This window comes from Hypomesus transpacificus, chromosome 1, assembly GCF_021917145.1.
Source record: "Hypomesus transpacificus isolate Combined female chromosome 1, fHypTra1, whole genome shotgun sequence".
Lineage (NCBI taxonomy): Eukaryota > Metazoa > Chordata > Actinopteri > Osmeriformes > Osmeridae > Hypomesus > Hypomesus transpacificus.
Genome location: NC_061060.1, coordinates 5167930 through 5312108, shown reverse-complemented (window position 1 = coordinate 5312108; position 144179 = coordinate 5167930). Strand labels below are relative to the sequence as shown.

General features: G+C 40.5%; 8 protein-coding genes across 12 annotated transcripts; 1 reads left to right on the top strand and 7 right to left on the bottom strand.

The window, feature by feature from the left end:
- Positions 1 to 41254: 41254 nt before the first annotated feature.
- klhl4 (kelch-like family member 4) lies at positions 41255 to 64923 on the bottom strand. Of its 2 annotated transcripts, none has more exons than XM_047024822.1 (11): positions 64750 to 64923; positions 51556 to 51723; positions 50155 to 50291; positions 49705 to 49901; positions 47282 to 47494; positions 46629 to 46815; positions 45756 to 45980; positions 44339 to 44501; positions 42790 to 43002; positions 42045 to 42216; positions 41255 to 41894 (listed from the first exon to the last, which is right to left on the bottom strand). In XM_047024822.1, the coding sequence occupies exons 2-11, from the start codon at positions 51696 to 51698 to the stop codon at positions 41835 to 41837; spliced, it is 1710 nt and encodes a 569-aa protein (XP_046880778.1). In that variant the 5' UTR covers positions 51699 to 51723; positions 64750 to 64923; the 3' UTR covers positions 41255 to 41834. The 2 variants fall into 2 exon arrangements, with proteins under 2 accessions (XP_046880778.1, XP_046880769.1); XM_047024813.1 differs by lacking the exon at positions 64750 to 64923 and adding an exon at positions 58548 to 59357.
- Positions 64924 to 65994: 1071 nt separating this feature from the next.
- ahnak (AHNAK nucleoprotein) lies at positions 65995 to 98256 on the bottom strand. The gene is made up of 6 exons (XM_047039615.1): positions 97971 to 98256; positions 90724 to 90783; positions 84893 to 84953; positions 84584 to 84740; positions 84162 to 84361; positions 65995 to 84057 (listed from the first exon to the last, which is right to left on the bottom strand). The coding sequence occupies exons 4-6, from the start codon at positions 84738 to 84740 to the stop codon at positions 67174 to 67176; spliced, it is 17241 nt and encodes a 5746-aa protein (XP_046895571.1). The 5' UTR covers positions 84893 to 84953; positions 90724 to 90783; positions 97971 to 98256; the 3' UTR covers positions 65995 to 67173.
- Positions 98257 to 107007: 8751 nt separating this feature from the next.
- On the bottom strand, positions 107008 to 112157 carry eef1g (eukaryotic translation elongation factor 1 gamma). The gene is made up of 10 exons (XM_047021216.1): positions 112063 to 112157; positions 110970 to 111128; positions 110612 to 110675; positions 110294 to 110436; positions 109615 to 109758; positions 109377 to 109506; positions 108861 to 109065; positions 108520 to 108692; positions 108074 to 108198; positions 107008 to 107603 (listed from the first exon to the last, which is right to left on the bottom strand). Exons 1-10 carry the CDS (start codon positions 112072 to 112074, stop codon positions 107445 to 107447), a joined length of 1314 nt encoding a protein of 437 aa, XP_046877172.1. The 5' UTR covers positions 112075 to 112157; the 3' UTR covers positions 107008 to 107444.
- A 370-nt stretch (positions 112158 to 112527) lies between these two features.
- polr2g (RNA polymerase II subunit G) lies at positions 112528 to 115267 on the bottom strand. The gene is made up of 8 exons (XM_047021230.1): positions 115152 to 115267; positions 114587 to 114696; positions 114309 to 114468; positions 113767 to 113817; positions 113488 to 113553; positions 113296 to 113367; positions 113108 to 113141; positions 112528 to 112956 (listed from the first exon to the last, which is right to left on the bottom strand). Exons 1-8 carry the CDS (start codon positions 115161 to 115163, stop codon positions 112943 to 112945), a joined length of 519 nt encoding a protein of 172 aa, XP_046877186.1. The 5' UTR covers positions 115164 to 115267; the 3' UTR covers positions 112528 to 112942.
- Positions 115268 to 115645: 378 nt separating this feature from the next.
- Positions 115646 to 121775, bottom strand: pld7 (phospholipase D family, member 7). Of its 4 annotated transcripts, none has more exons than XM_047049386.1 (12): positions 121430 to 121775; positions 120933 to 121040; positions 119788 to 120723; positions 119460 to 119647; positions 119037 to 119220; positions 118798 to 118915; positions 118255 to 118382; positions 117827 to 118030; positions 117469 to 117608; positions 116915 to 117080; positions 116516 to 116615; positions 115646 to 116165 (listed from the first exon to the last, which is right to left on the bottom strand). In XM_047049386.1, the coding sequence occupies exons 1-12, from the start codon at positions 121520 to 121522 to the stop codon at positions 115969 to 115971; spliced, it is 2562 nt and encodes an 853-aa protein (XP_046905342.1). In that variant the 5' UTR covers positions 121523 to 121775; the 3' UTR covers positions 115646 to 115968. The 4 variants fall into 4 exon arrangements, with proteins under 4 accessions (XP_046905342.1, XP_046905594.1, XP_046905424.1 ...); XM_047049638.1 differs by having other exon boundaries at positions 121426 to 121774; XM_047049468.1 differs by having other exon boundaries at positions 118801 to 118915; positions 121430 to 121774.
- A 7-nt stretch (positions 121776 to 121782) lies between these two features.
- Positions 121783 to 124992, top strand: gpr137 (G protein-coupled receptor 137). The gene is made up of 8 exons (XM_047049876.1): positions 121783 to 121877; positions 122488 to 123048; positions 123192 to 123241; positions 123508 to 123739; positions 123959 to 124108; positions 124204 to 124332; positions 124570 to 124685; positions 124787 to 124992. Exons 2-8 carry the CDS (start codon positions 122671 to 122673, stop codon positions 124881 to 124883), a joined length of 1152 nt encoding a protein of 383 aa, XP_046905832.1. The 5' UTR covers positions 121783 to 121877; positions 122488 to 122670; the 3' UTR covers positions 124884 to 124992.
- A 491-nt stretch (positions 124993 to 125483) lies between these two features.
- syvn1 (synovial apoptosis inhibitor 1, synoviolin) lies at positions 125484 to 132270 on the bottom strand. Its single transcript, XM_047049761.1, has 16 exons — positions 132050 to 132270; positions 131150 to 131298; positions 130974 to 131066; positions 130225 to 130377; positions 129906 to 129954; positions 129397 to 129500; positions 129127 to 129253; positions 128914 to 129013; positions 128531 to 128596; positions 128124 to 128240; positions 127834 to 127988; positions 127565 to 127717; positions 127278 to 127421; positions 126912 to 127095; positions 126624 to 126757; positions 125484 to 126411 (listed from the first exon to the last, which is right to left on the bottom strand). Exons 2-16 carry the CDS (start codon positions 131282 to 131284, stop codon positions 126230 to 126232), a joined length of 1896 nt encoding a protein of 631 aa, XP_046905717.1. The 5' UTR covers positions 131285 to 131298; positions 132050 to 132270; the 3' UTR covers positions 125484 to 126229.
- A 1304-nt stretch (positions 132271 to 133574) lies between these two features.
- Positions 133575 to 138934, bottom strand: smad5 (SMAD family member 5). Its single transcript, XM_047022282.1, has 6 exons — positions 138212 to 138934; positions 137078 to 137356; positions 135405 to 135518; positions 134893 to 135114; positions 134431 to 134687; positions 133575 to 134232 (listed from the first exon to the last, which is right to left on the bottom strand). Exons 1-6 carry the CDS (start codon positions 138612 to 138614, stop codon positions 134089 to 134091), a joined length of 1419 nt encoding a protein of 472 aa, XP_046878238.1. The 5' UTR covers positions 138615 to 138934; the 3' UTR covers positions 133575 to 134088.
- Between the last annotated feature and the right edge of the window lie 5245 nt (positions 138935 to 144179).

Here is a 144179-nt window from a genome sequence, read left to right as displayed (position 1 = left end):
GCAAACATCCGAATCCCTATACAAAAAAGCAGAAAATTAGCTATTGATTTTCTGTTTTTCTTTTTTCTATTTCTGACTCTTATTCCCCCACAGTATTGTCATTCTATAGTCTAATTGAAGGTCAGTGTTGGTTTCCCTGTCACAGACTGTCCTCTGAGAGACCACATTGTATAATATAAAAATCTTGATTTGATTTCTGCACAAAGGTCTTACAAGATGGAATGTTGCTCTTATCTGTAGGGATTAATTGGTTTTGAAGGGTTCAGTTTTCACTGGAAATGTTTAGTAGAAGGCAAATGTGTATGTGTAAATGATGTGTGGCTACACAAATACCCTATTCCTGTTGTTGTTCCTTGCTGTGTACCTACTGAAGCTAACATGTCCACTTCTATTCATGATGCAGGATGCTCATAATGCTGTCTCATCCCACTCTATACTGTACAAACTGTCCCAAGGAACAGGGATACAGTATAGTTTTACCATCATCACATACTGTAACAGCTTATTACTGAAGTGTACAGCCCGATCTGCACCCACACACTACATGACAGATAAAGTGTGGTTTCATTCATTCAACAAATGTTTTTTCTTGTTATCTCGTAGAGGCGGGTACAGATTTGTTTCTAATCCTGTCTTTCATATTAGTTCAAGACACTTGGTGATCAACAAGATCAAAAGGATGCTTCTTCAGCTACGGTGCAGCTCTGTTGACTTCTTGTGGGAAGGTGAAGGAGCCATCCTGTCGGGCCAACTCTTACTGTACTCTAGACACTTTCCTTTTGCATATTCCTAACACTTATTTATGGTTTACTGAACAGGTCACTTCCTTCGGCTTGCTTCAACAGCTGCTGCAACGTTGACCCCGTCCCCCTCCCCGTCCCACATTCCTCCTCCTCCTCCTCCTCTCAATACAGGGTTTTGAAAACGACTCCAGTGCTGCTTGCTGTCAATTTCCCCATTGCTTATGAGGCTTGGTGGTGACCTCCTGTAAATCCTTTGTTGGGGTCATATGAATAATTTATTCTTTGAATTTAGCCCGAGCTCTGACATTTAGATGTTTGATACCCAAGGGCTTACGCTTTAACAGTGTAGATAGTGTTCTTTCCCTTGGCACATCATCTGATAAAGTCAAAAGTGCAGCAAGCGTGCTCGATATCAAACCCCTTTCACCAGATCTGACATCTCTTACGTCCCCTCTATATTTCTCTTGTGCATTAACACTTTAAAACTATAAATCCAAATGATGAAAACATGAAAAATATCCTATTAACTTGTTTTGCTCACTGATCTTCTACAATTAATATACACCATTGTTCAGTCTTTGCATTCATTAGTTTAAGTTCCATAAAACTAATCATTTTTTTATATATCAAAGTTATTTTGGTGGTTGTCAGGTTGGGACTAGTTGAAAGTTGTGATGGTAGTATTGTGAAATGTGCAGTATATATTTAATCATTTATGAATAGAATAAAATCACACAACCATCCGAGGGAGATCAATAATGACCTTGGTTGATATTCACACTGTGGCTTTAGATTACCGTCTACGTGTCTTTTGAGTAAAAAGTAACTTTTGCCAGCATGTCAGCTTTAGTAGCTGGTATAGCTTAGTAACAGATGAAAGTTACTATCGCGGTGGATACTTCAATGACTTCATTCCATCTGACAGTTTCAATGGAAGATGATTACTCATGCCCGGTCAAGATGTGGCACTCTTCATTACTCACCTTACATCCCCGCTACTTCACTTTATGAAGACTTTGAGGGGGAAATGTTTTATTTTAGCATTTTTCCAATAAGATTTTTTTATGTTCTTCAAGGACATTCTTCCTGCTGCCAAGACCTGTCAAACAGGAGCATCTCAGAGTAGAGAGGTGAGAGGACACCAATTAGAAAGCCATCCTCGGCCAGGTGAGCCAGCGGCACAGCTTGCCACAGGAAGTGGGATGTCTGACTTCCTGCGTGGGGTCACAGCTGTTTGCTGGGAGGCAGCGGCTGCCAACGAATACGTGGATCATTTAGCATTGGATGAGGCAGGGCTTATTTGAATAGAAAAGAGCCTTCTCAATGTCACCAATACATTAACATTATGCCATACAGCTGCTACAAAAGTGAGGACATTGGATGGAAATAGAAGATTATGTGGAAGGGTTAAAAGGGTTCAGCAACAGCCTTTGAAAATGTAGAATACAAAGTTTGTCTTCAAGACTATACTCACATACACTTGTCACTAAAATGGCTGAGATACACAGAAATGGTATATGTGAACCATCTGACATAAGTGATGATATGATTATTTATATTCTTTTCTGACACCATCAAACATTACCTCCTAGGCAGTGTAGAGTAATGTTGTTAAAACATCAACTCCAAGCAGTTCCTTTGCAGGCTGGACAAAAGGATCTTCACCTGAGATGAACAACCAGGAGTTCTAGGGATGGAAAAGTGTGATTGGCTCCTGCTATGAGCAGCTGTCTGCCAATGTCCATATTTGGCCCAAACCAATTACATTCAGTGATCCCAAGTCAGTCTGCTGCCACGCAGTCAGACCCATTAATCTCCCAGGCTGAGTGTTGTGCCATGTGTTAACAGCCAGGTCCCTTCTCACTGTGAACCCCACCAATTCAGCTAGAACCGTGCCAATCATCCTGACTTGTGTGTCCCTTGGGCACATCATGATTATGGCCTGACCTCTGACCCCACCGACCCCCCTGTGCAACAGTCACAACCCAGCTTGCCTGTAGGACAATATTGGTTCAATGAGCTGCACTATGGGATGGTGGTCAGATCAAAGTTCAGGTATGAGTCATAAACATGAATTCTGCATTTGATGGAGAATTTCTTGGAACTTCAGTGAGAAGACATCCCAATTGATCTATTCCAAAAATACTGTTGCTTTCTGACAAATATGAAAGGTACATGAAAGGTATGTGCTGTATATCTGGGACCGTGGAACCAAAGTTGTTTCTTTGTTTCAATTCCTCTGATTGGCTGGCGGCGCCGCTGTGATTAAAAGTCATAACAGGGAGAATTAATAGAGAGCGGGTCTAATGTTAATTTTGGAGCTGTGCCTTAGTCAGGGTCTGAATAACAAGGTCCCACAGTTCCAGTTTTACAAGCCCTTTTTGTTCGCTGAGATTAAGGGAGGGTCAGACAGTCCTCCATTGTTCTGTTGGGAACAGAAACTCATTTGCTCAAATGAAGAATGTCTTGCAAGCATAAATCATGTTTCCTAATCCCTTTACTAATGGCACATAATGCAAATTGTCTACCATTTAAAGATCACACAACGGAGACAATAAGAGAAGTTCAGAGCGCTTCTCTTGGCACTGCGTCTCATTTGCCATGTGGTGAGCAACACACATTTTCCCTTTGATCCTGGCTTTTGAAATTGACATAACAACTGCCTTGTTTTTCCTGTAGGTTGGGGTATGCTGTGTATTTCAATCATCATCCAGAAATATCAATGATACTTTTCCAGATGTGTGCTGAATCCAAGCTAACGAGCATCAGTTTAGTGAGTGTGCCAATGCTAAGTTTCTTTTTATATATTTTGATCTTTCCATGTTTGTTACTGATGTGTTCCAACAAACTCAGTCTCTTTTTTCTCTCTCTGGTTTAAAGACTCGGCTGACACCAGTTCAACCCCACCCCTAACATACCTCTCGAGTCTCCACTCTAGGTGTAGCTGCAGTCATAAAGCCACTGGAGACATGCTGACATTTAGCTTACAGTCTGTGTGTGTCCTATTTCCATCCCCTAAATCTCTCTTATAAGTCTCTTTAGAAACATACAAACTTTTCCATGGCCATTTGCCGCCCTAAGAAAACAAACAGGAGAAAAGAAAGTGATAACAATGGTCTCTATGTGTATTTCTCATTCATTAAAGATTTACTTTGACAATTTTTTGAAAAAATTCTGTATGCTAGCGTGCTTCTTTCCGTTCCCAATATCTTCATGAAGAAAAACATATTTTTGATTGACCTGCCCAGCTATACATCTTTGGGGAGAGTTGATCATGACAGGCATGAGAATGTTTCCCACAAATACTGAGCCACTGCTTGGTTCTCTTTCACACAGTCTGACCTAGTAGAGCTTGTGTGTCTACATAATGTCCCTAGTGCCCCAAATGTTTTCTATCCAAAATAGTGTGTTGTATGGCTGTGCCTGTTTGTGTTTGTGTTAGGAGGAGGGCTTGTTTGTATATTTCAGTTGGTCCTGGAGGATCATATTGTTTCAGAGGACCCTCTGTGTTGTTGGTTGGCAGCAGCGTCTGCTTGGGGAGGGCAATCAGTCTCCTCAGAGCTGCCATATAACAAGCCATGAGGGACTTGATTCAATGAGTACCTAGTGTAGTGTGGTTTGCACGGTTAAGATTAGCAATACTTAGTTTATAATAAAGTATAGTAGTTCTTGGGGGCACCACCTCTGATTCGTGAAAGGGACAGAGGAAACCTTGTTTAATAATATTGAATAATAGCACTCGTAATAATCAGTCTAATCTTAAGTAGGGAATTCTATGAAAGTAGAGCAGATCATATAACGTGAGAGATACGCGAGTATTATACACAATGATTTATTTAAGAGAATGTAATTATAGTGAACACATACCAGATAAGTTATGGGTTAGTTGGGCTAAAGCAGTACAGTAGGCCTAAATTCTAATGAGAGCGCACTACACAATGGCTGCGTAGAGCGCGTGTGGAGGGGGAGGAGAGAGAGAGAGTGAGGAAGAGGTACAGAGGAAGAGGCTTCTATAGTAACAATGGACGATCAATAGCAACTGACCTAACGATGGTCAAGTTAAATCATTTGTAAAATACAATCAAACATCGACAATTCAATCACAACATGCCAATATGTCACAAGTAAGAAATATTGCAAATCGCAGTATCGTTACTTTTGTCGGTTTGAAGAACGGAGTCAATGGTTCGTTATATCCAACGAATGGGAAACGGAATCTCTCGTCAAAGTTCCGGGCGCAAAGTGAATATGCAGGTTATGAGGTAAAGGTTAGAGAGTGACGCGTTCACCCCAAGTTAATCCTACGAACAAGCGGGGGTGATTGTACGTTTGGCGATTTTATACTCCAAAGAACAGGGGGTCATCCGTGTGAAGGTGACCTCTCTCATTGGTCAGTTACTTCCACCTGGGCGTCGTCTTGAGATCTGCCCAGAGGTGTGAAGTGGCTGATAGTTTAAATTCCATTATCTCAAATGTCCATGAAATGCTTAAACTTCAGAATAGAGCAATACAACGTTCATAACTGGTTTTGTTAGTATGATACAATTATTTTGATATCAAGATTGACTGATTTAACTATATCTGAAGGGGAGTTATAATCAAACATCAATTAAACACGTTCTAGGTAAATGAGAAAACACACATTATAACACATCGACCACTGTCATTGAATTAGTGTCCATGAGCCATGTAGTCCTTGAGAAATATGTTTGTAAATCCACGAAAGAAAGTTCTCCCTTATACTCCATTGTCTGATACTGTGTGACCATGTGGTCTCTGTTCCTGACCCCATGCTGGGTCACGGCTTTGAAGCATCTTCTGGGAGATAAGGGGGAAGGGGGAAGGACCCTTCCCCCTTTTCGGGGGTAGGAGAAAGGTGTGGATGGTACCAAGCTTTGTCTGTTGACTCTCTGCTACACTAGAGTGAAGGCCTACAGTATATTATAGTATTGCAGAGATTCAAACAGTCATGTGGAGGTTCATTTCACAGCTGGCAAGAAGAACTGTTCATTTAAGTATTTTTCTATCAATATCAGTTGAATACTAAAACCAAAATCTCACTTGTGGATCTGAAACCTGGTCAGTGATAACAGAATCCTTGATGTTTAGAATTTCAATAACAATAGACAAATTTGCCACAGCCAAATGACATGAACAATAGGTGCCACTGTATGCAGGGAATGATAAAGCATTCCCTTTTGAACGAAACATACAGTTTTAGTAACACTTTCTTTCATCTGCATCATATGCAGAGAGCATTGCTTTACAGAGTGGCAAGGCAACAACACTAGGATGGCAAGGGTTAAAAAAGACACTTTCATCCACTCTTCACTCTTTGAATAGAAGACTGTTTTTAAATGCCCATGGCCTTTTTCCAAGCTCCTAGCCTCCAGCCTCGGGCCCTAACAAGCATGATGCTTTGAGGATTGACTTGTGATGCAAGCCAAATTTACAGCAAGATTACTATTCAGCTGTTGAGTCGAGTAGAGACGATTGGGTCTACAAAAATTGCTCCTTATTTTTACCAACAATCTTTTGAATGTCCAGAGACATAAATGCGTGTGTTTAATGGGCACCAGCTGAACTTTGATGTAATTGATAAAAGAAGCTGTTCCCCCTAATCCTAATGGCACAATTCCTTATGATCCTTTATGCACAGGCTTGCAGGGGATCAAAGAAACAGAGTTTTGCCCTGGGCAATAAAAGATGTATTAAAAATGAGTTTGCCTTGAACGAAATATTAACTGGGAGAAAATCATGCAATTTATTCAATTGATAAGTCCACACATGCAATAGCTGTAGTTCACAGGGCATTTTCATCATTCACAAGTGTAACTGCTCCAATAATTACTAACTTAACTGTTTGTCTTTGTGGAGAGCAAACAGCAGTTTTAAGTGACCTAATGAGGGGGGAGAGCACATAGGACTGGGGTAACACATCATGGATGTTTTAAAACTAGAAGGTTGTCATCCCCCAGCACAAGGTGATGGATGTGGTTTAGAATAATTTGATGATACACTGCATATGCTTTGTTCATCCAGTTACTTTTATCACCCATCACATAATCGTACAGAGCAACTAAAGAGTTCATCTAAACAATTGTTGTCTCACCAACCATGAGGATGGTCTCATGGATTAAACAACAAATCAATTACCCCCTACACAGGCACCATGACAAAGTAGGTGTTGCACCAGCGAAACCGAATAACACCTGTAGGATTACATGAAGACGCAGCTTTAGGGTTTACTGACAAATATCACATATTTTCAATTTTGCTATTGGAACAATTTTAACTTTACAATTTTCCCTGTGTAGTTTTTAATTAGTTCACAAGCTGTGAAGAGATTTGAGCAGAGGTCTTGAGCTACATCATAGAGCAAAAATCATACAACCCTGGTTGTCTTGTTGACTGGGCGAGAGTGATTCAAGTCACTGAGGAATGGGGTGTGACAGGCCCAGGTGAAATAGGGTGCTGTTCCCTTGCAGGTGATCTATAGTTTGTCAGCACCTATCAGGCAAGAACTGGAGAAAGGTCCATTCCTCTGCTCACGGCTTATTGAAGAGGGGGCTGATTTTGAATTCCAGGAGCCCAAAGGTCCTTCTAGAAGCACTATTGGATTGAGCCTATTTATCTTCCTCTTTATCAGTTGACAATGCACTTTTGATTTATATGACTTGCATTCTAATCTTGAAGAATCTCACACAACGACTAGGCTACAGCATTGTTTCCCACAACCTTTAGAACAAGAATCATTGCAATGTGTCAAACTGGCAATTCAGAGCTATCAACAGGAGGTCTCCAAAATACAACTGCAATAGAGTAGTAGCATAAAACGTTTTAATGATATGATAATGGAGTCAGATGGCTAAGCGGTTAGGGAATCGGACTAGTAATCTGAAGGTTGCCAGATCGATTCCCAGCCGTGGCAAATGACGTTGTGTCCTTGGGCAAGGCACTTCACCCTACTTGCCTCGGGGGGAATGTCCCTGTACTTACTGTAAGTCGCTCTGGATAAGAGCGTCTGCTAAATGACTAAATGTAAATGTAAATAATGTATTGAATTCGGCAGATGACCATTAATATGTTTTTTTATCCACATACAGCCATGTGACACATGCACAGCTTCATTGTACGGGGTCTTCATTAGGATGTTGTGCATCTTACCTTCACCCATACAGTAGGATGTTGTGCATCTTACTTTCACCTATACAGTGGGATGTTGTGCATTTTACATTCACCTATACAGTAGGATGTTGTGCATCTTACCTTTACCTATACAGTATGTCTGATTTAGGATCCTCGTGCCCTCGGCTACACAGTGGCATTTGAAGAAATACTCGATTTCATTCAAAACAAGGAAATTTACTGCAGAGCCATAAAAGCGAGCAGTGCCAGAGAGGCACAATGCATGTTCAATAAAACAATATGAGATCATAAAGGGTGAGCAATAACGCATCTCAGAGTGAGATTAAATGAAAATCAGGGAACCAATAAGGCTTGTTATAATGCACTTTGACAGGAATGCGATAAAAGTGAGAAAGCTTGCTTGCATTTTACTACAGCATGTAGCCTATTCCCCTTTTCAGAAAGAAACAGAGACATGAGTATGTCCTAAATATTATAGAGGCCGGTAGTGAGATGTTAATTACTATCTTGTACTAACGTATTGATGTTGAAATGTGGGTTTTTAAAACTGTTTAATTTAGCATCCTTGTTTGCAAATTACAAGTTGCAAGTCCTGTTTTTACATATCACTCTTAACTTTTAAACAGGAAAGGTTAGCAGTACAGTACATAAACATGTCCTTGGTTTCATTTCATTTTATCTTGTGGCTTGGCAAAAAAATAAATTCAACAGTGGCTGTGATACAGTAAGAGTATTTTCTTTAAAAGTAACATCTCTTACAAAAGATATTTGGATGACATTCAGAAGAAACAATCAAACAAACAGCTACTCAAGGCCCTGTTGTGCAAGTTACTGAAAATAAGTAATGCGTTACAGTAACTAATTACTTATTTAAAAAGTAATTACGTTACTTGACAAATTACTGCATGTTAGTTAGTAAGGACAGTAACTTTTGCGCTACTTTCAAATGCTTGCTTTAATAATTTTATTGATGCAAACCTTGCTACATTATATTTATGTTGTTTTGGCACAGCATGGGACAAAACAACTGTCAAATTGTATCTATCATTGCACTCATAAAAGCTTTTTTTGCTGCATTTACAGTACTGAGTGTACTCAATACTGTAGAGTGCTGAGCCAAGTTGTCCATTTGTGACAATGGTTCACATAGTGTTATTCTAAACACTTACTGTTCATATGTACAGATATATAGATACATAATAACAATGGCTTATGCCCTTGGAACATGGACAGTATGTATCAATTACTGCATGTTAGTTAGTAAGGACAGTAACTTTTGCGCTACTTTCAAATGCTTGCTTTAATAATTTTATTGATGCAAACCTTGCTACATTATATTTATGTTGTTTTGGCACAGCATGGGACAAAACAACTGTCAAATTGTATCTATCATTGCACTCATTATCACTATGATGAAAAGTTAGTAGTGGAATGATAAAACACAATAGATATGTTTTGATGAGCATGTGGAGCCTTAGAGATTCAAATAAAATATTAGTAAACAATCTCTAGAAAGTTTTTTTTCATAATAGTACAACTATGTTTATGACTTCTACAGACTTATTTTCTGGAAATTACACCATATACAGGTTAACATTTAAGTCTGGGACTTTGTGTATCAAGCTGGATCTACAATTCCAGTTGGCGGTACATATAATTCTTCAGACAGTCCAAGGATAAATCAAGAATACTGATGGTGTCAAAAGATTATTGTAACCATTCACTGATCCATTCTTCAACATGGAAAAACAATTTGATTGTAGGTGTATACTGTGATGAATAAGACAGCCAACGATGTCATAGCTGAAAGGTGTTGATCATTTACCATATCCTTTCCTTCACTAAATATCTCAATAAACAGTCAAATACATAGAAAGTGTAATGATTCAGCTCCTAACAAGGTCAGAGGAATGAGCCATGGACTTTCGGACAAGTGGGCGATATGGCAGCCTATTCAGTGTCCGCAATGCTATGGGAATCTTTGAGACATGGTGATCAATGTTCCAATCCTGAACTCATACTTGTATTCTGTCTGAAGGTACAGAATCTCAGCCCCTTGTTGTTTCCATGGAAACTTTGTAGGCGTTACATTTTCTTTGTCACTCATATCTGTTGGTTTTGTCCATCTCACTTAATACAGCTTTTTTCCATCTGTAAGATATTGGCTTGTATAACTTGTGAAAAAAGAGGACATTGCACTTTTGTTTAAAATTGACAGGCATAATCCAATGTCAACCAGTTTATACCTTGTACAAAACACATCCAGGTGGATATTCAAAGATTGAACATTCTAATGAGGCTTTACAATTATTCATATTTGTTAAAGAAAATAGGTAGCCTGATCGTCTAACATACTTGAAAGTCATACTTGAAATGTTTGGGGACAAAAAGGTTTCAGTAACTGTTTCTTCCAACAAAATGTTCCAATCTCCCAAATAATGATATCACTGTGATCTACTTTAAAGAAAATGTGTATACCATATTTAAACTGCACACACCTGGTCACTTACTAAAATCAGTGTAAAGTGCAACTAGCTTGGTCAATGTTAAACTTTGAGGTAGGAGGAGTTCGCAAATAAGAACCCCTTCGCAATCATTGTCGTAAGCTCAAGGTACTTCCTTGAGGTAATTTCCTTCAAACTTGTTTTTCCTAGTCAGAAATGTTAACAAATGTGTGCTCATTTCTTCCTTGCTATTAAATACCTGTCTGTGTGTGTGGGTACAGGAAGAATACAGGTGAGGTGATGACATACTGTAACTTTCAATCACAAAACTCCCTCACAGCGAAACATATTATTTGTTCTCATTCAGAGGACCTCTTGATGCTGATTGCCAAGTGACTCATCATTTCGAAGAAAATTGGTTGGCAGAGCAAAATTACATTCAGTTATTTTGTGGATAGACTACAGAACTTCTTAAAGAAAAGAAGCATGCCGCAGCAAGCACACTGGCCTGCTTTGTCCTTGAAGAAATAGTACATAACACTGTAGGATCCTTACTTATCAATCATATACTGTAGATTTCATCATCTTTTGTTCCTAACCCAGGAGTTATTTACAAGGATAAAACCTATAGAAACCTTTGGTTATGGAACATTCATAGCACATTTATGCCCATTACAACCCCAGGAACCATACTAGAAAGTCCCTTTCATAGAGAAAATGATATAGTTATTTTATAAATAAAAGCTTTTTTTGCTGCATTTACAGTACTGAGTGTACTCAATACTGTAGAGTGCTGAGCCAAGTTGTCCATTTGTGACAATGGTTCACATAGTGTTATTCTAAACACTTACTGTTCATATGTACAGATATATAGATACATAATAACAATGGCTTATGCCCTTGGAACATGGACAGTATGTATCAATGAGCTGTCGACAGTAGAGCAGTTTTGGTGAATCCTCTTTGTGTGGTATCATGCAACTCTACGCAACATCGCCATCCCCAGCATTAGGTACAGTACCTGCGTTATCTGCGTTTGTTTCTGAAACAAAGTGATAATGAGGAGACGTTAGGCTGTGGATGGTCTCCTTGCCTACAGAAGTTCAGTGCTCGGTAGGGGGTAGAGGGGAGTTGTGGAGGATGGGGAGAAGCTTAAGGATGGGCCCAGGCAGGGGGTCTGTTAAGCCTGGGGGGAGAGCAGAGCTCGACAGGCCCTAACTCATCTGAGGCCCACAGGGAACTGCTGCTCTGTTGTTCTGGTCAATATTGTGGGTGCCTGGAACACCTGGATACTTGGTCACTATATCCAAGAATCACCAAGAGGATTTGGGACTGTGTAACTGTACCAGATGAACTCCATTTTGCTGAGCTCATTCACAATATTAATAGTCAATCCAGCTGTGAAATAATAATATCGGCCTCAATACGGCCAAACTCTTGTTTATTACATACAGTACAAACAATACATGTTGTACATAAACTTAATCATGCAAAGCAATATACTCTAATCTTCAGAAAGAGTTCTTGTAATGTACTTATAATAATTTCATCGTCACTTGAGGGCTATTTTGCAAATTGGAGATGACTAGCGAGGGCTACTGAACTACTATAAATATTTGTAATAGAAAATTCTGAATGTATCATAATCTACATAGGTTATTGTGCATAGTAGACATTCCCTGAAAAACAATTCAATTTTCCCCAAGAATGCTGCTAAAATGTTACTTCGATTTCAGAACAGTCTCAATTGACATACCGTATGTTCAATCAGACTCGTTAAAATCCTAACCTTCAAGTTTAGGCCAAATCAGTTAAAAATCCATGAATTGAAAATCAAGTCTTTCAACAAGCCTTACCGAGTACAGCGTCAATAGATGATAAGCTGTACAACAGCAAGGTCTCCACAGATGCCTGGCCACTTTACAAGAAAGAGATAAATAATAGTGTGAATAATATTTGACCTTGAACTGACACGACTTTGTGAACAAGATATTCTTAGTATCTTTCCAATCCATCATGGCATGCCATATTATGAAAACTGATGTGTATGAATATTTGCTCCTCTGCGTATGTAGATGCGTATTAATGGACTTTGACAGCGCTGTGGATACTATTGATAGCAGTGTGAAACGTAATGAAAGTGAAATTACAAGGTAACGAAGGGGTGGCAGTTAAGTGGTAAAAATATTCACCCACTGAGACAAGTTGCCAAGTTTAAAAAAAGTACCTGCCACTGCTTGACTAAAAAGTTGAAAATGCTCTCATGAACTAATTGGAAATCTATAAACATCTTCTTTGATCTGCTTAAAATTCCGGATTGGGCCAAGCTATAACCGACCATGGTCAAGAAAATATCAAATCAATTATGAATGTGAAAGGTGTATACTTTATTTTGACATTTCAGAAACTATTGATGAGGATTTGAAAAATAAGTGTTTCTGACAATACTTAGTTTTTTCTTTTCCCTGGAATGTAACAGTGTGAATTGAAATTCTGGTCATTGCTAGCTCTCTGGTCATCATTAATTAAGACTGCTGTGTTCTGACTTATTGACCCCCGTAGCTCTGGGGATTTTGATGGGTTGTGAGGAGCTCATAGAATCTGGCCCATGGCCCAAGATCCTTCCACTTGGTCATCCACAGTGTTTGATGCGTGGCAATTTAAATCCCCTCATCTAATTAAATGTGATCTGCACTTGTGCTAAATGACTTTTTTCCCTTACAGAAGGATATCAGCTGCCTCTCACACAAGGTGACATTCCACTTCTCCATTATGCAGGATTATAACAGGTAGGCAGGAATTGTGCGCAGTGGGGCTACATAGGAAGTTCAATTTTATTTCTCAGGAATAAGTAATGGTGATGTGCAGTCGGCTAGCCTGAAGGAATCGAAGGGATTTGGGGGCTTAATTCACAGCTTAGCCACCCCATCTCTGGTGTCAGCACAATGCAAAGTTCAGCTCTAAATCATTAATAAAATAATGCCATCAGTCAGCCAACAATCGTCAGATGACACAGTGAATTAAACATTTTTGGTCTATACGTGAACTTTCAATATCATTCATCCTTTGAACTTTCATGATCTCTTACAAACTACTCATACTACACTAGACAAAATGCATGACACACTGTAGACAGTCACCATTATTTAATTATCTCTGACTATTTTAGAGACAAAAGGTGTCACTGAGTAATTGTGCAAAGGAAATGTAGGCGTTGGGTTGTGTAGTAATTTGCTAATTGTCTGATATAGTACGTGCTGAAATATAAAATCTTAAGTTTGATCCAGTCAAGTGTAACTTTTTGAATATACAAGTAATCCTGATCCAAGTCTAAACTTAACACTTTAACCACAAAACATATATATTCCATCCTTGACCATAGCAAATGTTGGCTAATGCATTTCTAAGCATGTCATTGACTGTCTGGTTTCATATGGGGGGAACTGTTTACTAAAGCATGAACAAAGAAAAAACACTTTTTTTCTTTTAGACTGGGCAGTGATCCAGTGTTTGAGGGGGATTGTGGAATTTGGAAATTTCTAGAAGCATCTGTGGTAGCTCCATTCCACCGAACTTCCTAAAGAGCAAGCCTAATCATAAGTGTTTTTATCATTATAGGCCATTTGACTTTTTGCTTGTGTCGCTGTATGACTATAGTTATACTAGATCAATGAGTGTGAAGTCTCTGATGAGTAACTGATTTGCATGAACAAAGTGTCATTGTGATATGCAATTGTGTCATTATAAGACTATAACTATGTAAATTGATTTTAATTTCACATGTGCATTGATGTGTACTGGTAGAGCCATCAGCTTCTCTTTATGTATCTCTATTCTACAGTTGCATCCACATTGCACAATGTTATCTTGTTACTCCACATTTACTCTGCTATACTATGAGTCGGAATCACATTTCTTAATTTATCCAGATATTGCACTTATACTCTGAGTATTCTATATGTCACCTTAACATTTGACTTTTTCTTATTGTTTGACTGTGCACAGGAGGTTACCTGAACAATTGAATTTCCTTCAGGAATCAATAAAGAGAATGTAATTGAATAGAATTTAACTGCTGCGTAAAGTGTAAGGTGCACTCACTATAGGTTACACAAAATGAAATACCACCAATCCCAATGGGCATCGTCAATTCACAAAATAAATGTTATTGTTGTTTAGGAGTGTTCAAATTTCACATCTAAATACCTCGTTATGAGATCACTAGGCATTCCATTTTTATATAGCTGAAAAGTTATTTTCCTCGCATAAGATAGCTCGTCACATGTTTAACAAACTACTACTGAGGGGGGCCTGAGGCTACAGTATATAATAGCCTCTGGTTGACGAGACAGACATCTTTGCTCATTTTGAAAGCTTTGTCTGTTTGTTTAAATGGGTGAAGTTTATTATTGAGGAGAAAACCCCAGGCCTTAATAATATGTTGATATCACAGCCTGTTTTTGTCCAGCAGACATACAGTAATGGCTCAAAGGCTGCCCTATTTTGATAGGGGCATCTTAAAAATGAACACACTGCCTCTTGTCTTTAGAAAACAAAAATATGCTGTAGTATGGTTTCATTCCACATACTTCAGTTCTCACATATGACAAACACACAGTAGGCCTGACAGTAAACATCACACATGCAAATCAAATCATCAGCCAAACTTACTGGATTAAAGGAATTTCTAAATGCTGGCAGGGTAAGAACAATTCACAGTAGCTGAAGTCCAAATGAATGTGTTAGATTGTGAGGCTATATTTGTCCAAAAACACTTATAGCTTAAAGTGTGCTTCATTTCACTGCCAATTTAGAAATGAATACCGCTCTTAGTGGCTGATGGGTACTCACAACAAACAAAAAAAGGTTTGTGAGTGAGTAATTGGCTGTATTACTTGCAAAATTGGGTAAACATGATCTATCACTAGGTAGAATAACATAAACAATATCTTCAAGTGTATGTCTGGTATTACAGAAAACTATACCAGATAGCATTTTAAGCATCCATTCATGACAATTGCACTCAGCACTTAAAGTTTCATCCTAGATTGACTTTCATGTATGGACTTCCTACTAACTGTATTTTAAATCTTTTAAAACTAGTTATTACAGAGTGGGGATGATTGGACGCTGTCTTGCATGCATGCTAATGTGATTAAGAACCCTTTTGAGAGTCCAGACTTGATTGCCATGTATTTCAGTACAGACTCAACTGACTGTTGCCCCATTATAAATTCAGATGTGTTAGCCATTGTTACTGCCACTTATGACTGTTTAAAACCTCAGAGGTGGGGGTGTAAATACAGACAGTGCAGGTAGTCAGGTTGCACTGGGGCCCGTCGGCTGTACAGAGACCAGGCCCTCAATGTGTTGGGTGTAGAACAGGCCCTTGCAAGTGGTTCAGATTGCCACCTCGGAAAAAACGCCTGTGTTCAGAAAGCTCAATCAAAGCTGCAGTAGGAGACATGAATTCAAATCCCTTTTTCCCTTTTAAACAACTCTCAGAGGATCTTATTGGCTTACACAACATGTTTATAGGGGACAGTGCTTGGACAGTGATTTTGTTAAAGCAGTGTGTGCCATCGTACCAAATCAGGGTTTTCATCAATGTTTATTATTTATTGTTATATGCCTAATGGTGTGTGTGTGTGCGGGCTTCATAACTTGTATCTAACAAGCACTAAGGCCGTCATAATAGCGTGCACAAGGGCCCGTCATAACTGCCTTATTCCACTGCTCAGAGGGATCCATATCCGCATTGAATAGCCCAGTGAAAGAAAACAAATTGTTCTAATTCTAACAAATTGATGCAACCCAACAGGTCTCTTCCCAGAGGTTCCTTTATAAATTGGGACATAACGCGACCGTAAGTCAAGGCATCCCTCATTTTTATGGGGCCAACTCCATGATGGGTGGAAGGAGCTGGCCACACACTCGCCAGCATAGTCTGCTCATGTGGGAGAAATAAATGGCCGGCAGCAGATCCATTCCCTGCGGGAACATAGCGATAGCAAAGCAAGTTCAAGGTATAATCTCGGTTGGCCCATGAAGAGGACTAATGAGTGACTGGGAAGAGGGAGGAAGATGATTATACTTTACATACTAACCTTGGCAACTGGGCCTGTCCTTTAATGACAGCATAATTCAGCGTTCACCTTGGGAGTCTGCCATGGATTTTGGTTTATGAGGTCACCTAGGTAACCTCAATCATTCAAGTGCATGCTCTGTCTTTGCTTCAGTGACTCCCACACTCTCCCAGTGTTGCAGTTACAGTATGCTGCTGTTGGTGTTGGTTTGACTGGGGTCATCTATCTGTTTTTCCTTTCTCAGAGAGCTCAGCTGGGTTGCTAAGTTATATCATGTTGACACATGGTCCACATATAGAATTTTCTTTAAATATTAAATGACAAAAGTAAAGAGCCCAACTTTAGATTTGACACATTGTTGAATGTGTTTTAATCCTTTGCAGAGGTGCATTTCCCACAAACCCCAATCCCCCCCCCTCCCCCACCACCACCACCACCAAGACAGAATGTTTGAGTATAGTTTTCAGCATTAAGTCCTGTTACAAAACCTAGACTTCATTGCGCTAAATTTGGTACTTTAGATGGATTTAGTTACCTTTAGTAGCATCTATTCATAACACTGTGCCCTAGCTGTCCGGTTGAAGAGGGGCCTAATTGATACTGGATCCTATTATGTATTGATCAACGTCGGCTGGTTCACATCCGAGAACATGGTCTAATTAGATGATGTATATTTCATACTGCCTCTTTTGCTATACAATACAACACAGTCATGTATTAAAATGTCCATTATTTATAACACACGCCAATATTTTTGACATATTTATTTGCAGTCCACAGTGGTCTCTAAAGTCATTTGAGAGGATGCACACCCTGACACTAATTTCTTAGTGCATTGTGCAGATGAGACAGGGTGGCTCTTGGGTTTACATTATTAAAGGCCTTCGATGTGTTTTGCTTGTTTTCAGACAGTGCACATACAGTATATCTTCATGCAGTCTGTGAAGAGGTAGAGAAGCACAAAGACACATTAAAAGCTCCTGTCTGCTGCACTACAAAGCGTGGATGGAACATACTTGAGTTGCACAAGTCACACAACAGAACATCACACACACATTTGCACCAGAGAAGGGGAAACAATGCTTGTGTGTCTGCAAAACAACTGAAGCAATACTGGAGTGCTGCTGTTGAATGAAAAACTATACATCTCCACAAACTTACGTATACTTTAATGTATTTGTCATGACTGCAAAAATGAACAGACATTTTCTGATAGTGTATTTCATAGTGTGGAAAAGTGTTTGCTTGTTGAAAAACGTGCATCAGGTGTCCACTAAGCAATTATGTTTTTGTACCAAAATGCAATTATAAATATCATGCAATGGCCTTTCAGTTATTTATTTTTAATAATTGTCAAAAATGTACATTACATAGAACTGAATGTATTCACTTATCAAATATGGCTGTGTTGCCTGGATGTTGTAGTTGTGTTGCATCTGTGAAAGGTTTTACCATGGAGGAGCATGAGAGGAGCACCCATTTCTCCCAGTCTTTAGATCTGCCACCTCGTTTCCACCTGGAATAGATATTTTAGAGTTGATGCCATTGTCAGTTTTTGATTTGTGTTCCTTTAAGGGCAACTTTCAACTCCTCTTTAGAAATCACTGAGAGCTTTGACGTTTGCCAGTTCACCTCCCATTCCAGGATCTGTCACTTTTCCTGATTCAGGAGAGGAGACAGAAGGCTATTAGTAGACAATCCTCAAAGTCGGCCATTTGGGACGGGACACAATAAGGACCATCATTTAAAATAATCTCTAAACATTATTACCATATTGCCTGAGACAACTTTAAATCTTAAGGTTTGTACGAGATTATTTTAGATCCTTCTATTTATAATTGTCCTGCTAAAGTTGGATACCATTTTGTAGATAACGGTTCCTCAGTGAACGATTATACATTTTTGGATGGACAGTGTCTGCAACAGTAGTGATAATAGTAGGTGATGTTTGCAATTGTGCAATAATTACCTTTAAAAAAAAGTTTAACAAGCAAAAAGATGCAAATTATGCACCTTTGAAGATGTTCTGATCCAATATATCAGACATCCTGTGTAGATTAGTCCCCAAACTTCCTCCTATTCATCGGTATCATCAACTTCACTCAAAGGTGTGAATCTTCATTCAGAGTTTGAATGGGGCCTAATAGAGTCGACATGTTTTATGTTACCATATTGCCACCTAGTGATACCATTTAAAACACTCACTTGATTCTGGAAGGATAGAATAGGTTGAATGATGGAGACAGCTTTGAGCAGTTCTCCACTCCAGGCATAGGTTACCTTGTGTTCTTTCAACTTTAGTTTGTATTAAAAACATATCACGTTTAAGATAACCAAGACCAGATGTCCTGATATTGAATACATAAGGGTTAATGATGAGATTCCAGCCATAGGAAACATAATGAATGAATTTTTATAAAAAGTAGCTGAATGCGATTGTATAAAAGAAGCCCTGATTATCTTGGTCCTTGCTAGTGGGATCTCTTTGTTTATTCTATGCAATATGATGTTTTGATAGTAATGATTGCACTGAAACTATAAACCTACAGATTCCATGAAGAAATATACATCTGGCTGTGGTAATTAGATAAATAAACATGTAGCATAACACATTTCTTTTGAACAAGTATGGAACATTGCTCTATTCATTAGAATTGTATCCAGTAGTGAAACATTTAGAGTGAAAACAGGCTTCCCGTTGTTGAGACTTCAATGGAGGACAGACAAATTGAAATAACTTAGAACAGCTTTTAACAGTGAAAAAAAGCAGCCTGAGTCAGATTCCCTTTGCATTTGACAGAGCAATAACACAGTTATTGTACAAGCTGTTGATGTACAAGCAAGTAAAGGAGACATCCGAGGCATCTGGAAGGGGAAAGTAAGAGGACTCCTTTTCCGCTTTCTATCTGCTACCATGCAAATGAACCAATACTGAATCTGTACTGGCCCCACAAAAGCCAGACTATCGGATCTGAAATACCCATTTTTGGATGTACCGACCTGTACCTGGATGTTTTTGTTTATGTCATGCTGTGGCTCTTGTTATGCATTCTGGAACCATAGTGAAGAGAAGATGCAATTGTGGTCCGGACTGTGGTAGCTATTGAGTCTTTATCAGAGACCAACTGTGATATTTTAGTGATAATAGTTTTTTTTGCAACAGATCTTGAGTTCATGTGAGTTTACAGACACTCGGAAGTGATTAAATAACCTTAATTTTTTCCCATTCAATACACACCCAATAAAAACAGTTCTTCAATATAAATCGCATACTTCTAGCATCTCATATGTGTCACATTGTTCTTTGATGGTGGTTTGTCTCAAAACCACAAAGACGTTTGAATAACAGTCAGTTTAACAGAAATGTGCGATTGGATTGTTAGAACAACCCAATAAGTTAAACAGCAGGGGCTAATTAGGGATGGGAAACTAGACCATAATTGTTAATGTCCTCCAGAGATTACTTTCGTCTAAGGACAAGCTGTAAGGACTTTTTATCTTAGCTGTGATCATACTAGCTTCACAGAAAATGACCCACGTAAAAATAGCTAGGTTAGTTATTATCAATAAAAAGATTTACTATAGCATACTGTACTTATTTTTGTTTCCTGAGATGGATGAAACTTCTATGAATTAGAATTTATTTTCCCCCTGTTGGCTGTAGACGAACAAAAATGCATTGGAGAACAATTTTCCCAGTTTAATTAGATCTGCATTTTAGTTTGACATGTTTAAATTCAGGTTTAATGTGTTCAATTCAGAGCATCAAAAAAGGAATGTGACTTGACAGTCAGCATATATTTTAGCAATCCATTGAAAAACGTTACTATAGACATGATGTAACGAACATCTGGTTTTCAACGGGTGCTTAATGATTTTACATTCATCTTCCTCTAAATGGCTAAAGTGAATGTAATTATATTTTTAATGAGCTTTGAATCTCTTTCTGTCAATTGCAGTGATTCATCATTCTTCTATGAAATATAAAGTGTCAGGTTACACAGGATGCATTCATTTAAATGTGTTCAAATTAAAGAAGTCTGTCTTATGTAGCTTTTTTATATTCATTTTTGTCTGCTACAAGAAAAATCCTTAATACTGTTTTTGTGTCTATTTCCTCAAAGTTAACAATGGGGATGACTATTCAGGAAGTGAAATCAACAGACTAGAGGCATGTTTCATAAGATTACTACCGCAAACCCATCCACCAACAACTCAGAAAACAAAAATGTCTCTTCATGGTCTCATCTGAATACTGTGTAACACTTCTGACTTCATAGAGACCTTTCAGACTCCTGGATGCAGTGCTGATGCCCATTTTTCTCCCAAATCACTAATACCTCATTAGAAATGATGAGCTTCTTCATCACCTCTCTTTGGAAAAGGTTAGGCCACAGCCCAGAGGAGCAGTGATGAGGCCTTTTCTTCAGTCTTGCCAGACGGCTTCACAGGCCTTTTGCTATTGATTAGGAACTTCATGTTGCCTCTTCACCAGTGTGGTCTGCCCTGAGGCATACTAAGCTGATGTACAATCAGTGACTCGTAATACAGCCTGTCTGCACAAACTTAGAGTAGCGGTCTAATATGCCATTTTGTTTCAAAAATAATGTAGCAATGCCACATCATTAGTTGTAGTGTAGGGTTTGGTCAAAACTTCCATTTGAAATCCCACAAAACAATTGCTGATTTGTCCGCCGTGTTCCCAGCTAGAAATTGTACGCTCCAAGAACGTTCTGGGAATGTTTAGGGAACCATTATAGGACCTTTCCTCTGTATCAATGCTAACCTTTGCAGAACCTTTTAGTGACATATCGGTAACACTTTAGAATAATGGTCCGTTGTTAACAAGTAGCTATGCAGGAAGTAATAGGTAGTTCTACATTAACACCGAATTTAATACTATTAACTAATATGGAACCAAGATTAACTAAGCAGTAAGTAATAGCTAATTTACAACAAAGGTAGTTCCTTGGTAGGTATTTAGTTCTTACTAAATAAATGTATCCTTTTGAGAACTACTTGTGAACTATGACCAATTAAGAAAGAATAACCAATTAATTACTAATCACAAAAGTAACATGTCTAAAAAGTGAACAATTTGGTTGTTTTACTCATAACATGGTCATAACTTTTCAGAAGCTTGTGCCTCAAATGGGTTCTTTGTGGAAACCAGTTTATGAATATTATATTCCCCCAAATACGTTAGCTACAGGTTGAGATTTTGCCTACTCTTACCAAAGGATGGACGAATGTTCTCTGTTTATTTCAAACTTAAACATGGCATAATACAAATAATGATAATTTGTTAAAAAAAAAAAAAAATTAGGAAGTGATGCTGACACTCTCATGTTTGTATTAGTTTACTATTATGAGCTCTTGAGTGTCAGTTCAATGTCTCAGACTCCAAAGACCTACCTTTATGTTACAGTAGCCGCCTGAGGAGGACTTGTCTTTAGGATATGAATATAAACATTGATGTTCTCTTTTCAAAAACAATTTGCATCCTGTATTTATGTTGCGATAAGCGCAAAATCAAATCTTCCAGATTACAATGTTTGTTAGAATATCACTAGTGCCTCACAGAAATGTATGCCTGTACCGTATGTGTCAAATATAAAATTAGACTCATTATAGGTCTATTACTTGTGAAAACCAGTACAACTCTTCGCTAAACACTCAAGCGTTACCTTGTCATCCTGCAGGAACTACTTGTGATGTGGACCATTATTTTAAAGTGAAAAACATGTTAACTCCTCACTAATTATTCAAGCGTTACCTTGTTATCCTGCAGGAACTACTTGTGATGTGGACCATTATTTCAAAGTGACAAACATGTTAATTCCTCACTAATTACTCAAGTGTTACATAGTCATCTTGCAGGAACTACTTGTGATGTGGACCATTATTTTAAAGTGACAAACATGTTAACTCCTCACTAATTACTCAAGCGTTACCTTGTAATCCTGCAGTAACTACTTGTGATGTGGACCATTATTTTAAAGTGACAAACATGTTAACTCTTCACTAATTACTCAAGAGTTACCTTATCATCCCGCAGTAACTGTAATCTGGACCATTATTTCAAAGTGAAAAACATGTTAACACCACACTAACATGTCACCTCACAAGATATACAACATAAAACAACTGCAGTGATTGGATAACATTTCTTTTAATTATATCCACTGGAAGATTTCCATGAAGTAGTAAAAGAAAATCCTACATAATGCAAAAATGCACATGGGCATGCAATTATAAAGTATTTTGTAAAATATGTCTGAATTAAACATTCTTTTCTTTTATTCGTTTTGCACAATGATGAAACCTAGCATTTAAACACAAATTCTGTATTTTGGAATGAAACATTCAACACACTCAACAAAATGTGATGATAAACTGAGTCAAACATAATGGCTAAATAAGTAATAACTAAGTACATGGCTAACCCTAACACAAATCAACGTATAGGCCTATCCACTACAACAGCAACGCTCCCAAAGGAATAAAAATGATTAAGGAAGAAAGAACAAATGGCAGGACTGTAAAATAACTTGCTAGATAAACCAATTCAGAGAACAGGAACATGGCCCAAAACGCTATCTACAGTTGTTGCTAGTTGTAAAGCCAGACTATAGCTGTCGGCTAGCTTGTAAAAAGTCCCTCATACAAACTGTATAGTATTGCAATCGAAATTTGCACTAATTCTGCAATTCTAAATTTGCACTAATTCTACAATTCCAAATTCTAGTGAAATTCACCTAGTCGTTGTTGTTGTATGTTAGCCAAATACTGGATATTTACAATCCATAAAAATGTGCCACTGCCAAATGATTTCGCGCTCCAAACTCACTCGTTGACGTTGCACCAGTAGGTTTAGGGGAAAACATGACATGGATTCAGGACAAATAGGTTTTGGTAAGCCAAGTCGACTGGATTTGGAAAACGGACCGGCCGTGATTTGATATTTTCTGAGCTGCAGAAAGACCTAATAGCAGACACATCGAAATTGCCCGCATAATCATACAGTATGATCAAATATTGGGGAGGACGTGTCCCATAATCATACAGTATGATCAAATATTGGGGGGACCTGTCCCATAATCATACAGGGACGTGTTATAACGTTAATATTCATAAACTGGTTTCCACAAAGAACTCATTTCAGGCACAAGCTTTTAAAATGTTATGACCCTGTTAAGAGTTAAAAAAAAACAATTGTTCACTTTGTAGACGTTACTTTTGTGATTAGTAATTCATTGGTTATTCTTTCTTAATTGGTCATAGTTCACAAGTAGTTCTCAATGAGGATATATTTATTTAGTAATAATCAAATACCTACCAAGGAACTACCTTTGTACTAAATTCGCTATTACTTACTGCTTAGTTAATCTTGGTTCCATATTAGTTAATAGTATTAAATTCAGTGTTAATGTAGAACTACCTATTACTTCCTGCATAGCAACTCATTAACAACGGACCATTATTCTAAAGTGTTACCTACATATCAAACCTTCAGGGGAACAACCTATGTGTTTTAGGTCCTTATCCCATTACCTGAACCACTATTGGAACAATATTGCTTCATCTTTATAGAAAATGAACACGTAAGGGCTACTTCAACTTTGATAGAAATATAAGGAGACCACCATGGGCTATTAGCAGTACTGTAGCTACTTGATTCAACCTGGATTTTCGTGTGTGGGTATTAAAATGATAATAATAAGCTAATTAGGAGTTCCAAGCCATTCATCGAAGGATTAGTGGATAAAACATTGTTCTTGTGCAGAAGTTGTCTTTAGAAGGTACCCAATGTTTTATTTTGTATTTAATTTCACACAATTCTAAATGACCTTCCTGAGACAAAGCAAAGTCATTTCCTAACCACGCTATGGTAATAGCCTACTGAGGAACGCAATTTTAACGTCTATTAAAACCTAAGGAAATTTTTTACGGTTGATGTTTTAATTTTATGTTTTCTTTTTTCATTTACACTAGTCGCCTTTACAACCAGACATAGTAGGCCTATACGCTTAAACAAATACGGGCCAGTGTGTGATTCAATCTGCAGATTTCGGACAATTGTAATAGGATCGTAGACGATGTTACATCCATTTCCATGTAAATGTTTCTATCTTGCTCTTTCCAAAACCTCTGTATTGAGACTCCCCCTGGAATCTAAGTCTAGCTAATAACAGATGCGAGACATGGCCTATCCATGCACTTGGACGAGTAACAGCTCAAATGTGTCCTCCTCCACCTCTTCAGGAGCTGTAACTAGATGCGTGAGCACACTCCCGGGGCCATGTTTTCCAAGCATTTAATCCAGATAGAAACGACGCCGGGTTGAAATGTCGCCAGAGTCTCGCCCATCAGGATCCGTCTCTGCCAAGAGGGACATTTGCTCACCCTCAGTCTGTGTTTAAACTTTGCGGTGTGTCCAAATTAGAATACAATGACGCGTTTCGCCTTGGAGAAATTCTGTAATGGTAAGAACATGTACAGACTCAGTTCATTCCGTTTTTCCATTTAACTAAGTGATCAATAAAGAAAAGGCCAATCAATAGTCAGGACAAGTTTATTCGTCAACCTTATGTTACACAGTACACAGTCTTTAACACTGAATCCCTCAACAGACAGGGTTTGATGGAAGGAGCCTAATCCCACACATCAACACCAGATCTTTACATGTAAAGAAAATCTGTCCCCCTATGGTGGGTTAGCTTCAAGTCAACACCATTAGCATTGAAACCCTACATTCGTCTGCCCTGTAGACTACCACACATCCATTAGTACAGTATTAATTACAAACGGTAGATTCTTTTGTTCATCAATCAGACAATTTCCCCTCCACTTGTCAAAAGTAATTTAATGACACAATGCACTGGGCTCAGTCTGTTCTGTTAACAACCTCATTGTGTTGACAGACGCTGCATAGAAAGGATCTGCCTCCTGTTTCTTCCCCAGTCACACACCGTGGCGCCACCCCGCTGAGCAAAGGTTCGTACAGGCGCCTCAAATAAAGCGCACGCAAATTATCATGTCAAGGTAGATTAATTGCAAAGATTACTAAGAGAAACAATCTTGCTGCTGTCAAAATGCATACAGTTAATAATAGACACAATAATAGAAACAGTGTTTACAAAGCCATGTTCAACATGTGCAGGGTATTTTTTTCCAGCTAGCCTAAGATGTTTACCTAATGGAGATCCAATGACTGTGTTCCCATACAGTAAAGTTCATTCATTAACCAGTCCATTATCAATAGAACAAACACCTTTAATGCATACTGTGTCGCACATCACTGTAACATTCTCATTATCATCATATTAGAATGTGCTATTCCATTGTAAGTGTATAAAACCACTCTACTGTAGATAGAGACAAAAAGGCGTCGTACCTAACACAGTATTGTCATTATGACATGTCTCCTCATTAAACACAGAGCAAAGCAATACATTACAGAGTGCTTGCAATTATTTCTCCAAGTTAATTCATCAGTACACTGCAATGGCCTTTCCTATGAAAGCAACAGAAGACAGGTTCATAAAATGCATGGTTGGGAAGCAAAATGGGTAAACAGCTGTTTTGGCGTATGACAGCGGAATATCTCCTGAAATGGACATCATAATGGAAAGTCTATTCTCTACCATAGGTCATAAACAATACTAAACAGCTCCCAGTCCTGCATGTTTTTGGTGGTAAGCCACCTAACTCAGAAAAGTCAAAGTGGTTAACAGCATAGGAAGCTTTGGATTCCCAGTGCTGTGATATGAATATCCTCCATTGATTGAGAATACCCTGTAAGCTTAAGCCAGATGACAAAGGCAAGAGTAAACATTTCTAACTTGTCTGGGCTCTGCACCACATCCAAGTCAGGTTCAGTTCAGACAGCGGCCTTTTGTGAATACTGCGTATAATACCATTGACACAGATTATTGATTTTTACCTGTTGGAAAATGCAGAGTGTGGAGTCGGAAAATGTCAGGCGTCGAACAGAGGGGGAAGATTTACTGGGAATTTATAGATCACCAAACTGTATTCTCTTAGGAAAGTAAAAGGAAAGGAAATAGAGAGAGATAGATAACCCTATGCAGCTCCTCAGAATGCAACCACTGTTTCCCATTTTGCCTCGAGCAAGGACTGATATCTGGTGAATTTGCATATACATGTATTTGCACAGATCCAATCAAACATCAAGGTGCAGGTACAATTCGGGGATTCAAAGCAGAATACCAACTAGTGGTGGTTTGGCTATTACTAACACCCAGAAGCCTTCCAACAGAGGAGTAGGGATGGGGGAGGAAGGGAGAGGAAGGGAGAGGGCGTCATCTTTTATCTTCCTAACCGATAATATAAAAAAAAAACACAGATAACTTTACAGCAGCAACCGGACTGTATTGTAATGCCAGTCGGATGACAGTCCCATTGCGGCTCAACTGGAGAAAGTGTCAGGCAAGAAGAAATGATACAGTACTGAACCACTGCAACTAATGCAACCACTGTGCACCTCCCGCTTTCAGCCAACACTCATGGGTGATGCATACGACACATTCTGCACCTTAATGAATGAGAAACCAGTTTTTATTATGTATAGCTGTATGTCATATCTGCATTATTATAAGCCATATCCCAAGATAGTGTTGGTTTCTGCATCATAAGCGTAAATATATTTTCATACTAGCATTCGGACCCACAGCCTAGTTGTACATCCTTTCATTCAATAAACATCAACAGATAATCAATTCAAATCCCCTTTCTCTCAGAGGTGCTACCTATACAACATTAAAAACAAAATGACCCAGTAATATAATACCTTTGGAAGAACCAGATAAGTTAACTGAGCATGTGGAATTATTGATGAAAGACATTCTCATGCAGACATCAACAGGTGCATCTAGGAATCTCTGCCTTGAAGACCTTGAAAAAAACGATGTCATGTTCATTTTGTGGTGGGTATAATTGCTCCCAACTGTGTTTTTCTTCCAACAGCTAGAGTATCTCCAGAATTACAAATATTTTAAAAAAAAATGCCGTAATGCCGGTCTGTTACAATTTCCCACATCTCTTATCTCCAGAATAGTTGAACTCTGCTATAATTAAAGTGTAAAAAATACAGAGAGGAAGTAAAGAGCAATGGAATATATTAAACAGCTGAAAAGGAGAGAAAATGTTCATCATTCGAAGGCTTCAGAATGCGTTATTAAGGAACAATTTCAACAGGCTCTTAGTACCTCTCATTAGATGGTGTAACAAACCAGAACAAAACTCCCTTCTCCTAACTATACGAAGGAAGTGGATTGGAAAATTAAATGGAGAAAAGGGGAGGATAGTGAGCAGCTTTTGCCATGGTCTTCTCTCCACATCTCCCTGCTCCCACTGACAAGTTTGTTCTCTCTGCTCAACTCCTAGTTAAATTCATTCACATGGTCTCTAATTTCTCATCATTGATTGAAGTTTAAAGCTTTGAATACAGCAGTCAGGTATTAAGCTTATCTCTGTATTAAACCAAGGTACGACCATTTGTTTTTAAATTGCGGCCTGGTCAAGCCTGTCATTTTCAGATTGCAATATTGCTGCTGAAAAGTTTATTACTGACTCCACAATCCAAAATCAAGCTGAATTTACACTTGATGGGTCGACTTTGTATCAATCCAAAAATAATGAAACCTAAGGGATGGATTTACCTAATTTAAGCAGAATGATGGAAAATATTTGAGTATATTTTTTGATCAGTAAGAACAGCATTTCATTCATCTTGACAGCCTGCTCCTGCCTAGATAGCATATACAGGGGACACAGCTGTCGAAATAATAAACACGCTCATCGTCTTTTCACTTTCTGCATCCTTTGTATTGTTTTTGCTGGTACACCCAAAGACCGCGCTACATCTGTCAACAGACCGTGATTTGCATAAACATCAACTCTTATTTCTGTCTTTCTGTCAGACAGCTTTTAAAACATGCAACATATTACCATATCAAGGTTGGAATTATGTTGAGACAATGGCAAATTTGAATATAATTTAAGTATACATTTTTTCATTATACAAAGCATAAAAAGCCTGTGTTTTCCTTTTCGTTCAAGGTTGTTTTTGTCTGAAGACAAATACAAATACTTGTACTAACCACCTAACCTTTGTGAGTAATGCCTTTTTTAGAAAGATTCAGTGCATTCATTTTGACAAAGACAAAGAAATAAGTATTTTTCTAGGATATCAAACACTGATCAATACTGAAACAAACAGACGACCAGAAAACCAGCCTCTCATGAGCTCTACATGGTTGACCATGGCTGAGGAATACATTCGGAGCAGCATCCAGCAGGGGATAAAGAAATCAACAGTGCTGGGAAGTATAACCACTATTCCATTTCAATTCACTCAACAACGGGCACTGCAATCACATATTGAAATGGAAATTACAGTTTACAGAAGTGCAAGGCTGTTTTATGGATTACTTCTGGCCTGATTGTATATGTCTCGTGTAGTCGGACAACTTCAACATTATGGGACTGCTGTTAACAGTTAAGGTATGGTAATGTCAGTGCAGATTGTGTGTGTTGGTTGTTGCGGCTTTTGAGAGTGGCCAATGGAACACTCAGATCCCATTTGCATGATTTTAGTTGCTATTACAAATCAACATGCTCATTTTGTACCCTGGGATTGAATGTTGGGTCTAAAATGACAGTAATAGACAGAATAGATGACTAAACAACCATCATTCACATTGGACAACCTGTAAGACTGGATGGAAAACTGGAAGGAAATAGGAAGGCCAGACAAAATTAGGCATAAGCCTGCCACTTTACATAGGCCAGACATAAACGTGGCTTTCCAAAAAATATTTGTGCAAGCACATTTTTACCAACAAAAGTTGAACAATGACAAAAAAAGATCTCATTATGTTAAGTGTTATATATTCCAATTAGTCACACATTAATATATGTTTTATTTGGATAGATTGGACAGTTCATTAAAGCTATACTGATCACAATAACATAATGGGGATTCTCAAGATTTGCAATATGGTGGATTTATCCCCAGATCTCCATAGATACACAAACACTCTCTCTCTCTCACACACAAACACACACACACAGACACACACACATGCAATATAGATTGGGAGGTATTTTACTTTGGTGCTGTTACTTGATCAATACTCTATGAATTTTAAAAGCTCATGTCTACAGAGAACATACTGACGCTTGTAGATTTAAGTTCAAACTTGGATGTTTGTAAACATGTTTAAACAAATTGCACTCAATTTCATTTTGTGACAGAAGATGATGATGAGAGATGTCAAAATGTCCATTAAGACTGTTGCTTTCAAGATGATCAATTTGCCTCTGCTGACCATCTGTCTGAATCTTTGCAATAGATGCAGTTTGCATGCAAAAATTATGTTTTGGCAGGAACAAGCAGGTCTGGTGTTTCTTGGAGTGATACCGACTGATCTGGGCTCCGTAATTGCATGTTTTGCACTTTTCTCTTACAGCATAACCCACTCTAGTGACTTGAGTCACGTCGGGAGAGAGCTGTTTAGAAACCTGTACACGGATTTGAATGTTACGTTTGTATGCAATGAAGCCGTTCAGGTGTGGGGTTGTCAGTTATTTGTGGACACATGACCTTTGATAACTGGAATTCACGCTCCTTGACTGGCAGGTGGCATAATTTTATAGAACTGTTGTAAATGATTTATAGATGTAACAAAAATGGGACTACCTTTGTTCCATCTTTCCCCTCACCCACTCAAATCTAAACGTAAATATTGGGCCTCAAGTTGTGATATCTCGCTGAGGTCCAATCTTTTTTTTAATATTTAAGGTTGACATGGCCAACTGGGGAAAATTTACTTTCGACCCACTATTGTTTAATTCATACAAAATTCAGCAAAAAATGAAGCTCTGTAAATTTGGTATCTGTATTGGCGTAAGCCCAAGCAGACAACCAAAGGCACCCAACTGTGGAACTCTCTGTTGGCATCAAAGGATTTAAGTAAACTCTGAAACAGTGCTTATTGCTCTGTTATCCACTTCTGCGTTAATGAAAAGCATGTCCTGAATCTGTCAAGGGAGATTAGGGGAATATGATTACTATTGTCCTTTTGCCAATGTAGATTTATATCCACAGGGATTACAGTCATACCTATTCGGGTGTGTATTACCTTTTCTCTGCCAGGACAACTAAGGAAGGGTTGAGTCGGTGATAAGAAATTGAAATAAAGTGTCATCATCATTTCAGCGGTTGAGCTGTATGAGAATAATTCTTTTTCGACCACGCCAAAGCAGTATGAACACACAAATGAGCTTTCACCAAGTTGTCTCATCTTTTAGGATCTTTTAGGGATGTTTAAATTTGCATTTCTTAATACTACTTTAGTTGAGTTATCTGTCTTGAAGGGTGCTTATGGAGAGGAAACATTTTCAGACTTTGTCTTGAAAGTTGGCAAAACATTCATCCTCATCAAACTCTCCTTCACCTGTTCACATGTGCCCTCAACGGCATCATACCCCTCAGCTCTATTCAGAACCTTTGGATTGACAGAGGGCTTCGAGGGTATTTGTCGAATACATTCACTTTCAGTAGCACTGTAATACCTGCAAAGTGATTGCACTGAACGTCAAATGAAAAGACGATGCCTTTGGAAAATATTCACCAAATAACAGGTAAAGGACTTGAAAACCAAACGCAACAATCAAAATAGATCAAAGGCATCCTAGAGATTGATCTGAAGTGTTCAGTTGATCGTTTATTCAGGCCTTAATCACAGATGCTGATTAAAATGAGTCATGATGCTCCCAGAAGAGGATCTCGGGCAGGTGGAGGTACTTGATGAATAATCTGATAAAACATTTATACAAATCGTTCATTAAAGTCCATGCTCACTGTAAATGAAAGAAGAACTGTGTCAATGTCAGTAGACTCATTCTCAATCTTCCTTTCATAATTTTATTTTCCTTATTTTGCCTGTTCGTCTGGAACTTAAGAGTCATGGAGTGACTTCGGCATTAACCTCAGCTCAATGTGTAGGGGGAAAGAGAAATATAGCATGGTTTTTTAATTAGCTTCATCTGAGGAATTATCAACCACTAATATAATGGCTCGATTCATCTCTCCCACCATCTGGTGTGAAAGGAGTGCACCTCTGGAGTTGATTGCCTTCCCCCCGGTGCGGTGTGGAGGTAATAGGCTGTTCAAAGCCTGCTCTGCCATGGACAGCTGAGCAGAGGTGGGGCACAAGCAGCTGTGGCAGCCTGGCTCTGTCACCTGCTGCTTGTCAAAGTCTTTGCACCTTACTTCCGAGTCAACTTCAGGCTATTTCAGCCAGCTAGCCATGTGCCAGACCCAGACCAGAGTAGACCAGCCCCCCGAAGTAGCAGTGTGCATCATTAGAGAAACATCTGGGAGTGGCAGGATGGGGGATAGACAAGTAGATGAATCATTTGCATACTTAAGTTGGTGTGCACCTCTGTCTTTATACGAGGTCTGTATAAGAGACATAAACTTGAACTATGCTTTTAGACTTCAATTCTTATGTGCATAAAGCTATAAACAATGTATAATTGGAGTGTATCAACTTAAATCCACCTTTAAAAGCTAGGTAACACGATCCCAGTTCATGAACTGTATTCTACCCCGCAACCTCAATGGCAACTAGTATGATGGAATTGTAAATACATGGCTCCAAAGAGCATTTAGCGATGTGTACAATATATGCTTCATTTAACCAATGTGTAACCATGACCGAATCCTTCATCACACAGTGCTCTCCACCACAATTAAACGAGGCGACTTTCACAAGGGAACTCATTTTCCCTGGCACGCAAAAATGCACTCACACACCAGACACAAAATTCATGTTTCTTAAAACTCGCCATGCATACAGAGCACATTATCATTTGATATCAATCCAGAGTTCTCAATTAAAATCATACAGAGGTTGCGTTTCATTACCTGAGCTCTAGGGCACTTTGCAGGCCATTAAGTCCCTACCTGTAACAGTGGAGATGTTTTAGAGGTGAACATCTGGGTTTGGGGAGACAGAGCATGAAATGAAACGCCTCCAGCTCCCACCACTGCCTTGTGTCCAAGAGGCCAGGGCTAACGGAACACCCTGCATAGTGAAAAGGAAGTTACTGGTGGATGCGACAAATTGACTCCACCACTAAAATTTGAGGAGGAAAGATTACAGTGAATCTGTCCTTTCTTTGTCACCCAGAGACAGACTCACAGTGTTTCAGATCATCCGGTACATTCGGTATGATGCCGAACTGTAGGCTACAAGCCCTAGTATTCACATATTAAAGAGTGATGACAAACATACTTTTCCCCATTTCCTTATTCACACATACTGTGTGTCTGATCTTTATTACAATATTACTTCTGTCTTTCCGAAAGACTTTGCTGTGAATTTGTACTAGACAGTATACCTTTTATACTAGATCCTCCAACGCTGAATCTGAAAACAATCAAAGATCATGGCTTCTGAATCACTGTGGCTGGAAATCTTACACCAAAGTATCTTATAACCGGGGTCGGACTGGCCGTCGGGGGGGTCGGGAGATTTCCCGAACGGCTGGTCAAATGGCCGTGGCATAATGTAAATAAAGGAATATATAATAACAATACACGGTCGTAGTCCGGTCTGCGTTTCAAAGTCCCAGACCGTTTTTCAGTCCCAGTCCAGACCTGCTTACAACTGTCTACTCCGTAGCCCTGACAGCTTATACAATTTCAGAAAAAAATAAACTGATATGGATATAAAATAAGCATCCATTGTTATGCAGGTTACCGCCTTATGATGGATGATAAGCTCTCAGTTGGTCAATTTCTAGAGATGCTCATATTGTATTCCAGCCTCATTATGTGAGAGCGCTTTCACTGTAGACATAAGTCCAAGTTTTGTAAAATGCAAAACGTTCCTCCTGGAATAGAGCAATCAGGAAAGATTCCTCCTGATATAATATAATTGGTTGTTGTGCCACGGAATAATAAAATCAGATCATGGATTTACTATACTTTGGAGAATCCTCTACTCCTCTAGCAGACCCTCCATTAGGCTTCATTTTGTATTTGAGTCAAAGCAATTTATTAAAATAAATGGTAAGTGACAAACTGTATCAGTCAAATATAATGGCATTTGCAGACTTTTACAAGATGTGCCACCTTTTAAAACTCTTGCTGACATTGCTATCCAACAATACGAATCCTGAGCACTTTTTTCCTACCGTATGTAAAATGAGTTACATAACAGTCTCAGTAATTTGTTGCCAGACATGCGCAATGAACAATTTGATCATGTTTGTGTTGCTACCTAGGCATTCCAGTTAGACTTGATGATTCCCCTTGTGTTGTTAAGGTCAGGCATTACCTTGTAGTTGGGGATTGACACAAATGAAAGTAGCACAGAAAAAAGAAAGAAGTTCAGGAGTGTTGCATTGCAAGCAGCTCAGACAGTTAATATTCAAACAGGCTAGACTTAGTTTAGTTTGGCCTTTTGGTGATATGTAGTATTTTGCGTGACTGAGTTATGGATATATTCAGTGACCTCTTATGTTCCCTGGAATGGTTGGCACTGGTTTAGTAATGTCTAGTCAAGAAGTTAGTTTGACAGAAAGCATTATCCTTGCTGGTCAGCCTAAATATCAGAGGTTGTAAAGTACAACTTCCATAATACACTCACATATTTCACCATCATTTTGATAAGCATTTCTCATTACAGCTGACAGTTAGTTGTCAGACAAGAAATTGCTTTTGACACATTAAGGTGCCAATGCAATATCTATGCAAAGGATGTTTCATCCAGTGCAGCTGTGCGATGCTGTATGCCTTGTAGTATGGCCCCCAGTATTTTTCTTGAAATAAAGAAGATCTATACAAGTTCAATGCTTCATACAATGTCATAAATGGTTGAGTTATATCAAAATCCATACTGTAAATAAGAATGTGTCTCTGTGTTTGATTATGTGTCCTTGCTACTGGGTGTTCCAAATAATTTTGCTTGTGACAACCTGAAATGTCTTTCAGTTTTTCAAATAACTGGAAGAGCCTAGTACTTCTGCACAAATACCCTGATCATTTTCCCAGGCCATTGTAAGTCTGCTACGTTACGAAGCCCGTCTCTCTTCATGTCTGTTATCATACTCTGGCAGTATTGAGAATCTCACTGGAGATTTGGGCGGTACAAGTTGCATGCTGGATGATATGCAGTAATCAGGCCCTTTGAGTCTCTCTCCCTCTTCCCTTCTCTTCTCCATAGCTTGTGCGCATAACTCACTTGTGTCTTCCTGTTACATCATTCTCCACATGGCACACTATTAAGCTTTTGGGGGGCTGGAAGACAGCCAAGCTCCTCAGATTTGTCATAGCAGACGTGCTACATTGTTGCCCTGAGCAGATGAATCGAACACCAACCAAAATCAACGTAAGCTGGGGGGAAATAATTTATGTACAGTTTTTGAAGTACAGAGCACGTCCTTAGAGTTGACATGCCTCATTTTGCTCTGATCTCATCCCCTTCTTGTCTAACATTTGTGACACATGTTTATTCAGTGAGGGGCATGGGGTTTCCAAAGTGAATAGAAAAAAAGAGGAGGAAGGTAGATCGTTGCCATGTTACTTTGAGTTTTTTTTTTTCTCTCACTACCACGTCCCATAAAATATTCTATCCAGGTACAGTGTCATGGTGAAGCTTAGTTACGGAGTGGAATTTATTGTCTGCACTGCGGCAGATTACCATTGCTTAACATGCCACACAGGAGACTTAAAGAGGCAACATCCTTCATGGAGTAGCATCTTTCCCGCTGGCTCTGGCCATGTGCATTATGTGAACCACTTTTCAACATGCTCAAAATCTCTTGGAAGGCCTGACAGGGACAAAGAAGGAACAGACTGAACATACTGAAGGTCATCTTACTTTCTTGGGCAATAGCCTATTTACATGTATGTATTACCTAACAAAATATACTGGAGGGCTGCATAAATCCACATAGCCCAATTATATTATTGCTTTGTTGGTTCACTTCGTCGTCAATTGATAATAGTTGGACATGCTTCATACTTCAGAAAGTTTATCTAATGGTCCCAAAATCCCATTTATCCTGCTTCTGTTCAATAGACTTAGGATAGAAACCTTGGGGTTTTGTTAAAATTCTACAGAGCTATCTATGAAAAATACCAATGCTTGTTAAATGATTGAAACATACTTCTGTCTGGCTTTTTGGGGGGGTTAGAGCTCAAAGATGAATTTGAAAGGGAAACCTCTTTACAAAGCTAAAGGCTATGAAAAGGCTATGAGTTGTAGCAGGGCAAGGCCTACCTACAACACGTTAAAAAATTGAATTAATCTTTCAAGTTGTTAGCTGCAAGTATGCCTCATCCTATATTCAGATAGCTGGGATATAGTGGGATAAGAGAGGTTCAATCTTTCTCAGACTTTGGCGTTCCTCTCGGCAATATAGCTGCTGTGTGGGTATAGTCCCTGTGATGCCGTTTGCCTGGGGTGATGCAAGAAACAAAATGTTCCAGAAATTGATTAAATCAAACCGGTGTGCTACTGCTCAGATCCAACCAGCTGGTAGTTTTAAACTCTTGCCCAAAGCAATCTTTCTCTTACCTGAAAACTTACTATTACTTGTTGACATCATTCTTGTGAGTAATGTATGGACTCAATATTTGCCCTTACTGAACCTGTTATACACGGCTGTTCAATTTAAATACCACTGTTACACTGAAAAAAGGATGAGAACGCGCTCATCTTTACAACTACAATTATGACATTTTATTAGACTTTCTTCCTAATCTTTGGTTTACAACATAAGCAAGTATATTTTAAAAAAGGGACGCAAACAAGATTTACCTTGAGGTAAAATAAGGTTGATATACTGTAGATTTTTTTATCACTTTTGCATTAATCATTTGAATCGCTTTATGTTGATGTCTAACACTCTTTTCAACAGAAGTAGTGGCCCACTGCTCTAATTACTGAAGATAGTTCCTGTTAACTTACAAAAGCAGTCAGAAATTGTTATAAAAAAAGAAAGCCAAACACTATGACAAAGGAAGTAATTTAGTCCTCTGTGTGGAATGGTAACAGAATGTAGTTGAGGGAATTGATCATGCTGGGGACAGATTTATGTTAGGTAACCGCTATCAGACACAAAGATGTACAAAAGTAACAATGGTATTGGACTACCCTTTGAAAATCTACTGAAAGTTAGGCCATTCCGTCCTTGAAGAAAAAATGACACAGTACATTATTTAGGTGAAAGTGATGTTCTTTGAATCAGAGAAGTCAAAAGAAGTTGGCTTTGAAACGAAGCTAGAAAATAAACTATTGTTCACAGAATAGCAGTCAATCTAAGCAGTAAAAAAATATAATGGCCATTCAAGATTAAGTGTACAACAAAATATTTAACAGGATATTTAGCTGGACATTTTTTCCTTTGAAAAAGAATGCATCTTTTCATTTAAAAAACATAATAGCTTTTTTGCTTCTCCTCCACAGACCTTACTTCAAAGAGGGGAAGCTTTTAATTGAAAATGTATCACTGATGGGCTAATGGTTTACTGTTTACAATAGAAGACAAAACTAAAAATGTGTGTGTAGTTTTATTAGTGTCCCCTAGGAAAGTTGAAGCCTATTAAAATTATAGATGTTTTACACCCACAAAACAGTCTAATTGCAGTCATTCCTGTGAGGAGTTGTTGAATGTTGAATTTAGGATTTCAGGCGTTTTGGCAGCAAGCTCAAAGCGAGAGAAATGTAAATCTTGACAAACAGAAAGCCAGTGTCCATACCACCTCATGCTGCCTGACAGGCTTCCCATGCATAAATTCAAAGCTGGTAAAAAAAAACTACATATTGCTGGATTCATTTTCATTTCATACCGGTCGTACACATCAACACTTATATTTTAGTGCACTCCAGTATTCTATAACGTTTCAGTACATATCAGCCCATGTTGTCTTCATTCAAGATCCAAGTAGATTCAAGTAAAACGGGTACAATGAAAATGTGCTTATATATCCAAAGATAATAAAGGTTCAAAATGCATCCATCAAGTCATTCAAATAATTTGTTATTTGTGAAACCAATGTCCATGTGTTGTTTACCAGTGTGTCATTCCAGTCAATACTGAATGAAGATGAGTGGGGTGCACATCATAGCTCTCACTCCACATGATAAGATGATCATTTTCTCATCCAATCTCAGAGCTTGTATCATGACGAGAAATGGGCCGTCTGTTCATACTGGAGGTGCTCTTTGTCTTTATACAGTAGATAATGAGATAGCAGTGTATTCAACCTATCTTAGAAAGACAGAATTAGACAGAGAGAGAAAAGAGGAGAGAGACAATGGAGATGGGGGGGGGGTTCACAATGTTCAACAACACTTATCCACTATCTTTGATCAGGACAGAAAAGCAGCTGTCACTTCAGTGCAACCATGAGAGCTTACTATCCTATCACATCACTGTGTTCATTGATAGCACTTGCAGACCCCTCATACAGACAATTTCCATCATACCTCGACAGACAGTTGAGGAGGAACACGCCTGCCAATACTGACGTCTCAACCCTGTTGTTCTTCATGTTGACTTTGAGGATTCCTGAATCCAAAAGACCACCAAAATCAAAAGATAATGAAATATTCAACATTTTCACTATTCTTTGTTTTTTTTTGTGTCTAAGAAATACATTTTGATCATAGTCCCACAAGATAGGCTTCCCCTTTCTTCCACTCACTTCAACATCTCACAGACGTTCCTATGAGAAGGTCTATCACAGGCTTTGGTGCACAGAGATCCATCTGTTCCATCTGTTAAGAAGCTGAGATGATCCCCAAAACACTGTTTTTTTATTCTCACTTCTACTTGTTACACATTCTTTTGACGCATGAATACTATACAGTATACACACTATACTGTTGTTAAATGATCATTCTGAGATCATTTATTTCCACTTATGTCTTCAGTTGTATTTATTGTTTATTTATTTATTATGTGGAGATATTGTCATGGTCTCAGGGAAGTATATAACTAGGCATGAGGCAGGGACACTATGTTCCATTTTCTCCTTAAAGACAAACTACTGGATGTTTAAGACTATAAGTCTTGATGTACTATCTACTCTCTTGGCTTTGTTGTACACTACTTTTATAACTCAGCAAGATGCTTATTCAAAAGGAAATGTTTTAACTTTCAATTTCCTAATATTTCATCATCAAGGTTATTAGCGCAAGTATTTGTCCTTGGCGTTCGTAATACATGTTGACATTTATTGTGAACAGCAATAAAAACTGAGTTATTTGATTTTTACTCACTGGTTTGTCTCACTGGTGACTTCTGCAATCCAACAGTGCCCTCTGTTGTTCATTTACAATGTTACACCATACAATCATGGATGGTGTTCATACAATCATAAGTGATTGAACAATGTTTGGAGAGGAAGAGCTGAGCATCCAAACAACTTGATCTCACAGATTTTTGTTGACATGCATGTGACATAGTAGGAAATGAGTAGACTAGTAACCATACATGGAAAGTCAGTGGGAAGGCACTGCACTGCAAGCTTAGTTTTCATTTACATTGTAGCCATGGAAGTGCTCTTGATTCAGTATGGGTTGGGAAATAGGTTAAGCAGTTGGGAGAACAAGCAGTTATTCCACCTCCATCATCATCATCCCTACCTCCTCACCTTGTCTTCCTGCAGGACTTTGTTTTCAATCTTTTGACATGTTCCACTATGCAACAGGGACCTGCCTACTGTGCACCAAGGGGAATGCCACTGCTTAGTCTATACAGCAAAGACAAAACTTAAAAGTTAACCACTTTAGAGCTTGCTGGGACATGAACAAATCTTCAATGTTCTGGCATAAGCTTTTTGGATCGGTATGGGTGATATGGTTTTTCATGTTTTAGTCAGTTAGATAGCATATATTTATTACATTCCTTTTGTTTATTTGTTTGTTGGCAATAGTAACAGTATCCGTAGTGAACAAATAACCAAAAAAGTATTCATACATTGTATCATGTTGAATTCACCATGCAATATAAAATCATGATAGAAATCAATATTTTGGCTTAAAGCATGTCATTATTACTATTACAAATCATCCTACTCAGAAAGAGTTTCAACATCAATGTTCAACTTTCACAATCACAATGTCTTTCAGTAAATACAAAAAACGATCCTATAAACTAAATTCCCGGAGGAATTATGGCCTCTGATGCCACAATACCTCAAAACACATTGTCAGTATAATGGGCAGTTACTCAAAAATTACCTTCTACATAGAAGACCCAAATTACCTGGGGAAAGTAGCTATACTGTAGTTCCGTAAAAGATGAGTTGTTGTCAAAACAGGATTTTGTGACTGACATAACTTTTGAAATGACCTATTTTGATCGTTTTTGGGACACTGTTTAGTTGATTTGTGGAGCCAAGAATATGAATAATATCGCATAAGTTATGGAAATTGTTCTTTAATTGACAAGGCTACTTATTTTCAAAAATCACTTATCAAGCCAATTGTCATTCCATAACATTCCCATACTTCTAGGCTATGTAACTGTAGCCTGGTTCATAATGTATTTATTGCCTACAGTACTAAGCATTTTGGCTGTGGCAATTTAGACAGATTTTTTCTGTTTTTGTAGGGCATTGGAAAGTTATGGATTTCTTATATTTCTAGTAGTCTGTAACAACATAAGAATAAGAAGAATTCCAAATAAAAAATAAATGTCACTGTTGTTTTTTCTTCATACATATAGACATGTAAAGTCATGTTTGATAGTAAAGGGTTAGCATCAAAAGCAGAGCCAAAATCTTTTCACTCAGTTTGTGTAATCCGGAGATTCACCTGTCCTCCACATCTCCCCCACCACCTTCACAGCATTTGCTGTTTTATACACAATGCCTCCCATTTGCGCACATACTGTGTGTCCGAGATAGAACATGCTCTGAAACTTAACCATGTTAGAATAGCATCAGCAGTTTGAAGGGAAATGTGAATATAATTTAATTTAACACAGCAGACGTTTTTGTAAATAGGTTGTGCTTAACCTAAGGGTTCTGGTTTTGATCCCAGTAAAGTGCTAGCGATTTAGTTTCTCTATTGGGTCCTGGAGTTATTCTAACCTTAGAAACTCTCACCAACTGTAACCCTTACTCTAACCAAACAGACAGTGTAATGCCTAGTTGTAACCAAAGAAGCTTAATACCTAAGTTTCATCCCTAACTTTCTTCATTGAATCAAAATTAAATTATAGGTTACTGTTATTTTGTTCCAATGGACGACAACAATTTTGACTAGTGTGATTACATTTTTGGACTTCATGACCTCATGACCAACTGCTAGCACATAACGGGGATAGAAAAGTACAGTATGTTTATTATTGAATATGTTCCCAATGAAATCAACTGTACAGAAACTCATTCCTACACCTAGTACGTGTTTAATTCCTGACAATGGTTGAATGTGTTGCCTCTACCCCTACCAGGCAGGCCTAGCTCTAGAAAGTGTATAAATATGACATACTTTTGGCAAGCTTGCAAATAACTTTAAATATCAATATGATATACTGCATTTCTTATCTCCACAATTGTGTAAAAGTTTTTTTAAGTATACATGACTAATACAAGCTAATTACTTTGGTGTTATTTAGCTACAACTTCCATCAAGAAACATTTTAGTAAAAGTCCGTTAGGCCATTATTTACAGACTAAAAACTAAGTGTTGAGCAGAGTCCTGTGCATGAGCAATTTCCTCCAATTGGAGACACAAGTATTTCAATAGCAAACTTAATAATTACAGTGTTCACAGTGGTCCTTCAAAAACACTTAATTCAAGAATAAAAAAGGACGTATTCACAGAGCATCAGCTAATGAACTCAAATGAAGTCAAGTCAATTCAATAATTTACAGAAGCTTCAAATGTATTAAAATTACACATACTTTCCAAGTGGCAAAAAGAGAGGAATACTAGGGAATATATAAACCTCAAAAATATATGGGATGAGACAAATATATAATGTCACTTTACTTTATAAATGTAAAACTAATCCTCTGATAGGATAACCAATTTTAAACATAGCTTTATTTGTCCTATGTTTATATTCTACAAAGGATTTCAGACAAGCATACTGACTAAAGCATGGCACTGTTTCTTAAAAATTGCATCTGTTCATGTTGAGAATTTATGGTGCATTCTTACTATTCTTACTAACAATTAAATGTCCTTTCAAGTCGTCTGAAACGCTGTTAATACAAAACAATGCTTGGTGTGTTTCTAGTGTTTTCCAAGTAAAAAAACAAAGAAAAGTGATTCTCAGTGGAGAATCTCCTGCTTGCATGTCCAGTGTAGAGTTTTTTTTGTACCTCTTCCCAGAATAATTTTTTTAGGTCCTCAAGGCAGTTTCACTACAACAACACAGGCACCAGCTCTGCCAATGTTGAGCGGCATCTCCTGTTGAGAGACAGAGAAGGTGAATGAACAGTCTGTCTCTCAGTCTCAAACTTTTATGGAAATACAGCAAGAGGGTTGTGAAATTACTTTGTGGCAGAAAAGGGGAATCAAATTGGCTTTCGGTGTGAGTTCAAACACATTCTGGGTTACCTCAGTCCATTCGTTGTTCAGTGCATCGTAGGACTCAACGTTGTGCAGGTAAGACTGACCATCATATCCTCCCACAGCGTAGAGCCTGTCTCCCAGCAGACACACTCCAACAGCGTCTCTGGGGACACTGAGGGACGACACGGTTGTCCATGTGTCCGTCTTTGGGTCATACCTGCAGGGGCAGACGAGGACAAAACCAAGACAGTGGTTATTTTGGAGTCTGAGAGATGAAAGTTACTGTACGTTACAGTACATGATACATGATATTTTAGAACCAAATGAAAATATTTTGGACTAAAAGCCTATAGGATTACAGTGCAGACTGTTTATTCATAAATGTCGCCAACATAGAGATGGTTATTTAGTAAGAAGCTAGTTTAGACTGAGGGAATATTACAATATGTTGGAAGAAATCACAGTCACTCTCTTAACAATAAACAATGGATTTTGTGGACAAACACTGCAGCGATATCAAGAGCTTGAGCATACTGGTTGCAATTTACTATTTAGCCAGCAGAGGGAACTACACACCATACTATGCACTGCATGACGCATAAACTGCCAAGCAACGGCCCAAATATGCTAAAAATTGAGAAGAGAAAATGGTTGGGGTTAAATCTGCCCACCCATTTCTTGTCATTTGCTTCTGAATTGTATGTTGCACCAGTGTTGCAAAAAAACAATGAATGTATTAAAACATGCTTTTTACTATACCCAGTACCCGTAACATTTTGACATATTTTACCTCTCTACACAATCGGAGAGTCGAGAGCAGTGATTTGACGCTGGGGCATCATGGCCTCCGACGGCATACAGGAAACTGTTGTAGGTGGCCACACCCACCCCCCCTCGCCGCTTTGCCATAGGCGCGCACATGCTCCACTTGTTGGTGTGTGGATCGAAGCATTCCATGGATCTCAAACATGAGCTCCCATCTCTGCCTCCAACTGCAAACAATCTGGAATATTGTAAAATGTCAGATATGTTACAAAGCTAACCAGCTTTGTAACATTTCTAACATATTATGTTTGAAATATTTTGTTATCATATTTGTTGAATGTATTGTTATATTCTATTGACAAACGGTTCATCTTGATGCCGGGTTTTGGGGATTTTATTAAATAAAAATGAATAAGATTTATATCTCAGATGCAGAACTAGGCCTTGAGCGATGCTCATTTCCTTGTCTTCGAAAGCATCGTCCATCAGCAGGGTCATATTAGAAGATAATGTATCCTTCCCATGGTCTTTCAGGGAAGTGTAGGCTGAGGAAACAACTTCCTTGTTGTCTATTTTTGACAAAGTTGCAGAAATAACTTTAGGACCTATTCAATGTGAGAATGCTTTGTCAGGTCTCTGTATTCCTGTATTTTCTGTATTATCTGGCTCTAGCTGAGGTAGGGCTCTTAGTGTGAAATGATGAGGACATTCCTGTTTGACTGACCAAGGACATTTATTTACATTTACATTTACATTTAGTCATTTAGCAGACGCTCTTATCCAGAGCGACTTACAGTAATTACAGGGACATTCCCCCCGAGGCAAGTAGGGTGAAGTGCCTTGCCCAAGGACACAACATCATGTGGCACGGCGGGGAATCGATCCGGCAACCTTCTGATTACTAGCCCGACTCCCTCACCGCTCAGCCATCTGACTCCCCCCACTTTATAGGTGTGTGTCAATGTGTCACCATGAGTGCAATAATGTTGGTGCTACTGACACTTGTGTGCTCATATTACTGTGAAACCCACCTACACTGCACTCACAGTAAGAATCAGAGCCCTACCTTACCATAATGATAGCCCTCAGCAGAGTGTAAGTACAGTATGATGTTGATTAAGTACAGAACCTGCCACACTCTACAATAGTAATCACACAGAAATACAGATACTTAAGTAAATTGTTCACCATAAAATTATAACCCTAGACAGTACAAGTTTGCCTCATGCTTTGTACGCGTGGCTTTGTGGTGACTTTGGAAGGGTTACGTTATGCCCTGCATCAGGGCCGGCCCAAGCCTATATGGGGCCTTAAGCAAAATTGATTTGGGGGCCCCTCGGTGTCGCTTATGATTGCCGATTTAAAAAAAAGAATATATATATTTTTACATAATACATTAAACTGTAATTTCATTTGCTCTTGGGGGCCCTTTGGTAGCCACAGGGGCCCTAAGCAGACGCTTAGTTCGCTTATGCCTTGGGCCGGCCCTGCCCTGCATCTTAAGCAGACATCATTTTCCAAAAGGTTAGCATAGAGAGTATGAGAAAGCCATTGGCTTTAGTTCTGTGACTTACTTCCCATTGAGTGCAGTAACTCCTACGGTACTGCGTGGGGTAGACATGCTGGCCACGTAGTTCCACTGTCTGGCCTGGGGGTCCCACCTCTCCACCGTGTTCAGATAGCTCCATCCATCATGGCCCCCCACAGCATACATAGGACCCTCTAACACAGCAATACCTGTGGCGTGGAGAGTACATATTTTGTCATTTAGTGGGAAAAAGGAGCGTTGAAAATAATGTAGACGACAAGGTTGTTCGTCTTTCTAACCTTTTTATGATTTCCAGTGGGATCGTTTGGGAAATTAATGACTTTTGCTACATAGTTTACTTAATAGCAAAATCACATACAAACACTCCAGACACCGATAACATTTCATGTCGTTAAACCCCCTCCTCACTACTGTATAATCAATAACAATAAAAGGAGAACTGCCATCCACATTTCTAAGGTATCTTTTTCTTTGACAGTTCCTACAGTACAGTGAGTTTTACCCAAAGGCTATAGGACTCATTTTTAGAACAGCTCGAGTAGGCAACAGTACAGATGAGTCATTGCTATGGAGATATGGAACTCTGAATGTGTTCTGCAAAATGAATGTAAAATGGATTGTTATTCTCCATGCTGGGGTCACAGAGGGAAGTGGTTTCAACAACAACAATACAAAGGATACAGTGAAGCAATTGGATTATATGTTGCTGGTCATTTAAGCAGGATAGATACCATTTCCTTGATGGGGACTTCCAAATGTAAACTCATGCCCTCAACATTATAAATATGTTTGAACCAAATGCTTTTCCCAGAAAATGATTTTTTTTTACTGTATGACCAGTTGAGGTGGCTTTGAAAAAACGACAGCACAGCTCTGTCTTCTTTTTCCTGGAAGCACACAGCGGGTGAACCCCAAGGCCGGGAGAAAGATCCACAGCTTTAGTCAAAACTGTGCACAACGTGAGCAAAATAGGAGAGATATCTGCAACAGTGGAGATCAGAGACCTGCAGGTAATCTATAAGGTGTTATCTCTTGGGCAACCATGCTCACCGCTACCTTCAACCACACAAGGCGAGCGAGTTGAATACTTGACAAGATATCCCTGTTACACTAGTTCAGCTCTGTCCAGCTGTGTATCAAACCATTTCTAACATAAAATAGAAAAATATGTTGGAAAAGGCAGAGATAAGTTGCCAGAATACCCACCATGATAAAGTAGAAGTAAAGGTCTAAACTATCAATGAATGGCTGTCTAATGAACTGGATGTCATTAGACCTATAAATAATTTCTAAAATGGTTTAAATGGATTAATAATTGACTTGTTTTTACTATACTTTTTAATTAATGCACGTTGCTTGTGTTCTGTTGTATTTACAGATATTACACTGGCACAAGAACCACTTCAAAGTATAAACCTAAAGTAATTAATTCAAAAACAGACCTAAGCCATGCCTGTGTGTTGACATGGGGGGCATTGTGGACCACACTTTGGTGATGGGATTGTAGCACTCCACCATGTTGGATGTCTTGAGACCATCTCTGCCCCCAACCACGTAGAGCTTGTTATCGATGACCGCCACCCCGAACTGGAGCCTGCGCCCATTCATGATGCCCACCTGTATCCAGGTGTTGGTCCTTAGGTCGTACTTCTCAATGGTTGTGGAGCCTATGCAGGGAGAAGGTTCATTCATCTCTGGTGATCATTTAAAACAAAGCTTAAATGAAACATAAGAAACAGGCATAGCGATTCCTCGATACAATGAAAGAGAAACTTTAAAAACGAGTCAAGCACATCAACTTGTTTGTCTTAAATAGTGAGACTTGTTACTGCTCCACAGTAAGTATTATCTACTATACTGAAGTATTCTTCTAACTAAACATAGCTTGTGGTGAATAGGCTCAATTTCCATTAAATGTGTAGACCCTGTGTTGTACTGCAGGACAAAAGAACATTAATAGGCTTGTACTCTGTAACTGTAAGAGCATGCCCTGACATGTTGACATCACTTCATTACAGGACATCCATCTTCTTAATGGCCACATTGATAAAACCTGTGTGTCTGTAATAATAGTCCTGAGCCATTAAGGAGAAGGACATGTAATGGATTTGGCAAGAGGTGGTCAGGACCATACAAAGATCAATGACTTGAGACCATATGAGGTGCACTTGCCTTTTTTCTGACTTTACACTTTTGTTATATTTGCTTCATTGGACTTGGTGAACCAAATCAATTGTATATGCCATTGTAAAAAATTTACATTACACAATTTTCTTTACAGTATTCACAAATATTATTCGGATCTACAGGCTCACCTTTGGTAGCATCCATTCCTCCAACAGCGTAAAGAGCTCCGACAGTGGACTTTCTTGGTTTGGTTCTGGGGCTTTGGAACATTGGGCGACGTTCTGGCAGTAAGTGGTACTTCATAGCCTCCATAAGTAGCTTTTGGCATTCCAGGTCATCCGAAAACATCTTGTTGTTTTCCAAGTCGGCGAGGAGCTAGATTGGAAGAGGAGGGTTATTTAGTGAATGTGTTGAGTATGAAATGGTCCTTGGCGGCAGATACAATATGCCTGAGACAGAGGACAGGTGGAATCATAGGTATGGTAATGAGAGATGAATAATGAACTAAAATCAAAACCTTGTGAGCACAGACAGAATCTATAAACCAAGGCTACTCTGGCAAATGTATTATATTACATGCTATAACCTTCCTTTTAGTTATTTTATGACAATATGTTCAACTGACTGGGGTCAGATAGATTCATTCAAAGTACTTGAGAAAGCTTGCCTGTTGTAATAAAATCAGTGTTGAATATTATGTTCCTGACAAAGCAACCTCCACCAAGAATGCAGTCTACATGGCTGGGGAACAAAATAAATTACTGGATTTCATAGTCCCAGGTGCTATTTGACCAAGGTTTGGTGTGTGTAATTGTACACCATATGCTGCATGTGTCTGTACCTGTGGGGGTAGAAGGGGTAGACGAATGTTGGCCAGGAGCAGCCCCAGGTCTTGCTGTCGCTGCTGAACGTCGTACCTAACCCACATCATCAGCGCCTGGAAGATGGTCTCCTCGTCGGGGACATTGATGTCATCGTTGGACAGCAGCTTGACTATCTCAGCGGTCGGCAGCAAGAGGAACTCCTGGTTCTGGATTACCTCCAGAAAATGCTCCTGGAACAGAGATGAGGCACAGAAGAGTTCAGTTGGTTCTTCTTGTGTCAACGAGGAAACACAAAGCTCTGATTGAGTCTGGAGTTTGTCCACCATGTGGACAATGCTGAATATCATCGGTACAGCTTTGAGGAGTCCACTCAACAAAGAGACTCTCATCATTTAAGTTATTACAGACAAATCTCTCTGACAAAGCCCTAGTGTATGGTACAGTGAATGTAGAAAGACACATGAAGGAGTTGGTGACTAATCATGGTGTGGGGGTTAATAGAAAGAAGGTAAGGCAGAAACATAAAGAGTTACATTGATGTATATGTCCAATGAGGGTTTTGCAGAAAATGAGTTCTGTATAATAGCTACACATATTGCTAAAGATTGATGTCCCATCCACTGGCCCTAAGCTCAAGCAATCGTACAGCTCCGCTTCAATGCCTCTACAAGGACATTGTCCCTGGACACTTTCATTAGAGATGATGCCATATAAAACACTACGCTTTATACTGCTTTGTAATGTTGGACATAAAAACATAAAGAAGTACAGGGAGAGCCTTGGCCCTGCACCCCTTGAAACAAGCCTTCTGCACATTATTTATCACACAACAAGAAAAACAAAACCCAACACTCCTTGATGCGAAGTATGTTAACAATTAAGAAAAAAAGGAACGCTATTGATCATTAATCTGTAACAAATTACAGTGCCTTGGCAGATCTATCGTGAGCAGAGGCTTTAAGAGCTTAACAGTGACAGGTTAATGGGATGAGGCCCATTCATTGATCCACCGAAGGAGATGCTACATCTCGCTGTTTAACATATGTATAGATTTGTTATTTGTAATTACCCTCCTCAAAATGCTGACGAAAAAAATGTATACATGAATTCTACCACAATGCAAACCAGTGATTTCAAAACCATTTAAAGGCATGTACTATTTGAATTGGTTAACTCTGTGGGGGAACTGAGGACATTCACATTGATCTCTGGTAAGGGATAATTAGATAAGAAAGAAGGAAGTACTTTAAAGCAGCAGAATATGTATACCTTCTATCATGTTATTGATATTATAATGCTATGAAAAACTTGACTCAGAACTGAATATGCTTTGGCTGCTCTTCACCAACACAACAAAATCACATGATTACGTGGGCGTGCTGGTATGGGTAAATGTTTCCAGTCATCTGAGGATAACCTGGGACCTGGTTTGGAACTATGGAATGGCTTCAGGAGGGAAAATTGCACTTTTACAGAAAAAGAGGATGTTCTATGATCCCCCGACGTGCAAAACCAGGAAAAACAAAGCTTATACAAACAGCAGTTCTCTTGGAACCCGATGGACGAGGGACAGTTCCAGGAAGTCCCTGCTCTGTCCGTGGTCATTATTGAACCGATTGAACAGGAAGCAGTGGCTCTTGTGCTGGATGATTAGATTAACCTCCTAGTCCTGGAAGGGCCCTGTGCAAACAGGCTGAGCAGATGTCCTTCAGGAGATAACTGCTATCTTTCCAAAGTTGTTTCCGTGCTGGTTGAAGACGTTATCCGGCAAATATGTGCTATAGATCTCAATATCACCACACAAAATAAATCCTGCGAAAGCATTGGGGAAGTCTATTCTTTACTTAAATAATGCAACGCTCGGTATCTCGAAACTACAGCTATATAGTGTGAATAGATTCATTTCAAGCAGGAAATTGAGCTTTTTTTTCAAATAGCATATTGTCTTTTTTGTCCCAGTCACAACGCCAACTAATCAGACTTTAATGGCATGTTTACAGAAAATAGGAAAATGTGTTGGCTCTTGAAAAAAAAAAATGCATTGTTAACATTTTATACAAATTTTGGTGTGACACAATGTATTATACTTTCAAATGTTTGCTGTTCGTATTAAACTTTTTAAGTATTTGTTTGTTTTGAAACTTTAGAATACCTTCCCTATTCATCATTTAATCATTATAATGATTAAACACTTACAGTTTTATGGGAAGATGGTGTCTATAATGTTCTAAATAGAAGGTACCAGAGCTGTTAACCTGGGCTACCTGTAGCATGAATACAATACTTTGCAATATGCTTAAGAAAATGTATCGACACAATTTACTATGAATACAGTATACACTAGATGTTTTGATTCACACATGTATAATGTACTTACATTCTACTTACATGAACAATGTTTACATTTCATGGTAAGACGTAGTGTGTGAATATGTCTTACCATGGTGTAGGTGTGGGCCACATTGAGCAGGTCCACGCATCCCTGGGCATCTGCGAAGGAGCGTATCCCCAGGCAGTTGGAGGGATGGAGCTGCTTCATGAGGAAGTTACAGCAGACCTCGATGACCTGTGAGAGCTGGAGCAGGCAGGCAGCTGCCAATAAACTCTCAATAGTCTCCTCCTTCAGTTCAAGGACACCTGTTCAGTGAAGCAGACAATCCCGGTTCTGAGAGCACACTTAAAGCATTTGGCAAAAAACAGACAAACAAGAGAAGACTAACCCAGAGATCAAAATCAAAATAAAAGTGGTCAGTTTCCAAAACATGTATAGTATTACCAAATAAATACAGCTAAGAGTGACATGGCTTTACTGGTCTTTTTAATCATTGGAGCACACAGGAAGCCCAATAACTACTTATGGGACCCAATGAGTGGTTTTACAAGCACTCACCAGTGTAAGCAAAATGAACCAATGATCTCAAGGCATCAGAATCCACACCCTCCATCTTGATTTCCTCCTGTTTTGCCTCTCTCACATCATTGGTAAACATGGCAGCAAAGTAGTCTGAGACCGCACTTAGGACAAGTCTGCATGAATGTTAAAAGGGACAGAGGAACAAACATAAACAATTATATGTGACCATGTTTTATTGTGTTATTTCCTCATCCCTATGGATTTGCCAGTACCATAAATGTGGTTTCATTTACATTAACAAGGAGCTTGGCCATTCTAAACGAGATGTATGTGTTAAGGTTCTAGCGTTTACTGTTAGAGACAGAGACCTGCTGGGTTCTGAAGTTGTTCTAGTGTGCATGAGTCACACCATGTATGTGAAAAAACCTTTTCAATAATTTTGCAGGTTCTTGAAACATTATTGTTCAATCAGATAAGTGGAATTCTACCTATCTATAATTCTTGGAACCAGGGTCGGACTGGCCGTCGGGAGAGTCGGGAGATTTCCCAAACGGCCGGTCAAACGGCCGCGGCATAATGCTTAAAAATTAAATATATATAGGAAAATATACACGGTCGTGGCCGGTCTCAAAGTCCCGGGCCGATTTTCAGTCCCAGTCCAGACCTGCTTGGAACTATAGATATATAGTGCACAGTGCCCATAATGAAGTAGGTGAGACACACACAATGAGTCTTGGAATAATAGAGAGGGCACAGTGCCCATGATGCAGTCAGTGAGTAAGACGCACACAGATTTCTGGAATTATTGATGTATAGTTCATTGCCCGTCATGCAGCTGGTGATGACAGTTCCTCTCAGTGGCTTTGGTACCTACATTTCTCAGATCTCAATTGAAATTCTCAGTTGAAGTACTTCAACCTCCACATAATCTAGCCACTTATGCACATCATGAATGCCATTTCTCATTATTTTAAACAAATTGCCAATTATATGGTGCATTCATGCAAATGATTATGCAGCCTACAATTGTATGCTGTTTCTTGCATTATCAATTGCTTATGAACAGAATGTATTATATTGGTTCTCTGTTAAACTGTTTTACCCCCACAACCATCTAGACAATTAGTTCGATGCAAAAGTCATTACATGCACAATGGTTGAGCCAGTTGTCATACACAGACAAACACAGAGTCCATGCTTTATAGTATAGATGTCTCTGCCTTGTTTGTTGATAAGTAGACCAACGTATGCACAAAAAGTGATCTGTAATTAAAACTGATCCTTAGTTTCCTCACAGATTTCAGAAGAGCGAAAGATCACACTACTAAAGTTAATCAATGAGCCTATGCCTGTATTGACAACTTTATGCTGTTGATCTGTGAGCTCTGAAACCAAAAGTGGAGGTGGGTGCAATTCAATTAAAGTTCAGTCACCGACCTGTGGGCTGGGATCTTATGATCTCCTGCGATCAGGAAAACATCACACAGCTGTTTGTGCTGAAGATACGTCTCCATCTTGCGGAAGGTCTGTTCCGCATGGTTCGTAGCCTGGAAGAACTCATCAGAGCAATTGGAGCTCATCCTTGAGTAGCTACTTAGAGTCAACCTGTAAAGAGAAAGAGGAGGAAATGATGGCTTACATGACCAACTAACCTTTAATCCTTTTTAAGATGCTTTAGAAACTCATCATAAATCAGCATGTTTTTTTTATTCAACTGAAGAATTACATGTTCCATTACTCTTAAAGACTACATTCAGTTATGTTTTACTTGTGGATTATTTATTTTCTCCCAACACATCAAGTTTGAGTCAAACTTGAATTTTAATTAAATGAATAAGAACAATTGTGATTCTTAGATTCAAGTTTGTCTACAGTATGTGCATCTTCTTGGTCATTCTGGGCCGAATTTAAAACGGACAAAAATTCCTTAAATAAGTGGATAAAGACCCAGGAAGTTCCAATGGGACTTGAATACAATCTGGCTAATTCCAGTCGTTGGAGCACAATGTGTCTTTTGGACAGATAGGGATTTTGCAAGTGAGCTGGCATCTTCCTCACAGTATTGTGGTAAGGCTGAGCCCCTCTCCCTGAAGGCAGACAGATTACATGCTGTTATACAGTTCCTAAATAATCCCTCCTACTTGTGGAGAAATAACCTAGGCCAGTAACACTGGTGTGTCCTTCACGGAGAATAATCCACTTGCTGACATTTAGGGTTGTTTGTTACACAGCATAAATGGATCAAACTGTCTGGGGGAATTAACTGAAGTCGAACGCTGCCCCTCTTTGGAGAATTATAGTTTTAAAAGTGTTTTTGTTTTCTCCTGGCAATGCCAATGAACAGCTGTCAACATCTACTGAGTAATGGCTTCATGATTCCAGGCCACACCACTATGTTATAATGCGGTTTATACCATATATATTACTGCAGTTGACTCAAACCAATTTGATGATCTTTTTCAAGTTTTAACTTGCATTATAAACATATGCCTTTGAACAAAACAACATTTAAAGGAAAGAAGAAGCAGTGTCCCCACTACACTTGCAAAGACAAACTGCCACAAAGTTTCAGCGTAAAACTTTTGTATCTTGATTTTAATTATGACAAGAAACTACTCCATGGGGAACCATTTTTATGACATGTTGTTTCTAACCGTACCCAATAGTTAGGCCTTTATTGGGATGCTTTATGCTAAATACAAGCATAATTTATTTCCCTGTCATGATAATACCCATCTGACTCAGGACTCTTGGATAGGAAAAAACTGAACAAGACTGAATACGAAATTGGGCAGTAAAATGTAGATGCATTACCTTTGTGACCGCTGCAAGGCATGCTGTAAGGATTTTTCATGCCCACCAATCTCAGGGACACTAATTGCTTTGGTATCACATTCTTGGGAGCAGTAAATTTCTTTGAGGTGTTTATTTTCTTTGGGTATAGGGTTGTTCATTAAGACCCCGGCTGGCCGTTAAATGTAACAGTGAAACCAGAAATACTGTCTCAGACTCCACAGAGAATGCAGTCTAGACAGCACATTACAGTCACAGGTATAAGGTAAACAGTAACTCAGTCTACACATAGGATGTAAGTTTACAAATAAATTCATCAAATAAGAGGAGTTTTGAAGAGACCCAGACACTATTCACTCTCACATCCTTCAAGAATGACTTGACTTTCAGAAAGAGACATTAATGAGATTTATCCAAACACACGCCACCCTCCAAACACCTTGTCTACACACCTTCAAGGGTAGCTTTAACACCTGAACCCAACTAACTAAATCAGGGAACAAATCTTTGCAGGCGCATCCAAAATACATCTTAAAGTGTCTGAATATGTTGTTAGTGTGCTCTTATGCTAATGGTGTTGTTATCTAAAGAAGGCTTTATGGTTTGGGGCCCTGATGTTAGATGTATTTGTCATCCTCAGGGTAGCCTCCAGCAGGAAGGGGCATGAGTCATAATTCCTATTGGGACAGTGAGTCTTATTCTAACTAATGTGTCAACTCCATCCTTGTATGAGCGGGGAAAAACCCTGGGTACAGCGGGAGCTCGCTTTCAAAATGGATTACAGAATCCCCATTGTCCCTCAAGGCAGTTGAGTTGGTTGAGAATCAACGCAGACAAAGACCCATGTAGCATGCCAAGTCCACAATCCACATACAACAGTCTATAATATCCTGCTGTTTCTGTCCTTTTTACCCAATATGTTAGTGTTCAGGATTTGCACGTACAGAGAAAGTGGTAAATTAATTCACTTTAAACCCTTCCCTGCCAACCAGCAAAACTGACAGCTAATCTCTATTCCTGACTCAGTTTCTTGTACATCTGCATTTGAAACATTTGATAGTGATAAGGAATGTGGGAAAGGCACCTGTAACTGTAGGCCTGTGGTTTTAGGTGCTGTAATGTTTGATTTCCCCAGAAAAGAGAGGTATCAAGCCCTAAAAATTACCTACCACATGCTTTTTTTCTGTGGTGGCCCTGGAGGAAATTGCTCAAGAGATTTATGGAAATGAGTTATTGCCTCCATGTATCTTTCTCTGCTATTACCAATCCCCATGTGTTGTAAAGAAACCTAGTAAAGTCATGTTGTAAAGTTATGTCAGCATAATTTCACCCCCAGGCGTGATAGATGATGTACTACGTTGCTGGTAAGTTATTGATTCATATTTTGAATATTGAATATAACATCAGGGAAGATGAAAATCTAGGCAGGCTAGAATGTTAAGTGATCAATCAGAGGTTCCAAGAATTAGTGAGATTAATAGATTTAACTGTGCAGGAAGACTGGTGTCAGTTCTCAACATATAAATCAAATGGGCTGGGAGAGGTGAAACACTACGATAGTAACATAGGAGGGAAATATGTTTTTAACAGCTGCTTTTTTTTGTTGCCTTTAAAGCATAGAGTAGTATTTTGCAGTGGTAAGGCCTACAGTTAATTCCTTATAGAGATTTGGAATCCCTTCCCGGAGATTACCTGTGATTATATTGCTGAGGCTGCATCATAATGCCGAGGGAATTTTTCTGGAAAGTGGGAATTTATGTTTAAGTGAAAATTGTGCTGGTCTCAGCTAAATGTTTCCCTCTAGCTAGTTTGTGGATTGAAGTCCAAGGCCTCCAGTATGAGATCTAATGCAGAGCTACAATATGTTACTTACAATTAATCAATGTCTGGTGTAAATTAGAGTCACCGACAGATTAACACATTTACCTATATATTAAGCGAAGGCACCACTGTTGAAAAAATTGTCAAAAACAAACAAACATTGGATTGCTATGACTAGATTAGACCACATATTTCTCATAGCTCTTCTTATGGGATAAGCTGCCAAACTTATTGTATTAGTGCTGAACACATACATTGTACAATGACTCTTGCTTGGAGACTTGTTGCTCTTGTTGGTTAGTGGTAACTGATTTAAATTTTTGTACTCACTGTGAAATATTTTATTTTACTGTTACTTGCTTTTCCACAGGTACACTTGCACTTATAGCGATTCATGTGGTTTAATTGTAACTTGTTTAACTACATGCTCTTAAGGTTCTTCCCTTTGGCACTTATTTTTGTTGTTCACAATGTGTGCTTCATGTTTTGGCTACCCGCAATGTTTTGGGTCTATCTTGTTGTTATGATCAGTGACCTGTGCACTTTGCAAAGCTTTCTCTTTGAAGTCGCTTTGGATAAAAGTGTCTGCTTAATGAATAAATGTAAATGTACAAGGTAAAGAACCTTGGTACATATGGTAAAGCACTTTGCAAATTGTCTGTTGAAAGAAGGAGAAATAAAATAAGTGAAATTGAAGGGGAACATCAACACAGCATGTGTCTGTCTCTCATATTTTGAATGTTTTTTGATGCCGTCCGTATTTTCTACACCAGTACTGCACACCAGCATCCTAAAGCCAAAACTCTGTTATTCAACTGTGAATGCAAATGATTGAATAAGACTGCTTAAGGGCATTGGTGGACTAAGCTGTGGTCTTTTCTAATTCATATGCATATGAAATACTTGGAAAGCTGTGTCAGGGATTACATTATTGGATTCAAGTTTATTCCAGGAAAATTCTTTGAACCCTATTATACAAGAACATTTGGCATAAGATGCAGTCTATTCTGTTATTTCCTTTGTAGGATGGGAAAGCAAAGGGGCTGATCACAGTGATTTCACTGTCCTTCACTTCAATCTACCCTCGAAAACATTGTTATCATAAGTAAATTAAGTTGTCAGTGTTGACAGCAAACCATGACATAGTATGACATCACAGAAAGTGTACAATAATTTCTCGCTCACAAGGTTGCCATTCCTCAACATACAAAAAGTCAATTTGTCACTAAATGTATTATATTTTAACAACATCTATCTAAGTGTCAGCTACCAAGTCAGACCTTATAAACCTTGTGGTAGGTGAAGGAATCAAGGAATGCTCTGAGTTACAGCTGTTGACAGAGGAAGGTGTGGTCTGTCTCCTACTCCAAGGCAATCGAGAGGGAATTGAGATATCATTCAAACGAACAGCTGCTGACTCTAACCTCTGTTGCGCTCTTTATATGGAGAGGTCAGGGTTCCTATTTCATTTGAGTTGAGCTCCATCATGTTTCTTCAGACAAGGGGAGGTGGGAGAAACATGCACATAACACAAACATATCTAAGTATGTTATTAAGTATGCTGCTAAATATTTAGTAGATTATGTCATATGGGCTTTGAAGGCAAATTGTCATACTTAAAATATACTGTCACAAAAGGATTACATTAATTAAAGTAAAACTTCACCTGAAAATGTATCCCATTAAACAAGTGGACTTTCAGGGCACCAACCCCAATTTACTTTCTATGCTAGTCCCAGAGAATATGATGAACATATTTTGCAAGATTCACGCAACACTTCTGCATTCTACATATAGCCTTGTGAGATTGTGACAAATTACGTGTCAACGATTTATGAAGTGAGACGTAATGGGAGCAACCGGCAGTTGGCGCAAATGAATGTGTATATCGTAGTCACACACACACATCTGCTTTGGCTGAGGATGAACATTACAGCAATAACTTGTAATGTAGACATACTTCACACTTCAGTGCATCGAGGTACATACCGCGGATGATAGGACTAGCTTAATTTCATGTTTACAATATAGTACCAATTAATTGAAAAGCCTACAAATATGTTTCTCACGATTATGTTCCATGTTGAAAATGCTTTGCAACCCAAATGTCATGGTTTACTGATTCAATAAATGCTGTGGTTGAAAAAAATCTCCCTTATTCAATGATTATGTAAAACAGATGCTGACAGCATCATCAATTCATCTGTATAGTAGGAAATGGTGATTTCAATATCTTTCTATGTTTTAAAATATAGCTGCTCATTCATGGAGGCTGTCATGCAGAACCTCTATAGGCTTTTTTTATTTGCATCTCCTCTCATTTTAGAGTTATAGATATATAGAGTCATATATATAGCACAATGTCAAATGACATTGGGACAAAAGCTAAGGATGGGCATGAATTTAATATATATAAAGTTACATAAAGTAAGGTCCCTGGAGGAAAAACTGTAACAGGAAACTATTATTAACTGTAAATAATTCCAATATGGAAGATATTTCCAGACAGTATTTTCTAGTCTGAATATTATTCATGCACGTCTTGCGTTATTTTGTTTATGCACTCATGTTGAGCACATAAGCAGCTATAAATATAGGCCATTGGGTGGTTGATTTGAAGAGCAGCTGACAATTTCATAATAAATCATCATATTTACAGGAGTCGTTTAGGATTATGGAAATTAAAATAAAGATGATCATACTGGGGCTGAAAATGGTTTGTGATGTTGATGATGACGTATCAGGACATACAGAACTCTCTAGTCCCTGAACAAGGAATCGGACAGGCGTTCGTTTGAAGACTCCATCATCCACTAAAGAAAATAGTAGTCAATCTCACACAAGGGCCAATCCGCGTAAGTGTGCCAGATAACAGATGAAAGGAGTGAAGTTCTTTTCATCCTGGTGACAGGTGCCTTTAGTGCACCCCAGACATCACACAACCTGCTCCTACAACACCTGTTTACCTCCAAGAACCGTGCGAGATCACACAGGGGAAAATAAGATGCCATATGAACAGACCGCATAAAAAAACAGCTAGAGTATATGAGGGCAAGAGGAGGATGTCGGCATTGGAATGGATTCTAGTGTGCAAACCGCAGAATGTGGGTTTCATGTGAACTGTGGTATTTGCTCTGGTGTGGATAATTAATGCGTTTGCTCTTTCCTTCTCTTCTGCTTTCTCTATTAAACAACCTGCACCAGTGTTCTGTGATGTAATGGTGTTCTTCCTGTTACCACTTCAGACTCTGGTGGGTGACTACATTCTGTGCAAAAAGATGTGCAACTCAGTAGCTGGGTGACATCATGAATAACTCTAAAGAGCTACAGTAGCTTCTAATAGTAACACGTTATCTGCAGAAGAGCACAAAGTAACATGCGAAACCTTGATGTCCCTTCAATGAATAATTTAGAAGATGTTTTATTGGCTTGCCTGGCTGAGCCCCATGAACACTAAATAAACTATCCCCAGGTGAGGTATGGGGACTGCTGCTTCACTAAAGTTAATTGGAAAATGATGGCTTCATGCAGTTAACTGGTTAATTACTGAGACAACTTGCAAAACATCATACGTACAAGTTCAAAGTTGGTATAAAAAAAAATATCTGGTCCGTGGCACAGTTCAAACGCCTGATCAAATAACAATTGGTAAAGTAACTCCTCAGATTATATGATTAAGAATCAGAACACGAGCCCATGAGTGATTCTTTACCATCACTGACAACTAGGCGTTATTTTAAGAGAAATCTATATACTCTCCTTTAGGACATCTAACCTGTCTCTTCCCAAGTGAAATTCCTTGAGTAATGTCATACCTTTCTCCTGCTTCCACCTCGGAGAGGTCCTCTGTGTTGCTATTCACATTCTCCAGGTTGCTCTTGGCTTCCGCCTCCTCAGTGTTGTTGGAGGAATCACCTCTTTTTGGAGCCTCCTGGCTGTCTGCCAGGTGGTAAATGGGCCTGTGCAAGTTGTGCCATGATTGACGGCCTGCCCTGACACATACAGGTGTGGGACCAGGAGTCGGCACCAGGATACTATGGACTGGGCTGTTGCTGCTCTTCCGGAGCCCACCTCTGTCCCGGGAGTGACTCTTGAGCCGACTCTGGACTGGTGTGCCCCTGTGGTCGAAGCCCTCTTGCTGGATGTAAGCTCCTCCACCTCCGCCTCCCCCTCCAGCAGAACTCTGGGAGGAGTGACTGAACCAACGCCAGCGTAACCTGAGGATCTGCTTCACGTCAAAGTCCTTCTTCCCCGACATGGACATCCTTTCTGTTTGGAGATGAGGGCAGTCGAATGCAGGATCCCCCAAAAAACATGGAGAAGAAGCCGCTTTGGATTCAGTGTCACTGTGCCTTTCTATTGTGCTCCTTTACCCCACTGCTCTTTTTTTAGAGGGCATAAGCTAAGACCATGAACAGTCTCTGCAGCTTTTGTTCTGTGACCGAGCTTATCTTCCCTCCCTCTAACTCTCTCTTTCTCTCTCTCTCGCTTTCTCTCTCTGCTGCTGTTTCTGCCTCTGCCGCTGCTGGGGCTCGGTTAATGCACATGCATGATATACGCTGTATTGCTTTGTCTCTCTCTCTCGATCACTCTTGCTCTACCTCTCTCTCTCTCTCTCGCTCTCGCTCTCTCTCTCTCACATAGACACACACACTCCCTGTGTCTCTCCTACACACACGCAAGCAAGCACACATGCGTCAAACTAACAGGAATCAGAGATGTCTCACACAAGCCCTGCCCAGTTTCTACCAGCTGATGATGTTGAGGTGGATCCTGCCTTAGGGAGGTGGGGTATCACACAGCCTGGATGATGAGGTCACACCTCAGACAAGTAAATCAAATCTCAGCAAAGGAGGGAAAGCAACCCCAGCGAACTACAGCATCACTCTCTCTGGTAGCAGGGTCCACACTGGGCTATCGCGCTCGTTTGTGGAGGATACACCCACACTGGATCTCTTCCAACATGTATATTAAGTATTAACGCAAGCGTACAAGCAACTGTAACCATCATACACATAAATCTGTACACACACTTTAAGACACGCGACCATTCTCTATCGTACATCCACATATGCTCAAATATTTTCCTACATTAATTAAAAAACACATGCCTTCACAATTACACAAACAGGTGCACACTCTCATACTGGACATACACGGACACACACATACAGACATACAGGTTCATGTACAGTGCCCTCCAAAAGTATTGGAACAGTGAGGCGAATTCCTTTATTTTTGCTGTAGACTGAAAACATTTGGGCTTGACATCAAATAATGAACGTGAGACCAGAGATCAACGTTTCAGCTTTTATTTCCAGGTATTTACATCAGGATCTGATGCACAACTAAGAAAATATCACATTTTGTTTGAATCCACCCATTTGTCATGTGATCAAAAGTATTGGAACAGATATACTTAAAACATATTTAAGTGAATAAGACTTAATATTTAGTTGCAAATCCTTTGCTTTCAATAACTGCAGCAAGTCTGTGACCCATTGACGTCACCAAACTTTTGCATTCTTCCTTTTTGATGCTTTCCCAGGCTTTCACTGCAGCCTCTTTCAGTTGTTGTTTGTTTTGTGGGGTTCCTCCCTTCAGTCTCCTCTTAAGCAGGTAAAATGCATGCTCTATAGGGTTTAAGTCTGGAGATTGACTTGGCCAGTCTAATACCTTCCATTTCTTGCCCCTGATGAACTCCTTTGTTGTTTTGGCAGTGTGTTTTGGGTCGTTATCTTGCTGCATGATGAAGGCTCTGCCAATCAGTTTGGTTGCATCTTTCCTTAAATTGGCAGACAAAATGTTTCTGTAGACTTCCGAGTTCATTTTGCTGCTGCCATCATGTGTTACATCCTCAATGAAGATTAATGAGCCCGTCCCAGAAGAAGCCATGCAAGCCCAAGCCATGACATTACCTCCACCGTGTTTCACAGATGAGCTTGTGTGTTTGGGATCATGAGCAGTTCCTTTCTTTCTCCAAACTTTAGCCTTTCCATCACTTTGGTAAAAGTTAATCTTTGTCTCATCAGTCCATAAAACTTTGTCCCAGAATTTTTGAGGTTCATCTCTGTACTTTTTGGCAAATTCCAGCCTGGCCTTCCTATTCTTCTTGCTAATGAGTGGTTTGCATCTTCTGGTGTAGCCCTTGTACTTTTGTTCATGAAGTCTTCTGCGAACAGTAGATAGTGATACCTTCACTCCTGCCATCTGGAGGTTGTTGCTGATCTCACTAACAGTTGTTTTAGGGTCTTTCTTTACAGCTCTCACAGTGTTTCTGTCATCAACTGCTGATGTTTTCCTTGGTCTACCTGTTCGACGTCTGTTACTTAGTACACCAGTAGTTTTCTTCTTCTTCAGGACATTCCAAATGGTTGTACTGGCTATGGCCAATGTTTCTGCAATGGCTCTGATTGATTTTCCATCTTCTCTAAGACTCACAATTGCTTGTTTTTCACCCAAAGACAGCGCTCTGGTTTTCATGTTGTTTTCACCTCTGAATACAGTCTGCATAGACAAAACCTATCTTACCCAATCTGAACCTGAGTGTAGACATTCAGTGGTATTTATTGATTGAATAATGTATGTAATAGGACACACCTGGGCAACAAAACACACCTGTCAGTCACATGTTCCAATACTTTTGCTCACGTGACAAATGGGTGGGTTCGAACAAAAAGGTGATATTTTCTAATTTGTGCATCAGATCCTGATGTAAATACCTGGAAATAAAAGCTGAAACGTCGATCTCTGGTTTCACATTCATCGTTTGATGTCAAGCCCAAATGTTTTCAGTCTACAGCAAAAATAAAGGAATTGGCCTCACTGTTCCAATACTTTTGGAGGGCACTGTATACACTCACATGCATTTCCACCACTGCCTCCACATTTGACAAACTCCCAGGAGAGAGAGACAGGTACAATCTCCCAGTGCAGGTAACCATGCAGAAGGATTATTATACCTCCATCATTCTTAAACCTGGGTGAAAGATAAATGGTGATAAAGCCTCAAACACACAACACACTTGTCTTGCCAATTTCCCCAAAAATCTTAACTTCACACATTTCGATGTCAGAGGTAAATGCTATTTCATTTCAACTTTGGATTATATACAGTAGGAAGGCATGGAAAGATGTTTTTATCACAGGGGAAAATCAGTTATCTCAGTTATCAACAAAAACAGGAACTGAAATATAGGGGGTTGGGATTAGTGGGAAAATGTGGACAGTTTAACTGATATGGAACATCTGCTGGAGTCCATGGGACGTAATACACTGAGAGGTGAAAACGAGAAAGTCCTTGGACACAACTACACAAACAAGCCAAATAGCCCTTGTTGTGTGATCGATAGATTTTGACCATCAATAATACGAAGCTGGAATTACACAGCCCAGTAATGGCACATGTTAGCAAGTCAAATGTTTGCTATTGTATATTTGTATTTTGATATATGTTAATAATGATGTCTGCGCATTACATAAAAATTTGAGGATATCACCCAAAGCTGATCGGTGAATGTCAAACCCCAAAATAGAAGCAATATGTGAGTGTGTGTGTTTTTCTTGTCCCATTTGTATCACGTGGGACTTTGGTAGCCCACACACTAAGGCTGAGAGAAGAAGTGAGTGTAACATGCATACTGTTGAAGATAAATGTCAATATGCTGCTGTGTATCTCATCTTCCTCATCTTCTTTCCTGCTGTATACAAGGGATTTGCTGCTTCGCTACCACTGATGCTATCTATGGTTTATTCATATCCTGTGTGCACCACTTGACTGTTGAATCTTTGGGCCAAGAAACATTAAACAGTTAGCCTATAGCATTAGCATCTCTCCGTACCATTCCTGAAATATGAATGCCCTATTTGAAACTCTGCTGCTCATGCTGAGGAAAAATAGAGTCCAATATTACACGACTTTCCTACTTTCAGTAGTTTAATGAGTGTTAAATACGACCCTGTGAAGTCTGGCCAATACTGGCCAGTATTTACCAATACTGTTTTCTGAGAGTGTTAAGGAACACTCCAAGATCCTTGCACTATAGCTTAATTCTAACCATGTGCCCTTTTCCTAACTGCCAATATGCATGTGATTATAAGTCAAGGCTGAGAAACACATTACATATTCATGCCACTCAGTCACAGATTCATGTAAAGTATCAACATGTTTTTTTTTCAGATATTTCTCGGGCTAATTGGACTTTCACATTCTCCTTGCTAGGCTTTTATTTAACACCTTGGATGCACATTATATTAATTTCTTGTTATTATTTAAATTATTATGAAATAGGCAAATAACAGCAGGGGGTTGGGGCATAGTGTTGACTGAATGGATCATCCTTTGTTTTCATGCAAATATTTGTTGTAAATAAAAGACTGAATTTCCTTTGTTTCCACATTATCTAAGAGTATTAAGAGCTGTAATTGTTTAACAGCTATCTGTTTATTAATTCCTATTGTACATTGTTAAAACTAAATACAACACTAATTTCTCATATTCTGTGTATACGTCCATTTGCCCTGTCCAGCAGGTATGTTGTGATCACTTCATGAACAAAATAATGTTGTGTTATGAAATTGCTTCTTTATGGAGGAACTCTAACTGAGCAGGAAACTATCACCATTTGTTACATAGAAATGTCACAAAAATATAATATGCTCGTTCTTGTTTTTTACATTTATTTATAGTATTTAGTATTATATTTAGTACTGTTAGTATAGTATTTAGCCATATTAAGCAAAGTGAATAATAGTCTAACTTTGAGCATACATGACTACTCTAATCCAGTGATCTAGTTTTGTAAATGCAGAAATCATTGCCACATGAGTTCTCCCCCACTTACAGTCCAAAACAGAGGTGATTAATCACAAGGTGTCCTTATCTTGCCTTAATCACCCCAGGTGGCCTTAACACTATGCTAATTTATGTACTGCATTTTAAATACAAAAGGACAGTGCTCTCCCCTTATTCTAGATGGAGATGTTACACAGCTCCACGAACAATCTGCGACAGAATTGTGGATACAAAATAAAAATATCAAACAGATCTTTGGTTCAGCGCAGGGTTGATGCTGATTGTATTGTAATGTACAGTAATTTCATTCAATCATCTGCAAATGTATACAAACGTTTCTTGTTCTGTCTTTGTTGTTACAGAAGAACGTCAGAATGAGCAGTGAAGTGATTTACTTATATTAATTATAACAATGCAATAGGACTCAGTATCCACCTTTTATTTCTGCAGGAGTCAAGGACACCATCTGCTTCAGCTCCACATGACACATGACATGACAGTCTGTACCAGTGCTATCCAAATTATCCTCAAACATCTGTCCACTGGGGACTGTCTTTCATATCTTGTAGGCCTATATTCACTGTAAATAATGAAATGATCCTAAATAACCTAATACCAAATAATTAAAATGCTATACTTTCCAAATACAACATGTCTGCACAGTTAATACACATCATAAAGCAGACAATGTTTTGAAAGTGTGTATAATGCCAACTGAAATATGTTATACTTTTTCTGTTATATTTGTATATATTTTTTGTCTTGTTCATTATTAGAAAAAGTATTTTGTATGAGATTATGTCCAGAATCAATAGCAGATATTTTGTCATTTTAGTAAACATCCAAAAGACACGGAAGAGCAATTGTATTTGAACTGGCATAGTCAGTTTTGCAGGAATTAACATTCGTATAGACAATGAATATCCCTTTCTTCAAGTCGTTCCATTTTATGTTTTATGTTATAAGTATAGTATACCATTCGTCTTAACCCAACATTCACCCCACATCTGAGATTTTAACATAAATGGTACGTAGCATTCGAATCAGCAAACAATACTTCAGTTACTGTACAGTTTTCCGGCAGTAGGTTGCAAATCAAAACAACAATTGGTCAATTTTACCATAGCTTTCAGAAAGAAACTTTTTTGTAATATTGTACCAAGTAGCAATGTGTATTACTTTGCCTACTTTACACACACACACATACACCATGATTGTTTTACCTTTTGAATGATTCCAGTCACTGTAATACCTCCAAACTCTATCTCTATTTAATGACAACAGCAATAAACACATTAATGTGCTCAAACTCAAAATGTCTACAACATTACTAAACCTCCAACAGCGTTCCTCCTATGTTTCTGTCTCTTGTGCCTCTTTTTGCGAACAAATATTTTCCTTTGAAAAGGAAAGGAACACTTTCCTCTTCTAGAGGAAATTCCTGACAAGTTCCTTCCTCACCGCTACCCCAACAATTGCATTCAAACAACCAGGAACATAGGGATCCTTTCCTGTGTTCTTGGCAAAACAGTGCTTTGACAATGGTGAGCCACGCTACAGAACAACAACAGAACTGGCATGTTATTTTTTGACTACCTTAAAAAGATCTCCATGGATACACGTATTTTATCTAGTGTAACTTAAGTTAATTCACTTAAACGTAAGTGAATTCTATGTGTGCACTCTGAACTTGAAATATGATAAAACAGGAAAGGGATAAAATGTAGTCTTAATCTGATGTTGATTTGATTGTACTGGATGATTCTTGCTAAACGGTATAAATACTGCAAATAATCCATTGAAAGCACAAGTACCTAACCATGACATTGCGGAGACTAAAATAACATTGAGGTAACTTCCTGGAATGAAATTTCGTTAGCTGGGTGGTCAGATATTGTATTGTCATGTATTGTAAAATATAAATACATTCCAGCCAGGTAGCCTAGCAAGCCGTTGCAGCTGAACAGCACATAATCACTTTATTCACCTGCCCTTGTGTCACCATGGCAACATCATGATCTTTGGAACTACAGGAAGTCTGGTTATGTGTACGTGTGTCATACATACTTTTCTTTCCAAAATGTGTTTTTCCATATTTGTGCCTCTGGTTGAAAATGGAAGTGGTTGTTAAGATATTGTATAACTCAAAAATGTTCTTTATTATCTGTGTCAATGAAAACACAAGTTGCATTATTCTACCAATGTATGCCAATTACCAAAAGACCCTACATAATAGAGGGGTGATGTTCTAATACAAAAGACAATGTAACTTTCTATTCATCCCCACAGTCCATGAATGTTAGTAAGTAATAAGCATAGAATTCAATATCGATATCTAGTAGCTGTTACCTAGTAAATACGGTGCTTCCTACTGTCTATTCATTTAAAAAAGAATATTAACAGAGAGCTAATAGTGAAAGCTATTGCTTGGGGATGAAGCTAATTACACAACATTCAAGAAATTCAGCGACTGGTGACTCATTAGTTTATTGGATTTGTTTTGCAAAATGCATACATAAAACAAAACACTCATATAATTCATCTCAATGTCTATCAATTAAATGAAAGACAATTTGCAGTTTGGCAGTTTGTTTCTAGTATAAACACTGCAGATAGTTTCATTCTCTATACAAGTGATTTGAGCAATGTGTGACTTTTGACTTGTGACAATTCCTTTAATCAAACAGGAAATACACAAAAAAGTTTTATTAACAGAAGTGTGAATTGAAGAGACTGAGAATGAAAGAACAGAACCATCCATGTGGTCAAATACAGATAAGAAAACAACCACACAACATTAACACAGTATGACAAAGTGATGCATTGTTCAGATCAACCTCATCTTAGCAGTTCTGAAACAGGAATTGTTCTGTAGATTGCAATGTTTGAGTAAATCTCAATTTGACTTTTGAGCTCAATTTAATTTCTACAGTGAAAGTACAGTATATTAGTTTTGTGTTAAATGAGACATATTGCAAAAAATAACATTGGTGTATTGATTATCCATACATTATATGACTTTGTTTTGACAGCAGTAAATACAATTTATAGTTTACAGAAGTATGAAATTACTTTACTATTATGATCTCTAACGGCTTAACTTTAGGTAGAATGTCAAGGTCCAGCTCTGAGGTGAGTAAATATGTCTGCATTGATTATATATTCAAAGCTTCAAAACAAAAGCAGCTGTTTTTGCTGTTTGGTTACACAATCAAAGTAATATACATTACAACTGATACCATATCATTTCTGTGCAAAGAACCCGGGATACAAAAATACCACACCTAATCCATTTAACAGAATTCAGTAAGACACTTGGACTAATCATGTGAGGCACTATTGGTGGTTTTTGTAGAGATTTTGTAAGATGGTTTATGTTCAATAAATTTTGACTATGTACAAAATACAATATTTAATATTACAATACAAATTTATCTTATTTACAGTTAAATGTTATTCAAAACGGTCTCATGCATCCCTGTGAGATTTGGGGAAAGTTGAGGGGAAATTTTTGCTCTATATTGATTGAGATGATTGTGAGCTTTCTGTCAAGTTTTGTAATACTAGAGCAGATGTGAATTTTCTATGTATGAAACAGAGTATTAGGCATAACATGAGAAGGTTTAATTTTATAGCCTTATAATTGATTATTTCTTAGGTGACACGGTCAGTTCAACCTTCGGAAAACGAAAACCTCCTCTTGACCCACTGTCGCTACTGGAGGATGAAGACATTCTAGATTTCTTTGAGGGGAGAGAAACACCTGCACTTCCCTCTACTCTTGCTTCACTATCTTCACCTAGTGACACTTCATATGAGCCTTTTGACTTGGAGCCAAAACCTCCAAAGGTCCCAAACTTTAACTTGCCTTTCTTTCCTTTCACCTTAGCCCCACCCAGATCCAACGAAATGTCACCACCCTCTGCCTCTAAGTGACCCGAAGGAGAAGAAGAACCAAGATCTCCCTCATCACTCAGAGAAGTAGAGCGATGCCTTGATTTTTTAAACAGATCCAGTGAGGCAGATTTGCTCTTTGGTGACACACTAAGCCCGGAACCACCTTCTGCTTCCAACTTCCTACTTAACAATTCCCCAGAACTTAAACTTAACTCTTTAGAGACTTTACCACCCTTTCCACTGCCACTCATTTCCAGCTCAGGCCCCTGGAGGCTTAAATCAACTGCACTGCCACCCTTTGATTTATATTTTCCAAAGAACTTTGGCATTTTCCCCTTAACCTTCCCACCACTGTGCTTCAATTCTGGACTCTGGACCTCTACACTCTGAGACGTAACTTTTCCACTGAAAGTGGGGGCTTGAACTGTTATATTTTCACTTGCTGATGCACCAGACTCAACGTCTACTCCCACCTCTCGTCCCTCCAACTGAGGCAAAGCAATGCCAAACTTTGGTACCTTAAGTTTTGGAAATGTTACATTCCCCTCTGGGTAATGTATTCCCCCAGCTGAATCCAACTCTGCTTCTCCCTTAAAGTCTAGTTTTGGTCCTTTAAAACCCCCTGAAAAAGATGCATCTCCTTGTCCATTTAAATTGATGTCAGTATCCGGAATTGTTGTGTTCACTTTTGGCATTTTGATTTTGGGTGTCGATAATTTTACATCTGGGCCTTCTAAATTCAGATCCAAGTCCTTGACATTTGATTTTAGGCTGGCAGATGGCAAGTCCAAGTCAGATGATTTCAATCCTACAGCCAGTGAACTTTCATTTTTTACTTTTGGAGATTTTATATCAAATTCAACATCAGGAAAATGGAGCCTTCCAAAAAATGGCTTTTTTACCTTTGTTCCTTTCAGTTTGATTTCAGGTGACTCTACATCCATATCAACATGGGGTGTTTCAACATCAATATCAGGTTTCCTAACCTTCCCTTTCATTTTAGGTAGTTTAAACTTGCCCTTCTTCCCTTTGACACTGATGTCAACATCGGGGGCTTCAAGACTAGTATCTATTGATGGAATTTTTACTTTCTGGCTTTTCATTTTCCCATCTAGACCTCCAGCATCAATTTCTGGTCCTTTAATGTCAACACTGGGGGAACAGACATCAATGCCAGATGTAGGAAGATGAATATCCCCATCAGAACCATCGATTTTGGGTCCTCTGAATCCGAATGTAGGGATTTTAATCTTTGGCATCTTGAATCCACCTTCAAAATCAGCATCTGACCCCTCTACTGCAGGGATTTTAATGTCTCCTTGAACTTTGGGCAGGTCAACCTCTGCTTTCATCTTTGGTCCTTTAAGACTGAAATCCACATCAGGCATTGAAATATTTGGACCTGAGATTGATGGCATTTTGAACTGTGGACCTTTCATTTTACCTTCTGGACCTTCAATATCAAGTTCAGGTCCTTTCAAATCAATGCTAGGTGCATTGATGTCAAAGTCACCTTTTGGGAGGTTCATGTCTACATCAGGACCATGGATTTGAGGTCCTTTGAATCCAAATGAAGGCATCTTCATTTTTGGCATTTTGAATCCACCTTCAGAACCTTCAATGTCAATATCTGGGCCTTCAATGTTTACTTTTGGTGCCTTTAGGTCGCCCTCTATCTTTGGCACTGACACGTCCATATTTCCCTTCACCTTTGGACCTTTCAAATTGAAATCCACATCAGGCATTGAAATATTCGGACCTGAGATTGATGGCATCTTGAACTTGGGGCCTTTGATTTTGCCGTCAGGTCCTTCAATATCAAGTTCTGGTCCTTTTATGTCAACACTGGGTGCATTGATGTCAAAGTCACCTTTGGGTAGGTTCATGTCTACATCAGGACCATGGATTTTAGGTCCTTTAAATCCAAATGAAGGCATCTTCATTTTTGGCATTTTGAATCCACCTTCAGGACCTTCAATGTCAACATCTGGGCCTTCAATGTTTACTTTTGGTGCCTTCAAGTCTCCCTCTATCTTTGGCACTGACATATCCACATCTCCCTTCACCTTTGGACCTTTCAGGTTGAAATCCACGTCTGGCATTGAGATCTTTGGCCCTGAGATGGATGGCATCTTGAACTTGGGGCCTTTGATTTTGCCGTCAGGTCCTTCAATATCAAGTTCTGGTCCTTTTATGTCAACACTGGGTGCATTGATGTCAAAGTCACCTTTGGGTAGGTTCATGTCTACATCAGGACCATGGATTTTAGGTCCTTTAAATCCAAATGAAGGCATCTTCATTTTTGGCATTTTAAATCCACCTTCAGGACCTTCAATGTCAACATCTGGGCTTTCAATGTTTACTTTTGGTGCCTTCAAGTCTCCCTCTATCTTTGGCACTGACATATCCACATCTCCCTTCACCTTTGGACCTTTCAGGTTGAAATCCACGTCTGGCATTGAGATCTTTGGCCCTGAGATGGATGGCATCTTGAACTTGGGGCCTTTGATTTTGCCGTCAGGTCCTTCAATATCAACTTCTGGTCCTTTTATGTCAACACTGGGTGCATTGATGTCAAAGTCACCTTTGGGTAGGTTCATGTCTACATCAGGACCATGGATTTTAGGTCCTTTAAATCCAAATGAAGGCATCTTCATTTTTGGCATTTTGAATCCACCTTCAGGACCTTCAATGTCAACATCTGGGCCCTCAATGTTTACTTTCGGTGCCCTCAAGTCTCCCTCTATCTTTGGCACAGACATATCCACATCTCCCTTCACCTTTGGACCTTTCAGGTTGAAATCCACGTCTGGCATTGAGATCTTTGGCCCTGAGATCGATGGCATCTTGAATTTGGGGCCTTTGATTTTGCCGTCAGGTCCTTCAATATCAAGTTCTGGTCCTTTTATGTCAACACTGGGTGCATTGATGTCAAAGTCACCTTTGGGGAGGTTCATGTCTACATCAGGACCATGGATTTTAGGTCCTTTAAATCCAAATGAAGGCATCTTCATTTTGGGCATTTTGAATCCACCTTCAGGACCTTCAATGTCAACATCTGGGCCTTCAATGTTTACTTTTGGTGCCTTCAAGTCTCCCTCTATCTTTGGCACTGACACATCCATATCTCCCTTCACCTTTGGACCTTTTAGATTGAAATCCACATCAGGCATTGAAATATTTGGACCTGAGATTGATGGCATCTTGAATTTAGGGCCTTTGATTTTGCCGTCAGGTCCTTCAATATCAAGTTCTGGTCCTTTAATGTCAACACTGGGTGCATTGATGTCAAAGTCACCTTTGGGGAGGTTCATGTCTACATCAGGACCATGGATTTTGGGTGCTTTGAATCCAAATGAAGGCATCTTCATTTTTGGCATTTTGAATCCACCTTCTGGACCTTCAATGTCAATATCTGGGCCTTCAATGTTTACTTTCGGTGCCCTCAAGTCTCCCTCTATCTTTGGCACAGACATATCCACATCTCCCTTCACCTTTGGACCTTTCAGGTTGAAATCCACGTCTGGCATTGAGATCTTTGGCCCTGAGATGGATGGCATCTTGAATTTGGGGCCTTTGATTTTGCCGTCAGGTCCTTCAATATCAAGTTCTGGTCCTTTTATGTCAACACTGGGTGCATTGATGTCAAAGTCACCTTTGGGGAGGTTCATGTCTACATCAGGACCATGGATTTTAGGTCCTTTAAATCCAAATGAAGGCATCTTCATTTTTGGCATTTTGAATCCACCTTCAGGACCGTCTATGTCAATATCCGGGCCTTCAATGTTTACTTTTGGTGCATTCAAGTCTCCCTCTATCTTTGGCACAGACATATCCACATCTCCCTTCACTTTTGGATATTTCAGGTTGAAATCCACGTCTGGCATTGAGATCTTTGGCCCTGAGATGGATGGCATCTTGAATTTGGGGCCTTTGATTTTGCCGTCAGGTCCTTCAATATCAAGTTCAGGTCCTTTTATGTCAACACTGGGTGCATTGATGTCAAAGTCACCTTTTGGGAGGTTCATGTCTACATCAGGACCATGGATTATAGGTCCTTTGAATCCAAATGAAGGCATCTTCATTTTTGGCATTTTGAATCCACCTTCTGGACCGTCAATGTCAATATCCGGGCCTTCAATGTTTACTTTCGGTGCCTTCAGGTCTCCCTCTATCTTTGGCACTGACACGTCCATATCTCCCTTCACCTTTGGACCTTTCAGATTGAAATCCACGTCTGGCATTGAGATCTTTGGCCCTGAGATGGATGGCATCTTGAATTTGGGGCCTTTGATTTTGCCGTCAGGTCCTTCAATATCAACTTCTGGTCCTTTTATGTCAACACTGGGTGCATTGAGGTCAAAGTCACCTTTGGGGAGGTTCATGTCTACATCAGGACCATGGATTTTAGGTCCTTTAAATCCAAATGAAGGCATCTTCATTTTTGGCATTTTGAATCCACCTTCAGGACCGTCTATGTCAATATCCTGGCCTTCAATGTTTACTTTTGGTGCCTTCAAGTCTCCCTCTATCATTGGCACAGACATATCCACATCTTCCTTCACTTTTGGACCTTTCAGGTTGAAATCCACGTCTGGCATTGAGATCTTTGGCCCTGAGATGGATGGCATCTTGAATTTGGGGCCTTTGATTTTGCCGTCAGGTCCTTCAATATCAAGTTCAGGTCCTTTTATGTCAACACTGGGTGCATTGATGTCAAAGTCACCTTTTGGGAGGTTCATGTCTACATCAGGACCATGGATTTTAGGTCCTTTGAATCCAAATGAAGGCATCTTCATTTTTGGCATTTTGAATCCACCTTCTGGACCGTCAATGTCAATATCCGGGCCTTCAATGTTTACTTTCGGTGCCTTCAGGTCTCCCTCTATCTTTGGCACTGACACGTCCATATCTCCCTTCACCTTTGGACCTTTCAGATTGAAATCCACGTCCGGCATTGAGATCTTTGGCCCCGAGATGGATGGCATCTTGAATTTTGAACCTTTTATTTTGCCGTCAGGTCCTTCAATATCAAGTTCTGGTCCTTTTATGTCAACACTGGGTGCATTGATGTCAAAGTCACCCTTCGGGAGGTTCATGTCTACATCAGGACCATGGATTTTAGGTCCTTTGAATCCAAATGAAGGCATCTTCATTTTTGGCATTTTGAATCCACCTTCAGCACCATCAATGTCAATATCCGGGCCTTCAATGTTTACTTTCGGTGCCTTCAGGTCTCCCTCTATCTTTGGCACTGACACGTCCATATCTCCCTTCATCTTTGGACCTTTCAGATTGAAATCCACATCTGGCATTGAGATCTTTGGCCCTGAGATGGATGGCATCTTGAATTTTGAACCTTTGATTTTACCATCAGGTCCTTCAATATCAAGTTCTGGTCCTTTAATGTCAACACTGGGTGCATTGATGTCAAAGTCACCTTTGGGGCGGTTCATGTCTACATCAGGACCATGGATTTTAGGTCCTTTGAATCCAAATGAAGGCATCTTCATTTTGGGCATTTTGAATCCACCTTCAGGACCATCAATGTCAATATCCGGGCCTTCAATGTTTACTTTCGGTGCCTTCAGGTCTCCCTCTATCTTTGGCACTGACACGTCCATATCTCCCTTCACCTTTGGACCTTTCAGATTGAAATCTACGTCTGGCATTGAGATCTTTGGCCCTGAAATGGATGGCATCTTGAATTTTGAACCTTTGATTTTACCGTCAGGTCCTTCAATATCAAGTTCTGGTCCTTTTATGTCAACACTGGGTGCATTGATGTCAAAGTCACCTTTGGGGAGGTTCATGTCTACATCAGGACCATGGATTTTAGGTCCTTTGAATCCAAATGAAGGCATCTTCATTTTGGGCATTTTGAATCCACCTTCAGGACCATCAATGTCAATATCCGGGCCTTCAATGTTTACTTTCGGTGCCTTCAGGTCTCCCTCTATCTTTGGCACTGACACGTCCATATCTCCCTTCACCTTTGGACCTTTCAGATTGAAATCTAGGTCTGGCATTGAGATCTTTGGCCCTGAAATGGATGGCATCTTGAATTTTGAACCTTTGATTTTACCGTCAGGTCCTTCAATATCAAGTTCTGGTCCTTTTATGTCAACACTGGGTGCATTGATGTCAAAGTCACCTTTGGGGAGGTTCATGTCTACATCAGGACCATGGATTTTGGGGCCTTTGAATCCAAATGAAGGCATCTTCATTTTGGGCATTTTGAATCCACCTTCAGGACCTTCAATATCAACATCTGGGCCTTCAATGTTTACTTTCGGTGTCTTCAGGTCTCCCTCTATCTTTGGCACTGACACGTCCATATCTCCCTTCACCTTCGGACCTTTCAAATTGAAATCCACGTCTGGCATTGAGATATTTGACCCTGAAATGGATGGCATCTTGAATTTGGGGACTTTGATTTTGCCGTCAGGTCCTTCAATATCAAGTTCTGGTCCTTCAATGTCAACACTGGGTGCATTGATGTCAATGTCACCTTTGGGGAGGTTCATGTCTACATCTGGACCATGGATTTTAGGTCCTTTGAATCCAAATGAAGGCATCTTCATTTTTGGCATTTTGAATCCACCTTCTGGACCGTCAATGTCAATATCCGGGCCTTCAATGTTTACTTTCGGTGCCTTGAGGTCTCCCTCTATCTTTGGCACTGACAAGTCCATATCTCCCTTCAACTTTGGACCTTTCAGATTGAAATCCACGTCTGGCATTGAGATCTTTGGCCCTGAAATGGATGGCATCTTGAATTTTGAACCTTTAATTTTACCGTCAGGTCCTTCAATATCAAGTTCTGGTCCTTTAATGTCAACACTGGGTGCATTGATGTCAAAGTCACCTTTGGGGAGGTTCATGTCTACATCAGGACCATGGATTTTAGGTCCTTTGAATCCAAATGAAGGCATCTTCATTTTTGGCATTTTGAATCCACCTTCTGGACCGTCAATGTCAATATCCGGGCCTTCAATGTTTACTTTCGGTGCCTTCAGGTCTCCCTCTATCTTTGGCACTGACACGTCCATATCTCCCTTCACCTTTGGACCTTTCAGATTGAAATCCACGTCTGGCATTGAGATGTTTGGCCCTGAGATGGATGGCATCTTGAATTTTGGACCTTTGATTTTGCCATCAGGTCCTTCAATGTCAAGTTGTGGTCCTTTTATGTCAACACTTGGTGCCTTGATGTCTATGTCAGCTTTGGGGAGTTTAACATCAATATCAGGACCCTCCATTGTGGGTCCTTTGAATCCAAATGAAGGCATCTTTATCTTTGGCATTTTGAATCCACCTTCAGGACCTTCAATGTCAACATCTGGTCCTTCAATGTTTACTTTTGGTGCCTTCAGGTCTCCCTCCATCTTAGGCACTGACACGTCCATATCTCCCTTCACCTTTGGACCTTTCAGATTGAAATCCACATCTGGCATTGAGATGTTTGGCCCTGAGATGGATGGCATCTTGAATTTTGTCCCTTTGACCTTGCCTTCTGGTCCTTCAATATCCAGATCCGGGATTTTCATGTCAACATCTGGAAGATTTACATCAATGTCCGGCTTTTCTATTTTAGGGCTTTTGAAGCCAAATTTGGGCATTTTGAATTTTGGCATTCTGAATCCTCCTTCAGCACCCTTCACATCAGCATCTATTGAGCCAGTCGGTGATTTTAAGTCGGCCTCGCCTGTTGGGATTGAGACGTCTATGTCACCCTTTACTTTTGGACCTTTAATATTGATATCTGGTTTTGGAACATTTACATCAATATCAAGGCCCTTCCCTTTGCTACCTTTGAATCCAAATTTGGGCATTTTAAACTTTGATTTTTTTGTTCCGATTTCAGGGCTGTCAAGGGACATGTCACCAGCATGAATTTCAGCTTTAGGACCACTGACATCACCATGTATTTCTCCTTTCATCTTTGGCCCTTTAAGATTGAAATCCACATCAGGCATTGACAACTTTGGTCCTGAGATTGATGGCATTTTAAATGTGGGTCCTTTAAGGTGTCCTTCTGGTACTTCAATGCCAATGTCTGTTCCTTCAATGTTTACTTTTGGTGCCTTCAGGTCTCCCTCTATCTTTGGCACTGACACATCCACATTTCCCTTCACCTTTGGACCTTTCAGATTGAAATCCATGTCTGGGATTGAGATCTTTGGCCCTGAAATGGATGGCATCTTGAATTTTGGACCTTTGATTTTGCCATCAGGTCCTTCAATGTCAACGTCTGGACCTTCTATATCAACATTTGGTGCCTTGATGTCAATATCAGCTTTTGTGAGTTTAACATCGACATCAGGACCCTCCAATTTCGGTCCTTTGAATCCAAATGAAGGCATGTTTATTTTTGGCATTTTGAATCCACCTTCAGGACCTTCAATGTCAACATCTGGGCCTTCAATGTTTACTTTCGGTGCCTTCAGGTCTCCCTCTATCTTTGGCACTGACACATCCATATCTCCTTTCACCTTTGGACCTTTCAGATTGAAATCAAGATCTGGCATTGAGATCTTTGGCCCTGAGATTGATGGCATCTTGAATTTGGGGCCTTTGATTTTGCCGTCAGGTCCTTCAATATCAAGTTCTGGTCCTTTAATGTCAACACTGGGTGCATTGATGTCAAAGTCACCTTTCGGGAGGTTCATGTCTACATCAGGACCATGGATTTTGGGTCCTTTGAATCCAAATGAAGGCATCTTCATTTTTGGCATTTTGAATCCACCTTCAGGACCGTCAATGTCAATATCCGGGCCTTCAATGTTTACTTTCGGTGCCTTCAGGTCTCCCTCTATCTTTGGCACTGACACGTCCATATCTCCCTTCACCTTTGGACCTTTCAGATTGAAATCCACGTCTGGCATTGAGATCTTTGGCCCTGAGATGGATGGCATCTTGAATTTGGGGCCTTTGATTTTGCCGTCAGGTCCTTCAATATCAATTTCTGGTCCTTTAATGTCAACACTGGGTGCATTGATGTCAAAGTCACCTTTGGGGAGGTTCATGTCTACATCAGGACCATGGATTTTGGGTCCTTTGAATCCAAATGAAGGCATCTTCATTTTGGGCATTTTGAATCCTCCTTCAAGACCTTCAATGTCAACATCTGGGCCTTCAATGTTTACTTTTGGTGCCTTCAAGTCTCCCTCTATCTTTGGCACTGACACATCCATATCTCCCTTCACCTTTGGACCTTTTAGATTGAAATCCACATCAGGCATTGAAATATTTGGACCTGAGATTGATGGCATCTTGAATTTAGGGCCTTTGATTTTGCCGTCAGGTCCTTCAATATCAAGTTCTGGTCCTTTAATGTCAACACTGGGTGCATTGATGTCAAAGTCACCTTTCGGGAGGTTCATGTCTACATCAGGACCATGGATTTTGGGTCCTTTGAATCCAAATGAAGGCATCTTCATTTTTGGCATTTTGAATCCACCTTCAGGACCGTCAATGTCAATATCCGGGCCTTCAATGTTTACTTTCGGTGCCTTCAGGTCTCCCTCTATCTTTGGCACTGACACGTCCATATCTCCCTTCACCTTTGGACCTTTCAGATTGAAATCCACGTCTGGCATTGAGATCTTTGGCCCTGAGATGGATGGCATCTTGAATTTGGGGCCTTTGATTTTGCCGTCAGGTCCTTCAATATCAAGTTCTGGTCCTTTAATGTCAACACTGGGTGCATTGATGTCAAAGTCACCTTTGGGGAGGTTCATGTCTACATCAGGACCATGGATTTTGGGTCCTTTGAATCCAAATGAAGGCATCTTCATTTTGGGCATTTTGAATCCTCCTTCAGGACCTTCGATGTCAACATCTGGGCCTTCAATGTTTACTTTCGGTGCCTTCAGGTCTCCCTCTATCTTTGGCACTGACACGGCCATATCTCCCTTGACCTTTGGACCTTTCAGATTGAAATCCACGTCTGGCATTGAGATCTTTGGCCCTGAGATGGATGGCATCTTGAATTTTGAACCTTTGATTTTGCCGTCGGGTCCTTCAATATCAAGTTCTGGTCCTTTAATGTCAACACTGGGTGCATTGATGTCAAAGTCACCTTTGGGGAGGTTCATGTCTACATCAGGACCATGGATTTTGGGTCCTTTGAATCCAAATGAAGGCATCTTCATTTTGGGCATTTTGAATCCTCCTTCAGGACCTTCGATGTCAACATCTGGGCCTTCAATGTTTACTTTCGGTGCCTTCAGGTCTCCCTCTATCTTTGGCACTGACACGTCCATATCTCCCTTCACCTTTGGACCTTTCAGATTGAAATCCACGTCTGGCATTGAGATCTTTGGCCCTGAGATGGATGGCATCTTGAATTTGGGGCCTTTGATTTTGCCGTCAGGTCCTTCAATATCAAGTTCTGGTCCTTTAATGTCAACACTGGGTGCATTGATGTCAAAGTCACCTTTGGGGAGGTTCATGTCTACATCAGGACCATGGATTTTGGGTCCTTTGAATCCAAATGAAGGCATCTTCATTTTGGGCATTTTGAATCCTCCTTCAGGACCTTCGATGTCAACATCTGGGCCTTCAATGTTTACTTTCGGTGCCTTCAGGTCTCCCTCTATCTTTGGCACTGACACGTCCATATCTCCCTTCACCTTTGGACCTTTCAGATTGAAATCCACGTCTGGCATTGAGATCTTTGGCCCTGAGATGGATGGCATCTTGAATTTTGAACCTTTGATTTTGCCGTCAGGTCCTTCAATATCAACTTCTGGTCCTTTAATGTCAACACTGGGTGCATTGATGTCAAAGTCACCTTTCGGGAGGTTCATGTCTACATCAGGACCATGGATTTTGGGTCCTTTGAATCCAAATGAAGGCATCTTCATTTTGGGCATTTTGAATCCTCCTTCAGGACCTTCGATGTCAACATCTGGGCCTTCAATATTTACTTTTGGTGCCTTCAGGTCTCCCTCTATCTTTGGCACTGACACGTCCATATCTCCCTTCACCTTTGGACCTTTCAGATTGAAATCCACATCTGGCATTGAGATCTTTGGCCCTGAGATGGATGGCATCTTGAATTTTGAACCTTTGATTTTGCCGTCAGGTCCTTCAATATCAACTTCTGGTCCTTTAATGTCAACACTGGGTGCATTGATGTCAAAGTCACCTTTCGGGAGGTTCATGTCTACATCAGGACCATGGATTTTGGGTCCTTTGAATCCAAATGAAGGCATCTTCATTTTGGGCATTTTGAATCCTCCTTCAGGACCTTCGATGTCAACATCTGGGCCTTCAATATTTACTTTTGGTGCCTTCAGGTCTCCCTCTATCTTTGGCACTGACACGTCCATATCTCCCTTCACCTTTGGACCTTTCAGATTGAAATCCACATCTGGCATTGAGATCTTTGGCCCTGAGATGGATGGCATCTTGAATTTTGAACCTTTGATTTTGCCGTCAGGTCCTTCAATATCAACTTCTGGTCCTTTAATGTCAACACTGGGTGCATTGATGTCAAAGTCACCTTTGGGGAGGTTCATGTCTACATCAGGACCATGGATTTTGGGTCCTTTGAATCCAAATGAAGGCATCTTCATTTTGGGCATTTTGAATCCTCCTTCAGGACCTTCAATGTCAACATCTGGCCCTTCAATGTTTACCTTGGGTGCCTTCAGGTCTCCCTCTATCTTTGGCACTGACACATCCATATCTCCCTTCACCTTTGGACCTTTCAGATTGAAATCCACATCTGGCATTGAGATCTTTGGCCCTGAGATGGATGGCATCTTGAATTTTGAACCTTTGATTTTGCCGTCAGGTCCTTCAATGTCAACTTCTGGTCCCTTTATGTCAACACTGGGTGCATTGATGTCAAAGTCAGCTTTGGAGAGTTTAACATCGACATCAGGACCCTCCACTTTGGGGCCTTTGAATCCAAATGAAGGCATCTTCATTTTGGGCATTTTGAATCCACCTTCAGGACCTTCAATATCAACATCTGGGCCTTCAATGTTTACTTTCGGTGTCTTCAGGTCTCCCTCTATCTTTGGTACTGACACGTCCATATCTCCCTTCACCTTTGGACCTTTCAGATTAAAATCCACGTCTGGCATTGAGATCTTTGGTCCTGATATGGATGGCATCTTGAATTTTGAACCTTTGATTTTGCCGTCAGGCCCTTCTTTGTCAACTTCTGGTCCTTTAATGTCAACACTGGGTGCATTGATGTCAAAGTCAGGTTTCGGGAGTTTAATATCGACATCAGGACCCTCCACTTTGGGGCCTTTGGATCCAAATGAAGGCATCTTCATTTTGGGCATTTTGAATCCACCTTCAGGACCTTCAATGTCAACATCTGGCCCTTCAATGTTTACTTTCGGTGCCTTCAGGTCTCCCTCTATCTTTGGCACTGACACGTCCATATCTCCCTTCACCTTTGGACCTTTCAGATTGAAATCCACGTCTGGCATTGAGATCTTTGGCCCTGATATGGATGGCATCTTGAATTTTGAACCTTTGATTTTGCCGTCAGGCCCTTCAATGTCAACTTCTGGTCCCTTTATGTCAACAGTTGGTGCCTTGATGTCAATGTCAGCTTTGGGGAGTTTAACATCGACATCAGGACCCTCCACTTTGGGTCCTTTGAATCCAAATGAAGGCACCTTCATTTTGGGCATTTTGAATCCACCTTCAGGACCTTCAATGTCAACATCTGGGCCTTCAATGTTTACCTTGGGTGCCTTCAGGTCTCCCTCTATCTTTGGCACTGACATATCCACATCTCCCTTCACCTTTGGTCCTTTCTTATTGAAATCCATGTCTGGCATTGAGACCTTTGGCCCCGAGATGGATGGCATCTTGAATTTTGAACCTTTGATTTTGCCGTCAGGCCCTTCAATGTCAACTTCTGGTCTTTTTATGTCAACACTTGGTGACTTGATGTCAATGTCAGCTTTGGGGAGTTTAACATCCACATCAGGACCCTCCATTTTGGGTCCTTTGAATCCAAATGAAGGCATCTTCATTTTTGGCATTTTGAATCCACCTTCAGGACCTTCAATGTCAACATCTGGGCCTTCAATGTTTACCTTGGGTGCCTTCAGGTCTCCCTCTATCTTTGGCACTGACACATCCACATCTCCCTTGACCTTTGGACCTTTCATATTGAAATCCATGTCTGGCATTGAGATCTTTGGCCCTGAGATGGATGGCATCTTGAATTTTGAACCTTTGATTTTGCCGTCAGGCCCTTCAATGTCAACTTCTGGTCCTTTTATGTCAACACTTGGTGCCTTGATGTCAATGTCAGCTTTGGGGAGTTTAACATCGACATCAGGACCCTCCACTTTGGGGCCTTTGAATCCAAATGAAGGCATCTTCATTTTGGGCATTTTGAATCCACCTTCAGGACCTTCAATGTCAACATCTGGGCCTTCAATGTTTACCTTGGGTGCCTTCAGGTCTCCTTCTATCTTTGGCACTGACACATCCACATCTCCTTTAACCTTTGGACCTTTCATATTGAAATCCATCTCTGGCATTGCGATCTTTGGCCCTGAGATGGATGGCATCTTGAATTTTGAACCTTTGATTTTGCCGTCAGGCCCTTCAATGTCAACTTCTGGTCCTTTTATGTCAACACTTGGTGCCTTGATGTCAATGTCAGCTTTGGGGAGTTTAACATCGACATCAGGACCCTCCACTTTGGGTCCTTTGAATCCAAATGAAGGCATCTTCATTTTGGGCATTTTGAATCCACCTTCAGGACCTTCAATGTCAACATCTGGGCCTTCAATGTTTACCTTGGGTGCCTTCAGGTCTCCCTCTATCTTTGGCACTGACACATCCACATCTCCTTTCACCTTTGGACCTTTCATATTGAAATCCATGTCTGGCATTGAGACCTTTGGCCCTGAGATGGATGGCATCTTGAATTTTGAACCTTTGATTTTGCCGTCAGGCCCTTCAATGTCAACTTCTGGTCTTTTTATGTCAACACTTGGTGCCTTGATGTCAATGTCAGCTTTGGGGAGTTTAACATCGACATCAGGACCCTCCACTTTGGGGCCTTTGAATCCAAATGAAGGCATCTTCATTTTGGGCATTTTGAATCCACCTTCAGGACCTTCAATGTCAACATCTGGGCCTTCAATGTTTACCTTGGGTGCCTTCAGGTCTCCCTCTATCTTTGGCACTGACACATCCACATCTCCTTTCACCTTTGGACCTTTCATATTGAAATCCATGTCTGGCATTGAGACCTTTGGCCCTGAGATGGATGGCATCTTGAATTTTGAACCTTTGATTTTGCCGTCAGGCCCTTCAATATCAACTTCTGGTCCTCTAATGTCAACACTTGGTGCCTTGATGTCAATGTCAGCTTTGGGGAGTTTAACATCGACATCAGGACCCTCCACTTTGGGTCCTTTGAATCCAAATGAAGGCATCTTCATTTTGGGCATTTTGAATCCACCATCAGGACCTTCAATGTCAACATCTGGCCCTTCAATGTTTACCTTGGGTGCCTTCAGGTCTCCCTCTATCTTTGGCATGGACACGTCCACACCTGCATCTCCCTTTATTTTTGAACCTTTCAGATTGATATCCACAGCTGGACTTGAGATCATTGGCCCAGATGGCACATTGAATTTTGGGCCTTTGATTTTTCCCGTGTAACTATCATTGTCCAGTTCAAGGCTGGGGGAATTGCTACCAATTTCTGTTTTAGGCAAGTCACCAGGACTCTCCACTTTGTTTCCTCTAATTCCAAACGAAGGAATTTTGATCTTAGGTATTTTAAAGCCATAATCAGGACTCTCAATATTTTCATTTGGCCCTTCAATGTCTCCTTTTTGTTCTCTTATGTCTCCTATCTTTGACGCTGACATATCCACCTCTCCCTTTACCTTTGGTCCTTTGACATTGATATCCACATTTGGCAAAGAGATCTTAGGTCCAGAAATGGTTGGTGTCTTGAAATCCGCTCCCTTAAGTTTTTCATCACGATCTTGTAGATCAACATTTGGCCCTTTAATATCGACTTTAGGTGCCTTGAGCTCCACGTCGCCCTTCATTTTGGGGTCTTTGAGATTGATATCAACATCTGGCTTTGTGATCTTTGGTCCCGACATGGAGGGTAACTTGAATTTTGGTTCTTTGATTTTAGTGTCATGTCCTTCAATGTCAACTCCAGGGCCTTTGATATCAACTTTGGGAGCATTAACATCAGCTGTAGCAAGGTCAATATTAACATCAGGACCCTCCACTTTTGGTCCTTTAATTCCAAAAGAAGGCACTTTCATCTTTGGCATCTTAAATTCACCTTGGGGTCCTTTGATATTGACATCTTGACATTCAAAACCCATTGTAGGGGCATTCACATTAATATTAGCTTTAGGGAGTTCAACACTAGTCTCTTCAAGTTTGGGTCCTTTAATTCCGAAAGGAGACGTCTTAATTGCTATATTGGACATGCTAATATCACTATATTCGGCATTTTCAACTTTTGGCCCTTTAATGTCAATCTTGGGTGATTTTATGTCACTTTTCATTTCAAAAGCTGGAACTTCTACAGTCCCTTTCAATTGTGGTAGTTTGACATCCATGCCACTTTCTGCACCTCCGATGTTCAATCCAAAGGTTGTCTTTTTGATTCCACTTGTGACTCCATTTTCACTCTCAGGTGCTGAGCCCTTGTTTGAATGTTCTTTGATGGACATTTTAAATGAATCACCCCCCTTAGGTTTGCCCATTGAGGAGATTCCTGAGATATTCATATCTACAGTAGGCAATTGTATTTCTTGTGACATTTTACCTCCATTCAATTCTGTGTCAATTACTGGTAGGCCAGAAGTGGAAACTCCACCTACTTTGCCACCAGGAATACTGACACCTCCTGACTTGAAATGCTGGTCTCCAATATTGGTTTCTGATACTCTACTACTGACACTAGGGCCATGCAGGTCTAGGTTTTGAGTTTTTCCTGGCAGTGAAATGCTGACTGATCCTGACTTCCAACTGCCTGAAGGCATATCAACACCTCCTACAGTGTCATGCTTGCTGCCCATGCTCACACTTTCTTTAACCTTCACGTTTGACACACCTGAAACCTGAATGCTTTCATCTACCTGCTGATACCCTTTTGAAAGGCCAAAGCCTGTCTGACCTTTACCCCCTGACATTCCAAAGCTGGGTCCCTTAAATTGGAGCCCTGCACCATCCCCCTCTACCACCCTTGTTACTGTTGTGGTCTTCACCCCGCCAGTGCTCCAGTGTGTTTCTGAGGAGCCACCAATGTGTGGCCCAGTAAAAGAGACGTTGCCTTGCTCGAAAACCCCCTCCTCTGCACTCCCTTTACCTGAGGGGCTTAAAGATGAGGATCCTTTTATCTGAGTGGGACTGTCCACCGATTTTCGTAGCCCCTTGAACTCTGGGCTTGAAAGTTCAAGCTGCTCGCTCATGCCCCCTGGCATATCTACAGTGTAGGTAGTAATTCGACGAGTGATGGTTGTAATTGTGCTCCCATCGCTGCTTGTGCTGCTGTGACGCTCTGTTCGCACATCCACCCCTTCTGCCAGGTCTTCCGACTTCAGACGTGGTTTGATTTTCTTTGTGTATATTCTCTTGTAGTCTTCATCATCTCCACTCTGTTGGTACAGGAATGTGATGTAAACAAGGAGGAAAATGACTGACAACTTTGTGACAACTGTAAACTAAGTAAAGCTTTGATTTTGGCAACAAAAAAACATACTAGGATAATGTCTGGACTGGATCCTCCAAATCGACTCCTATTCTCGAAAGACAGAGTGCCCATGGGTGAGCGGCAAGGTGACTTGTCCTTGTTCTGTAGTTTCAGTCCAACCTTGTGTTTGTTTAAGGTCTTCAGTAGCTCTGATGTTTCTTCTGAGCTCATGTTGTCAAAATAGATGGTGGCACCAACAATCTGATCACCTACACAGAAAATACATGATCATATATTTAAATCCTAGTATTTAAATGAATTAAACTAAATGGAATCCTACTGTACAAGACAAAGCTCATTGGCTGATTTAATGTGACATTCTACCATGTACTCACTATCAGTAATGTCAATAGCAGGAGAGGCTATGTTCAAAATTAGTGCTTTCATTTCAAAGTGTCTACAACTTATGTACTCCAGAAATGAACCAGTACCTTCGTGCACTCGGCCTGTACGTGCAGCAGGGGACTCTGTCTTCACCTCTTTGACAAAGATCTCTCCTCCACCTTTCTGCTCAATGGTTAGTCCTGTTTTGTCTGCACCCATCCATTCTGAAAAGAGCACTTCCCTGGTATCCTCCTCCTCAGCCATCTTTGAAAAGGTGATAAAGTGGCAATATAAGGGTTAAGAATAAGTGAAAGTGCCCAGTGCCTGCCCTCCACAAATTATAATCCACTGAAGAGCAGCATTTTTTAAAGACATAACAGCAGAAAGAAACTGAGGAAGAAAATATTGTGCCATACCTTTGATAATCTTTTTTTTCTTGTTTTACGCCCTGGTGTGATGAGTGTCTGCTTAGGTTACCTAAAAAACAGAGTTGTAAAATATGTTAACACAGCTTTTGAAATTAGCCTTCATGAAAAATATTCTCTCAGATGTTCAAATATGCTGACATATCATTGTCTTTATGTAATGCAAATGTGCATTATCAAATTAACTACACAAAGAATGTGCTTGCAATGATCCATGTTAAACACTAGATGTTGCCATAGCTCTTGGTGGTGAATACCACCATGGCTTATTTAAACCACAATTTTTTTAATCCTACATGTAGAAATTTGGGTGGAGTCTAACCACACCTTGTCCTGAGGAAAGCAGCCTGATTATGTGCCTATAACTCTGCTCCAATGTCAGTATTGAGAACAATAATGCCTGTGGCTAGCCTTTCTTTTTAACACACAGGCACACACACGCACACTAACACAGACACGGATGCATCAACCTATTTATCATTTTGTTGACACAGTATTCAGACCTGCAGATATATACTATACAGCTGGCCCTTTCGTGTGTTCATTTGGGGTTAAAATTACAAAGTTGGGCATGCTAAAACTGTTTAAGGTAGGCAAGGACCATATGTCATGTGACTGCATATATTGCTAAAAGAGATGAATATGCAGAGTCTTTTGATTTCAAGATTTAAATTAAGGAATCTCAACATCAGAATCAGAATTGTGTTTAATGTGTTTAACATGCTACGTAATTTGGAAATCATCAAACAATAGACTGTGCAACAACTGATGATCACATGGGCCTAAACCCTCATACTTCACACAATAGGACTGTATGTTTAGAAATGTCAAACTACTAAAATTAATCATTCATGAATAGTTTGTATATACATTCATGCAAGAGTGTAAGAACTGGGCATGGCAGCATCAAAACAAGACAACAGTGCAGTACAGCATGTGTTTAATTTGCACTCTAGTCTGGGTCTCTACGCAACAAATATGCTGACTAGTCCTACACTCTCTGTCAGAACAGACAGCCTATTGTTTTATTAATGCCAACTTGTAACAACCCACACCTGCAATTATACAAGTCTGAGCTAGCTGTCTCTTCCTACACCAGACATGGATCTCAGGCCATGCTTCAATGTGATACATCGTACTTGTTTTCATAGGCACCCTTTGGAGTAACAGCAAAGTAGGGTTGTGAACTGACGAGTTACAAACATTACAGTTTATGTTAACTTACATTTGATTGAATAATACAACAGCATTTACTAAAAGTTTGTGGAATGGCTGTAGTCATACTATTATACCATACTTTGCGTCTTTTAATCATTTCAAATAGCAGTGATATTCCCTTTTGTCTATGATACACCTATATAAATGGGAAGTCTGTTATATTAACAGAATATAACAAAAAACAGGATATGAGTCACAACTATGACTAATTCTCTCTGTTTTCATGGAGCTGGAGGTTTCATGGTATGAGAATCATTTTAAGAAATTGCCGACTTTTTTCTTGACCCATTTTCTGATTCTTCTGCAGTATTGTCCCTAACTTATTTTCATTCTATTTTACCACTTAGAGGTAAGTGCTTTGACCTTAATGATGTATTTTGGGATTCCATCGATAATGATCTCAGACTAAAGAATGTGGGGGATCTTTCCAGCATATGAATAGTTTATTTTCATAATATTCTCGAGTCTAGACCTTTCTGTAATTTAAATTTCTCTATAGAATTAATGAAAACGGTGTCAATATTGCTACAGTGCCATGAAAATTCAACAAAAACCATGTGTGAAAACTGTTGTACTGCTGTAACATAAAAGTTTGATAACATCACCTCAAATATTTCCTCAAAAGCAAGACCAGGTTTCAGAGAGCATGAGAAGAGAGGAATAGAGGGAGGTACAGACCATGGCGTCAGATCAGCCATATAATCAGACACAATAATTGAAACGTCTGTCTTAAGTCTTGGGAGACGCAACCAAGAAAAGCTCCTTGACTGACAGTCCCGGTTTTGATGTATTGCTACGGGCATATTTGGAGCCAGATTTTATCTTGGGGATCTTTTAGAATGGTTATTTACAGATGTGACAGACTTAGGGAGACTTATACATTCCAGGAAGTCTGACACCCCTAAGCATTATTGTATCCTCCTGTTTATCACTTTCGATTCCTTTTAGATATTCCTCCCAATATGCAAGTTACCGGTATTGACGCTCAAGTTTTAGTGTACAAATTCCAGAATCCCTTTCATCTAACAAAATATCCCAGTCACAAATGCAACTGAAAGTGTCTTATCGTCATAGCAGGCGAGTCTCCCAATGTACACCCCTATTAATAACATTATTGCATAGCCAGGCCGTGAACCCCTGTGTGGGTGAAAGTGACCCCTCCATTTACTGATAGTTAAACTGTTTGTAGCTATTATGGTACTCGCCACACCACACTGTTCCACAAGATAGCCCACAGCTGAGAGAAAGAGGAACCCAAGGAAGAGATAGAGAAACAGCTGTTCCTGTCTGAAATTGGGATGGAATTCTGCACCCTGCAACAGCCCCACACTCTTCTCTCACACTACTAACATGCCATATTTCTTTATCGTAGAGTAAACACAAGGTGTGAAAAGATGCTATCTGGTATGTTTCTTTAAGACCATGAGGATTTGAAAGAAAAAAAGTTGAACTGTAAGTCTTAGCGTGTGTACAAAGACTCAAGTGTCAGGCACTGGAATGTTGTTTACCCCCCTCTCCCTCAACCTATCCCTGCCCTGAAACCATGCAGACATTGGAAATAATATATTTCTTCACATTTCTACCCCATGACAACTCTCAGAATCTTCAACACGTACAGTTTGTGTCTAGTGACTGCATGTTTATCATGACCTTGTAAGTCCAAAATGGATAGGATTTACAATGGATTGAAAATTAAATGTTGTTGGTAACCCACAAGCCGAGAGTCCTCATAAGTTGTGTCAAGGAAATTTTATATAATGAGACCACAATTGACCACCTCCCCTACAAGCAATGATATCATTCCTAAAAGGAGAACAGTGAAGGGAGGGCTTAGTGGAAGGTTCCATCAATGAGAGAATCGTTTTGGTCCCAATTATATTTTCACGATCGTTTCCATTACATCCATTTTCAGATACTAAGCAAATCCATTCGCAAAATACTTCATTTACTGCCTGTAATATATGCCCCAAAGATAGCACAGTCTTGGTAAACAAGCATTCATCTCATTCAGAATACAAACCTTTGATCTTGCAAAAATTCCATTCCATGCTGAAAATAAAGTGACAACCAAGGAGCAAATAGAGAAACATGGTAAAAGCCCTGTGACTTATTTGACAAAGGCGTCTCTGACCATATGTATATGGAATGGATGGTTGGGATACCAATATCTATTGGTGACCTTACTGTCCAAGGATGCATTATGAGTTATAGTCCAATTAACACAAGTCATAAATAAATAGACATTGGTGTCCTGTGACTAGGAATACTGCAGAATTTGTGCAATGCCTAAAGGTAATCTAAGATGCTTTCTAAAATAGACATTTGGCTAGCCAGTCTAAAACAACAAAAGGACCGTGGCCATGGGGGAAGTCATCCACACATCACACTATTCCTTATGTTTGTCTTAAAGCTGTAATGGTATCTACTGTGTCGTCTCGCGGTTTCTCTGAGGTTGTTTCTACAACCTCCTTTTCTCTTTACCCCGTTGACACAGATAACAAAAGGTTTGTGTGATATACTGAAAGTGGTTTCATCAGGACGTATGAATGGATGGGAGGAATGGAAACCACATCGGCACTGTCAAAGAATCTCCATAATCAAATTATCTCATGAAGTTTAAATTGCACTCAAGTCAACTGACACTGCTATTAACGAAACCTAAATTAGGCACTGTAGGACCATGAAACTAATCTATTTGGCGTACATCAAAACTGTGTTTTTCCACACTTGATGCTCCATGTGATAGCCCAACATGTGATGAGACACACCTGGCAAGCTTTATTTATAGTTGAAAACAACTAAAACAGACTAAAATGTCAATTTGGCTAGTTTGTGTTATTTCTCGATACTGACTGACGACTGAGACATTTCATATAGTTTAAAAAATTTCCCATGCTTTACGGGGGTTCTCTTCATTGTGTAGGAACACAGGATATGAGGGACCCATGAAAACGAAGAGCTTTAACTCTGAATCAACTCCTTATGTTATTGTTGGCTCATTCAGGTATTTACAAAAGCGTGGTCTCACAGTGGGGGGGGGGGGGGGGGGGGTGTTGAGTACACTCACCAACAGTTGCCTGTACTCAACAACTCCCTGTGTGCAAGTGAAGGAGTGAGAAGGACAAACACATTGTTGTTATTCCTCCCATCTTCGATGTGAAAACTAAAGGAGTGCCGCACCCAGTACGTTCCCTCGACTTTTCACTTTGTCATACTTGAGTAGTCTTACTTGATACAGTACAAGCATATTTTCTTCAGCCAGTTTTAAGGCTTCAGGATCTAGAGAACTATTCATCTCGCCCTTGTTCTCACAGCTCTGACATATTCCTGGCAGCAAGTTCTGGGTGGGGCAGAACCCAGCGCTGGGGGAAAGAAGAAATGAAGATGGAGGAAATGGGTGAGAATAATTGGGAAAGAGAGAGAGGGAGAGAAAGATGAAAAGGGGAAGGAGGAAGAATTGCCCAGGGTCAGTTCCTGTGGAATATAAGACTACGAATGATGGGCAGAGGGGGAGAACAAAAAGAACCAGCAACTAATAAAAATACATTGTCCAAACCAGAGTCAAGCTAAAACTAGTTTTTCTGCTCAACAGTCACCATTCACCTATAAACCTTTCTTGAAAAAAAACAACTGTAAATGGTATGGAACCAGACAAACTGAAAGAAAGTAACAAAATATAACAGAAAAGTACAATTAAACATCTTCATGAGATAACACTCAAAAACACATTATCTATTCTTCGGATCATAAGATAAGGAGTCAAGGCCTCAAAAGGTTTAAAACAACAATAAAACAATCCCATGGAGGAGGGAGAAAAAATCAGAAAGATACACGTTTTGTAATCAAATCACTTAATTCATCACAAAAGCCCAAAAGGCAACACTTGAAACAGTTGAAGAAAATAAACTGAGGGGAGTCAAGTTAGTTAAGTGCCGGTTAAGATCCAATTCATGTATTTTTTTGTTTGGTATGTCAGTGTGGTGTGCCAAAGTCTGCAGGGGACTTTGGGACGACCCATCAGAAAAAGAAGAAGCCTGGGACAAAAGCTGCTCCTAACTGCCTCCCAACCACAGAAACATTTCAGAATCCGCCCCTTCTCCCTCTGCACGACATCCACTACACGGCCTGCATTTGGTCGGGGTTACCACATCTACAATGTCGCCTAAAGACTAAAAGATTAATCTCCTGCAGCTGCTTCTCACACACAGTTCAACAGTGTGAACTGGATTGGCTCGACAGCTCCTTTTGTAGTAAGGGGGTAGAGGTGTGTGTGTGGGGAGGTTGTGTCCAACAGGTGGTCAAACCATTGCTGGGGGGTGGGGGGGGTGGGGGGGGTTAGTTTGTAGTGTCAGGTTTCCACAGGCAAGCCATTCACGGCTGAAGGCTGGAATGACCTTCCAGGTTCAAAGGAGGCAAACATTCCTCGACTGTTCCAGGGTTCAGTTTATCCAATACTCTATTGATCATAGCATGTTGATCAATAACAACACTGACACCTACTTTTTTGCCGTCATAATACAACAACATAAGAAAGTTACTGTATATTTGGGTTTTGTCATGACATCATTGTCTTTGAAGGCTATCTTTGTATAGAGGACACTTACTGTGGTTTGCTCAAGCGAGGGCCAAGGGCTCTTAGTCTTCAACTTTGGTTTCCTTGATATCTGATAGAGACAGAGAGGACAAACAGGAGAGAACAAAGATAAGAATTAATGTCATTGACCAATATTTTCTTTACATTATAAGTTACTAATAATTAACTAATGACAAATTGAGCATCTCTACTTAGTAGTCGGCAACACAATCTGCATTGTATCTGTCAGAGTACCTTATCTCATTTTGTGGCACACTGGGCTTGTTTATTCATGTCAGAGAGACACAGAAACAAATTGTACTAGCACAATGTAAACACCTTCTGGTATTCAAAGAGGGTTATCTGCCTTGCATAGATATTTACACTTTGCTTAATCTGTTTTGACTTCAAAGGCATAATGGACCTTTACCTTAAACACAAATTCTTTATCAATCACAGCACCCCAAGGTTGCAATGATAAATCTTAGAGAGGGAGATATTGATGTAGGCATGCAACGGGGTTGAACACCCCCCTAAAGTAAATAAAAGGAGCTGCTTTGGTTACGCTCCAACAGTGGTGCTTTCACATCAAGTCAAATACAAGTCTCATACCTGAGCCCAATTACAAGAAATGTGTCTGTGCAGTTTGGAGACAATTAAACACAATTAAACCCATTGAACACTACAGAGGACTGTTGTGAAATCCATTTTAAATCTGTTGTTTAAAGTGTTGTGGTTTTAACTAATCATGAAAGTGTTTTGAACTAAACATGGAGAAAAAAAGTGTTGTTTTATTGCTAGATCTAAGAATGCACTTTTAGATCCAGACATGTCCATTTTCTGGCCATCGTAGCATAGTCACCCTTTGGTTAAGAACACAAATACACGTCACAAAGATGCAGGGAACAAGGTGTTTACGTTTTATCCTAGCAAGACTCGTGATTTCATATGTAGGTAGTTTTACAATCACATCATGAGAGTCATCATATCAAGTGGCAAAAGGTAAAAGGACTTCTAAACAGCCACTGCCAATTGTTACTGGCTTCTTCTGTTTTTCTTATATGTTTACACAGACACAGGGTGCGTGAACACTAAACCTCCACCTGTTGCCTTTGTTTCTTAAAAGGTCTACTGTTTGCTAATAAATGTTGGTATATGGGTCAAATGGCTTGAGGTAAACTATCCGAAGACAAACCAGTAAATTGCTTACATTATGCAACGTTTTGGCGTTCCTAACACTCTCATAATAACATGAGAACTTTCACTGGAGCTGAAATATCAACAAAACAACTGAGCAATGATTGTACAGGCAGGTATTTGCTTGTGACAGCAACATAACAACTATTATTAGTCTCCTCCCTTTAAGCTATATATCCTGAACAGGTTGTTATCTCAAAGACACTGGTGGCAAATAACTGTTATAATAAAAAAAATACTAACTGCACATGTCCAATAGTATTACTATACATTGATAGGCCTGTAATTACAGAGATATATTTTGTCAACAACCAAAAGACAATAAAGGAACGCAAAAGAACAACTTCCATAAGTTTACTGGATCAGTTTATCTTTACCTGTTGAATGTTGCACAACCCAAACAAAGTCTTTCACTGATGCATGGCATCCACAAACAGAAAAGTGAACCAGTCTTTTCACACTATGCTTTTACTCATTGGTTATTTCATACCTTCATTCAAATGTGTCATCGCAACTCCCAGCTAAAACCTCTACCAATCTTACTGCTTTATTTTCTGTTGGCAGTTTATTTCTGAACTTGGGCTGGTACTGTTGACACTGAAATAGACAGAGCACTGTCACGACAAATGCCAAGCCGTGCGCGGTTGTCCCTGTGTTTGCGTACAGCGACGTGGGCCATAGCAGCTGTGTACACTCTCAGACATCAGACCCCAGGCAGATTACATCAAATTGGCTGTCACAAGAGTACAGATAGACAACACTGATGAGCTTTGTATTATTGAAGATACACTGAGAGCTATGTGGAGTCATCTGTCCTTTAAAACGTACAGGTGATCTTTGACATCCATGATCAGTTTTTGTGTCTGGCATGACAGTTTAGACATTTCAGACAAGATAAAAGCAACTGGATGAGGTGTAAATAGTAAGTGATATACCATGTCAACAATGACGTGTTAACTTGCGTACTTTTGATGCATGAAACAGAATTTATTTCAGAACTTTTTTTTTCTTCCTGTCCACAGAAAAACAACAATGCAATTTTTTTCATATACAAGCACACTATGTAATTTCTGTTTAGAGTCATTGATGAGATATTCCTGGAACTGTTTGAACCAGAATAAGATTCCAGGTACAGTGAGGAAACTTAAGCCGAGGCTCAGATCCTAAGCATGTCTTAGGGTAACATCAAAAGGTAAACAGTGTTGCCTACTGCGCTGTTGTGACCATCACAATTAAACTCCTCCCATTCCACACACGTACAGACACACACACTTGAATGAGGAATTAAATGGGCAGTGGTAAGTACACACCCATGTAGAACAGTACAGGCAACCGCGGTTGGGGATAGAGAGGTGGACACGCCATCCCGCTCTCCACCTAAGAGCTGCTTGCTAAGGGAGAAGTACCCATAGAGCAGAGCCCCACCCAGCCCTCCAGTCACACACATTCCTTGATAGAACCGTCAGGCCAGCTGGAAGAGAGCCCAGCCTCTCCCCACGGTGACTAACTCCAAAGAAATGTCCTCTGTCTCTGCTCCCCAACTCTCCGCTCTACCCGGCCTCACTCAGCTCACCCACACACACTGCAAGTCGGCACAGGGTTCATACCACCACAGAACAGGACAAACTTTTCTTAGCCCTCGGGGCTTGTGCAATCATCACTGCCATCATACCCAGCGGCTGCCTGTACCTGTGTGACATAAAGAAGTCACACCCTGCCAGCATTTGGAAACACATAGAGAGAGTTTTTTTTTTACTTGTTTATTATAACGGCTGGGGAGACGGCCAATAAGACATTCAATCAAAAGATTCGGAGCAGCCCATCATGGTGATAACTTAAAGGGAGTAAACTTAACTGGAGTAAAAGGCTACAGCATGACCTTGATTAGAGATCAAGCATTTTAGGAGCCTAAAACTGTGGCAAGCACCGATTCGATTAAGCACAAATAAAGACACTACAGTTGAGAGGACAGAGAACTATCTTGACCGTTTTCAAACAAAACTGTCTCTGTGCGTTTGTCTCCCTTCCTCCAAGTGTTGCGGTTTTAAGACAGGGCTTTTAGTCTAGATGACAAAAGGCAACTTGGAAAATACAATTTTCCCTGAAAGCACAGATATGAGATGTGTATGTGACGCATGTGGGAAGAATGTAAGTCAAAACAAATGCTGGTCCGCACCAGCAACCACAGTCCTGCTAAAGACCAATGTCTTCCCACTGACGCCAACCCGACTGCTCCTGATTAAACTATTGTGACTTTGGCAGGACCAAGTCACACACTTATGGAAATATTAGGGGAAACTTCGTTTTTATGAGAACTTCGTTTTAAGAGAAAACAACAACCGCTTGTGTAGAAGTAAAATTTGACAAAGAACTCCAACTGAGTGTTCTAGATCTTTTTTACTGTGTGTGTAGATTAACCTACATACTTGCTGAGTTGCTGCTGTGCTGTTTAAGTGGATGCATAAACAAAGACTCTTCAAAGTTACTGCTTAATTCCCTCTCAAGAACAAAAAAAGTATATTGATTATTGATAAAGGGAAGAACTTAAACATAGAGCCAGTGTTATGAAGACATAATCTTTTTTAAACATGCATGACTAGTTTCACAACAGAAGAGAGAGAAATAGGAAGGTGGAAGAGATGAAGAGAGGGAGGGGGAAACTTGTGTTTCATCCAAAAGCACTATATCCATGATTTGAAAATGTACTGCAGCAGCCCGGGTTCAATTCCAACCCGGTCCATTTGCTGCATGTTATCCCCTTATTATAACACTTACCTGAGACAAGACAACATTGCTTTCGGTTTGTGTGCTCTTTGTAATCAAGGAGTAAAACAGTTGTAGTAGTATTTACTAAGGTTCAGTGGGAGTGTCTTTTGTTGCCAGGCTTGCTACAAACAAAACAAGACCAAATATATTTCTAAATTTACATTTCCACGGCTACCCTGGTATTTCAGGCCCTTGTTTCAAACAACCTTTACGGACACCACACGTCACCCCTTCTCTATAGAAGAGGAGGGTGGGGACAAGTCAGTTGGAAAGGGGGAGGGGAGCAGATGAACACAACTAAGGTCACATAAGGTTTATAGCTTGTAATCTTAGGATAATTCTTCTGCAACACAGGAAAAAACCCTTGGGTCATGCAGATACAGACGAAAAGCCCTCATGCCTTCCCTATCCATGCCCATGCTAAAATAGCAGCCGAGTCAATCCTTAAAAGGAATTTAATTTTAATTGATTAACAAACCATGCCAAAAAAATTACACAATAAGCACATCCCAAAAATGGAACTAAAGCTTCCAGTCAAGGGAGTAAGAGCACTTTTTGGTTGGGATCAGAGTGGAAAATCTTAACTAAATAGGTGACATGAGGATGTTGATTGGTCCTTGTAAAGTCTGTAACACAGCTCTGTGATTTTTATTTCTCAACATCCAGACAGGGCGATAAGTGCTTTCGGTGCATACTCAAGACATGTCAAAGCATTCCATACCAACTGTGGACAAATAGGGAGTGGTTGTACAGTTTATCCAAGTCTTTTGCAATGGTCGTCGTTCCCTACCTTCAATTGCAACATTTCACTTGGAGCCTACAGGGCGTTGGGATCTCCCAGATGCATTTCAGTTGTACTAACTTTCAACTACTTCTACCCTGAAAAACTGGCAGATTTAATACTGTATTTTCAAATCCCTTCTGCAAAGAGAAGTTTGTTTTTAGTTTATCTTGACAAACAGACATAGTTTTCCTAAAGTGTCACTTGTGAGACTAAGAACGCTGTTACAGCAAGATCTAGTTTTTTCTTAATCCAGCCCTATATCCTGGGGCCAATTCATGTGTGAATACAGACGATGATAAGATAACATACTTTCCCCTGATAGGCATCTGAATCCCCCTCTTCTCTTGTCCTTCTCTATTTAGTCCATATCACACCAACCTCCTTCAACCACATGCTGACACACCCTTGCTACCCCCCCCCCCCCCACACACACACACACCCACCCACACACACACCACACACCACACACACACCCCGGAGGATGTAACAGAGGAAGTGTGCTGCTCCAGGCTCTTTCCGTTTCACACTGGCGAGGCCAGTGCCACTCCTCTCCCCTCTATCAACACTCAGCAAAGGCCAAAACCATGGCAAGTTTGGTAGGGCCCTCGGACGAACACCTTCTACTGACGGTGTTTATGAAAGCAATGATAGACTGCAAAGCATCTCAAAACATGAGGAGAGAGATAAATACATTGATGGCTTTGTTTGCTCAGTCAGTTGAAAAGTAAAGGATTTTCCTAAGGTTTATTGGGAATAGGGTATCTTGTTTGGCTTTGTGTGGGCCTACAGATACTGCTGACTTACTTTGGATCAAACAATTGCAGACACAAATTCAATATACAAGTACTAGTTGTGGCATGTACACACAAAACATTCAACATACAATATTTTACCAAATTAAACTTTGTAACTATGTATCATCCACCATATAATACCTTTTAATTCCTTTGAGAACAGCAATTTCAGAAATTCCAGGCATCTTTGTGGCACTAAACATGAGCTTGGTTGATTTTGATGACAGCCTTAAGCTAGCTTTCGAAGAAGCCTTCCTGACTCCTGAGAGTTTAGGGTGTGGCACAAAGGGGGATGGGTGGGGAAATTCGAATTTACGACCAACTAGCCAAAACACGTCTGGACTTGTTAAAGCTGTCTTATTCCATATCTGTAAATTATCAGAATGAGTGAGATCATGTTGTTCTAGTAAAGTTTATCTCTCACAAATGACAGTCAAATTGCCCGGAGTCATGTTTGAGTTGTACGTGTCAATCAAACAAAGGCATCCTACTTTTCCTCATTTTAAGATGATAAATCCCCTCTTTTTCTCAACTCATTGAGTCTTGCTTTTCCCCCTTTTTGCCTCAAAGCTGGTTTCAATTAGTAAGTCTTTCCAAACCGCTGCATTCCATTACCCCCCACCCCCGCCCATCCCCCTCTCCCTTTCTCCGCCTCTCTCTCCCTCCCTCTCCACACCCTGGCCTGCAGCCCAGGTTAAAAGAATCGAGGTAAAAAAGACATGAGTTCCCAAACTCCACCCATATCCATATGTGAAAACGGATGACACAAAAACACATAGCTTAACCTAAAGTATAAACTGGTCTAAAAAATGGCAGTTGATTTTTTATAATAGCATTCTTTCATAGCCTATGCTACATCAATACTGATGCATAGCATTGGTTAGTGAGGATAAGTGAAATCGTTGTCTTGAAACGACTGAACATGATTGCAGCCCTACTTTTTCTTTACTCTTGGGCGTGTCTCCCGAAAAGGAGAAGGAGGGTGAAAGGAGGTGAGAGTAGGCAGAAGAATATGCACTAACAAGATTTAGCCGATCTGTCGCAGTAACTATTCATAACACCTATTATTACTACTCATGGAAAAATCCTCCTGTTTCATCACAACTGTATGCTTCCAATCAATAGAGGATAATATGTGGATAGGCTTTGTGTAGGCTTCTTAAAGTAAACTTTACAATCTTTGGGCGTTTTCTCACTACAATGTGAATCGTTTGTGGGCGAGGTTTGGTGGATCGACCTCCACGTTGCACAGACTCGATTAATCTGCTGTAGCCGATTAGTCTACATTTAGAAAGTTAAGGTTGACCACAATTAGGCAATATTGCCATGCAATGAAATAAGTTTCTTTCACTTTTTAAAATTACGTCGTTCTTTTATCCCCAGGCAACTTCTTCAGAGCGCAATAAACAAGCAGATCAAAGTGGGCAACCCTAGTCCCAAATTTATGTGGGTGTGGATACACACCCACTTCTCGTGTTCAAAATTGTAGAACTTCGAACAATAAATACAATTGCAAGACAACATCAATCGTCTTTTTCTCAGTAGTAAACACTTTACTCCGCTATAATGACCTTTCAAAATTCCCAACGTATCAAAACAAACTCAAATCAGAACTATTGCCACGCCATGCGCACATTATATATATATATAATGACTTTCTATTAGTAAGTTGTTTAAACAAGTAAATTACGAGACAAGATCGAATGTTTAGCATACACACAATTCTAATGCTCTTACCTGCGCAGTCTGTGCTGCCAAAACTTTCACACCAGCTTGAGCATCCTTGGTAGTGTTGTCTTCTCCGTCCCTGTCAATAAAAGTACTTCTTCCCAAACTCAGTTTTCTATCTGTAACAGATTCTTCCTCTCTCTAATATTTATGTATCGACTTTCTCTCTCTCGGGCTCCAGGGCGTTTTTCCTCCCTCCACCCTTTTTTTCCTCCCCTCCGAGTGCTTTTCACTTTTTTTCAGGTCTGCGTGGCTGTTACTCCGTGCAATGAAGAATGGATGGACAGGCGCAAGGGTATGGCTCCTGGTTGCAGAGGGAGGGAGGTAACGGTGTACAGGGAGTGGTCGTCCAGCACTTTAGCTCGGCCCACCCAATGTCTGAGTCATACAGCTACAGTGCTCAAATGACATGTAATAGAAAACTTTTCTATCCCAAAAAGTTGGGACAGAAAGGGGCAGGAATAAATGTAAAGAAATTAACAATAGAACATCAAATCTATTGATATGATTTAGGTCTACAACCTGGATTGAATGTTTTAACCATACAAGCAACAAGTGGTGAGAAGGTTCATGGATAATACTTCATGGACTTTGGATCAACTGGTCCTAGGTTCAAATCTCCCCATGACTGTTGCGCTTTGTATGATTTATTACTTATGTCCTTTGTAGTTTTTATCATGGTGCTTACCAATATGTGATTTTTGCTCTTTTCTACCTGTAATACCTTCATGATTGCAAGAAAGTTACCTTAACATTGAACATCTTCTCTTTTAACGTCTGTGAGACATTTGTTTGAAACAGAGAAAAAATATTGTCACAACTTTCTTACGCTTCACAAATCAACTGTAATATTAAACTGTCACTAATGTATATTCTTGTAAATTATTCGTATCACACTCCTTTAAATGGTTTCTAATATATGTGCAACAATAGCTTTGATTGTGATTGTGCCACAGTTTTTGCGATCGCCTTACATCAGTTAAAAAAAAAAAATCATACTGCTGTGGCTGTATACTCAAGAATCCACAGTTGCATCAGACTATGTCACCTGTAACCAAGTCCAGTGGAATGTTGTCTCATCCCATGTTAGAAGCCTCTCTAGTTCAAAATTCAAAGCAGCTCAAATGTTACATGTGAAAAATAGTTTATTAAAACTATGATGGGCAACACCTAAGGTTGATTTAATCTTACTGTGGGAAAAGAACTGAAGGAAATGTAAGGGGAATTACAATTCAAATAAAACTTTAATGTGTGGGTGTGGGTGTTTGAAGGCATATATGGGTCTGTTGACATTTGCATGACTATTTGCTTGCAAAGTTAGGCTGTATGCACACTGTATGTGTGTGTTTGTGTGGATGCCTTTATGTCTCAAGGATGAATCCTTGAACCACCCTTTTTTCATATCCAGATGTCACACCCCTACTCACTGAGGTGAAATAGCAAACAGGAGAGCAAACAGGGAGGAAGTAGCAACTCGTCTTTGTGGAGAAGAACAGGGTGTGGCACACACTATGAGTCATAAGAGCCCTGTTCTGTTTTCTAACCAAAACAGTCTGAACCATTCTACAAAAGACACTGCCTGTTTTGTTTGAAAATACCCAATCATTGCATGCCGAGATTAAAGTGAAAGAGATAACACCAAACATGTGTAGGATAGGGGGGACTCCTAAAGGTCTATGTGGAATTTGTGTCCCATTAATCTTTTTGGACTGCCAGAGTGTCGAGGACTGTGAAGGAATTCTCAAAGCAATAGTCATATAGAATAAGGTGTTTTAAGAATGGATTTTTTACAACCCACAAGTAATGTTGTGCACATGGTCACACACTCTTAGTCAGACAAATGTGGATTCCCCCCAAAAAATAATGATTCTCAAAAGTATATATTGACTGCATTAAAAAAAAAAGTTTTTGATGTTAGACTGTCCTCAAACTCAACAATTGATTTTGTCAATGTTAGTGTTAGAAAAATATAATATATCATTTCTGTCTAGGTAAATATGTATCTGCAGCCTTCACTTGATGGGGGCGCTTCCCTGCACCTGTTGACTGAATACATGTTTGACAAACTCCCTTTTAGGGTGTGGCTGTAGGGGTGTGGCTTGGAGAACCAGCTGAATTGTATGTTTTTTTCATTGCTTGGCAACTATATGTCCCTTATAAAATGTCAGCAAACCTAAAACATTTTTCAAATGCTTGTCTGTACTTTGTGTTTTAAATTTCAAAACTTACCATTGAAATGAGGGTGAGTGAGCAATCAATGTGGAAAGACTACAATGAATAGGAGGATATCAAGGATATGTGGGAATGGGTGTGTTTCCTTGTCGGTCTAGGTGTGCCTGCCTGTGTGAACCAGTGCAAATAGTTGGGCTTAGAGTCACAGCCCATGACTACGATGCAAACAGAATCACTCAGGCTGGCAAGTAGGGAAAGTCATGGGATTCCAGCCCGAAGGCTGGATTGGCAATTGTGATGGGTGTGCATGTATGACATAATCAATCACACCCACGATTAAAACGGCACATAGTCTGATAGATCAGAAAGAAAACAATATCTAGAATTACACTCATGTTCATTACATTTTACAGTTTGAGGATGATACAGGCTGACGTTTCGATTGAAGATGATTATGTACTGTTGTGAAAAGTACACAATTTCAATAGTAAAACATTGGAATGAATTTGATGATAGCCAGCTGAAATTCCATCTGACTGAACAATACAACTAGTGTTTGGTGGAGAATAGTAAGTGTCTGTGTGTCCTTAGATCATTTGAGAGATCATGGGATAGAATCTACAATTTTCTTGGCCCTATCTCTTACTTTTCATCTTCTTATTTGACCCACATGTAAATACGTATATTGTACGACTGAAAAGTCTGTATAAGTTGTAAACACTTGCACAAAATGTAAATGCTTTGTCTTGGAATGATTCCTAAGAAATGTAATAGTACAATATTTTAGAGTCCCTTCAATAGCTGCTATGCTTTGTGACACATCTTTAGTTTACTGAAACTGAGCCTGACATGTTTGCTGCTATTGTGGTTGCTTACAAATGTTGTTAAACTAAAATGGTTGCTTTTTGGAGTCCACTTCAAGGACTGGTAAAACAAATCTTGCATGCAGTAAAGATTGTTTGCACAGTCAGCTCTTTTTATTAATTTTTTCAAAAAAATGTATTTAAGGCAGTGTGACATTTTTCACTCCCTAACTTGTCTGTGGTTGAGTTCCATTAAGCAACTATTTAATTTTCACAAAGTTTGTATATTCTGGAGAGGTATTTTGAATATGGTCAAGGTTCTGTTAAATGACCATTAAACTTATGGTCAAAAAGGATTACTACCTGAGCAAAAACTTGCAAGGTAAATGATCAGATGGTTTCCAAGTAACATTGACAAACAACAGTAATCTGTTAATTTAACTGTGTCAAGTGTACAGTGTCTTGCAACACACGAGTTATGATTGTTGCCATGGTTACACAGCTATTTCCTAATTTTCCTTGGGGTTTCCCTGCACGCATAGATGATACTGATGGGTAAAAGCGTACTTCTAGTACAGAAAGAATGCAGAGAAAAAAAGGCAATGAGAGACAGATTGAGTTGTGGTTTCCACTGCGAGTTGTGAGTCACGAACACGAGGGAGGGACAGCGTGAGTATGAAAAAAAAGACTATTCTGGTATGGCTGCCATGGCAACATAATAAGCAATGGGACCAGTTAGGGCAGGGATGTTTCCATAGCAATGCCCTGTGTGTGTGTATGTGTAAATATCAGAAGCCAAAAAGTGGCATAAAATGTAACAAACAATTCTGAATAAGGGCTGTCAAGTTATAATTGTCTTTACTGGTACCTAAACAAACTTGGGTTCTGTCTTTATGAAAAGCCTTCATGTGTCAGTGCTTTAGACTGGCAAACATTCTCATTGTCAACTGCTACTACATGTTTGTTCTTGTCTGGCACTCTTTAGTAATTTAATGAAGTCAGGACTATGTCTCATGTACAACAATGTGGCTCCACCTACAATTTCAACACACAAAAAACATCTGTGGGTGAGTCAATTATTTGATTTGTAAGTATTTCAGGTCTTTCATGAAAGCAGTGCAGCATTTAGATTAGTTAAGCAGTTTTCTAAATGTATTTCTCAGTTGCGTCCTATAAGTCCATCATGTGATGGATCAATCAAAACAGTCTCTCTTCATAACCCTCCTCTGGTATGTTTCACCACAGACAGATACCTCCCTGTGAGCTAAACATTCCAGTCATAGTTGTAAATGTTCCAAAAGTCTGACCCTATGACAGGGTGAGTTTGAAAATCAGCCTTACCACAGCAAGTCAATACATGAAATGGCAATCAAACCTCCATACCAGGGGAGGACATATTTCCATTCAAAGAGCTGAACCAGATCAATAGCCCCTCTCTCTCTCTCTCTCTCTCTCTCTCTCTCTCTCTCTCTCTCTCTCTCTCTCTATCTAAATTATACTTCTGACAAAAAGCAAAGTCTTGGAAAAGAGACAGAGAGAAAAATTAGCAAGAAAAAGTGTGAAAAAGAGTGAGACAAAAGATAGGGTCAGGGTTCTGACATAATAATTGGGACAGATTGTATTGTGCTAATTGAGTTCCTCTTGTAAACTACAATTGGACAATTGCTGTAAGACTTAACAATAACAATAACTACATTGTCTGACCTGGAACTAAATTGTACTATGCATACAGTAATAAAAGTATACAATCATTATTTTTTAAGGCACACAGCACAAAATTACAACTTGGTAATTCAACCTATTGACCATCTCATTACTATATAATTGACTTACTAGGGGGGGGAAATTAATGCAACAACAAATGGCACCTAAAACTAAGCTTTTACTTCCTAAATTTAGTGTGCAGTTCCTTGATATTCTGTCATAAAAAACACTCCAGCAAAAATACAATGAATAAAAAAGAGAACAAAAAGTGTATGTTTTTCCTTAGTCCACCAAAATATCTTTTTGCGTACAAATTGTTTGCATGTAGCTTATTGCAAATCAATATTATTGTTTAACTACAGTAGTTAGATAATTCTACATATCTGCATACTAGCAATCAAAGTCAAAACATTTGAAAGGAATAGCTGACAAATAGACAAACCCAGACTAAACTGTCAGTAACAAAAGTTTAGTTTGCATTCATTGGTGGCAAAATGTACAATTCAAATGCCAATGTTTGATTGTTTTATAGAATTTCAGAGCATTGTAGTACAACTTTGTTAAACAGAATCCTTTCCACTGTCAGCCCCACCTCCCAACTCTGGTAATATGAGCCTATAACTATGGGGTCTCACGTCCAGAAATGCAGGGGCTGTCTGTTTTCCCTCTCAGTCCCTCTCTTTTTTCTTCTCTCAGGGACACCATTTCTCTTCTCCCTCAAAAGATTTGAACTTGTAGGTAGACAGAAAAAAGTCAAAGGAAATAAGAGAGATGGAGTGGCTTGAAACAACTTTGCAATGTGGCTGAGCCTGCCTGATAACTCCTATGTTATGTTCACGTCAACATCGTAACCCTCCTCTGTCTCTATCAGCTATTTTCTTGTAAATTGACCTTTGACCCTCCTCATTCCAATCGAGTTCTGAATTACCATGCTGCATTTGAGTGCAAACAGCATTAACCCTTTCAAGTGCGGAGACGTCAAACAATGCTACACATGTAAAGGAAACACTATTAGGCCAGTAACTGATATAACTTTGGATAGCAGAGCACATAAAAACAATGTGTTCCAGTTGTCAGCCAAAGAACATCCATCGCCTTGTTAAATAATCTTCTTGGTCTGTACTAGCAATCTCAGACCTCCTTGTTTAGTCATAAATGTGTCAGTTGAGGCAAGTCTCCAAGTTGAGCCCTATGTGTCAAAAAACCACATGATAAAAAATATCCCCATAAATAAGTTACTCCCTCCCTCCCTCCAGCGATGACCGAAATCCTCCTCGCGGAGATTACAGAAAATTATGAGAGCATATCAACAAAATGTATACGTTTGACATGAACGCTGATCCACAAGTCTGTCTCCAGTTGGGTTGGAAGTACGTTTGAAAAGAAGAGTATGCAATTGTGTCGCAGCAAAGGAACGGTTAGGTTTAAAGACGAAGGGAAGATATGAAGGCAGGGAGTGGAGAGCATTTTTGGGAGAGGTTGGCCTCTGACTAAACAGTTTGTTCTTCTCCCTGCTCCAAACCCTCCACCACCTCACTCTTTCCAGATGTGTGGAGCGACGCAGACGCCGAGCACATGCGCACCACTCTCCAGCCCACACATGGGACTGACAGAGAGGATCAGACGACAATACCCATATAAGCTTCCCTGCTCTCCTCCGACGCTTTTTTTGCCCAGTCCCGTCAAGGACCCGTCGAGGACCGAAACAAAATGTCTGAAGAGAGGGAGAGGCAAGAGAGGAAGGAAAATAGTTAGAGTGCAAGGACAAGAAATAAATAAAGCAGGAGTTGGAGGAGAGAGGGGGGGGATCTTTGGCAAGGTTGGAAGAACAGAGTGTTGCTATTGGCATAGTGATGTGTATTGTTCTTGGGCTGGTCTAAGTTTTAACTCTATACATACTGAACAAACTACAGTGATGGAAGATGTTGTCCTTGTTATGGTCATGCTCTGCCTGTGAAGAGGTAAAGAGATAGAGGGGGAGAGAGAGAGGTTGGAGAGAAAGCCCACATACTCCCCCTTGGATTTAACTCAGGTTATTTCACTTTGGGAGCAAATGAGTCAAATGAAAATGTAACCCCACTTGTGAGTTAACTTATTACTCAACTTGTTAAATTGAACATGATTTAGCAACACAGTTACACTGGCACTTACATAGTAAGTTAGTGTATGTGAGTTTGCATGAGAGAGAGATAAAGCTACAGTGTGTTTGTCATCTCATATATTTAATACAGTACTATGCAATGGTGTATAATAACTATGACATGATTGGATAGCGCTTTTTTCAATAACTACAGCAACACTAGAAGCTGCTGTTAGGACAATAAAATGTTGTATGTGGGTGAACTTGCTTACTCAGGTTACAGACATCAAGAAGGATTCAAAGGATGGGTGAGTCACGCAATGAGGCATGTGGGCACATTTCCATATTCTCATTACCATGAGAGCTGAAAGGGGAAATTCAAATGTCTATTCATCTTCCTCAGAGGTTAAATATCTGGATATGATAGTCACTAGTGGTGGGTTTGTGTGTGTGCATGTGTGTGTGCATCTATGGGTAGGCATTGTTCAGAGGGGCATCAAAATCTGACGACCATGAGTTTTATCATTTGAAGTATCTGGAGCACCAACTCCAGATACCTCACTAACACACTGTGTGTGTTAGTAAAGTCAGTGCACACCTTGGTAGTTGGGCCAACACAAAACTTAAGTGCAAAAGCCATTTCACTAGTTCCAATACAGAACTGTATTATGCATGTCATGATTTAATCAAGTTAGTGAAGTGGCTTTAGAACCAGAGTCCGTTCAATGTGCCCATTGTGCCTATTGCTGACAAAAGAATCGAGATTGTAATATTTGCAGTGCACTCATTTTCTCAATAATCAGTCGTATAAAGGAACTGGGCATGACCTCCTAACAAAAGATAAGGTGTAGGAGAACCAATCCAAACAAAACAATTTTATATTTTTACAATGTGTGTATAAAATGTTGTGCTGTGTATTGGAATGCATGTCAACATTTGGTTTGTGTGTGATGTGTTTGATTTGTTCACCACTACACTGGTAGGACACTACTCCGGTGTCTCTGATCAAGGTACCTTACAGCTATTGGAGGGTTTCATTCACTTACTGTCCATCTCTTTAGAAGACAGTTTAGTTTCGTCTCTGGAGGAGGGGGATCCCTCACTGAATAGCTCCTCCCAAGGTTTCTCCCACTTTTTCTCCTCTGGTGAGTTTTTCTGGGAGCTTTTCCTTGTCTTTCTTGAGGGTTCAGGTTGGATGAGGAGCAGTTCTATGGGCATATGTGAAGCCCTCTGTGACATTGCTTGTAAAAATGGCTATACAAATAGATTTTGATTTGATTTAGTAGGATAGTGCCAATGTTGTGGAAGTGGAAGTGATACAGAACGATGGTAAAATACTATCCATATATTGGTAGTTCACATATTTGGGGTAAATTACAAGAATTTATGGGGGAATTTGGATGTATTGAATGCAGATATTCATAATTAAAACTATTGTATGACTGATAAAATAAAGCCATGTTGAAAAAAGCATTAGCTTTGTTGGAATAGCATTTTTGTATGTTTTTTTTAGGAGCCCATGATAATCTCAATTAAATCCAAAAGAAGACATATGGACACTACAGACAAAAGGGTGGAGAACAGATTCACTGCATGTCCCTGAACCCGAGGCTAATTGTGCAATTCTTAGGTGACAGCAGCTCATTCTCTCACATCAGGTCGCACAGTTCCCTGGATGGAATCCATTCCAGGCACTTTGCAGTAGAATGACATCACTTAGCATTGGATCATGAACAAAAGGCTCACTTTTCCTTACAACTTTGTTTCAAAGTCTGTCCATACATCTTTTCTCTCAAAACCTATGCTCATGTCAAGGTAGAGAGCCATAAGGCGTGTCTGGTGAGGTGCAATAACATCCTCTGTAAAGCCACTTGTCTCATCAGCTTGAAAGTGAAATCAACACAAGGAGAAAGAATGTCTGTCCAACACAAGTGGTCCTAAGTATTACTGATAAACTTGCAAAGGTGGCTAGGCAATTGCAATACTGCTGAAAACAGCACCCTAACAGAACTATTTAGACTTGCACATTTGCAGGTTTAGAACTCCCTCTGCAGGTGTAAGAAAATATAGCACTCAAATTTGACACCTATTGTCGATAAAATCCATATAAATACCAGTGCTTCCATTTTGTTGCCTGTATTAAAAATATTTCTACACTGATCATGGTACAGTTACAGAACTAACAAATCAATATTCGCTTCCAACTGAAAACTGACTTATCTGGTTACGCAACAAACATTTAAGGAGTAAAGTATAAAAATCCATTAATTATATAGTTGAGTCAAGACAATGTTCAGTTGCATTTATTGTTCATTACATGTTCTCAACCATTTATTTTACTTTCCTTAATGCATGTCCCTCCAGTTCCAGGTAAGCCCAACAATTACCATAACTAAAGATTCGTAAAAGTGAAATAGGTATGTCTTATTCTGGTGGTCTACAACTCAAGGCACACAAACATGTCAAAACAACATCTACCCAATTGGAGTTCTGAAACAAAAGCAAATCTGAAATTGGCATTGTGGAAAACGTTTTATTTTTCAACTCAAAAACAACCACTTCTGGGTGACCAAGACAAGCCACTCCAACTTGAATCTCCCCAGTTCAGCCTGAGTACATTGGTGGTTGAATGTCCAAGTTATAAGCGCCGACAAACGGCTGACGTATCGAGGGATTGTAAGGGATGGGGGGGGGGGATGTTTCTGCCATGCCAGTCAATCCCGCTCACTTGAAGACCTTGCCCTGGTTGAAAGGCTTTCCTACGTGCTTGAACTCGCCCTCCCAAGCAAAGTACTCCTTGACCATGGTCTTGCACTCCTGGCTGTCCACATCCAGTTTACGCCAGTCATAAGACTCGTAGTCAATCTGCCAGTCTTCAGACAGCTGTATGAAGAAGAACAGTGGATCAGATCATCTTTGAAACTCAAGACTTTCAAGAGCAACTGTGTTGGGTTCAACTTAGGATCTGAACTATAGACCACATTCATAAAACGTAGGCAATTACATAATTTAACCCTCCTATTGTTTTAAGAATTACTAACACCCATTACGTTTGAGTCTATGACCCAGAGTCCAATTTCTCTCATAACAAAATCTTGGAATACTAATGGTAATTTGGTAAGATATTATACTTGTTAAGTGTACAACACAACTAAATAGTCATTAACTTATACTTTGCTTTGTTAACTCTAGTGTGTCCCCCAAAAGGTAAAGCTATAAATCACTTCTCAGGTCATTTTAGAAAGCTATACACAATGTAGATAAGATTAATGTTTCATATCATTTTGACCTAAGGACAATAGGAGGGTTAAACTAAATACAACCCAATGATGTAATTAGTCTGAGCTACTAACAGTGAAAGCCAGGTCCTGTCCTCTGAAGATCCAGATGCCGGAGATGGTGCTGTCATTGTTGCCGCCGAAAAGGATCACGCTGGCAAAACCATTCTTGCGGAGCTTGTCGAGACGCTGGAACATTCCTTGGGTAAGAGAGAGAAGCGGAAGGTTTGGAACACAGGTTGACCTCACAGACAGCCCCCCCCCCCCCCCCCAAGGAGAAGATGGCTCACATTATGTTCTGAGTTTCAATAATATGCCTTTTTGGGATTGGAGCAAGGGTCCAGGGGTCATAAATACCCCTGGAGAGATAAAGATGTCTCAAAAATAAGCTGTAAATTGTAACAGAAACCATAGAATTATGTACAATGTCTCTGAATGGGAATCAATACCTGAAGCAAACTACAATGTAGCTGGGTCAGGGTGGTACGAGTAGTGGTGGTCGTGTTGATGGGGCTTCTCACCTGTGATGAGGTTGCAGCTCATAAAAGCCATGGCGAGCTCTTCTGGGAACTTGTACTCGCCATACCAGATAGAGTAACCCTCACGGTCAAAGTTTTCCCAAAAGTAAGGGACGGCGACAGAAAGGGTGTCCTCGTTGGAGTACTTTCTCTTAAATTCATCCATGACAAATGTGCTGGGAGGAAAAAGAAAAATGGTTTCAGATGTGATTAAGGAAAGCTTGGACCCACACCCACCAATAACAGATACATTAGGTACTGACCTGGGGGTTGACGAGTTAATGCAAACTAAACTTATGGGGCCAATCAGGCATTACAACATGGGGTCATTCACTCATGCCTACCTCTTTGGAAGGTGTGCAAAGGGATCCTTGGCTTTGGGTTCTGAGGCCAGAGCTGCTTCACATTCATCCATCTCCTCAACTGCGGGGGCAGCCTTCTTCTCCTCCTTCTTCTTCTCTTTCTTTTCTTGGGGCTTGGACTCCTTAGGGGCCTTCTCTTTCTTGGGAGCGGCATCCCTCTTGGGCTGCATGTCTGAGAACTTCTTGACTGAAGAGACAGAATTGGGTGAGATTCCTGTTCCAATACTGATCAGAATTTTTTTATTTCTGCTTCCCCAAAAACCTCCAAAGTTAAAATTCAAAATCTACTTAATGTCCTGTTCTGCAATCCAGGGAAATATACACCTAAACTGAATAAGATAAACCCTACATTGCCCGGTCTTGAATCGTCTTTATTCCTCACACGATATAAACATGTCCTTGTGTTTATATCGTGTCTTATGCCATTTTGACGGTACAGCACTTTGGTCAACTTGTTTTCAAATGTGTTTTATAAATAAAAGTGACTTGAAGACACACCATCAAACTGAGCCATCTTTTCACAAAGCTTGACCTCTCCGAGCACAGCCTTGAACTGGGGCTGGTTGATGCAGGTGACAAACCAACGAGTCACATTGGAATATGGCTGAACGAAGGATGGCTCCAGGACCTACAGAGGGCAGAAGGGTCAGGCTCTACCAGCAGCAAATGAATGGGAACCACATGTTCAAGGAACAAGGTTGCAGCATATGGTTTAAGTAACAAGTGTCACACTGACCTGTTTGTAGAGCCAGAGCATGGAGCAGGCCACACTAATGTCTGCCAGGGTGATTCTCTCCCCCACCAGGAAGGTACGGGTGTTCAGGTGCTGGTTCAGGAGTGACAGCACCTTCTTCACCTCCTCCTTGGCCTGCTCTGTGGCCTTGAAAGATGTTAGAAGAGTATGAGACAGGAGGGTATGCAATCATTGAAAATATACCTGCCATGGGGTTCAGGGGTCCCAAAACAGATTGTTATGTACAGACTTCCATCCTCTAAGATTTCCACAAGATGTTGGTATAAACGGGTCAATGTGTTTTAACTAACACCCAAGTAGGAGTACACTGGAGTATTAACCCTCGGGATGGGGAGGAGGAAGCTGAGGCAGTTGGTCTAGTTGGCAGCTCCAGCAGGTGAGTTGGGCAGATGACGTAATGTGATACATCTGCGCTACACCCAGTTATGGAACCGTCAACACGCAGACTTTTGTAGAACCGGTAAAAACGTGGCGTGAGTCTCATTGTAAGGCACCATCATAAACAACCGTGACAAGTCCAGAGGTTTTGTGCAAACCTCGGAACAGCTTGATATGTTGCAACTTACAAACACTAGTCTTGCATCTTGGGCTTGTAGCTGGAAAAATATAATCTACTGATCTTGTATACAATTTAAATGGTGGGCTAATATTTCTTGCGTACCTGCTTGTTGAACTGCATAATTCCCAGGGTGGGGAAGACCCATGCACTAGCGGGAGGGATGATCTCAGCATCAGCAAAGCTGACCCACTGCAGCACCTGGGCAGCAGCCTGGGGGCTGGCACCACGCAAAGCATCATTGCTCACTGGAAGATGTACAGAAAAATGGGAGTTGAGAATCACACTTAGCAGGAAACATCCATTTTTGTGTCTGTCAATCCTCGTTCCAATCTTAAAGTTTACTAGGCTGTGCCATCTCAGTGCTTTAAATCATTTTAGCTTGTTGCTAAAGGTGCCAAATAAGGAGGGTGTCATACTTACGGTAGTGAGCAATGGCATTACTCTCAAACAGACAGAAGCCGTCATCTCCCTGAAACGCTGGAACCTGGGGTAATAGTTACAAGAAAGTGTCAAACTAATTTGAGACTTTAATTGTAGTAGCCAAAGTTACAGGAGGCAACAGTATCCAACTGGTTCATTTATATCCAGTGTTAAGATTCCCAACATTAATTTTCCTCCACCACTAGCTAAATTAATTAAGAATGATCTATGTTCGTCACTCAGCCAAATCAGATATGCCGTTTGTGGAGGAGGGTATTCTTCCATTGGGGGCTTCCGAGAATTTCATTTTCACAGTTGAGTGTGACTGTAATCCACAAAAAGGTGTCAGATAACTGACCTTGCCCAGGGGAAAGTTGTTAAGGAAGGCTGGGGTACGGTTTGTCTGCCCGAAGGTGAAGGCGGGGGCGTTGCTGGCCACCTTGAGGCGAGCCCCACTGTACTGGGCTGCAATCTGAGCCTTGAAGGCCCGCCAGTTCTCTGGGTATGTGTAGAGAGTCTGGTGAGGTAAGAGGAAAAATTAGAAACCACATCATTTTTCACAACTTGAATTTTATTAAACACATCAAACTGATAACATCGTTTTAAGCCTTCTGGTGCTACATTCACAGTAGTACATGCATCAAGTCCCTGATATCTGAAAAGATGCTGACTCCACAAGCACATCTCAAAGTAGGTGAATTGGTTCACAACCAACAAATTAAATTGTATTCATGTTTGGTACACATTGTAATGGCTACTTGGCTTGCCAATCGACCATTTTACAAAGGCAAGACAAACTCGCTGTCACATACAAGTATTCAGCCAGTGCTGGATTTAAAAGCCAGTTAGCTGGATAGACATGACTAGCAAGCTACATACCCCATTATACAAATCTGATGTGATCAAATTAATTGTTCTACTTGGAGACGAACATTCGCTGAGTACCTCCTAAAACAACACCTGGTAATGCCCCCGAATATAATGTTACCATTTATTAGTTTGACAGAGTTTAATAAAAAATCTATGGAATATGCCACATTAGCTTGTCTAGCTTGCCAACACAATAGCAGCCTACTTATAAGTGGAATGACCTAACAGTTTAGAGTAAAGGTTTCCTCCAAAACCTTAAATAATTTCACATAATGACTGCTATGATAGAGCGTTGATGTGGAGCCGATATCCACACCCCTGAATAAAGCATAACGTGGCACAATGCATGGAAAGAGGCGTCATTCGATAGCTTGAACGCTACGTCAACACTTTAATGGCTGGGGCAATTTTCAGCATATTTCTGTGATAAATCTGACTGGTAAAGTTGCTATTATGTTCGAGGGGTGTTAAAGACGAACAAACATATGGTATAGAGTGTAAGATTGGGTAGATATCCATTGGATTGTATCAGGAAACACAAATAAGTTCACGCTGCCTGAGTATCTCTCCATCTTACTCACCCCTGCCGCCATCTTCAGGACGAGAGAAAGGAAGAGCGAGGGCGCACCGCAATGACGTATTTACTAACGAACCTCTCCAGCGTCGCTGGAATGAAACGTAATGTATACACATTTACAAATCGTTTAAAATACATATTTTAATATTTTAGTATTTTGGCGCCCTTCCCCTTTATAGCAACTTTTTTTAAAATTGTTTTAACCATTATTAAATTAACACAAAATAGACAATCTGATTAATTATTTGAATCAAATGTGTTTGATGAGTTGGACAGGAAAATCTTTAGTACACTAGTTTCCTCAAGTTCAGTAGCCTACATGTAAAAATAAACATGTATGCACTTTTAGTAAACATTGTATGAGTTGTGTCCTTGTCAGTACCATAAAAAATATTATTCTCTTGTATGGATCGCTGCTTATACAAACACATAAAAAATAAATAAACAGACATGATAATCTTCATAAAAGTCTTCATCTAATACAATTGACTGTTTATTCAAAAGTCTTACACAACCTTAAAAAAAAACTACATTTATTAAATGTAAATATCCAAAAATGTGGTAAATTATATTCCAGCGAAAAGTTAGAAAATTTTTGTAATATCAGTTCTGTCACTTTATAACATGCTTCAATCAAAGTTTTAAACTGTCAAATGTGCCCATATTAGGTTATTTAATCCATACACATTCATTAGTTGTTAACAAAAATGTATCATGTTATGTTTAGATAGTAACATCATTTACTATTCCTTTGCACTACAGGAATCAACGGTAACTCTGATCACCACATTCTCAGTGTAGAACAATATTCATATTGACAATACAATTAGGAACTTTGTAACATCTTGTTTATAGTCGTATGTCAACACACGCCTTCGGGTACATCAACTGACAAGACCTGTCAGGGAAAAAACAGAAAACATAGAATTAAGGAATCGGTTATTTTATTACACTATCTGGCCAGGACATCCTTTAGATGGGTCTAGGTTAGCTATAGCCTGAGAGCCCTAGACCCCCTCCAAAAAAGTATTAGATATTTTTTAACATACCCAGATAATCATCCATGAGGGATCCAATGGCAAACTGAAAAAAAATGGGTCAGAAACATGAAATGATTGTCCTGAATTGTGTGAAATTCAAGCATAAATTTATGCTTGTTTTTCATATCTCCCAATACTTAAATAATCTGTATTTCATTGTATATCAATGGTTTGTGTTGGTTTGACAGTATACTTACTATATCATTCTTATCCACTCTTGTGCCCACAATCTTGAGACGAATCTCATCATCCTGCTGGATCACAATGTCCTAAAGGGAAAAAAGACATTCAAATTATTGAAATTAACTTTGCAAGATTATTTATTAATCTACAATCTCTCAAAACTCACACCAACACTGTCAGCCATGCACAGACCAGCTAGACCTTACCTCATCAACTGTTTTATAGCAAGGTGGATTTGAGTTGGGGTCAAACTCCATTTCAGAAGGAATTGACTGCAAAAGGAAAAACTTTAGTTTAAGAAATAAGTAGTAATGAGGTGAATGGGTTGAATTTTGTCCTCAGTTTAAATACCACCCACCCGCAGTTGCATTTCTGGGTTTAGCCGTGTTTATAACAGGAAGTTAATTGTTATGTATGTATTTTGCTGCTTTTTCAGTTGCAAGATTTTACTTGAGCAATAAACGGAGTCACTGATTTTGACTTACATGGCGAGAAATGAAACAGGACATTGGGCCAATTTCTGTGAACAGTCCAACCTGATAAAGAAAAAAAGAAAAACATCAGTAAAACATCTATAAAGGGTCATATGTTAAGAAGCCATTTCTTGGCTTTGACAGACCATATCAGTTAATATGACCTAACTGTATTGGGGCCTAATGACCACTTTGTTCACCCTTTATAATGGAATAATAAATACAGAGACATGCTCAAATTTGCTGGTACCCCTCCACAAAAAAAAACTAAATATTCACAATTTTAAACAGACTAAAGTAATTTACATCCACCATTGTCTATTCCATATTTAATATAAATCAGACTTTGCTTTTGAGTTTCTTGTTTTCCAACACAATCTAATCTAATAATTAAATGATAAAACAAATGAAAATGCCATGGACTAAAATGATGGGACCCTCAACCTAATATATAGTTGGACAACCTTAGAGCACATCTGTACATGCCTTGCATTTTGTTACTCCATGTTTCAAACCTGACTGATAGGAATAGTTAATGGCAGCTTTACACTTACTTTATTGACCTGAGTGACCACAGCATCTACAACTTCTCCTTTGAATGGGCGGAACACAATGGCCTTGTACTTGACAGGGTACAGGACAAACCCCCTGCCTGGCTGTATAACTCCAGCCCCAATGTTGTCAATGGTGGTGACAGCAATGACAAAGCCATACCTGCAAATAAGACATGAATGAGCAAGTGCAGTTTTCCTGATGTGCTGTTGCTGAATATATATTGACAGATAAACAAGACCACCACCAAAATGTGTGATGCTCGCCGAATCTTACTCACTTTCCTGTGCATGTTCCCTCCACTTCTGTAAAAAGCTTCTGTTTTACAGTGTTTAAAAGGTTTGGACCAAAGTACCGTGGATGGAGCAGGATTTCATGCTCCAGGGATATCTATGAATGAATGAATTTAAACCGTAAGTAAAGCGTGGTAGTATTCCATGTTTAAAGCTCAATAGCTTGCAGGTCAAAACTAATGGTAGCAGTACAGTTAGCCGTTTTGACCTGACAGGTAAACAGTAATGGCATTACTGTTTAGCAAGCCAAAAATCAGCAATGGCAGCCTACAATGTTAGAATGTGAGTAGCCTACCTAGGTTGTGAATGCAATATCGTGCTAACAGTTAATAGTGGGTTTCCACTATTTACTAGTCAAGATCGCAACTACAAACATATAAGATCGATTTTAACTTTTTGATCGACATGTGAAACGCTGGAACAAGCAATGCTAGCATTGCTGTATCAAAGTTAGCACTAAATAGCCAACAGAACTTCGGCAACCATTAGCAACTCTAGTTGGCTAAAGTTAGGCCAGTTACCTCGCGTACGACATGACCACAAACTACTCACATGATAAAACATTTATCAAGTCCTTTGTTCACAAAAGTCAAAAAATGTTGGCCAACACTTCCTACCGCCCCGCTAATTTTTTTACTTGTAATTATATTGTTTACTGAAGTACTTCCAGGTCACAAATTGTCGCGTTTTTTCAAAATAAAAGCACACAAATTACTTATGCATTTGCACAATGCACATTATTTGTCTATATCTCAAAGACTGTAGACACAAAATGCAATTTACTATTTCTGACCCCGAAATGTAATTTATAACCATAATGTTATAGATGGGAATATAGTGTGGTAGGGGTAAAAAGCTAACTTTGTAATAATGGGTTCCACGAAACCATGCATTTTTTATGACACAGTACCACAGTACTGCAAGAAGAAATCTATAATAGCGACTTACCATAATTATTTTTGGTGAAAAAAGTGGCAACTTTTCAATAAAATCTCAAATATCTTGTCAAATTATTAATTCTATTGACATTTCATGGGAAACACAACTTTGTCAAACACAGAAATAGTTTATTTGATTTTGAGTTTTATTTGACGTACAAGTACATTGTACGTCTGCCATAAGGTATCGTCAAAGAAGCTTAAGAAGAATGGTGAAGAATTACATCTGTCAAAAAAAAAAAGTGTATAAAAAATGACATCATAGCTGTATGGAAACATGTATACAGTAAAACACCAATTGTGAAAAAAGCACCAAAAATTAAATAAAGAGATGACGTGAAGTGAATGTAAAGCAACTTTACAACGATACAGAGGTCAAATACAGTATAGGAGAAAGCCAACATGGTTCGTTTTTGCTGGCATAATATTGTTCATCGTCTTCCACAGTTCTTGACATCATCATTTGACAGATGTCTAGCATTTTCCGATGTCCAGTCCCTTTGGAAAACCTCTTGCAGTTGGCTCTGCAAAGTGCTCTGGCCTTCACTCATTCCAGAACCAGTATGGTTCACCACCAATCCCACACCTGCAGTCTGAGTAAAGTAGTTCTCTGACCAGTTTGAAGTCCCTGTATAACAAGAGAACAGCAGCTGATATCAGTATTTGGATGTCACATCCACATTGGATGTCAACCATGCTCAGTCTAGTTCAGGGGTGTCCAAACCTGTTCCTGGAGAGCTACATGCCTGTTGCTTTTTTCTCCAACCATACTTATTTGAACTGATTCAACAGTAGACACCTTATCAACTACATAATTATTAGAATCAGACGTGCTGGATTAGTATTGGAGCAAAAACATACATGCAGGTTTACCTGCATGTAGGTAAACCTGCCTACCTCAGGAACAAGGTTGGAGACCCCTGGTCTAGTTGATCTCATAAGAAGAAGTAATTGTTTTGGAACATTGATATAAAGTACCTATGTAGACAACTCTGTCTGTAACCATGTACTTTGCATGGTTAACACGGGCAAATGGTATTTTCTTCTGCTCAGATGTGGAGGGCACTTCAAAGACTTTCTGTAAAACACCAACCATGATAATGACAATATATACCCCAACTAGACACTCTGGAGGTGAATCAAAATCAAGTGAATGTACTCCAAGTGTTTCAGCACGTGTTTCAGGCTATAAAATTAAATCTATATTCTTTACTCCCCATATGAAATCTTCATGCGGATCTGAATAAAAAGGTAGTCCAACATTGCCCTCTAATAGGTCAAATATTTTTCAGCACATTCATATCCACACAAAGGTCAATATAGTACATGATCAGTCGAAGAAAACACTACTAAAAATGACGAGGACATCCAACATACCACGTTGATGTTGCACTTCAGGGGGGGGGTGTTGAGGACGGTCAGAGACTGCAGGAACACAAACATGGAGCTTCGGGAGTGCGCCCAGCAGCTCACCAGCAGGTTTACCTCAACTCCCTTGGTGCATGCCGAAGCCCGTATAGCAGAGTCAATTGCAGGCCAGAACCTATAGTATTTGTATTTTATTATTACACAAACAAGGGGTAATGTTTTCACAATTGGGGCATTACAAGTCACATTGAAGGTGGGACTGTGAGTGTGTGTGTGTGTGTGTATATATGATCATGTGATCATTAGTGGGTTGTATATTCTTTTTCACCCTGGCAAGGGGACTGCCAATGGAAACTAGCCTTTTGGCTATAATTGGGTGCATTTACATTTTTATGTTCATTAATGTACACTGTCCCTCTTGATAAAATAAAATATATCCTGCTTTGTTTAAAATTGCATATGTTTAAGGACACACAATATGTATGTGAATATCCCATTTCTGGCTAACACACAAACACAGACTGGGAGTGAGGCTAGATGTACATAGTGAGCCGCAAAGTCACCTGATGGGCTTAGTGAACTCTGAGAGGGGAAGAAAATCCATGACTGAGATGTAAACAAACTTCTGAGCGTCAGCGATTACAGACAGAATGGCGGAGAGGTCGTCTGCGCGCCCCCGTGCCGATATCTGGGGAGGAGCGCTCTGAAACATAACAACAGATACACATGATAGGGGAGTAAGATTATGAGAACGTTCAAACAGGTTCTCACCCTCTCTCCACTGATAACACTGAAATGATGAGATTACAGGGCTGAACCTTGGTTTCACCAATTCAGTCGCGTCAGAGTTATCACATGAGGGAAGAGAAAAGTAGGACTGTTCTAAAGACCAGACTCAGTCAGCCAACCTGATAAACTCACAGACAGATACACTTGAGCAGGGACTCCATTGAGCTTCAGAGTTAGGGGTTGCTCGGCGCTAGACAGGGCAGAGTAGCGAGCAGGCCAATAGGGAGGTAGAAAGCCATGCTTCTGAGCGCCTATGCTCCAGTATATCCCAAATATCCGTGATGCGTCCTGAGCCAGGCAGCTGCAGTCCTCCACAGCAATTCCAACTTCCTTCACCTGAAATGCACGGGAAAAGAAGATTTAAGAAACAAGGAAATTCAAATCAGGCATACCTCAAGGAGGTAATTTGTGGTGTGTGGAGTACTGATTCCTCACAATCTTTCTGATGTTGTTGAACTAAAACTAAATTACAGGTTACACAGACTACAAGGTGTTGAGTATAAAATGGGATTTCAGGTGCATTGAAGAAAACAAAGTGGAAGCACTGGGTCAGAACTGACCTGGGTAAGGGAACGCCAGTCCATGTTTGCACTCCCAAGGTAAAGGTGTTTCTGATCAACCACCCATAACTTGGTGTGGACGATCCCTCCTGTGATGGAATTGAGATCTACCTCTCTGACCTCTGCACCTAGGACAAGAATAGAGATGAATAAAATAGGTTTAGAGCACCTATTAAAACGGTCAAATATTTACATGGATAATTTACATTAAATTTGAATAATTCACACAATTTCTCAATTATTATAGCAACAATTCACATATGTGGGACATTTTCATTTAAAAGGAGCCTGCCTACCTACCTAGAATGGTTCATTAATCAATTTGAGAGTTACAATATATAAGTATTTTCTGAAGGGTACATAAATCAATAAGAATGTAGAATAGGAATATTTAAGGATTACGCGTCTTTGCCATCATAATTTACGTCTACACAGACTTGACTTTGTTTATACTGCCTAGACTGTTTATCAATATTGTATTTGAGATTGTATATCGTTTATGCTTTCTATGGTGTGTGATGGCTAAATTGAAAAGACTACTACTACCTGTTGCAGACAAATCAGATGTGTCTTGAGAGGAAGACTCAGGACCATTGACTGCTATCTGAAGTTTCAGCCCTCTGGACTGAAGTTGCATCAGCTCTTTAAATACGTCTTTACCCTGCAGGGTACATGTATTCCAGAAGGGAATTCATTCAATTGTTATGCCAAGACAGGCTATATGACATTTCTGAAACAATTATCTCATTAAACAAATGTTCAAAATGTATATCATTCGATACCTGTGAGGCAGTAGGCTCAATAAAACCTTGGTCAGTGTCTCTGAGAGTGACATAGAAGGCAGCTATGTCGACAGAGCGGTTTGCCTTCTTTAGCAGATCAATCCAGGTGTTGTAGATGCTTGGTAAGCGTGTGGAGGATTCTGATGGATAGAGACCCTGAGGGATGCTCTCAACCAGACGGACACTGCAGGGGAGAGAGGGAACAATTTTTTTTTGAAAACCACTATGGTGCCTACAAAGAAAAACTTCTAAGAGAGCAGTAGTGTAAATTGCCAAATACAGTAATACAATGTAAATGTAGTTTTGTACAAAATGTACAGTTATACCATGAAAACACTATACGTCCAACTGATTTTGTACACAAGACAAACAGGCCATCACTTTTAAAACAAAAACAGTACTTGACATATGTGGCTCTCTCACCGACAATCTGTGCTGCACACCTCTTGTGACATCAGAAATCCCTCCAGCCAGTGGAGCTGCAACTGAGCCACTAAGTGTGACACTGATGATGGAGGCCCATAGTGCCAGACATGCTGACCAAACCCACCAACAAGAAGCAAAGTAGAAGGTAATAGGCAGAAGAGTAAAAAACTCCAGCAGCCCGATGTCTGCAAAAAAGAGAGTCACAGTGAGAGTTAGACACACTGACACTTAACTGGGAAAACAACTAGCAAAAATGAAATTGAACACAGTAGTGTCAAAGCAAACTTTTTTTTATTCCTTTCCGTAATGCCACATAGCCCCTGACCTGTGCTTTTCTGGGTGCGGATGTTTTCCCAGCTGCTGACAGGATCCCTGTAATATCTGTACAGGGTGTTTCAGAAACATTCCCATGGTTGGCAGGTTGCTTTTGAGTCTCACGAGTCATTTCAGGCACACTGAAGCTCTCCACACTGGGCTTCTTAATGACAGACTCATCAAGGCAGGCGGAGTCAGAAGCACAGTCCTTCAACACAAACTCAATGTCCAGAGATCCATCCACCTTACAGGGAGGTAACTCATCACAGTCCCCCACATTCTCATCTATATTTAGATCGGTTTGGTCCTCCTCGTTAGCATCAGACATCTCCAAATGTTCTATATTTTCAGCTCTGGACATGACCTGTGCCTTAGAATCTTCCTCTGTGTCTTTTGGTGCAGTTTGGAAGGGAAGTCTCTCATTTGTGTAATGAGTCATAGAATATTGGGCCTCATCGGGTAGGTCTGGGACATAGTCCCCCGATTCTGACCTGAGGGCTGGACGTGGGTCTACAGTCATGAAATGAAGCTCTTCTGAAGCCTCCTCTGTCAGCAGATATGGAGATTGTTTTTTTGGTAAAGCCGGCGTAGGAACATCGCCAGAAGGGATTGTCTGACCTAAGCTGCTAGTTGGATGCTGCGCGGTTGCTGCTAGCATGGATGGTGGAATAAGAGCAGTTTCTCTCATATTTGGTAGTTTTGATTTTGATATGTCTCCACTGCTGCTAGCTTTTCCAGTGAGTTGGCTCATCTGGTTCTGAGCCTCTTTCTTGGTAAAAGATGGAGTAGTTGGCTCTATGCCGCCGGTGGTTTTTTTCTTGGCTAGCGTGCTTTGGAAAGTGGGGATTCTGGAGACAGGCTGTTTTCCACTTTTGCGGATAAGGTCTTCTTTTTCTTCATCTTCAGGATTAAGTCGGTTCAACACGACAGCACAATCCTTCAAACCCTGTTGAAATGAATTTCACATGTAATTTCTATAATACACACACACATTTATACATAGAAATATACATACACCCAAACCCATGACATAATTCTGACAAAGTTAGCTGTTTTGAGAAAAAAAAGTTACACAACCCGTATTGCTATTTTTAACTCGTTTTGGTATGTTCCTTTGAAGACAATAATGAAAGAGTAGGTAAGTAAACACCTTACCGTGGCTTCCTGCGAGACACTCTCTCTGCCTTCCTCCTGTACCTGAGGTGAACGGCTATCATTGTCGCTATCGGAGTCACTCACTTGATCCTGGAAAGACTCCGAGTCCTAGCAGTACAAAGTCAACAACTTGAGTTAACTTGAAAGTTAACAGGACACACTTGTCTTGTTATCATTAGTGTTCGCTGAAAACGCCCGCACTTCACAGTTTAGAAGCCTTGTACAGAGGTAGAAACGTAATGTTGTTCCATGGAAAGAATTTAAGCATAACAACAGCTTTCAGTTAGCTAAGCATAACATTTTAAAAGTTGATTTAGGCTTGTGTTGTTTCTTACCATTTTTCAGATTTCTTATGTGTTCGTTGTGGGTGCACGAACAAGGATGGAGAATGGGTGGCCGCTCACTTTGTGCGCCTGCCAGCTAACTACGTGGCTTTGCAATTTCACAGGAAGAGGAAGGCGGGAGAGTTTGGTTAAGCTAAATTCAAACATACCAACCTCCAAACGTGGGAACCCACTTCTGTGACGGGTAGACCTTCTCGCTGGCGATCTGTTTCTTTGGAGAGATCTGGTTCGTAGCTCCATTGGCATATTTGGATGTTCTTTTATATATTCCCAGTAAAGCTGATTAAAGTACTGTTAACTAGTTTGTTAGCCAAACCTTGTCAATGTTGGGTGGCTAGCAACGTTACACTAATTATTTTCTCAAATAGTTAATGAACAAGTTGTCACCTTTTGCTGCAGCTAATTATTGCCGATGTAATATATTTAACAACACGCAAAACTCAGAAGTAAACAGAGAAGTTCCTGCGCGTGGACTGTTAACGGCAAACAAATGAGTCTTTTTGCCCCACCCACAATCGACTACGTCACCAAATACGGAAATGAAGGATTAAAGGAGTAAACAAAAATCTCTTGGTTGAGAAGCAGAATAACTTCGGACAAGGTAAAGGTTTAAATAGGAATGCATCTTATATATAAATAGTTTATATATAGTGAAGTAACACATTAAAGCTAGTTAGCGGATACTAGGCTTAATTAGATCGTCAACGTTGCGTTACAACTAGCTCTAGCTACTTACACTACACAGTAATCTTTTGTAACTATTTATTGTCGTGTGAACTCGGAGTCTAGTGAACTCCGAAAGGTTAACGTAAAGGAAATGATTAACGTTAGTCGCTATGTAGCTAAGGATAGTCTTCACCAAGAACAATAGTAGGATTGTCACTGTGTCAGTGTATGTCACTGTTTTCATTGGTTTTCTTCGATGTTCTTAACTCGCAAACGTCATCGAGCAAGACAGATTGTGTCATACGAAATTACTTTTAGGATTGTCTAAATCTAAAGTCTAAATAGATTCGGCTACATTAAAGAAATGCCATCGACATTTTCACTTTCATTTGGGAACATGGAGTTCCCCATTGCATAACGATGTCTGCTCATTGTAGTGCTGGTACTTGCTGCGTTAACAAAGATAAGAACCGTAAGCTACCAATGAGCGATGTCTTGCTATCTCTGTCTGATAAACTAACTCTGTGTTTTGTATGTGTTCACAGGTCAAATGTGCTTGGAAGAGTGTTTAACCTTGCTCTTAGCCTGTTTTATTTCATAAAATGGACCCACCAAGGCGCTTGCAAGTGTATTGTGCACACTAGCCTATGAGAACACATTGCTGATTGTATTTAAACAGAGGCGCTTGTTTAACTTGTGACACGTGTTTGCAGTGGGCCTGCACATAAATGGAAGCTCCAGTCACACCTCCATTGCCCCCCAACTCATCCCTGTCTCCCCCTATCCCTCTGCATCCAGCAGTTGCCCCGTCAGTAGAGCTTGGAATCACCATACTGTACACTGTTCTGTATGGAAGCCTCTTTCTGGTAGTATATGCCCAGCTCTGGCTCCTTTTACTTTACCGACACAAGCGGTGGAGCTACCAGAGTGTTTTCTTGTTTTTATGCCTACTTTGGGCTGCCCTTCGTACCACTCTGTTCTCCTTTTACTTCTGCAATGCCCTGGAGGCCAACCACCTGCCCACGCCCATCTATTGGCTGCTCTACTGCTTCCCTGTGTGCCTGCAGTTCTTCACCCTCAGCCTCATTAATCTCTACTTCACTCAGGTAAGACAGGCAAAAAGACAAGTAATCACTCCTAATATTTGAATGGGAAGAGTAAATAGATTTGGGGCTATGTTTGTTTTCATGGTATTGCATTCTGTTCGAAGTATTGTGTTTCAAAGAAGTGTCTTTTACTCTTTGTGTAGGTGTTACTGAAAGTGAGAGAAAAGTACAGCTCAGAGCCTGGTAAAGAACTGTGAGTACCAGCTTCCTTCACCGCAGTCATAATTACTTTGATAATCATGTTTCCTATTCGAGAAAAAAGGTTTGGGGCGCTTTTCTCTCTCTCTCTTCCTCCATCCATTTCCTGTCTCTCTAGATTGTCACTGTAAAAAATAATTACGGCAGAAAGTCCCCAAAAATAAATGTTTTACAATAATTATTTTCTTTGAAAGAACATTATTGTCTCAATGAAACCAAGTGCCAAGACTGACCTTTGTCAAACCCTCAATTTTCTCCTAGGTGTTTGGCACGCTGTATGTACGCCACGTTAAGCGTCTTGTTCTTGTGTGTCAACGTGGTGTGTGCTGTTCTCGGCCAGCGTGGGGAAGATGGAGGCCGGACATGGAGTTTGGTTCTGGTCCGGGTCCTGGTCAACGACCTTCTCTTCATCCTTGAGGCGATATGCCTCGCCGGCCTGTTGCTTGTTCTGGCTCGCCGGTCACCTACCACCAACCTTTACCTACACAGTAAGGTAGGTCCTGAATCAAGATTAAAAAAGGAGGACTATACAAAAGGTTTGATGTATGTGGCTTCAAGAGTCATCTGCATTTGCACAATTGTTATTCAAATTGACATACTGGATACAAGAGGTACAGCACAAAGTACACAACGGTAACTCAACTGTGGCAATCTTGCATCTAGTAAAGTATACGTTGTTTGGTCTGACATAGCTTTCTGTGGTTCTCCACAGGGTACGACACTGTGTCGTACGGCAGTGCTGGGAGCAGGTGTTATCCTGCTATTCTCCAGTAGGGCCTGTTACAACCTGGCTGTCCTTATGCTGTCACACAGCTGCAGAGTGGAGTCGTTCGACTTTGACTGGTACAACATCTCTGACCAGGTAATACTGTCTGAGAGTTTCCTAAATGTTTATACCAGCTTCAAGTTCTACAGTGAGATGCATCCTGACGGTTTTGTGTTTTGGCTGGGCTCAAGGCTGACCTTCGTAGTGAATTAGGGGACCGTGGCTACCTGGCTTTTGGGGCCATTCTCTTCATATGGGAGCTGCTCCCCACCAGCCTGCTCATCCTTATCTTCAGGGTTCGACGGCCACCTCAGGAAGCGGTAGGTGTCAGCAGGCCCTGAATCCAATCTCTAACCCGTTGCGTCTTCCATTCATGATTTATTTGGTCCCATTCAGTTCTCATTGTAAAGATATTTTAACAGTATTATATTATAACAGTATGGGACATGGAGTGTAGATATAGAATCCTCTGATAATGGCCATTTAACCAATGCTAGCCAACTGATAGACCTGGGGCCTTTTTCTTATGAGCACCTCTGTTTTGTTTTCTCTCCAAGGTTAGCAGCATCGTCATCAATAACAGACTTCCCCGCCCGTACTTCTTTGATGATCCACAGGGAGTGGACGGGGAATCGCCTGTTCCATGGGCCCACAGCGCCCAGCCACACACAGGGTAGATGGCACTTCTACCCTGTGTGAACTTACTTTTAGTCAAGTTTGCCAAAAAGCTGTTTGCTAATCCCAAATCATGAATTCTGTTTTTTTCTCGTATAGTTGGTATGGATCGAAGGAGACAACTCCACTTCTCTTTGCCAGCAACACAGCCGAAAATGACCAGCACCACTCTTTCTACTCCACCCCTCAGAACTGATTCATTACTTTGGGGGTGGAGGGGGAAGGAGAAGTGGTTGTGAGCCGCTGAAGGGAAATACAGGAGGCTTGTCACCATCCATTGGACCATCGTGTCTTTGCACTGAAAACTCAGGAAGTCATCAACCAGAGTTGTTTATGCACCTTGAGATCAAAACGCACCATTTTATAGTCATTGCTACGCGTTAAAAAGGATAGCGTTAATACCACTACCCAGCATTTTTGCATGACCAATTAATGTATTTATGTATTTGTATACCACACTATAATGTTTTATAGAAATGATGCCCCTCAGAACCAATTACCTAATGGAGGTGAATGGATTTTCCTTTTGTCATAACAGGTAGGCTAGACATTACTGGAGATCTGCATTCTCAGTAATCTTTGTAATATATATAACTGATCGTTCTACTTGTTTTTGTGTGTTACAAATGTAACTTTTTAAGGTGGTTAACAGCTTTTAAAGGCCAAATACCTATTCTCACCCGAAGGAGTAATTGAAGGGAATTTCTTAGTTTTTTTTCTGATAGCTAAACTTGAATATTCATTCATTTTTACATTACTGTATATAAAGCTAATAAAAAATTACAACAGAAAAATGTTTACACAGTGCCACAGCGCAATTCAATTTTAATGGTTTATTCTGCGTTATGTACAGATCATCCTATTAAAACTTTATACAGTATGTACAGGTTCATTCAACCCACTTAATTTATATAATACCCTTACAAAAAAAATCTAGAGATCACAGACAGAAAAAAATGCCAACTTCTATGTCCATAAATCCAGACACTACATCTAATTTGACCCAAATCGTATTTGAACAGTCAGACCTTATTCTGTATGTAACGTCAAGCCAGGCTATAAAGAGTGATAAGATTTACAGTAAACAAAAACAAAAAGCAAAAAATCGCACGGCTGGGTTAAATCCTTACAAGGAGATGCAGAGGTGAAATTTTGTGCCAGTGACCCCCTTGAGATTTAAAACAGTCTTCATATCTAGTCACCGTCTTAAGAATTATGGCCTGCATTTTGAACTGCAACATTGTTCCTCTAAATTCGCAAGACTTGCAAGGACCTGCGTACAAGTTTGTATAAATGTCACTGTGAGGAAAAAAAAAACATATATAATGGTATACATCCCAATAAAGAATATTCCAGAAACGAGGATGTTCCTTTTTCCCTGACCTTCTGGGTTAATCGCTCAGGCATCGTGTAGGGCTGGGGGAAGGGGGGCACGCAGAGCGAGAGAAATTGGAGTGGGGGGGGGGGGGGGGGGGGGGGGGGGGGGGGGGGACCGATAAGTCATTTCCATAGTCCATAAGTCCCATAAATCAGCAGATGTGATCAGTGATCTTCTGGAGGTGAGGTCTCCAACTTGCGAAGTCGGCGGCGCCTCAGCTCTGCAGCATTAGGCTCACCCCCATCCACAGCCACTGCCTCCTCCTCCTCCTCCCTCACTTGGTCATTTTCAGTGGTGGTGGAGTCCGCGGGCTGGGAAAAGCCTTCTGCCCCAATTGCAGGTTCAGCTTGGGGTTGGTGAGGAGAAAAAAAAAGATCTTAAGTACAGCATCACTGCAAAGACTATTAACCGATGCTGGAAACACACACCACTAATTTACATAATCACACCATCAGAGAGGAGGCTCACATCAAACCACATTCTTTGCACTTATCTTCCTACACATTTTCCACCAATACTCCAATTATTTGTAGACCTTCACAGGCAGTTCTGACTTACAGCTCTGGGAGCTGTCCTCCGGGGTTTGGTCCTGGGACTGATTCTGGTCATCAGGACCGTTCACAGTAGGGGGGGAGGACTCTGCCACTGTCGACCCGTTGGCCGTTCCGGTGCTGGACTGAGGCCGTGGGGGACTGAGGAGAGAGCGGAAGAGCTCTGTCACAATCGGATCAGGCAGCAGAAGAGAAAGAGACGGCAACAAACAGACTGAGTGCTGGAGAGGAGAAAGCCTGTGGAAAGTGTGTGTGTGTGTGGGGGGGGACGGGATGGGGGAGGACAAGAGCGTACGTGAGTGTGGCGACGGTGGTCAGGTAGTGATGGATGTTGAGCATGGCGGCGTCCAGCAGCGTGTGGATGTTGTTGAGACACTGCAGCCTGGCTTCCAGGCCTCTCCGGCCCTCCTGCTCCAGCTCCCTGAGCTCGGCCTCAGACAGGATGGACAGGGACGGGGGAGGGGGCGGCATCGACGACACTGGAAGACACGGAAACACACACGTGAAATAAAGACCACACGCCTGAGTAAGTCATTTTTACGTTGAATGCTTGTAATCTTTCAATGCTATTCCAATTCCAATTCTATCCAAAGGTTATTCAAAAATAAAGAAATGTATATATTGTTTTCCTCCAAGTAGTAAAAAAGCTGAACATGCTCACCAAATGGAGGGGGAGGCGGCATAGGCAACCACGGGGCAGATGGGAATGGAGGAGGAGGGAAGGAGAAGGGGAACCCTGGGATAGCTCCTCCAGGGTTACCGGGAGCAGCAGCGCCTCCATCCACACCAATGGGGCGACCGGCACCTAACGCGCACACACACACACACACCATTAGGACAGGACTCGTAATAAATGTGGTCATCCTTCAGAGGGATTACCCAACATCACTGTCAGTAACAAATGACAGCTGCTCTGAATATCAGTTCATTTCAATGTGAATGTCTAACCTGCTCCCTGAGTTTGACTCGTGTCCGTGTTAGCCTGTGGGGTATCTGCGGGGCCCTGGGCGCCAGGAGCCCCAGCAGGGGGGGCTGCCCCAGGGAAAGGACCCCAGAAGGGGAAGAGGCCAGGGGGGAAGTGAGGCATCATTCCTGGGGCCACTGGACAAGAGAAGTAAGGAAGGCTCTTTAGAAGCTGCTTGGGAGCTCACAGTTAGTACTTAGATACTAATTAAGTACTCGGATGATACGCTTTGATATCCTGTGCTTCTGCTCACCGTTCACAGGAGGGGCCGGGGCGTTGGCGGGGGCAGCTGGGGCAGCGGGCGGGGCTGGGGCCGGCACGGGCGTCTGATTGGGGTTGGAGGCCCGGAGGACGTCCATGCGACAGGTGGGACACGTCTGCTGCCTCTGGAACCACGAGCGCAGGCAGCTGGGAGACCAAGAGAAGAGAGACGGAAAAAGTAGAGAGAGAGAGAGAAAAAAAGAGCTAGATACTTATGAAATAGGAGTGAAAACCAAAATACCAAAACTACGACAGAAATATTTTCTGTGTAAAACGGCATACCTCGAGTGGAAGATGTGGTTGCAGGGAAGTTTCTTAGCTCCAGTGACCATCTCCTCACGGCAAATAATACAAACATTGTCAGAGGCCTGAAGATCTTCAGGGGTTGCATCCGGGTAACTGGTGACACACCAGGATATATGGTTATTAACAAGCAAGAATACTGATGTTAACTGAACCTAGATACATAGATGGAACTTTACTGATCCCCAAGGGAAATTGCAGAGGTACAGCAGCAGTGAACAAGGACAACAAGTAACTTTTTAGTGACAAAAACCCAATAATTTCAACCTAACCTTGACAGTGTTAAGAGTGTGTGTGTGTGTGGGAGGAGGGGGGGGTTAGAGAGGGACAAAAAACAGGAGAGATCAGAAGACATTTAGTAACACCAAATCAGCAATACCACTCACAGCGTATTCATGTTGCGGATAGCTCGTCTGGACATGATGGCGTCTGTTACAGCTTTCTTGAATTGCCTGAGGAAGGAGGAATAGATTACATAAATATCTCAAACAGCAATATGTTTTGGTTTGGTGGCAACATATAAACCCTGGAGGACAAAGAATCTGAACAATTTCAGTTACGCATCTGAACTTGATATACCAATGACCGTATCCCAAAACATGCAACTCCACCCCAATATTGCACTTGACTAATGTAAACTGTAAAGCATTTCAAAAGATTCCAAATCCAATTGCAATCCAGCTCCTGATTGTACACAGGCAGCATGCCAAGGACAGACATCAGCTGCAATCAGGTTATCCAGTTGTTCCGCAGCGGCCCCAGAGCTCACCTCATAGCCAGGTACATGGGTCGGATGGCAAAGAGAGGGAAGGTGTGTACTTTGATCATGATGGTCATGAACGCCATATACAGGAGTACTTTGATGAAGCCTAGATTTAAAAAAACAATGTGTGTTAGGCTTTGGGTCCAAAAAGTGGGCAATAAATGAACTAACATGAAAACTAAACAGGAATGCCAGACTGGTCATGAAATGTGTCTGTACCAGTGAAGAGCTCAGTGTATAGCATGTAGACAGCCTTGTTGTCCCAGGGGTTTTCACTCTGAAGGTCTACGGTGTGGAGGGTGTACTTGATGAAGGTGGTCAGCACCATGGTCATCAGGATGGCGTACTGAGGGGGTTAAAAGAGTGCTTTTTACACCTCGTCTCTTCTGAGTGCTTTAGCTCTTCTAAAAAGTGCATTGTTCCTTATTCCCCATTTAGTTTTCACCCATCCGAGAATCAAAGGGAGGACGATCATTATGGCCTACAAACCTCAAATCCAAAAACAAGCTGGACAGAGGCTCCACGAGTGATGATACTATGGCAAGCGTGGTTGACAAACAGGAAGTCAAGGACTGCGAGCAGCACCATGAGAGCTGTGTGCAGAGCAAGAGAGACAATGGATCAGACTGGAGACCAGTCAAAAACCTGTGTGTATGAGCAGACTTCTAGAGTAGAGAGGTACTTGACTGATCCCTGAGGAAATGTCACATTATTGTGAGAAAGCAATTTAAGTGACTCTTACTCAATCTGTTCTGTTTTCTTTTTTTCCCTGCTGAGCATATTTTCAGGAAATGTTTTTATTGTTTAATTGTGTTTTTGGTAACTTTTTTTCCTTTCCTTGGTGCACTTTGACTGCAACAGGTGCAACCTCATGCATTTGCATACAGCTTAATTTAGAAAACCATTCTGTACTGAAAGTATCAATTGAGCATATCATCATGCCCCCTTAAAGCAGCAGTATTGCAGTAGTGTGGTGGGTCTTTTTAAGGAATACTCACATAAGACTCTGAAATGAAAAACCCAGGATATATTTGGACTCCTCTCCATCTGAGAGAACAGTTTGAAAAAACATTAGGTTTAGAAATCTACCACAATGGCCTGACGACAGACATTCCATGGCAGTATCTAAAAGAACAGGTGAAACCACACCAGTCACGTAGAAATGATCTAAATCTGACAGCCAGGCACATCAGGTACAATGAATGTGACAAGCGCTCTTAGAATAATCAAATAAATCAACAATGCACAAATCCCACCTTCCCAGCACAATGAGCTGAGGTTTATTCTGCACTGAATAAAAGCTTTCCAGTCACTCACAAAGTCCACCCTGTCTTCAGCCAGCCAATGGAAGCACTTAAGGAAGAGCAGCAAGGTGAAGAGAGCCACGAAGCGAGGGGAGAAGTCGTCCCTGAACACTGTGAAAGCCAGGCACGTCTCTGTCACTGCGTACCAGGAGCGTTCAATCAGATGCTAGACAGGAAGAAGGAGAAGTTCAGACTGGAACAATAGCTCCATTACCATACTGGTGTGGAAATGAATAGCTGAAACTACAGATAGGGTGTAAACAACATAAAAACTCGCACTCAAGCTATCACCAGCAGGGACAAGTAATTACTACAACTGATACACAAGTTTCCTTGCTGATCAAGCCCAGTATGTAAGTAACTGGGATGAATGCAGGCTGTTAAACCTCACTGTCTGTTTCACTTGCCCGCTCAGTCAGACACTTCATGAGTTTGGCCCTGACGGCCAACTTTGATTTGCCATATGGTATTTTCAATTTGTGAGAAAATTAGTTTGATTCAACAGTCTATGATAATATTTTGGCAGAGCTCATTGATAGGGATCCAATTACTTTATTCAGAGCTAACTGATAAGTGAAGACAGGAGTAACACATCTGGTTAGACAGAGCAGAATAAAAAGTCTAGGCCTGGGGGGTATAAACAGAATTATAAGCAACAGGATACATTATCAGGGACTCAAGCCAGTTATTGAGCAACACATTCATTTAGACAAGAACAGTTTGATGTAAACCAACTGTGACATGTGATAGGATGACACTGACCTCCATCTCAGCTGCTCTTAGCTGTCCAAAAAAGACTTTCCTCATGAACTTCCCCAACAAGAACACCAAAACAAATGCCTGAATGTACAACACCTGACATGATAGAGGGAAATCAGCATTAGATAGACATAACATAATGTTCTCATTTAAGTGTGTGTTTGCTCCTCTGGACTCACCGCCATACTGGGGCTGCTCTTGGTGAGGTACACCACTGTGGGGTAGAACTGGTGTTTAAGAAAATAGGCATGGGCAACCACTGCTCCAGTCAGCACCAGACTGGTGGCAGTTACGAGGGCTGCACGTACCATCATTGGCTCAGGCACAGCTGTTGGGTAGAACACATTGGAATATGACAGAACAGTTTAACAATATCAGTAACTCATCAGTAAATTAACAATCTAGCCAGCCTACTAGATGTATTGTGAAACTAAAAGAACAGATATTGGATTAAGATATGCATGGCAAGAAAGGAAAATCCTAATGTTAAACCTGACATTAGAGCATAACGTCAAATAAAATGCATTTTATCCAAATATACCCTATTCTGTTAGTGTCAAATAAATGAAAGTAGAGTTGCATAGTTAGCTCTAATGGGAACAACTTAACGTTAGCCAGCTTGGTTTAGCTAACATGTAACTAAGGTTTAGGTAACAGGGTATCAAACAATGTAACAGCCCCAACATTTCTGGCAAGCCGTCTCGGCACAGGTGGTTAGCTAGATGGTTACACGTCACTAGTAACTCGAGTATTAGTCGACACTACTCTACACTAGAACTAACAAATGTACGCTAGCTAGCTACCTGCTTAACTTGACTGTAGTAATGATAGCAACATGTCCTGGTTTGAGAGATAAACTTGCCACAAGTCAGAATGTAAATATGTAGCTAACATCGTTAATTGAGGTTAGCAGTTAACGTTTCTCTAGGCTTACTACAGTAGCGAGTGTAATACTTGCATCCAATCAAACCATCATATACTTTATAGCTATGCTTGCTACGTTAGTTAGGCTAGCTAGCCTACATTAGTTAGCTAAGATAGGCTAGCTACAGTAGCTGTCACTGCACTGCGAAACTTACCGATCTTTGTCGCTTTCACAGGAATGCACTTGATTTTCTTGCCCAACACCTTGTAAAACGCTTAAACTCGGTAAACCGAATATATCTGCTCAGCCCTTATTTTATCATCTGCATGTACTATTCCATGTTCTCAACCCAATATGCTGCAATCCCCTTGCTGAAGCCTGTTTCTGATACGTGTTTATCTTTGGCTTGCTCCTTGAAGTGGCCACCTCATATCCGGGGCACTCCACACCAATGATCTCAGCGTTCAGGAAACATTTGATCGAGGCGTTACTGTTATAATGTCATATGACATCAATATTGAACGTATGTTATCTATTAAACATTTTTTAATCAATGTTGTAGTTCTTGACACATTACTTTTATATAATTGATTATAGCTTTGGTACTAGTATCAGTACTGATTGTGGTGCGACAAACTGAACCAATAGTGCACAATGTGTACGCTTGGTTTGCTGGCCCATGCATTCCGACGGCACACTGATACACGTATGCACAGTAAGTGTAGGTCGGTGAGTGAATAATTTTGACAAATTTTAGTTTTCAAGCTCTTTACCTAATACAGTGCCACGGTATAGGTGACATTGTGAACAAGTGTTCTATGCATGCCTGTCTGGAATTGGAAGATCATGGTCAATGAGTCGTGTAACAGATTTTACGGTAAAAAAATATATATGAAAAAATGAAAGTTACGAACCACACAAACCCGACGCGGACCAATCGTTGTTAAAAGAGGATTGTTACACCTATCAAAGCCTTGCAAGTTGACTTCCTTTTCACCAATCATACCGCTTTCCAAGCTATGAATGTACCACCTCTTCATTCAAATATCGTTATCTAGGAATGGGAGGTTAGTAGGCTACTTAATTAATCCCAAAGGGAAACTCCGTACTTGACGGTTAAAAACAAAAATCATATTTTAACGACTAGATTGGATAAATACGTTAAATATATAACACTGCCAATTAAAAACATATATAAAGTGCATTCATTTTAGATTTGTTCTAGACATGAAAAAAGTGCAATACAAATACATTTTGATTTGATTAGCCCACACCCTTTAATCCAATAATTTACTGTCAGATCTAATAGAAGACAAGTAAGCCCAGTCATTGTTACCAGTAACCTGTTTTATTTCATTGTGCTAGTGATAATATAGATCATCATAATGCCACGGTACCAAATCAAAACTTACCTTACATGAAAAAAATCCATGTGTGCCACAGTTGTTAATAAAGCCGAGTTAAAGCCTACAGAACAAATCTCACTTTAATGTAGTAGGACAGAAATTGGACGTCGATTTTCAATTGTAATACAAATGATAACTTATTTTGAAAAAAAAAAAAAATCTTAGCTTACCAGCTGTTTGAAACATTCAGTAATTGCTCTCCCATATCAAAGTTAATAGTTAGACATACTTTATTTAAAAGGCAGTAACTCAAGAGTTTTGTTACTAGCAATAGAAACTATAAAAAGGAAACATTTACGAGATTGGAGTCTGGTAAACATATAATGTCAGCTATACTTTATGTAAATATCTGGCAATAGACAAACCGTAGGGAGGGGCTGACACTTTCAGATTAATTGCAAGTTGTTTGACTGATGTAAGATTGAGTAGTGAGTGATACACAATTAATGTTTCTTTCAAAAAACTAAACATACAGATAGTTAAAATCATTCAAAAACGATGGAAACATTTTTTATGCAAAATCGGAACATTTTCAGGTACATGCTTTACAGTCTACTCTCATTCAATGCAGAAGTTGGTAGCTAGTGTGTGAGCAGTAGTGTGTCCATTTCATGCTGCTCCTTTCAATTCGCTTGTAGCCCCAGTTTCTTTCACAACATAATTCTGCTGATGCTCTAGGGTTCAAGAGCCCTTCTACAGTCAGCATGTAAACAGTTTGGCCTTTAAGACCTCCTTTTCTCATAGAACATTGCAAAATAAAAAAAGTAACGATAAAAAAAAAAAAAAAAGAGAAGAGTACAAGAACCCCCTATTGAACCCCCTCCCTTGCCCTGTGTAGGAGCCATTATTAAGACACAGAGGAGATGGGATTGAGGGGAGAGCCCATCTGTGTCAGCACTTTGTCTAGCCACTGGAGGGGGCCGTGCAGGTGCACCTCTATCCAGCAGGGGGTGCTAGTCACATCCTGTCGGTGATACTCTGCTCCCCAGCCCTGTGGAGAACGGACAAAATAAGACCATTGATACAGGAAACCCCTGAACGTTTGGCAAAGAACGGGAACGGTAAATAAATCCAAAGTCATTAGTCAAGGTTCAATAACTTCCTTAAACAACATAAAGAGCGTTAATGTTTCAATTCTGATAATTGCCAAAAAGCCTCAAAGGGTTCAAGCCGCCAACTCCTCCAGTACCTTAACAAAACTCATTCGGATGGTACACATCTTGGTGAGCTCGTAGACGGCCTCGAAGCCGTGGTTGACAGACTGGGCCAGCAGCTGGGCGAACTCCTGGTTGTTGAAGATCTTGAGGCTGCAGCCGCTGGGGATCTTGCACACAGTGGTGGGGTGGAAGCCGTGGTGGTAGTTGCAGTTGCGGCTCTGGACGAAGATGCTGGTGTCGCTCAGGCACTCTGCGTACACCTCCCCTCCCACGTAGTACAGGTGGACCCCTGCAGAGGAGGAAGGACGACAGACGCATGTGCACGGACGCTTTAGCCGCCTCCCTCAAATTTCATTCACGAATCACATTTGGCTTTTCTTTTGCCAACTCGTTCCATTCCATGTCCCTAATTATTATCTCACTGACGAATCTGGCTTCTAATCTTAGGAGCTAGACATCAGTTCAAGTTTGCATTTGATGGCATCATCCTCTACCTTTGCCGATGTGCCGGCGTGTGTTCTCGATGGTGGAGTTGCGGTTGACGTTGGAGAGCAGGCCCAGGCAGAAGCGGTTCTTGTTGTTGGAGGGGTCGGTGAAGCCGTCCACCAGGACGCTGGTGGAGGAGGCATGGTAGGCTTCGCCCACCCGGTTGTTCAGCTCGTAGTAGACAATGGAGCACCAGTGGCTGGGCTCCTCGTACTCCACCGGCTGAACATCTGGAGAAACAGAGATGAAGAGAGGCCGGAGGAGGAAGGAGGAAAGACCACCGGGTTAGAGTACAGCCCTGCTCAGTGGAACGGGTGCATAGATCATTGGCCCGCAGAGGAAACACACAAAGCGTGCATATAGAACACCCCTCATTGGACGAGCGTATAAAATCAACCACGGTTTCGTTTATTTTACTACATTTTGGATGAGGTAGAACTTTCTTTTTAAAAGTTGATCTGACATTTCTGCTTTTCCTTCGTGTGACTTCAAGGAAGACACTTGCTTTAGGATGCCTTACCTCCTCTGGGCATGTTTTGAGGCACCACCATGCTGCTTCCGGTCTCCATGGACTGAGAGCCATCCTGGCCCATCTGCTCATCAGGGGGCCTGTAGGCCGGGGGTGGGGTGTCAGCTGGGGGAAGGTGTGGGAGGGGAGAGGGACACACACACACACACACACAACAAAAGGAACAGTTAGAGGAGACCAGCTGCTGCTGATGACAAATGGCTGCACAGGCGCATACACACACACATTCTCTTCTTTGCCTGTGGAGGAGACAGACCCCCCATCACAAGATCATTTCCCGGAAACATTGTCCAATATCACGTCTTATACTTCCCCAAAACATTTTACACAGCCCAAGCAGACTTGCATTACAACTAAAGCCCCTTGAAGCAAGTTCACTGATTTAATTTGAGTCCAAGCAACAGTCTGAAATTGTTGTCACATTATGACTGAGTGAGTCAAGATAGGGAAGGAATGAAAAGAAGTCCTGCCAAGAGTATTACCCTACCCTTAAAAGGGGCACTTAGATTATTATAAACTATATAGCATTACTTGCAGTAAAAAAAGGTTTTAATGCACATGTCAGAGAATGTTTGAGGAGGAGGAAGCTCTACAGGGGTTAATAGATGCTTATATTGATTGAATATTCAGCTGTAATTTTGCCACAACCACTTACCCTTGGAGAGCCCCTATCCCCTATGCATTGTCATATGTAATAATCTAAACTAAATTGCTGTTGCATGTATTGTGATAGTGATGTAATGTAGTTACATATACACAAATACTTTATAGTAATTGATTATGTACCCTAAGAAATACAATAAAAATAGACAAGCTGGAGGGTTTTCTACTTAGGAAGTCTGTATCAATCAACAAACAGGCTATTTATCTTTCCTCCTGTTCCTCCCTTGATGACGCCTTCAGAAACAGACACCAGTGTTGCATGGATCAACACTAAAATCAATGACGGGGCCAATTCAGCACAATAAAATACAAATAAAAACACTGCATACTGCATCTAACCTACATCCCCCCTCCTACCACCACCATTACCCATCAGCTTCATTATGCCTGACTGGCTGCAGTCCATGGACTGGAAGTGTAGCGTGCATCAGCAGATCCGGAGCTTCTGCAGAATGGAGGCCCCGGGCCTGTGCCCAGCTCATGGTAACAGCCCACGTACGCGTGCACAAGCTCTCTACAGACTCACCCCAGACGGGGTGTGGGCCTGGTTCAGTCACCCTGGCTTTGGGTGCTCTGCTTGGTCGGCATTTGCATTGTTCTGTCTGGGATCTGCTTTAAATGGCCAACCGTCGTAACTTAATTGGATTTTCATTGAACTGTAATCAAATCGAGTGTTCTGAGAATTCGTTTATTCCTGTCCCCACTTCAAACGCATGGGGTTGTTTACTTTTCAGGAAAGCATGGCATATATGACATACTCAACATGGCAGAACAAAAGAGACAACCCATGCCACTCAGCAGAGATTTTAAAAGAACATTGTTTCTAAGGCCTAACCACTGCCTGTGTGTGATAAAGATGTCACTGTTATTCACGCATTCAACCAGATTCTTGACCTTAAATGACCGGAGTGTGCAGTTTATCAATGAGACGCCTGTGTGTGCAACAACCTTACAGCCAGTGAGCTGAAGGTAGAATTTGGTGTCAACCTCTGAGTGTCTACCTGGCAGCTGGAAGGGGCTGGAAGGACCCGAGCTGGCGGGGGAGTTGGGGTAGGTGCCGCTGCTGGCCGGCGAGGGGGGGTAGGGCGAGTTGGGCGAAATGGGAAAGGAGGAGCCTCCGCTACCGCCTCCGTTGCCACCGCTGTGCTGCTGGAAGGACTCTGGGAAGGTGGCGTTGAGGGGCATGTGCGGCTCGTTGTGGGTGAGGTTCCGGAACTGGACCAACAGGCTGTGCTGGGGGTTGAACTCGCTGTGCCGAGGCACCAGGACAGGGGGGAGGACTGGAGAGTTAGAGGGAAGGAAGAGAAGGAGGGGGAAGAAAAACAGCAATAGAGAAATGTGAAGGTTCAGTCTGCTTACATGGACAACATACTAGACAATAGCCTGTCATACACCATCCATAGGATGGGGGCCACAACTCTACGCAGGCTAAATACACAAACCCACAAATTAGGTCTAGTGCATAAAAATAAGGGCCAATCTGAAAGTACAGGTCCTCCGGCAATATTTTCAACATTCCAGGAGAACTATATCATTGACTTTGTTGTGCACATACTGTCCTTGGGGCTTCAAGGCCATTTCTTCAAAACAAAATAGTTGAGGGCAAGAAGTGTTTTCTGCCTCCTCGGCTGAGTGACATGTGATATCTGGCCTTGGACTGTTTCTTTGGATACGACCATCAACATGTCAGTCAGATGCAAGGTCGGTAAGGCCTTCCAGTAGGACATCTCTAGAGTTGGGCTTTTAGTTCGGCTAACTCCTAGCACGATATCCCACTGACATCTCTGAAGCCAGTAATCTAATAGGATTTCAGTATTGATTCTCCACGTAATGGAGGAGATTCAATAAACTAATGCTGCCAGTCTAATGAGGACCTTTGCTTAAGAGAACATTAGCTTCAAGAGCTAGCTAGCGCATGTTTACATTGAATCATGGCAGGCTAATGCAACATTTCTACTGGTTTTGGTATCTGGTATCTGACACAATTGGTAACACCAGCTCATATACATTTGTAGGGACTTAAGGTAATATTAAGGAAATATTAACTTTAGCAACTTGGGGCCCATGGCGAAATCTACATTTGAGTTTTAATATTCCCTTTAAACATGTCATTTGTGTACACTGTGGCTACCTACCCGGACTCTCCACCCGTGTGTAGTGGTAGGGGTTTATGCAGACTTCCTTCTGCTTAGAGCCAAAGGGGTATTCGCAGACCTCCAGGGGCTTGAGCTCGTGGTGGGACTGCAGGTCGGGCCAGCGCCATACCCTGCAGTAGATGACGTGGGGCAGCCCTTTCCTGTGAGACACCTGGAGCCTCCCGTCCAGAGAGCGTGGGATGGTCACACACTTGCTGGGCTGCCCAGGGCTGCTGAGGGCCTTCTCCAGGTCCTCCATGGCCCCCTTCTTCTTCTTCAGCTTCTTGACCAGGGCGTCCACAGCCTTCTCGGCCCACTTCTCCTCCTCGTCCCCCTGTTTCCAGCCCAGCAGGCGCTTGACGGCCGGGCTGGTGAAGGAGAACAGGCTGGACATGGAGGTCATGGTGGAGGAGGTGGGGGGAAGAGAGGATGCGGACAGCAGGGATGCACCTGGATGGGTATGGGAGGCGGGGTTCTCCTTGAACCGCTGTCAACAGGGTGGAGAATGGTGTGTGTGTGGTCAATGGTCAATAGGGTGTGTGAGTGTGTGTGTGAGTGGGGGGGGGGGGGGTTGAGGTAGAGAGGAGGCTATAGCCTTGTCCAGCCAATGACAGGAAGTTTGAGGCAGGATGCAGCTGCACAGCGCTCAGGAAGGGCCCTCAGCGAGGTGGACGTAGCTGGGTCAGCGCCACCGAGGGGGTTGGGTGTGTGGGGGGGGGGGGGGGGGGGAACGCAGGAGCTAGCCAGCCACAAACCTGGGGAGGGGAGGGAAGGGAGCAGATGGGGAGAGGGGGGGGGGGGCGGGTTGAGATCAGGACGTCGCCGTCTTCCAAGATGCTTGGATGCAGCTCGCGGAATGAAAGCTGCAGCCGGAGGTCCCGACGCGTAGCCTCAATGGAGGTTGGGAGAGAGCTGCGCTTTGCTATTCAAACTCCTGTTTGGTTTTCTGTTGCTTGTTTGTGTCTCTCACCAGCCTGTGGCCCCTGGCCCATGCCAAGCTACAGGGGAAGGCCAGTCCCAGAGGGTGTAGGAAGAAACCTGGAGAGACAGAAAAAGAAGCTGCTCCATCAGAAACCTTTCTTGCACAGTAGGCTATACAAGTATCCTAGATAGGCAGCCTTTAGATGCCCATCACTTGCTGACATTAATCCATTTATACAGTCTACATTTCTACATTCCTACAGGCAGCCCAAGATAGCCCTAGACAGCAAGCTGAATATCGTTTCACATCTGTCTGACATGTCCCTTCCCCTCCCAGTTCTCCGAGAGCTAGACAGTCAAACAAAAAATCGGGCGCAGGCTTTCTAAAATATGGTCCAACCGACAGGCAGAAACTGACAGAAAACCTATACGGAGAAAGACGAGCTAGAGGCAAACTGACAGACAAACCGTCTGACGGCCAAGACAGCCAGGCATGAAGACAGGCAGGCACGAAGACAGGCAGGCACACACAAACAAGCAGACATGCAGTCACACGGTCAGTCAGACAGGCAGTCTGTAGTTGGCGGCAGCTGTTGGAGGACTTGTGAAGCAGACAGCCAGGGCAGAGAGGATGTGAGGGCTGCCGAGGGCCGTTTCCTCCCTCTCACTCCCCGTCCTTGTCCCTCCCTCCCTCCACGCCACACAGCTGTCCAGCTTCACCGTTCTCCCACTTTCACGCCTCATTGTTAGAAATAGGACACAAAGAAAAAAGACTACATGGAAACCTCTGGAAAAAAGTATGGGCCGGTCTAAATATCAGACCGCAAAGTGCTAGGGCTGGAACTTGAAAAAGAAGGGACAGACATCAATTGTTACTTCCATTGCTGACGTGAAACAATGACAGACATTCAAGAAGTGATTTGTACCACTTTCACTAGTGGAAGTGTGCGAATTAGTCTAGTTAGCTCACAGTTCAGTGACACCGTTACCAGCCAAAACTGTGAGAAAAAAAACTGACACAGAAGCAGATTCTTTCCCTACAAAGATCAAGGGAGATTTGACTCATGTTGGCTGACACACATGGACAAACACACACACACACACACACACACACTAAGGGTGGAGCTGACAGTAGTCACTCTTCCGCCAGTTGTTTCCCACCACAAAGACACCCCATCCTAAACCAGTGTACTACTTTTAGATGCTTTGGAGTAGACAAAACAGGCGTCCTTATGCCAGAATGATGTACATCCAAGTCATGTTACTGGGGAAGGATGTGTTATGTATCCTATGCTATCCTTGCTCGTTATGGCTAATGTATGGGACAAAGCACAATGCTGTTGAAGACATAAGGGTGGAAATCTTATGCTTTAACATGTCCTGTTCGTCAAAACAGGCAGACAGACAAAAGAAGATTCCAGTGACTAAGCACAGAACAGTGTACACACGAGTCTCCCCAGTCCCCGAAGAAAGGGATAGTCAAGGGATATTGCTTAATTGCCAAACACCCACTCCGTCGTACTGGTATTCTTGCATCACACAGTGCATGGCAAATACAAAATGACTCAAATGTTGAAACACCACACTCCGGTATTGTAGACCTGAAACTTGCCTTTCCAATAAGCATGTTGCTACAATTAACTTTGATATCATTATGTTTCCCTTCCACAATTCCATTGGTATTTCCAAAGTACTTGACCCAACGATTGCTTTAGAATGAAGAATTAGAATCTAATTTGCAAACTTTTTTGTAAGCCATGTCTCTAACGTGGCTATGAACCAGCTAGCTAACGTTAGCTTTTTAGGACGATTTAACCTTAACGGCTCAATCTAGCTTCAATGATGAGTACTAGTAGGTTAGACACATTACATGCTAATTAGCAGGCTAGCTAACATGTAGCTACCTGCAAAACTAGCTACCTAAACTCGAATTTCAAACAATTACTTTTTTTTTACCAAGAAAACCTTTTTCGTACACTTAAAGTTGAAATTACCCGAGTTTAAAGTTGTTCTTTTACCAGCTTGGAATCTTATACACCTGGCTACCCCGTTCCTGCACTATTCCACAGAAAAAATAACTTTTGTATCACTTCTCTAGCTAGCACTCATCTAGCTAGCGCTAGCTAGAGCCTAGCCAGTTACACCCCACCCCCTCTGGAAAAGTATCCAAGTAAAACAGATCAAAATGAAGCTAGTAATTGTGTGCCCATTGATCTTACCTATCGGATAATCTATGAATTTATTGCATACCTTTGAAGATTTGAAGCAAGCCGAAAGCTTCCTTATTCCCGTCTATAGTTAGCTCAGACAAGAAACTGTTTTTTCATTTTCCTTTTTTCAATGTCTTTCCCCACTCTCCCGATTCCCATGTTCTAGCTGGCGTCAAGAAGACTGGAGAGGCGGAACGCATATCCCTCCGCTAAATTGTAAATTTGCAATGAATAACTCCCTAGTTAATTTATTTCCAAATTAATTGGCTTGAAACTGTTATTCAAATGTCCATTTATTTATACACTTATCACTATGAAAACTATTTTAATCAATGTTTGTAAATATGATACGAACATATAGCCCAGTGGAGTCCACTGATATAAACACGCAAGGCTGCGGATTAGTAGGCTACGGAACAACTACAGCACATCTCAAATAAAATGTCGTGGATGGCATTTCCAATTTCACGTTTGCATTTACGTTGATGAATGCAACGTAACTTACTTGTTAAATCACTCAAGTGTTACTGTGTTACAACTTTTGAGTCTAGGGTAGTGCTACGGCTGGGGGACGTCACACAAGTTGGCTCCAGTATGTCTGGAGTGCGCTTCACGAAAGTGGCGAGCAATTGGAAACCGTTCACACTGAGAGCAGTTTCTTTATCTCTCATTCCTTCTCAAATAAAATTAGTCCCTCTTGCTGCTAAATTTGAAGATATTCAAAAGGCATCCGTGCGGTATTGAATCTCTTTTTTTTTTCTTTTTTCTTCTTTTTTTTTTTTTTTTTACAATTGAGATGTCTGTGTGAAATTATGTAGGATCAAACGCCAGGTGATTCTCTGCCAAAATATACACGATTGTGACATTATTTGCATAAAATTTAGTAACTCCAGAAGTTAAATGGTATGCATATTTAGCCTTTGAATTCTTAAAGGTTTAACTAGAATTTAGCCTTTAAATGTAGGCATGCATTACAGTGCAAATGAGATGATAGACCAGCAGTGGGCAGCCTGTACCTTAGCATGAGAGCCTTCTCCTCTTTTCATAGAGGCGCTTGTATGAAGCAAGTAGTAATTCTAAGGACAATTCTAAGGAAGTTAAAATATAACAATTCTTCATCATATCAGATTGAAACATCTGATATGAAGGTATGTGAAAGATGAAGGCATTTGAAAGACAGTATAAAAATATTATCTGCACTCTATGCCACCCTTGGCGACTAATGAAGTCTAAAGAATACTAAGTAGTTGAATCCCTTACTTGAGTGAGGCTGTAGGGCTATGTAGGCTACAAGCTCAGTTGCTACTAGTAGCTAGTGGTAATCTAGCACATTGAAGAGATTCCATTGGTTACACTGATACAGCACCATCAGAGGTGAGTGTTTTAAAGTTATGCTGAGCAACAACTAGTCTCTGACATCATTGTCTGGTCACAAAACTCCCCTCATCTTGGGTGTTCTGTGGCTGACATAAGTGGGCCATTGTGGGTCAGGCCACCACTTGTTAATAGACCATAGCAGAGGCCAACAGATGTAGCCCAGGTCATGTATGTTGTAGACTTGGGGGCCTTCCGTTTAGAGCTTTAACATCTGCTTGGATCAGTCAGTAGGGGAGGAAGGATTACTTGCAGAACAAAACCTCCCAAGATTCCCAGCAAATGCTAGAAAAAAAAATTTAGTGAGAGAATTAGTATTATTATGATTGATTTGATTTCAAAGTGATTACAGAAGAACCTATAAGAGTTGCTCTTGCTGGTAGTTTAACCATTTTGTTTTTGTTAAAAAATTAATCAAAGAGTTCCACGTTTTAAGTACAATATGTCTGAGATTATTGGTTTAATGTTCTAAAAGGAGTACAAATGTTTAAAGCAGTAACATACAGATGCATGCAGTATGCACATGTACACTAATAGGAGAGAAAATGAAAAGTTAAATTCAAACAATGGACACAACAAAATTCAAATAATTCTTAGATACACCATGGTTGAAGCTCATGTAGGACTTTCAACCTCCAGAGACAACTGCATGTCTAGGAATACGTCTCATTCACTTTGTTTTAATTTGGATTTCACCGAACATGAGGTCATTGCGGATAGTATTAACAATATGTTTTGGTACATTGTGTCCGGTAGTTCACAAAAATATAAAACTATATTTTAACCGTCTCTGGCAGTGCACATTCTTCCTTGTGAATTTGTAAAGAGCTCATAAAACTCCTAACTATACACAAACTAATTTCTGAGGCCTTCTGTTCAGCTGTTACCTTGAGAAACACATGCTTTAAAAAAACCTCAAACCTAAATTACAGCTGAGGGAATTCCATGCTCTAGTGAACACAAAGACCTTTGCTTGCTCCATAATTGTGTGTTCATTTGTGTTTTGTTTCTTATTACAATATTTAGACTTGCTAAACTGTTTTTTTGGCATCCAGTCAGCAGTGACTACGAGTCTAACCACCACTCTCAAGTGGTGCCCCCCCCCCCCCCCCCCCCCCCCGCTCCTGTCCCCTGTGGCTCAAATAGTTTGCCAGTGTCTGGGCAGGAGTGTAAAACACTTTTGGAATGTTTCATTCAATGTTCCAAATCGCTCGTTGCAAGGGCTGCCAACTAATAGCTGGCTACTGCATCCATATATCTGCCGTTTGGTTTTAATAAAGCTTTCCTTTAAAAGCCCTCCTTCCTGTGGGTTCTCATTGAACATAGTAACTCATATCTGAGGGTCCCCCACTCCGCATCCTTTCCATAGAACAGTCCTTCCCTCCAGACAAAATACAATAAAAAGGAACTTCAAAGCTCTTTTTCAAAGTTGAAATAAAATTCAAGCTGAGTTGGTAATGATA

Coding starts and splice junctions, on each gene's coding strand:
- klhl4 (XM_047024813.1), bottom strand. CDS start 58,996: ATGTCCATGTCGGGGAAGAAGGACTTTGACGTGAAGCAGATCCTCAGG. Junction 51,724..58,547: donor GAGGTGGAAGCAGGAGAAAG/GTATGACATTAC, acceptor TTCTCTTTACAG/GTTGACTCTAAGTAGCTACT. Junction 43,003..44,338: donor GTTACTGCACTCAATGGGAA/GTAAGTCACAGA, acceptor ACAATATTCCAG/ATTGTTTGCAGTTGGAGGCA.
- pld7 (XM_047049386.1), bottom strand. CDS start 121,522: ATGCCAATGGAGCTACGAACCAGATCTCTCCAAAGAAACAGATCGCCA. Junction 117,081..117,468: donor GAGTTCACTAAGCCCATCAG/GTGACTTTGCGG, acceptor CAAATACTATAG/GTTCTGGCCTGCAATTGACT. Junction 116,616..116,914: donor TGAAGTGCAACATCAACGTG/GTATGTTGGATG, acceptor GGTGTTTTACAG/AAAGTCTTTGAAGTGCCCTC.
- polr2g (XM_047021230.1), bottom strand. Junction 114,469..114,586: donor GAGGGAACATGCACAGGAAA/GTGAGTAAGATT, acceptor TCTTATTTGCAG/GTATGGCTTTGTCATTGCTG. Junction 113,554..113,766: donor CCTGTTTCATTTCTCGCCAT/GTAAGTCAAAAT, acceptor TTCCTTTTGCAG/TCAATTCCTTCTGAAATGGA.
- smad5 (XM_047022282.1), bottom strand. CDS start 138,614: ATGACCTCCATGTCCAGCCTGTTCTCCTTCACCAGCCCGGCCGTCAAG. Junction 135,519..137,077: donor CAGCCCCTTCCAGCTGCCAG/GTAGACACTCAG, acceptor ACCTTCCCCCAG/CTGACACCCCACCCCCGGCC. Junction 134,233..134,430: donor TCCGAATGAGTTTTGTTAAG/GTACTGGAGGAG, acceptor CGTTCTCCACAG/GGCTGGGGAGCAGAGTATCA.
- eef1g (XM_047021216.1), bottom strand. Junction 109,066..109,376: donor AAAGATGGCTCAGTTTGATG/GTGTGTCTTCAA, acceptor CTGTCTCTTCAG/TCAAGAAGTTCTCAGACATG. Junction 108,199..108,519: donor GAGCTGCAACCTCATCACAG/GTGAGAAGCCCC, acceptor CTCTTACCCAAG/GAATGTTCCAGCGTCTCGAC.
- ahnak (XM_047039615.1), bottom strand. CDS start 84,740: ATGGCTGAGGAGGAGGATACCAGGGAAGTGCTCTTTTCAGAATGGATG. Junction 84,362..84,583: donor TACAGGCCGAGTGCACGAAG/GTACTGGTTCAT, acceptor TTTTCTGTGTAG/GTGATCAGATTGTTGGTGCC. Junction 84,058..84,161: donor CCAGTCCAGACATTATCCTA/GTATGTTTTTTT, acceptor CTGTACCAACAG/AGTGGAGATGATGAAGACTA.
- syvn1 (XM_047049761.1), bottom strand. CDS start 131,284: ATGATGGTACGTGCAGCCCTCGTAACTGCCACCAGTCTGGTGCTGACT. Junction 130,378..130,973: donor TAAGAGCAGCTGAGATGGAG/GTCAGTGTCATC, acceptor CTTCCTGTCTAG/CATCTGATTGAACGCTCCTG. Junction 126,412..126,623: donor GGAGGACAGCTCCCAGAGCT/GTAAGTCAGAAC, acceptor ACCAACCCCAAG/CTGAACCTGCAATTGGGGCA.
- gpr137 (XM_047049876.1), top strand. CDS start 122,671: ATGGAAGCTCCAGTCACACCTCCATTGCCCCCCAACTCATCCCTGTCT. Junction 123,242..123,507: donor TCAGAGCCTGGTAAAGAACT/GTGAGTACCAGC, acceptor ATTTTCTCCTAG/GTGTTTGGCACGCTGTATGT. Junction 124,109..124,203: donor GGTACAACATCTCTGACCAG/GTAATACTGTCT, acceptor GCTGGGCTCAAG/GCTGACCTTCGTAGTGAATT.